Source organism: Ischnura elegans, chromosome 7 (genome assembly GCF_921293095.1).
Source record: "Ischnura elegans chromosome 7, ioIscEleg1.1, whole genome shotgun sequence".
In the NCBI taxonomy this organism is placed as follows: domain Eukaryota; kingdom Metazoa; phylum Arthropoda; class Insecta; order Odonata; family Coenagrionidae; genus Ischnura; species Ischnura elegans.
In genome coordinates this window covers 69,234,281-69,378,459 of record NC_060252.1, presented here as the reverse complement: position 1 = coordinate 69,378,459, position 144,179 = coordinate 69,234,281, and the positions used below count along the sequence as shown (strand labels likewise).

The 144,179-nt window shown below is 37.9% G+C and overlaps 7 protein-coding genes across 18 annotated transcripts; 3 read left to right on the top strand and 4 right to left on the bottom strand.

The window, feature by feature from the left end:
* Positions 1-5,478: 5,478 nt before the first annotated feature.
* On the bottom strand, positions 5,479-10,423 carry LOC124162298. Of its 2 annotated transcripts, XM_046538784.1 has the most exons (3): positions 8,162-10,423; positions 7,735-8,046; positions 5,479-7,663 (listed from the first exon to the last, which is right to left on the bottom strand). In XM_046538784.1, exons 2-3 carry the CDS (start codon positions 8,038-8,040, stop codon positions 5,525-5,527), a joined length of 2,445 nt encoding a protein of 814 aa, XP_046394740.1. In that variant the 5' UTR covers positions 8,041-8,046; positions 8,162-10,423; the 3' UTR covers positions 5,479-5,524. The 2 variants fall into 2 exon arrangements, with proteins under 2 accessions (XP_046394740.1, XP_046394739.1); XM_046538783.1 differs by having other exon boundaries at positions 7,735-10,423.
* An 8,908-nt stretch (positions 10,424-19,331) lies between these two features.
* LOC124162173 lies at positions 19,332-37,060 on the bottom strand. 3 transcript variants are annotated; one of them, XM_046538599.1, is made up of 7 exons: positions 36,858-37,045; positions 36,656-36,753; positions 32,033-32,171; positions 30,876-31,632; positions 26,862-27,041; positions 25,261-25,920; positions 19,332-23,966 (listed from the first exon to the last, which is right to left on the bottom strand). In XM_046538599.1, the coding sequence occupies exons 4-7, from the start codon at positions 31,443-31,445 to the stop codon at positions 23,325-23,327; spliced, it is 2,052 nt and encodes a 683-aa protein (XP_046394555.1). In that variant the 5' UTR covers positions 31,446-31,632; positions 32,033-32,171; positions 36,656-36,753; positions 36,858-37,045; the 3' UTR covers positions 19,332-23,324. The 3 variants fall into 3 exon arrangements, with proteins under 3 accessions (XP_046394555.1, XP_046394556.1, XP_046394557.1); XM_046538600.1 differs by having other exon boundaries at positions 36,854-37,042; XM_046538601.1 differs by lacking the exon at positions 36,656-36,753 and having other exon boundaries at positions 36,976-37,060.
* A 4,827-nt stretch (positions 37,061-41,887) lies between these two features.
* Positions 41,888-70,673, top strand: LOC124162117 (anoctamin-10). Of its 5 annotated transcripts, none has more exons than XM_046538522.1 (16): positions 41,888-42,493; positions 42,553-42,658; positions 43,464-43,723; positions 46,270-46,418; positions 47,283-47,425; positions 49,318-49,434; positions 49,668-49,858; positions 53,015-53,173; positions 57,851-58,115; positions 59,670-59,800; positions 61,338-61,415; positions 62,991-63,239; positions 63,398-63,589; positions 66,519-66,638; positions 68,369-68,593; positions 69,973-70,673. In XM_046538522.1, exons 3-16 carry the CDS (start codon positions 43,469-43,471, stop codon positions 70,078-70,080), a joined length of 2,382 nt encoding a protein of 793 aa, XP_046394478.1. In that variant the 5' UTR covers positions 41,888-42,493; positions 42,553-42,658; positions 43,464-43,468; the 3' UTR covers positions 70,081-70,673. The 5 variants fall into 5 exon arrangements, with proteins under 5 accessions (XP_046394478.1, XP_046394477.1, XP_046394476.1 ...); XM_046538521.1 differs by having other exon boundaries at positions 42,553-42,663; XM_046538520.1 differs by lacking the exon at positions 42,553-42,658 and having other exon boundaries at positions 41,889-42,493.
* Positions 70,674-72,213: 1,540 nt separating this feature from the next.
* Positions 72,214-80,834, bottom strand: LOC124162435 (dolichyl-phosphate beta-glucosyltransferase). 3 transcript variants are annotated; one of them, XM_046538973.1, is made up of 8 exons: positions 80,711-80,834; positions 80,432-80,624; positions 80,170-80,344; positions 79,891-80,078; positions 77,886-77,994; positions 75,899-76,142; positions 74,530-74,615; positions 72,214-72,826 (listed from the first exon to the last, which is right to left on the bottom strand). In XM_046538973.1, exons 2-8 carry the CDS (start codon positions 80,495-80,497, stop codon positions 72,717-72,719), a joined length of 978 nt encoding a protein of 325 aa, XP_046394929.1. In that variant the 5' UTR covers positions 80,498-80,624; positions 80,711-80,834; the 3' UTR covers positions 72,214-72,716. The 3 variants fall into 3 exon arrangements, with proteins under 3 accessions (XP_046394929.1, XP_046394928.1, XP_046394927.1); XM_046538972.1 differs by having other exon boundaries at positions 80,432-80,568; positions 80,649-80,833; XM_046538971.1 differs by having other exon boundaries at positions 80,432-80,568; positions 80,711-80,833.
* Positions 80,835-82,676: 1,842 nt separating this feature from the next.
* LOC124161964 (eukaryotic translation initiation factor 3 subunit M) lies at positions 82,677-93,403 on the bottom strand. Its single transcript, XM_046538245.1, has 7 exons — positions 93,231-93,403; positions 92,935-93,114; positions 92,760-92,854; positions 92,455-92,673; positions 90,875-91,140; positions 86,226-86,369; positions 82,677-82,951 (listed from the first exon to the last, which is right to left on the bottom strand). The coding sequence occupies exons 1-7, from the start codon at positions 93,291-93,293 to the stop codon at positions 82,743-82,745; spliced, it is 1,176 nt and encodes a 391-aa protein (XP_046394201.1). The 5' UTR covers positions 93,294-93,403; the 3' UTR covers positions 82,677-82,742.
* Positions 93,404-93,497: 94 nt separating this feature from the next.
* Positions 93,498-95,595, top strand: LOC124161963 (hydroxymethylglutaryl-CoA synthase 1-like). Of its 2 annotated transcripts, none has more exons than XM_046538243.1 (2): positions 93,498-93,624; positions 93,772-95,595. In XM_046538243.1, the coding sequence occupies exon 2, from the start codon at positions 93,925-93,927 to the stop codon at positions 95,320-95,322; it is 1,398 nt and encodes a 465-aa protein (XP_046394199.1). In that variant the 5' UTR covers positions 93,498-93,624; positions 93,772-93,924; the 3' UTR covers positions 95,323-95,595. The 2 variants fall into 2 exon arrangements, with proteins under 2 accessions (XP_046394199.1, XP_046394200.1); XM_046538244.1 differs by lacking the exon at positions 93,498-93,624 and adding an exon at positions 93,657-93,675.
* Positions 95,596-98,526: 2,931 nt separating this feature from the next.
* On the top strand, positions 98,527-118,871 carry LOC124161985 (cysteine--tRNA ligase, cytoplasmic). 2 transcript variants are annotated; one of them, XM_046538279.1, is made up of 13 exons: positions 98,527-98,643; positions 98,980-99,167; positions 99,677-99,872; positions 100,072-100,218; positions 100,346-100,486; positions 101,354-101,564; positions 106,235-106,476; positions 107,147-107,380; positions 110,453-110,594; positions 112,310-112,524; positions 113,610-113,772; positions 115,414-115,625; positions 118,473-118,871. In XM_046538279.1, the coding sequence occupies exons 2-13, from the start codon at positions 98,989-98,991 to the stop codon at positions 118,605-118,607; spliced, it is 2,217 nt and encodes a 738-aa protein (XP_046394235.1). In that variant the 5' UTR covers positions 98,527-98,643; positions 98,980-98,988; the 3' UTR covers positions 118,608-118,871. The 2 variants fall into 2 exon arrangements, with proteins under 2 accessions (XP_046394235.1, XP_046394236.1); XM_046538280.1 differs by having other exon boundaries at positions 98,532-98,638.
* The last annotated feature ends 25,308 nt before the right edge of the window (positions 118,872-144,179 follow it).

The following is a 144,179-nucleotide window of genomic DNA, read 5'->3' as shown; positions in this document are numbered from 1 at the left end:
AAATATTTATAGACTTGAAACAACTTGCCTTCAGATTATTGATGTGATCTCGCCAGTTGAGTCTTTGATCCAATGTTAGTCCCAGAAAACGGATTGACTCCACAAATGGGAGATTTCTTCCGCTAAGACGAAGTGTAGGAGGAAGGTGGACGCCTCTGACACGGTGGAAGTGAACGCATTTGGTTTTCTCAGTTGAAAATCGAAAACCGTTACTATGAGTCCATTGGTCTAATTTGTTCAGCGTGAGCTGGATCAATCTCGATATGTTAGCCACTCTAGATGACCTGCAGAAAATCGCCAGGTCATCTACGAACAGAGTGGCCATTATCGGCGTCTGGATGTACTCAGCTACGTCGTTGATCGCAATAGCGAAAAGCGTCACGCTCAAGACGAACCTCTGGGGGCCTCCGTTGTCAAGAGGGTAAGGACGCGTTAGGAACTTCCCCGTCCTTACTGTAAAAATACGGTTTGTTAAAAATGTTTGAATAAAAGTCGGTAGGTTGCCCCTAAATCCCCAATCATGCAGAGTGCGTAAGATTTTGTAATGGCCCGAAATTCGGAGACCATGAGGAATGAGTGTGAACAAAATGAGGGAAAAGGAAACCTACCTAAGAACTAAAAGGGCAACTACAGGCACATAAAAACGCGAGTAGCCTCCTCGGAGGCTGCTCGATTTCGCGAAAGGAGGGAGTATTGTAATGGCCCGAAATTCGGAGGCCATTTACAAAATATTTCGCGAAGGACAGGGCTGTTTGCGAGGCAGAGGATGATGCACAAACAGCCCTGTTTGTCATAAATGGGAGATCCGGGAGGATGGAGAAGGAAGGCGATGACCGAAAGACTGGCAAATAAGAATAAACACCATTAATAGAACGCTAACGGGTTCTAACTTTTCGAAGGGGGGGTTTAGTTTAAAAGATACGTTTCCGTGGAATACCCCCAACTGGGATTTTTGAACGTCTCTACGACATTCGAGAGGCACGATATAAAGATAAACTGGGATATACTTCGGGTCTTCTACTTCGAGGCTTCCACTACTTCGGGGCGAAGTTTTGATCGCGAAGGGCGTGATTAAGCACGTCTTGATTACCGTCAACTCTTGTCTCGCGCCTACTTGGCTCGTCAAATACCCGCTTCCCGGGCACTTCTGGCTTTTACTTTCACTCTTTGCGTTCCTTGCTTTTGGGCCCTCTCTTGTGGGTGACATTAGCCTTAACTTCCGCTAATTGCGAAATTCCAAATTCATATTCCCTTCCCTCTCTGGGAACTTGGGAAATTCCTCGCGCGCTATCCATTGCTAGGCCAGTATTTGCCAGTCCGTCGCTCGTCGCCGCCGTGTACGCCGCCGTGTACGCCTTCTCCTGCCTCCAGCCTCCACGAGTGTTAGTGCCAGCCTTAACCAAAGGTAGTTCCTTTTTCTTTTTATTAAAATACAATCCATGTGCTATCATTGATACCCGACGCCAAGGGCAAGAGCCCACGTTAAACTAGTTCGGATTCGAGTCCCGGCTTATCCGGGGCCGGGTCGCGACAATGTCATAATAAACGTATATCTGAGAGGGGTAGCCTATATCGAGGTCGGGTTTGCTCCTAGCTTTGTTCTGCTCCACAATGTCACCTCCAGGCTCGAACCCTAGTTGCAAAGCCAAAATTTCAGATATGGTAACAACTGTGTCTATCGCCTCAACTGTAATAACTCCCCGTTCGTTGTAGGAAAATTTCACATCGTTAGAGCTAGAAATCTTCTTTAGATCTTCGTTAAATGTGTCAATGAGATCTACGATAGATGAGTAGTGACTCGCCATTAGTTTTCTGTAGTAAGAGTCGTTGCCACTGGCATGGTAAACGGAATATTCGCGCTGTTTACCATAAACGTTGCAAATTGTCATGGGGAAGTGAATCTCAGCGAGAGAGACCTCCCACTGCCCGTCCAAAGAGATGTTTCTAGGCAGAAGACATGTAAATTTAGAGGGGTTGTGTTGCTCCCATGACTAGACTTAGAGCTGTTACTGGGGAGCGTGAGGTAGAACTCTTCAGACATAACTTCTTTATCGATGACGCAGGAATCCACGACTTGAATTTGGTGGGATATCCTCTCCACTTGACTAGCGACTCTTTTCTGATCCCTCTCCCCCTCGTTTGAAGTATTTTATCTATTTTGAATGTCCTCGATTTAGAGAGAGTAATTTTTTGTAATTCGGGTTCATAAAAAGTACCTTCGATTATTTCGTCTTTTAAATCTCTTAACTCGTAAACTGGCGGCCGCCTCTTAATAACTCTCTCAACTATAAATATTTCTTCACTCCAATTCGATTCGTATCCTTTCCGAAATGACACCTTCTCTCTACTTATTCTCCCTCAGTCTCCAACTTTCAGGCGTGCTCTTACGCTCTTCTTCACAGCGCCGTGGACATTATTCCACACTTGAAGAATATTATTCTCGGTAATGTCCGCTGGAGCCATCTTGATTGTAGAGTGTATGGATTTATTGTAGGCGTCTACGATCTTCTGGAGGACGTCAACGTATCTCTTGGTGTTGTACATCGTAAAATATCTCCACATCCGAGATTTAAGAGTTCTATTTAGGCGTTCAACTACCACTGATTTGGTGTCCGGATTATTAGAGTGGTAATAACCAATCGATTTCTTTTTTAATATTCCTGAAATGTTTTGTTTAAAAATTCGCTACCTTTATCGGTCATAAGTTTGAGCGGTTTCAGTCTCGTCGATTTTAGTATTCGAGAAAAACCCTCTGTCACAATTGCACCCGTCTTTGAGCGCAAGGGGACCGCCCATGAAAAACGAATAAATACATCGATCACAGTGAGAATATAATTGAATCCATCGTTCTGCTTTCTTATATGCTTCATATTATTTAAATCCGCCTGCCACAGATCGTCCATATTGTCGACAATATATCTATTTCTTTGAAACTTTCGTTTTAAGGGCTTATGAATCGTGTATGCATCTTGTTTCTGAAGCCATATTCTGACGTCTTTCCTCGACAAAGTAGGAGGTGCAGCTTTCCACAGCTTCTCTGCTCCGGAATATGACGCAGGTTGCGCAGGGTCGTAATAAACATTTCGAAGTATCGAGTCCAGTGACTTCATTTTTTAAAACGATATGGAGTCCAACGCTGAATCATCGTCTCCTTAGCGGAGGATGAACTCTTTGGTGAACTCTTGAGTCCTCCGACGCATAAATGGTAGCCTTTCCACGTTACGTTCTCTCACCTTCGGTGTGTGGCTCTGAATGATTTGAAGCCGCGGACGATTCCCTATATATTCCAGTGGCGTGTTTATTTCCGATAATAATGACGCGAAGGAAGCGATACCGATAGGGCTTGAATTTCTCCTCTCTCTCATTATATCTCCAACTAGATCTATGATATTGGACCCTGGAATAACGCCACCCTTAATGGTAACCGTTCCATCAGAGCTCCAGCTGATTTTATCTGACAACAATATTCTGTCCACCAGAAGCTCTGCCCTTTTCCTGTATTTCAGTGGTACTGAATTAATAATTTCAGACCGTAGGGGAATGCGTCTCTCCTCTCCTACAATGACAGAACTTTCATTATCCACGTCGCGTTCCTTTTCCATTATAGGTAGACCTAATGGTTTCCTTTCCTCTCCCGCGAAGTGCAGAAAACGATGGAGACATTGTTTATATAAATTCCATTTTTCACCGTCTGATTGCATGGATGCGCGTAAAATTCTCTCCATCTCGTCATCCAAGGCCGAGAGGACTTGGCCGCTATTGGTCATCGAAACGGTTGGGTTATTCATGCGATGCATAGTTTCATAAGGAACAAGCACTATTTTCTTAGCGTGATCCATTACTAATAATGCTGGAAATGACACCGCTTATAACTGGTAAGAGTAGTGGTAAAATGAAACCTCCCGATTGCACTATTAATTTCTTCTTTTTATACCAACAACCTTTTCCCGTTGCGAGTTTACGTAGTAAAACTTTGTGCCTCGCCAAACGCTTTTTCTGCGCAGTAGTTAAATCCACTCTTCCTTTCAACGTGTTATCAACGATTTCACAAATGGTTCTGGTGAGCGCTGGGTCCGCCGTTTTGAGAATTGCTGTGCGTATCGAAGGTTTGCAGCGTGCAATAAAGCTCAGAATATCGACGTGCTTAGCTATCCTCTGCTTCATGGTGACTAAAACATTGACCAAGAGTCTGTTTCTATTTATTACCACTCTAACGTCGAGTCATTTGTCTTCATTTCCTTGACTGGTAAAAATAATGATGCGCATCGTCCGGAAATATTTTGGCACGAAAGCGAAATGCATCGGAGTGGACTGTTTTAAATCGATGAATAAATATCCGTGAGCTTCTTGCGCCGCATCGTCATACGCGTCTTGCAAAAATCTAATATCTCTCGGAGAAATCTGCCGTGCGAGACTCAAAATCTGACTCCTACCCCTAGGATTTTTGAAGTATACAACGTAGTGGGTGTTGAGTGATATATCTCTAGCTCCCTTTCCTTGGTGAAACAGGGTCTGCGTTAGGTCTAGGTTGGGACAAGATCTCAATTTCCTCCCATCCTGACTTTTCCTGACTTTTTCCTGACCAAAATCTTGATATATCCTGACTTTTTCTAGCGTTCGCCATAAGTTTTAACGCATGAAGAAAGATGTCATAAGAGGTCATATACAAGGAAATAGCTCAAAATATGCAACACTTCAGTATTTTTTAATTGTAATATCAGAAAAACTTACAAGAAATGTTACTACTGTACAGTACTACACGTTAGGTACTTTGGTACTTTCCAAACAAAATATGGCCACTGTGGACTAGCAATCATTGTGACTTAATCATTAGTCAAAACAGTAAAAAAAACAAGGTGAACAAAACAATCACAATTTACTTATTTTAAGTACACTTCACACATAATAATAGTTCTTTCATAGTGACTTTCCAAACAAAAAATGGCCACTGTGGACTAGCAATCACTGTGACTTAATCATTAGTCAAAACAGTAAAAAAAAAACAAGGTGAACAAAAAAATCACTATTTCCTTATTTTAAGTACACTTCACAAATTATCATAGTTCTTTCATAGTGACTTTCCAAACAAAATATGGCCACCGTGGACTAGCAATCATTGTGACTTAATCATTAGTCAAAACCGTAAAAAACAAGGTGAACAAAACAATCACAATTTACTTATTTTAAGTACACTTCACACATAATAATAGTTCTTTCATAGTGACTTTCCAAACAAAAAATGGCCACTGTGGACTAGCAATCACTGTGACTTAATCATTAGTCAAAACAGTAAAAAAAACAAGGTGAACAAAAAAATCACTATTTCCTCATTTTAAGTACACTTCACAAATTATCATAGTTCTTTCATATTGACTTTCCAAACAAAATATGGCCACTTTGGACTAGCAATCACTGTGACTTAATCATTAGTCAAAACAGTAAAAAAAACTTGGTGAACAAAAAAATCACTATTAATTTAAAGTGCACTTCACAAATTGTCTAAGTTAGAAACTCCATTGTTAAGTTAGAAAGTACCAGTCAACTTTTTTATTTCTTCATCAATGGCATCAGCCTCCTTCTGGCTTGATGCTAACACTTTCATCTTTTTGGCTTGAAGCTCCTTAACTTCAGTTCCAATCATCTTCTCATGGGTCCTTTTTTTTTCGACCTCAGCGTCCTCAGATCGGCGCTGCTTCTTTGCTTCTTCATACTCGGAGCGCGCGTGCCGAAATCTGTTGATCATTTCAGCAGATATTTTTATGTTTTCTACGCCACCAGCAGCGTTGACTGAGTCGTACACTTGGCGCTGAGCCACCAAAGACATATCTAATTGGTTCTCTACTATTATCTCCTTATTGATGGAGAAGCCACGCTCGATGAAAGCTTGGCCATGGCTTATGATCAGAGCCATTTTAATCACTTTCACTAAACCATCTGAGCACTTATAACGATCCCAGATACCTCTCCAGAAATGATCTAGTCTCTGCCTCTGACGATCATATTCTTGACAGGCGTTAGCAAATACTTGTTTGTCACAGAGCACCTTAAAGTCAGACAAAATAGTGTCGCACTCACTTGCAGGAAGCCAATTGCGGCTGTGCAGTTGTTCCAAGAAGCCGTTCAGTCGAGTAGAAACGGCAGTTTTGGAATGTGAAATCAGTTCTGGGTCACAAAAAGTTATGGCTCTGCAGAGTTTGTAATTCAAGGGAGCCTTTTCAAGAATTTTACTAACCATAGCCTTCAGCAGGAGCACACACTCCTCCTTGAACTTCAGCATTTCTGGAGTAGATACTTGTACTTTTTTGAGAGCGTCCTTTACAGAAAAACTAAAATTGAAGTTCTTCACAGGAATCAGATTGTCTTCATTGGTAATGTCAACTTTACATACATCTGACTTTCGATTTACATAATCATTCTTGACAAAATGTCTAAGCAGGTTCGACACTAAGTTCGACAGGTCCGTGTGCAAGAACGGCGCCATTGGGTCATTGGTTTGATAAGTAGTCAAGAATGGCTCAACAAGTCTTGCAACATATGAGAAGAAGGCTAACTTAGGCCCCAACATCTTATCTTCAACAGCTTTTGCAACATACAAGAAGCCGGCAGATTTTATTTTATCCTCTTCAGGTCCAGTTCTCACTTTTTCAATAAAAGTTTTTACGTTTGGCAATATTTTGATGCAATTATCGGCACCAGGTGCATTATTCAACCACCTCACTGCACAATACTTATTTGGGAAAGTAGTAGAGCCTGTCCACTCTGTATACTTACTGCGACGGGCAGGCACATTCTTAAATATATTGTATAAGGCCCTGAGAAACATGACAATATTCCAGCCACACTTACTAACCCCCTCTTTGAAGGAATTATGAACTACGTGCAAACCACAGGACCCCATGAGCAGCAGCAGTGGCTCATCCTCACCAAACTCTGTTTTCATATAAATCTGGAGATCTTTCAGGAACTTGACATTAACATTCGGGCCATCCATGCCAACCATAAGCACATGAGACTGCACACTTCTAGGAATTGCTGTGCAGTATGCCGATATGAGATCAGTCGCCCTTGAGCGACCCAGGAACACTGAATCATAATATTTCGTCACCGTTTCATTTTGATCATCACACCAAAATTTAATGGCAAGATCCATTTGAGTCTTCTGGCTACACTTATTGAGACTCTCGTCAAATAAAACTACCACAAAATCCAGTTTGGTTAACTTAGATGTGATAACATCATGGAAATGTGGGGCTAAACCATGTACAAGTGAATAGGCGATTTTGTTCCGACCCAATTCCATTTTTGCAGCAATCATACTATCTGGGAACATTGTGGGAAATAACTGCACTGCCTTGCCCCCAGAAGACAAAGAAGTATGGCTCGTTACACAATAGATACACCACAAAATCTCAGCTTTGGTAGTATCTTGCTTCATTAACCAGGTGTTAAGACCTTGCAAACCAGCAGTCTTCGGGACGGCGATAACTTCGTTGGTACATCGCGCACATGGGCATGAACATGTGCAGGCAGGTGAAGCTGGTGTGGGGTCATCGGGATCGTCCCGAGGGTCTTCTGCAGTCCCACCCGATGCTGAGGAACCAGGTGCCGCCGCCGTGGGGTTCACCGACGCGGATGTAGAGGTAGAGGGAGTTGCTGTAGTCACCTACAAAAATCAGGCTGGGGTAGAGAACCAGAAAACCCCGAAGATTTTACAAATAACTCACCATCACTTACCTTCTTAGCGGAAGGCAAACAAAATATCTTGATCCCGTAACAGCTCTTCTTGTTCTCGACGGCAGTATTGTGGTGGGTTGATGACAGGTGTTTAGTCAGGGCACCGCGACCCATGTTGCCGAGTTGATTCGTCTTGCAGCACACCGAGCAGTAGAAAGATGTTGGTTTTCCTTCTGGCAATCCATGCTTTAATGCAGTCGAAGTCTTTGGTGAGAAGCAGCTGAAATGAAGCTCCTTTGACCAATCCTCGTTCCAATACGTCTGCTTTCCCCCGACCATGACTAGAGACGAAATGGGCCTCAGCATTCGGGTCTGAAAATAATACAATCTCATTTTGAACTACAGCACCATTAAGTTTCAATGAATAGTCGAATGGAGTGGATAAAATAACACGACAGTGAGTTTGCTAATATTCGTGACAGCCTACCTTCAATGAAGAAAACGCAACCTCCGCTGCTCTCCAGGCACACCGACTCGTCCGGACTCGTCACCGTCGCACTGTTATTGTTGACCCGCCGCGGGCGTAGACCCGGGGAGCGCGTGGGATGGCGGGGGGTGTGGGGGGAAAGGCGCGGAAAAGGAGCGACCGTGGAGCCAAGGTTTAGAGCCTAAGGTTGCCTCACTCGCTTCTGCGCATGAGCCTACCAAGCCGCTACTATGTCACAGACGACCCAATGCAACTTTGCTATTGCATTGTCGTATGGTAGTACAGAATTCATTTAAGGTTCCTGAGACGCTGCGTCGCCATGCGTTCAACACAATGTAGTCAATATTTCCTGCGCTTTCTCCGTTAATGGTCTCAGTAGTCCACAAATGATAAAATGACTTTTTGTGGAAGAAGAGCGCGTTACACTGCCGTGTATGCCGGCCTCCCGCTATACAGTGGCGACGTGCTCAAACTGTCAGAAACGAAGAAAGCTGGACGAAACGTCTCATACTACACGTGGGCACTTGAATTTAGGAATCCTTTTATTTCATGGATATACAAATCGGCACCAACAACCTCTTAATACCCCTCACACGTTAAAAAAATATCGCTGAAAGTGAATCGGTCAAAATTAATATGTATATATACCAAAGAAGTGATGTACAAGATTTGCGATGCTCCTATCACATGTGATAAGCTAGATTTTTTTCCACTTTTGAGATAAATTACCTAACATACTTATTCGTGCAAAGACAATTATGTTTTTACATCATCAACCCGAAAGGCATGACCTCCACTGTATCCCCATTGTAAGAAATCATTCAACCTCATTTCTAGACGTGAGACTAAAAACTAGTTGTAATTTTATTATTTTGTACGCCATTAAATAATACAGAGCAATTTTCCAGGCAATGGCTGAGCAGAATAACCCATAACATGTGATAATTGAAGTTCAAAAATATTTTAGCGCATTAAAAATATTTCTCAGGCATCACGGGAAAGATCGTAAATCGCATGATAGAAACCTATATTTTTTATGGTAATTATTCCTTCACTCGAACAAGCTATAAATTGGTAGTCTTGCTAAACTTCTAAGGTAAATTAGGATAAACCGTTTCAATTTTTTTTCTTTTCACGTCATATGTACTTGCAACTGTATTGAATCAGAACCTCTTCCAAGTGAAGGATTCTTTTTACTTTTGAGATTTTAGCCTGGTTATCCGATCAAAAGTCATTAATTCAGGTATTGATACTTTGCTCCAGATTTATTGGTAATCTTCATTGCGTTCAGACTTTATACTTTTCTCTATTCTCAATTATCAACTAATTTTTCCAGAGCATGATAATGAACGACAAGACGCATGGTGAGAAAATAGCGTTTTGCAATGACATGGTCATCCTTAGTGAAAAGCATATGCATATATGTGTTTTAGTTTTATTTAGCTGATAGCATACCTGACGGGTGATCGAGAGGAGCTTTAAAAGTAGGCATATGAATTCAATTATAGTGCATCTGAATTAGCAATCGGTAATTTCAAAATTTATTTTATAATCAATGATCGTTATTTTTAAGTGACTCACATTGCTGAATGTTTTCTAGAAATTTTCTAAAAATGCTTTGACTCTTCTGAATTCTCTCTGAGCTCAATATTGAAGTTGGTTCCTTTTCAATAGTCTAAATTATTTGCTAAACGTTTGCCTAATTGGAACCGCTGCAGCAAGCGATGTAAAATTTCAACCCTTTTCACTTTTTGCACTCGTCACATGTTTATTTTATTTTTTGATTACTCCAAAGGATTTCATGCATGCATGCATGCATGAGAGGGTTAAGAGTGTCTAAAGGCCGTTTTACACGGTACACGGAATTGCGCAGTCTGACGTACGTGCGAAGGCGCAATCAAAATTGCGTCGTGTAAAGCGGTGAATTGCTAGAACACATGCGAGAACCTTGCCATGCAGCGGCAGGCAGAGCGACGCCAGCACTCCTTGCTTCGGCGGTGAAGGCGGCAGCCCAGTTCGGCACGGGTTAGCACGAGGGGAAGGGAGGCGGTGAGACAGCGCGGCGCGGGCGTTCTCGGCTCATCTTGCGGCTGTCGCTTGCCGCCAGTGCGGCGTGCGGTGGCCGGCGGCACAGCAAAAGGCACACAATCCGATCCATCCTGACTCTTCGGGCGCTCATCCTGACGATTTCCTGATTTTCCTGACCAAAACTTTTTTTCCTGACTATTTCCTGACTTTCCTGACTTTCCTGACTTGTCCCAACCTAGTAGGTGGATAATACTTATATTTCTTTGATGGCTTCCCCTAGAGAATAGATCTACCACGACTCTATCGCTACTTTCCATCATTAGATCGTCTAAGATCATTAATTTAGCGCCGCTTGATGGCGGAATACTCTTCATGTCTGGCAGTCCTTCTTGGAAGGTGACACCCAAGAGTTTTAAAGGCTCGTAGGATGGCTGCCATTCCGCATAACACCAGATTATGTCGGAAAACGACACGTCGAGCATTTCCTTTTGAAATTTTATAAGTCTACTTGTGAAACACGTCTTTCCGCCGAGCTAGGTCCGGCAACTAACACGCAGAACGGATGCTTCAATCGCAGGTCCATCTTAACGATTAAACGGCCAACTGCTGCGTTTGCGCTTTTTATTGGTTATAAATACCACCACCTGATGTGCGTGCTCTTTAAATTCATGTAAAAAAAGTTGGACTACTCTTGGTTGAACTCCTTGTTGGTAAGTTCTTAAGCCCATCCACCACGGCAAGGTGGTAGCCCACGGAGGGAAAATTTTGTGGAAATAAAATTCATATTCAAATAAAGAAAGAAAGAAAGACTGGAAAATGTATAAGAATAACTTATTTTTTGAGATGAAATAGAAGTAATATTGAAAGAGGAAGTAAATAAATTGTAGAGAAATAAGTATTCATACAGAAATAAAAGCAAAGATTTATTAATTAAGTTAAACTTCAAATACAGCAAACATTGAAAAATAAACAAAGTATTGAGAGAGAAAAAATGAAGGGAGAGACGATATTGAGAGAAAAAAGTTGCGATTTTCAAGAATTAAGTTGGTCTTCTTACATGCTCTCTGTTCTTCGCTTTTTAAACCCATATGGTAGGATGTCGTAACCTTCTTCCCGCTTCCTCTTTGTATAGACAACTCTGAAGAGCTTCGTTGCAGCCCTTGTTGCAACATCGTGCTTAACAGTTCGATAAATTCTGTTTTTGTAGGATATATTCCGGCCTGGAGCACCTTCGAGGACCATTTCTTTTAAAGTATCAAAACAAACTACTCCATCGTTGGAAGAGTTTATGGTAATACCACGAACTTTGTAAACTCTCTTCTCGAAAGTGGGATCGCGTTTTGATTTCACTATGTACGCATAGTTCTTGGGTCCTCCGGAGACAAACTTTGAAATGTAGCACCCCTCTCCATGGGGAGAAATTTCGTCCGTCATGTCACCAAGGTAGTCCCCCACAGGCGGCGCCCATTCACCGGGACGCTGCGTGAAAACACAGGAATCAGTGTCGTGATAAAAACATGTCTATTTAGCTTCTCCAGGTACTTGTAGAGCTCCAGCCTTGCATGTGCCGTTGTTTGGCATGCTAAGACTATGCTGCTACAGGGGGAGGGAGTGACGGCTTCGTCGACCTTTTCCCAATGGGCGTAGAGTACCTCGTCATTTACTTCAATCAGTCTTAACACCTCAGTATTTGGGACTGGATAGAAGCGAGTATAGTTCGTCAACTTTTCTTACAACACTGGTACGAGTAAGATTATCCCGCTGCCCAAATTTGCCCCAAAAGGAATTTAAACAAAGCTTTGCTAGCGAGCGCTTTCCTGGATTGTGTTGTTTCGCTCCAGAGTAATGCCTTCTCTCTCCAAAAACAAACTCAAGTACTGTTCCTTCTTCTCGTCCGTCGTGCACCAACCTGGCCATCCGCTCGCTTCCTGTTTAATTTTGAGAAACGAGTCTATGTAGCCGGAGAAGAGCCCTCCTTTTCCCGTTTCCCTAGAATACGCAGTGATTGAGTAGCTCCATACCTCGCGTATTTTTATATCTCTATAGCCTAGGGCGACGGCTTTTTTCAGTTCATCAGACACCCAAGTACCCTTCAAGGCTCTGTCGGCTTCACAGTGCTCAAACGATCCTTGATCTTCAATCAATGCACACGAACGACAAAGGGAAAAAACAGCTTCCCGTTGGCTTTCATGGGAAGAACGGGTAGATATAAATCAGATGGGGGAAGCACATCACATTTCACTATCCCCTCAATGTCTGCTAAAGGAGGGCATTCATCACCTACATACACAGTTGGGTGACCAATAGGGTATGCCTTGTATTTGTTTACATACGGGTAGAGCGAACAGATATCAATGTATTTTATTTCCTCTCCCTCTGCCTCGCATGCCTTATGATACAACCTCACCGCGTTCGTTCTCCCTCCGAAGAACGCATCACGAGGGTTAAGAGGAGTGATTTTAAATAGTTGATTTTCTCTTACAAATGTATTTAGCTCAGAGTCGCGCTCCAGTTCTCGTTGAAATTCGCACTCCCATTTCTGAGTCACTTTATAACCCCGCTCCTCTAAAAATTTAATTTTTCTCTCGGTGCTTTCATATCTCGAATTCATGGTCTCTGTGGGTCTATTGTTCAAGGGTTCTTCTCTATTCTTGAAGCACTTGGGACATCCGTGGTAGAAACACCCATGGAATTCAAATATTTCCTCGCCGGTAGGTGTTTTCAGATGTCCGTCGACCTTTCTCCCCAGCACCTTTACCTCTCGTCCATTTGCCGCGTGACGTCCTCTCTTTCTCTCCTCAGTGAGAAGCCATTTGATAGCACTCAGACTGAATGTCGCCCCAGCGGTAGCCACCAGGGGGAATAATGGCGATCTCCTCACCCCTCAGATATTTCTTTCGAAAAACCCTCATACAAGCGCTGGCTATTGTAAGGGCCTCTCGGAAAGGATCCGTATCATTTAGGCATAGAAAGTCCCTTCGAAACTTGGCGCAAGACAGACGTAGAATATTCACATCCTGAATACAATAATTTTTACTTTCTTCCCTTATTTTAAAGACGTATTCCCCCGCAACCATCTCCTCGTACCACTTGTTAAATTTAGCGAGATCCTGCCGTGACATCCCTTCAACTCCGTAGTCCGCCGCCGGAGGCATTGGTCCTTCATAATCACTATTGTCTCTAGTGTTGAAGAAATGCGGGAAGTAGCCTTTCAAGAGGGAGTCGCCTAGCCCGAGGGCCGAGGGAATCTTAGACAGAGGCATGGGGAGGAAGTTTAAAGAGTCTATAAACTTTACCCCCTCATACTCGATGGACATCAGCTTGGCCCCATTACTTATTATTTTTGGCATCCAATTCATCTTCTCCACCAATGTCTTAGTGATGAAGTGACTGCCGTAGCCCTTTGCATAATGAGCTATGCAAATTATCTCCGTAAACCCCTTCTTACGCAGCACCGAAATACTTCTCATGAAGTCAAGAACAGGATCGGAGTTAAAGTGTCGCTCCCCGTAAATCAAATCTATGCGCTTACGAGCACTTACATCTGGGGCCGGCGTTGAGGGGCCTTCGAAGAGGACTTCTCGGCCTTTGCGATCACCGTAGACAGTGAATTTATATCCATCTAGACAGTCCTGGAAAGCATTGAGATGTTCGTGTCCTCCACCATTCTGCAGATCAATTCCATGTTCTTCACAAATAGCCTCAGCTCTTGTGGTTTGCAGTCCCCCTCCGCGCTTCAGTCTTAAAGATCAGAGCGGTGTCCTCATGACGCGAAATACCCACGCAGATAGCTCTTGCGAGACACAGGTTATCGCGATTAGCAATTACTACTATGGATTTCTTGGCGCTGCAGAACTCGTGGAACGTACATAGAAGGTTCTTATTTCGTCGACCCCCTATCGGCTGCTCTACGTATGTAAAGGTGACACGCAACACTCCATTTATTAAAAAATTCTCACTTGATTGAACAACTTTTTCAATCCTGTTGCAGATCACCTCCGCAGAAAATTGATCCACTCTCCGATAAGAGATGAAGATGGGATTTCCAGGGTTTTCAGAATTGCAAATGGATAATCCCGCCTTGCAATCCTCAGGGATTCCATTCCGCAGTTCCGAGATGAGGGCGTCCAAAGAGGACTGGAACCATGCTAAGGGATCCTCATTAGGCGGCGCTGGGCGTAGCACACAAGCAATTTCACGCCCTCTTAGAGGGCGTGAAATCCCTCCCTCCGCCCGAGAGTACGACAAAGTATTTACTTTCACGTCGCCCTCCCAATTGTCTATTCACAGGTAACTCTACTAGAGGATCCATTAATCCTCCATCCTCGACAGGATGATCCAATAGCCTCATGCAGCCTCCCGCGTTGTCTTCCAGAGATTCAGAAGTAAGGTCTTGTGCTCCCCGCTGAGGTTCAGCAGATGGTTCCGCCAGCCCGTTTTCTTCGGGAGAACAATCCGCGCTCAATTCATTCATCACGTTAGCTGTCAGAGCGTCTGATGAGCTGGGCTGTATACACGGTCTATTTAACTCATTTGAGAGTGATGGACTACTCCTCTGATATTCGCGGGGGGTATTATCAGAGCTGATGGCGCTACAGAACAATTCTCCAGTTAAAAAGGAGGCGTTTCATGGTGAAGGGGAAGGAATGAATTTTCTAAAGACTCTAGCGCTTGGGAGTCGATATTAAAAGGAGTTTCTTCGAATCCAGGTAGAACATGAGAGAAAACATCCAATCCGTGAAATTTATCCAAGTCGCTAGAGTGAGCAATATTTTCTAGTTGGTCAAAATTCACTCTTTCAAACTCTGACGGTGGACGAGTTGTGTTTGAAGAGCTTGATGAGCTAGAGGTGGAGTTGATGTTCTGCATTGACGATGTAGAGAATCCATCGTCCACAACCGGTAAGACAAAATCTAATGGCGGAGACACGGATTGTTTAATCTCTTCTGCTGCTTGCGATTTCATCAAAAAGTCCACAAATCCACGATCAAGCGTGGGAAAAGGAGAGGCATTGCCTGGTGAAGCAGGTAACACCTGATGAGTCTCATTTTCCGCATTTGAAAAATTAGGCGGGACGTTTAACGCCTTAGGGGCAATTGCAATCGAAGCGGTCTGAGCTTTCTTCACATCTTGAATTATATTAATCAGGTCGTCTGCTCCCACTTCCTCTCCAAGCACAACCCTACGGTGCACTAAACCGTTTAAGGCACTGTTCAGAAGAGTTAAGTCAGTAAACGCTCCCGAACGATGGGCGCGAATTATTTCTGCGGCCGGCACGAATTCAAAAATTTTATCCACGATAATGATTTATCAACTCACTTCTTTTCCTGGCGATTCTGATGCGTTCCCCTCTAAAGATACTGCTTTCAATTGACTGCAACGTGTAGTCCCCACGAAAAGGTTGACAGCGCGGCGACTTCTCGCTCTGGACCGACGTGTGATAAACTGGATAGCGAAATGTATAGACAGTCGACACACTGACTACACCGCGACTTCTCACTCAGGATCGACGTGTGATAAGCAGGATAGCAAAGTTTATAGACAACCGACACACGTAGCACACAGCAACTCTGGCCTCTAGACGTAACTACGAGACATACAAGCGATAGAGCTCTACTCTCAGCCCTTTTAAGGGTATGAACTGGCATACCCCCACTCAAAAAAGGGGGTGAGTTTCCTTCGAAACGCATGGGAAAATACATTCATTTTGGTCTTTTCAACATACATATTTCTCTTACTGACCATACCCTTCCAGGGGTGAAGAACCCTTTTTACAAATCGTAAGTAATTTTACGAACACCTTAAGACACTTAAGCACCTATCACCATCCTTCCCGCGATTTATAGTTTGTCACACGAAATCTTTTTTCAAAATCGTTCAAGCCGTCGTGGGAAAATTCTTTGGACCCTCGAAAAAGCGGCAATGCAATTGTGGAGGGTCATCGACATAAGGCGCTAAACACAGCAGACCCTTTTCTCAACTCCCCTTCACTCACATGACGTCGGCGCAGAACCTTACCGTTCCGTGCCTGAAAGGTCACTGCAGAGCTGTTAAGAGGTAGCCGTAAAAACCCCTCCCTTTCTTTCACTTACGTACCTTCCCCGTCTTTACTTCCCCACCACTGGTGAACGGGCTGTGAGTGGGTCTCAGTTGTCCCTCACCCGTCGGACGGAAAGCACCCATCCACGACCCACAACAGAGGCAACTATTGAAATGGACGACAAGTGTGAGAAATTCACTCTTGAGGAAATTGAACGAGAGGTAAGCACGTTGCCATTTTTTTTCTTACGGTCATTGTTACCAATCAATGTATTCGATTTTCAACTCCCCGAGTCCAGCACTGAAAATTTATAAATCCTTTATTTCAAATTCAAGCTGCCAACCTTTATAGCTGGGAAGATGACGATCACTCAGATTATGACGATCCACCATCTTCTATCAAGAACGGCTTTCTATGCTCTACACCCGTTACAGCAAACAGCGAGTTTCCGGATGGCTTCTGGTCGCCGAATCGCGAGGTTAAACAATTAAACAATTGGTTGATATCTGAGAAAAATATAAGTTTGGATGTTATTTCAAACAAATACATAAAAAGTTAAACATTTGTTATTTACTTTTTTTTTCTTTTTTTTAATACTGTTTGTCTGACACTATTGTTATTGTTATAATAAATTGTCGCCTTGATTTCTTGTGATGGTTGGTCAGTTACTCTGTTATAACGCAGCATGATGTTTCTCCTTTCGTTGGTATTGTTTTTGCCTAACTGTCTGTAAGTTGGCGGCTGTCCGCAACGAGTGAATCTTATGTGCTTATTTTCCTTGTTTTTTTTCTTTTCTTTTGGGAATGTAATGTCATTACTTATGGGAATGGTATGCTGAACTTGTGAAAGTTGTGCAATGGTTTTCTCATGGGCCACAGGCCCACGAAATAAACGCATTTATTATTATTATTTGCGGCTGAAGTGAATACAGAGGAGATCAGCAGCACGGCGGAAACCGTAATCATAGACGCTGCAACGTATGATGATGATGATACAGAGGCCGACATCCAAGTCAGTCTGATGCTCTCATTTGAATAATCAGAACCACTATCCAGTGATTACTGTACGTGTGTCATTTGTGATATCTGTGCCAAGAATATTGCGCGTGCTGTTGGTTCAAGTAGTCATACCAAAAGAAAAAACAATTTTTCAGATGCGAGCGAGTTCAATGCAGTCGAAATCTCAAATTGCCGCGAGTGTAAGTGTGTGACATGCAAAACATGCCTTAACCTGGCTTTTCACGAAGTAGTTTCAAACTACAGAGACATTTTACAGTGCAGAGAAGAAGTGACTCTAGAATCAGGATTTTATTTAAATATTTAAATGTAAAAAAAAAATTATAAAATGAAATCTCTACCTTTCCTTCAAATTACCTGGCTGGCGTTCACATTTCTTATCATCTGCGTGATTGCAATACCTGTATTGGTTGATATGGATCATATTAAGGTTTGTTTGGGGGTAGCAGGAGGAAGTGAGGTTAGTTAGTTAGTTGTTTTTAGGGTGCGTCGACATCTTAGGTCATTTTGCACCGCATCATTCCATTCGTAAAAATTCATTTTGGGAGGATCACGTCATAAACATGAACCTTAAGGAATCTGGATATTTATTTCCTCGGAATATAAAATAATAGGTGGGAAAATGTGTGCATAAATATAAATTGTGTAAAGAGGTTAGATATTATTCAGCAGACCAATAGTTTTCAGAAATTTTATTACCCGACTAAGGCGTTCAGGGTCGTCACGAAGCACGTCGTTTAGTCCTCCAACAAGGTTCATCCTATATCGCAATACCCGATATAGGTCTCATTCCGTCAGGATATGTCTCACACTGATTATAGAGTCACATTCCTTACAATGAGGCGGGATTTTCTCTTCTGTGAATAGATAGGAGTGAGTCATGGTGCAGTGCCCTATCCTCAGTCGTGTGATGACTACCTCCTCTCTCCGAGTATTCCTGACCACTCTGACACGTCAGGTTTCACGCTACAGAGTTTGTTCCCCGTTTGGGAACACCAGCGTTCTTTCCACTGATTTAAAACGATTCTCTTCCATGCTACCTGGAGATCACCTGCAGGCACTGGCAGTGTATTGCGTTCTATATCCGATAGAGCCTCTTTTGCCGCTCTGTCTGCCTTTTCGTTTCCGCGTATTCCCATATGCCCTGGTATCCACATGAAACTGATTTTCGCACCCCTCATTTGGAGGGAGTGGAGGGCAACATGAATTTCGTTTGCAATGGGATGCGACGGAGAGAAACGGAGTATGGTCTGCAGAGAAGGGGGTGGGGGTACCCCTCGATTGCAGACACACAAGGACTGGAGAGAAGTGTCATGGGGCATTATCTAGGTAGAGGAGGTAGTGTACTCACAGGTCATGCTCTGATGCTGAAATGAACTAGGTTTAATTCAGCAAAAATGGGCCACATTTTACCTGTTCAAATTTAAAATCATTTGCCTCATCTTCCAGTATCTCAGAATTAGCAAAATTTAAAAGGCAAGTTAATTCTTTTCTCCTTGAGGTTGCCTTACAGAGCATTGATGAATACCTTGCACAGTAAATATTACATATGTATGCATGTTGTGTGTTCTTATGTAATTTAATATTTATGTTTCCCTCTAATTTCTAATGAAATCGTTTTAATTGACGCTTTCTAATGTCTCTTGGCCATACAGAAATGAATACTACATTATCATTATTTAGTTAGAAGAAACTTGTATTTTATTCCGGACAATAAATACTTCAGAGGTAATTGTCATTTTCCCCAATTCCCTATCACAACCATGAGTTATGAGGCAGACACTCGACTCCTGCTCTAACTATAGTTTATACATCCCAGCACAGGCGTCAGAACAAACAGCAAAATACTGATGTTAAAGAAAGTGAAAAAAATTAATTTTTCCTTAGTTCTCTCGACCCTTTTAGTCGCCTCATACGACAAGCAGGGATACTGCGGGAGTATTCTCAAGCCCCCTTCCCGCAGGGGTTCAAAACAGATTAGATGGGCATTCAGAATTCAAATGGATTAATCAAATTCAAATGTGAGAATTCAAAATGCTCAAAAATATTTACAGAAAATTTGTTGAAATAATAATTCACTTCTAGGTTAAGTTTTTCAAACGTTGTATTTTTTCATAATAAATCAACATTTAACTCCTACTTTTTTTCAAGATTCACATCCACAAATTCAGAATCATCACTTCATTGTCACAGATGTTTCAAGGCAACATATCATTACAATCAATATCCACCTATACCTCTTCATAAATGATCAAGTTCACTTGAATAATCAACTGTGGAAAACATAAAAATACAAATGAAGTTCTCCCATTCATAGATAAAATGAAAAAAATAACAGTATGCATGTATTAAATGTCATATTAAATTCAAACTTTGGAAGCGAAAGGGCCTACAATATCCATTTATTAAGTGTCAGACAATTTATTCCAAAATATTGCATAAGCTGCTTCCAATTACAATTTACATATCAAAGAGTCCTGCACAGAATCACCACTCCATAACATAGCAGATTCAACATTCACAAAGAAAATTGAAACAGGCTTAACAAATCATTTGGAAGGAACAATTTGTATGCTATCCTCGCCTTCCAAAGGATACACAAAGAAAAACTGCCAAACCATAACATTAACAGAGTAACACTAGCAAAATATGATTTTAATGAGTATGTTGTTCTCTGACTAGACAGCAAAATTACCAAGGAACCCAAAAATGCAAACTATAAGCATACCAATTAAACAATTGGTTGATATCGGAGAAAAATATAAGTTTGGATGTAATTTCAAACAAATACATGAAAAGTGCAATTTGGAATGTACTATTTTTGGTCTCTCTTCTAAAAATACCATCAAGACAAAATATCTTTTGAATACAAATGCATCTTTTCTCTGGCCACCAGAGAAAAAAATAGCAGCCATTATCGCTATCAAAGAAAGACTTTTCAAAAGCTTGATCTGAATATAAGAATTAACAGCAATACAAAATGGCTACCATTGCTAATAACAGAACTGATAACATTATTACCTCCAAGTGGCAACGAGGACGGAGGGCTGGACAATTGACAATAGGATCTAGGGTCAAATCAAAGCTACATATGTGGACATCCTTTCACAAAAAATACCTCTGTTGCAAGGTGTCCCAAGGAAATGGCCCCCAACCTTGAATACACCAGCATTCAACTTAGTTTGTGGTGAGCTTTGGCATTCCCCTACAAAGCCCTCAGTCATTCGCCAACCAAATTTCAGGTTGCACCACTGGCTGAATGAGATACAAGTTCAATAAATAATAAATAAGCATACTGAGCATACAGACTGCTTAGTTCACAACAATTTAAATATATTTGAAAAATTCTAAAAACAAATAACTGGGTTTTTCCTTGAGCATTCCGTAGGAAGTTATTTAAAGGAGCTGCTAACAGATTAAAAAACATAATTCTAAATATTTTCTCCATAAACCACCATTTGCACTGGATTATCCAACTCATACTTTTCTGTACCATTACTACCTCTCCAGTGGAAGAGACATTGACACAACTAGTACATATTAGATGATTTCAACCACCTTACAAAGGGGGACCCAAAAATAACCAGTCACAATTTTTAAAATATTCAAAATTTAATTTTTTGTGCAACCAATGCTAGTCACCTTCGAAATGCTCTCCATGTAAACTGATAAATTGGTTAAAACATTTTCTCCACAGTGCGAAACACCTATGGTACTCGTCGTTTCTGATGCCTTTGAAGGACCACCTTTGATTCCATTTTCACCACCGTAATGTGATCAAAACATTTCCCTTTAATTACAATTTTCATCCGGGGGAACTAAAGGAAATCACAAGGCACAAAATCTGGTGAGTAGGGTGGGTGAGAAAGCAGTGTCGTGCAATTTTTTACCAAAAACTCAAGTCCGACTAACCTTTACCAAGCAGAGAACAAATTTTCAACACTGCACGCTGTACTTCAATATCAACGATTTCAACGAGATCAAAAATCACGAATGTTAACTGTCACAGGGGCTCACTACAACCGTCTAAAGCCACATCGTGTTGCATACTGACTCAGAAATAATGAAATAACCCCCATCTAGTGGGAGAAGCCCAAAATATAAGAGCGGCATGGGCAGCGATTTCCACCTGATTATTTTTGGGTCCCCCCTCATACATGAACTTTTCGGACTGAACAAGTGGGCAGCGTGATTTCATGAGACAGCAAAAAAGTGTCACTGCACTAACTGGTCACCATAATAAAGAAAACAGACAATGATCAACAGGGTGGAAAAAATTAGTGTCATGCACAGCACCATTGATTTGGTGCTTTAAGCTAGAATTATTACGACGATATAACCAACTGACCACTCAGAAAAATGCAGCTAAATGCAATCATTTAGAGCAAGCCCCCACATTTGAGCATTCTGTATTTATATTCTAAGTCTCACGTAAGATTGTACCCTTTCTCCTTTAACACTGCCACTAAATGACTGCATAAACATTCGATTAAAAATAACTAAAAAGCCTGCTTTAGTATATTCTGTCCTCCATTTAATGTAGGCAGATAAGCTTAATAAATGTGGAGTTATTTTCTAAGTTTTAATAAGCACAAAAAACAACTAGGCTTTCCTCAATAAAATAGTCTCTGGCACCCCTGGGAACATAATATAATCAGGTTCCAATGGTTTAATATAATTTATTTTCGTGTGTGACTAGTTCCATATTGCAAAGAAAGCAGAAAATTAAACACTGCTATAATAACGTGAACAGCATTATGCACTAAATAAGTCATGAAAATGTAAAATAATGGAATAACTGAGAGAACAGCTGCTCCAAGCCAATTTTACTATAGCCGACCAATGATGATTACCATCCAATGTACATGTAATTGTTGAATTATGCTGCCAGAAAAGAATATATTCTATGTATAAAGAATATATAAGTTCATATTTCAAAGGTAAATCAGGAAAGTCCCTGCACTACAAGAGTAATTTGAAATGATCTCCATCCTCACCTATCCCCACAGCAGCAAGCAAAGATGGTGCATATGCAACTTTTGCCCTTTGGAATCATAAAAAAACCTCGGGAAACCTACAAATTGTATGGCAGCAACAGAGACTCATGTAGTATGTATTAGAAATGTATACAAATAAATACCGCCGCCGAGCAACTATGAGTTCATCACCAGCTGCCCAAATAGCTTAAATTATGAATGCTTCATGCTCAAACCTAAGGTCTGCCACAAAAAGAAAACCATGCTCTGAGGGCTGGCACCTAAACCATATATTTCATCTTTATATCGACAGCCATCAGTCACCATCTTTCTGTAGTGCAATCCAGCTTTTAGCCCAAACATGCATTGATAATTATGATATAAAAATACTCTTCCAGGCAACACCATTAGGTATTAACAAAACACTTAACATTAAGTCATAGCACCTTAAGAACCATCAAAAACTTCAAACAGAATTGTAAGAAAGAGGTTTGCCCTATACCTGTCCAACTTGACTGCCACAGGACAAGTTCACTAAGACTGGGGATCATACCAATGACTCTTCTTTTACTTTGAACACCTCCCTCAACACTATAAATAATTATTTAGTATTCTGACAGGGTAATTAGTCTTACAGGTTACCAGATAGAGGTGAAACAATGGCTTTTGACTGAATGACCTTGAAACTATTGTCTTCAGTACTTTGGCACAGCATTAAATGTACTATGCCACCCTAAACAAGTTGATTAGGAAGTTATTACACCTTATGCAAGTATAATTACATAATTTTGGACAACAAATCGGATATTCTAAGCCTCTTTCACCCTGCATAGTACTTTACTTACTCCAACCAAAAAGAGCAAGGTCATCAAGTAAGAGAAGCAACCACATTCCAATGACAACTTTGAAAAGATGTCAGTCATATGATACATATGGGTTCATTCCCAAATTTAAGTTATCATTAACTGATTTTCATTTCTGCTATTTGATCAACAAATAGGGGTGTTATCCCTAATAAATCAATTTCTTTTCTATAAGACGAAAAAAATTAACCAACCAACAATATTACTTCAGGCCGAAACCAGAGGCAACGATATCCTAGATCAACTAGTTCCTTCGTGTATAGTATGATTCTTCATATGATCCTTGAGATATTCCTTCCTAGTATAAGTTCGACCACAAACGCCACAAACAAAAGGACGCTCTCCAGTGTGAACCCTCTCGTGACGCTTCAAGGTACATCTCATTGCATACGCCTGTCCACACACCACGCACTGGTAACGCCGAGGATTCTTCCCTTGAGCATTCAGGCAATTTTGTTGCTTGGCCTTATTCTCACACATTAGGCACACACGAGCTCCACCTTTACTGGTCACCTCATGCATGACACTCTCCGAAACCTCATAAAGTTTATTGCACACATCACATTTTAAAACCAATCCATGATCTGCTTCAGCCTCCCCATCTAAATTCCTTGGAAACATGGATGGATGAAAGGGAAGGCTTGATTGACCAGGATTATTACCTCTTTCACCAGGGACACTGTTGATACAGTCAGTTGTGGCAATCCGTAGGCCATCTTTATTTACTTGCGATGTCACCTCCACGCTGGGATGCCACACACTGGCCAAGGAACTGCATTTTTCAAATAAGTCACGAGCAAGAGATATCTTTCCTTGAAACCCAGCCTCAACAGGCACTTTTCCAGGAGCTCTAGATGCCAGCTCAATACTTAATCCACCACCCTACAAACAAAATATCAATGTAAAATATTAATTAACCCTAGCAGAAAGATTATGGTGATCCTATGTGGAATGCTCATACATGATTTTTTTAAATTGCATGATTCCACAAGATTTAATTTATACTCAATTGGCTCCTACCCTAACGACATCACTTTCATGATCTTAAGAAAAGGCAGTAAACAGTTTTTTTTTAACGAAGGAGGCAAAAAACAAACAGAAATAACAGCAAATAATTGAATGTGTGTATATGGTCATGGCAATCTTGTTCAATTAAGCATCATTTTAATTTATGCAGCACATTGTAAGCATGTATCTCAACCATAAGTGAGGGACTTAATGTATCCCATTGTGCTTATTGCCAAGTCTCTCATGTAGTGCAATATCAGCAATTTCCCTCAAGGTCATAAAAAGTAAATAAAGCATTTTTGGTTTATATTCAAACTGTAAACTCCACTGGGTGAAACCTACTTATTGATGTAAATCAGAGTCTTAATGGAAAATTGATCATTGAAACAAAGGCCTAACCACAAGATACACCTGTGGAAAATTCAGCAAAAATCTTAGTATTCAATGAACCACGAATGATTGTTATCAAAAAGCCCACATTTCACACACATTCCTTCACCGAAGAAGATGATGGAAAAAAGGAATGAGTAGAACATAATATTGAAAATGCTTTATGTATGGTGTATAAGTTAAATTAACTAAAAGGTTTTAACCTTCATGATAAGATATTAAGGACCTGAAAAAAGAGATAGAAAAGGATAGTTATGTACCACTATGGATGGATTGGATATGAGAAGATAGGAGTGGGAGAGAGAGAAGAAAATTATGCTCCACAGTCAGAATGTATCTCAGGTTAGGATGAATGGACAAGAGAAAATGGTGCATAGAGGGAAGAGACAAATTCTAGTGTGGGGAAACAATGGAACAGATGAGAGTGGGATTTCATGTCGCAAGATATTGCATATTTTGAAGATATGCAAATGAAACTGTCCAGTAATAACAGGATAGGGCAATGGAATGCAGCCACATCCATTCATATTTTATTTTATAAACTCCTCATCTTGGGACTTCAATCTTCATACTAATCAACTTGATTGCATACATCTTTTAAATAAATATTGAAATATGTCTCTAGGTTTAATAAAAAATGTTAAAATTAAGACTGTTCAGACTCCAAATATATACTAGCAATAGGGACAAACTTCAGGAGTTTTGGGTGAAAAATAAAGACAAGAGTTAATATTCAGGTTTAGTAATAATTAGTATATAAGAACAAATGATCCCTTACCACCATATGTGCCTCAGAAACATGCTTTTTCAATGATGCATCATCATTGAAAGTCACAGGGCAATGCTTGCACAAAACCTTGCTTTCCACACAAATGATATCTTCATCCTCATCAGCACATTCCTCTTTCACACCAAACCTGGATACCGCATGACCACCAGACACACTGCTAGAGAGAACGACTGCCTTACTATCCAAGGAATGATTGCTGCCCTCATCTACCTTGACTGTAATTTTTTCATCTGACAGGGTTGCAGTTCCCTGATCACCCATAGTTCCAACCTCACTCGCCTCCCCCTTGCTTGACTTAGGCAGGACATCAAACCCCACACTCCCACTTCGCACTACTCCAATACCACTCACATTTGGCAAAACCATTTCAGATTCTTTTTCTTCAAACCCTTCTTCTCCTTTGTGCCATGCCCCAACAGATTCAGGCTGATGACTTCTTATTAAAGAATGGTGCAAACTTTGATGCTGGTTTAAATCACCCAAGCTATCAAATATGCCATGGCAATTGTCCACACTACAGCAGAAAACTTTTGAACCAAGAGCGGGCTTCTCATCCCCTCCTTCATTAGAAATGACAATATCACTTTGCAAGGAGAATGCCACAACTTCACCTAGCTGGTTATTACATCCTTCAAGGCTTAAACCATCCTAAAAAATAAGGAAAAAAGGATTTGTTACACTCTTTGAACTGGCAAAGACTTTTATTGCACAAAACAACTAGAACTCACAGGTGGCTAAACACTGAATTAGTAAGATACAAATCCAAAATTATTTTCATGTAATCTGAATTCTGAATCTGTAATTCCAATCCTTAAGTATCTTAAACCAAGCCCAATACTAGGTTCTAATGACTCATTAATTACATTGACATTTACATTGCCATACTACTTCATATTTTAAAAGCATCATCTCAAACAATGGAAATAAAGTTCACAGCAACCTTAAAAGCTTCTGATACTCATGCTTTCCACTATTGAATGAATATAAAAAAATTAGGATTACCCACGCACAGCTGAATCTGAGAAGAAATTTATTCTCAGGGAGACAACTTGAGAACTAAACATGCTAACTGTTTCTCTGCACTATTTAAAATTGTTTTAGACTTTAAATTACACAAAGCAGAAGAAATTATAATTATTATGTACCACTTTTGAAGATTTCAAAAATGATTATGAGCAACATGTCCCAGCCTTTCACTATAACGTCAATGGAGATGTCTCCGAACTCAATGAGTGAGTTTATACCATCCACTTTCACAACCATATACAGATAGAGGGAAAATGGTTTGCAGTCATTTTCTTTTTCAATGTTTCCCAGAATGCATCATACCTTAGAATAAGGTAAGGATTAATTAAATATCCCTCAGAAAGCCGTAAAAATCACGATTTTGAACCATTTATATGAAAAATTTTCTGTGGGAGGGCCCCCGCACCTCCTGCTTACCCTGGCATGGATACTCCATGCACGCAAACACCCAGTATTAGTTGCACCCCATAGCCTTAATTCGCTGCACCCCCGGAGCTGATATAAAACATGGTATTCTCACAGCAAAGCATTCCAGATTGAACAGAACTAATCAATGTACCAACCTGTCCTTCTTGGTCCATTTCTCTAGCATGTACTCTCTTCTCCCAAGGGGGATCCAATGGCTTCTCCACATCCATAAATGGATCTACTTCCTCATGGGCAGAGTCCGGTGAAACAATAGGAGCTGTGGGCACATCTACAAAAACTTGAACGGGCTCTGCCACTGCGGGAACATTCGAGTCCTAGTGATGAACAAAGGAAATGGTTAACGATAATAATCACAGATGATGATGATGGCTATCATAAAATGATCAGTTCAAGGTAGTACTAATTACCTTAATTCCACTTAAAACATTAACACCACAAAGAATGACAACACTCAAATGAAGATTTTCATTTTCACTTAACATTATTCTTTTTTGCCTACGAGGCTAGAGTTCTTACATAAAAATTGTCATGATATGTGTGATGCCAGGTAACTTTGACTGCCACAGCAACAGTGAGAAATTGCTTGCTTCATTTTCTTTTACAATGGCTAATAGGGTACAATTCATTACATAATTTAGGCATTTTACAATTGTCAGGATAATTAAACCACTATGTTTCATCCCAAAATACATCAGCAGTTAAATGAAACATATTTTTAGCATGCATTATCAATGCCTTCATTAAAATTAGAAACTTGATACAGTACACTCCTGATTATCCGGGCTAATGATGGGGAGAGACGGCACGAATAATCAGAAAACACGAACAACCCAAACTTTCACTGGAATATCTTGAATGTTCATGATTTAGCTAAAACATACAATATCTTGTTATTTATGCAATTATTCTGTTATAAGAGTTCTTTCCGGACTTGATGAGAGCTTTCTTCGCCACTTTGTTATCTTTTTAGCGGCGATAACACGGTTGACTATGTAAGTCCCCATGTCAGCATTCATGCCTCGTCACCTCCCTCCCTTCTTGCCCCATCTACCTTTTTCCTTTCCTCACACTAGAGGAATGTGCAACGAAGTCCGATTGCCGAATTGCAGCAACGGCTCCCCCTCCCTCGCACAGATGCCCCCTCCCCACCCTTTGTGCCATCCACCTTTCCCGGAGGAATGCGAATGCAACGCCGTTTGCCGAATTACGACAAACGGCTGACTGGGGATAAAAGTAAGGTGAAGGAGGAGCGGAGGGGAACTCGGGTGGGCGGTCACGATGGAAGTGCAATGTAACGAGGAATAAACGGTACTTTACCAACATCTCTGGACTTTCCTTTCCCAAATCCCTGCCAAATTTGCCCGATCGAGCCCGAGAGGACTAACAACTAGTATTATTAATGCTCCATGTAAGGCCTAGTTTCGAAAACCACACATCCCTGGCTGTGCGATCATGGATACAGAAAAGTGGTTTACACGAATGCTTCAAAACCACTGCTCGACGTCGGTAACTACACTGTCAGGCACCATGCCACGTAGTCGCGTCTCGCACAAGTTGCCGGGTTGCAACTGCTGTGCGACGTGTATCCGTGATCAAGGACCGCGGTCACGCACTACAAGGCTTGGAAAACGGGAATGTGGTCCTCCCGTGAATGCAACTAATGCGTGATCGCTTCCGTTTTACGAAGGGGATTCTAACGCAAATAATAAGCCCAGTGTATCCTAGAATTAATGCCGTAATTCCGATGATTTTTCATCAGATTTTTTTTAAAAAGATAGCGGAAAAAAAATTGAGCGAAAGTGAAAATCATGCACGGATAATCCGCAACCCAGATAAACCGCAGCTGGATAACTGGGAGTCTGCTGTACTTTATCTATCTCTAATGCTTGAGAATTTTATAAAAAGTAATCCACTGCAAATCTAAATTCTCTCCCCAATACCAAACAAAGGATTTCGGGGTTTCAATCAGAAAACACTTCCAGATCTTTACGAATATGAACTCTTAATGAACGGAGTACAGCAAAAAAATGACAATGAATAAAATACATGGTCAGCCAAGCAACTGAACAGCACAAAACCATAGAGGCAATAGGGTGGTTTCCTATTATTTTTTTAATGCCTAAATCGAAAGATTATTACTCCTGGAGTACGTATTTCACGCTTATAGATTTTTAAATGACGATATCTATTTTTCGCGATTAAATGAAAAGTGAAAATTTTCAAGCGCGTGAAAACGCGACGCGTAAGTAGGAATGATGGGAAAAAGTCCGTGCGATGCATTTCTGGTTCCCCCTCCCGCCTTGTGAGGTGACCTTGATCGAGGCTCTGAGCGCTGATAGGACACAGGATGCTAGCGGGTAGCTGAGTACCTTGCTGGCTGGTAGCGCTTGGCTTAAAAAAGGTTTATTAATACCTTATTAAACGAAGAAAACTTTCCGACCTTAGCCAGTTTTAATAGGTGATTATTAAGACATGTTTCCCTGAGCTCTGTGCCTCATGCATGCATTGGTAACCTCAGACGATGTATAACTCCTATCCTCTCGTGTAGAAACTAGGTCCCTGTGACGTCACCTGGAGTGGAATCGCATGGGCGCCAATCTGGCCTTTTTCAAATGAGGATAAAATTTGACCCTTGCCATTCGTCTAAACCGGTATTTCAAAAACCAAATAATTTGTGTATTATGAATACACTAATGGTGGGTAACGAATCACAATCAATGCCTTTCGTTTTCTTTGATGAAGGAAACTACCCTATTATTTTTTGCATGATAAAAAAATCATTTCAAATCAATCAATATTCATCCTTTTTTGGCCTTCAAAAGAAAAGTTCTAGTTTCTATGGGTACCCATAAAAACAACAGGCAAAACTACATGTGTACCAAAAATATGCTTCATACTATGGCAATGCAAGTAATATGTGTGAGGCAAATCCACAATAATTTTCATAAGAAAAACTAAACTGAGATTCAAACAACAGACCTTAAACTTAAAGGCAAATAGTCCAGTTATTGAAGCTTTTCACACGTTAAGTCCTTGAATGTAAACCTTTAAAAATACACCTTGATAATTGACCTTTATCATTGCTCACTTAAAAAGCATTATGTACAGTCATTAATCCCACAAAAAATCTTTTTTCATTAGTTGACACTGAATACATCAAATCAAGTATTCATAAAAAAAGTTTCCTTCAGTCAACCATCTCTCAGTCAAAATTGATTGTTTGAGGCGTAACTTGGTGAAAGCGATTCATAATTAAATTATAAAAGAAGAACTTTGTGCTTTCACATTAATATTTATTCACGGCCACACCTGATGATGACGTCTAACGTTGAAACCATGGTCGTGAATAAATATTAATGTGAAAGCACAAAGTTCTTCTTTTTTAATTTAATCATCTCTCAGTCCTCCTTTTTTTATACACTAACCTCTTGTGCATTACTTTTTTTAATGACACAATTTTTTTAGGTTTTTGGGAAAAACCATTTGCTAACATGATTTATTTCAGGTTTTCCCGGCGTCAATGATTTATTTCATCAAAATTCTAGTTATCAATTGTGAATAATTAAAAAAATATGGATTTATCAACAAAAACTTCCTGCTACAAATTTTTCTTCACCCTCAGACACTCAAGATTCTCACTCTTAGACACTCAAGTTCTACACCAGCTTTCGGTCTTCTCCTTAAAACTCTCAAGGTGATGATTTATCAGCTCTGTGTTTAATCCCATGTAAAAATGCAAATTTTGAGTTTGTTTCACTTTCATACTGGAGACTATAAAAACGCGAAGTCAAATACTCATTACCTACATCATTTGTCTTTTGTTTGAGATGTCACATCTCATCTAATACATATGAAAGTTCATTTCCATTAAAGGAGTCCACAGAAATGGTGTGATTATTTCACAGCCGTTAACCACAAAAAAGAGTGAGACTTTAGATTGGTCCATTCCTATACCAACCTAATGGTTGAATGACCAAATAAGAGTTGTAAAAATGGCTACCAACTAAGCATTGTGTGTCAACAGATGTCACAGCCATATGTTAGGACAACATGGAGAAACAAGAGAGAAGCGTACATTTAATAGTTAACACTAATGCCAATTATTTCAGTAAATGAGGCGAATCAATAAAAAATAATGTAACACTTACCGGAATCATTGATTCATTTCTGAGATGAAATCTGCTACTCCTCTCAATCACAGGTGGTATTTGCCCTTTACTGGCTGAGTGCACTGCAGAACCTTGCCCTAACTGCCTCCCATTCAAAGATGCACTTTCCTTGGTTAAAATATTTGATCCAGATGACGCATCAACAAGGCGGCTCTTTCGCTTACTAAATAATTGGCCTGTCATGCATTGCATTTTTAAATTTTCGCATAACACCTCTAATTCGGTATGACCTGCGCCAATGGCAATAATGCCTGCTACTGCGTCCGAGTTAATATCTTTACACTCTCTTGCAAGGGCTGGGTCATCAGTCCACACCACCGATTGACAATTGCACTTTTTGCACTTAACAGCAAATCCAGATCTAAGCCCTTCAAATCTCTCGGAGATAACCTCAAAGTCAGAAAATTTGCAGCCCAAAACACTGTGCTTTTCCAACATCACTATTTGTTTGAACCACATGGCAACATCTATAATTCGCCTTCCTTTAAGCATATCCTTTTCCTTGTCTTTCCTGGCACTCCGAGCTCCAGATGATTCACAGGATAACATTTTGAGTTTACACTATGGACAAAACTTGAATGGATAGAAGAATTTGCGAAGTTTTTGGGATACGAATCTTTATTGGATAGTATACTGGCACTTATTTGATTCCCACAGGCCACTTATTTTGCATAATTTCCCAACCTCTTCATCATCTTGCGAGACATATGCAAGGCTGGAATTTCTCGTCTTCCCACTGGCAATAACAAAAGGACACTTTTATTAAAACCATGGCCCCAATCTCCTTCCAATTGTCCACATCAAATACCCACAGCATAGCAGGACCTGAGAGCTACCAAAGGTACTGCCACACAAAAAAATCCATTCCTAAGGCCTGTTTACACAATACATTAACACATATGAGTTAATGTCTGTTTGCATGAATGATTTTTGTGGACCGGAATGGAACATGTACAAATGCATGAACCAAATTAGAACAGGTTCTATTTACTGTGCATGCATTCGCACAAGTTTGGTGGTTACACGGTACATTTTGGCATTTATTCTTGCGTTCATACATTTAGACATCAACTGGTACGTGTTAATGCACCGTGTAAACAGGCCTTTAGATACAAAAATTCTAAAACAGCACTCACCCCGCTGAACCTTGTCCTCAGAGCATCAAGGGCAGCTTTTCCATTTTTCTTTTCTCATGACCTTGAATGTGAGGATTTCCAGCAACTTTCCATGGCACTCACGGCAAATGTAATCCGGTAGCCTATCACCGACAAATATCTATGGGAAAATAGAAAAAGAATAGGTTCACCGAAAAGGTAAAAAATCTATGCTAGACATACCGTCAGAATATTTATTTCTTAAAAAAGTTGTCATGAAATTATTGATGGCCCTGTTGTTTGGTCGACTCCTAAGAATTGTCCAATCACAAAAAGAGTATTTTCGTTCTTTTTATGTTTTGTTCCATGTGAGTTTTTGGGTTGAGACTGGTACTCATGTATATGCTATGCCTTGTATAACTGAGGCTAACTAAATATGGCATCATGTATGTGTTGTGTATTATCAAAGCTACCTAACAATTGTAACTGTTGACAGGTTGTGGCCATAGAGCACAGTCATACGTCCAACACATGTGCGGCATACCCCCTAAAATCCAAACTCATTATAAGCGTACTGGTTAAAATACCTTTGCAGCCGGAAATATAATACATCTTCAGCTGTTGGAATTTTTGGTGAGTACCACCTAAATTTTTTTTCCAACTACAGCACTGGATGTTATTAAAGGAAACAATATGGGAAAGAGAAAAAGATGAATGTGAGAAGAGAAACCAAGAATTGAAGAGCTAAATGAACAAAAACAAATGAAATTTGATAAAATCCCAGGAAGAAAGCATAACTAAAAGGTTGAAAACACTAAACATAGAGACAAACTATTTTTGATGGGAGCAAGTTTGTCATTTTGTTAAGGAGTGTCCCCAGTCAACTGCGGCCAAATCCAGAGATAATGCCATATGAGTGGAAAGGAAGGGAATCCATCGACTAAAAACAGATAACCCATTAAGAACTTTGGAGCCTTTGGTGAGTCAAAAAGGGACTTCAAGCGCAAAAAAATTCATGTATTACATGCAATAAAATCAAGAGAGATAGGGTAAGGGTAAGATGAAAGGAAATTATTAGAACATATCACAATTGGGTCAGTGAAACATTTACTAAGTTGCAAGAAGCTGGTTCTGATAAAACAGAGGAAAAAAAAGTGCACTATATCATACTTCGCACTATACATACCCTTACTGTATTTCTCTCCTTTTTCGCTTTGCTTCTTGACTCTTGATTTTATTGCATGTAATACATGAATGTTTTTGTGCTTGAAGTCCATTTTTGACTCACCAAAGTTCTTAATGGGTTGTCTGTTTTTAGTTGATGGATGCCCTTCCTTTCTATTCAAAAAATATTTTACCACCACAACAGCTTTAATGACATGTAGCACACTAACTGCTAGTTTTGTAAAGGATAAACTATTGGTAGACGAAAAAAAGTTAATTGAAACAAGAAAATCTAGGACAAGAAGAATCAGTATTCAGAGAAGCATTTACATACATACTTGTTTCTTTAGTGGAAAACCTCGATAAAAGAAATATCAGCAAAAAAATCGAGGAAGAAATCATAATTACAATGCTACACCAGGACGAGGCCAAGAATTTAGACAAGAACACAGATTTGATGATAGACAAGACCAAGGATATGACCAAAGAGGATGTGGATATGAAATTGAACCGACCCGTGGATATTGACAAAACCTAGGATGCGGTCAAGGAGAATTTGGATATTATGAAATTGATGGAATTGGAGTGCCCTGTGGATATGGTTAAAACCAAGAATCAATCAAGAAAGAGGATGCGAATAATAAATGGAAGCAGAAGAGGTAGACATTCCAGTAGAGGCCAAAGTCATGGAGAAGAAGTAGGTCCATCCCATGATTATGTAGTTTTTTAATGCCATTTGATCAGAGACAGAGTAGGAAATAGTGAAGAAAGGCAATACAAAAAAAAAGATTGGTGCATAGATTCAGGATGCTCTAATCATTACGTAAATTCTAAAGAACATTTTAAGGATTGTATTGAACTGTAAAATTCAAGAGAGATTGCAGCAGCAAAAATGCAATGTGCATGGAAGCAATAGGGTGGTTTCCTATTATTTTTTTACTGCCTAAATCGAGAGATTATTACTCCTGGAGTACGTATTTCATGCTTTTAGATTTTTAAATGATGATATCTATTTTCCACAATTAAATGAAAAGTGAAAGTTTTCAAGTGCACGAAAATGCGATGGCTAAGTATGAATGTTGGGAAAAGCCTGTGTGACGCCTGGCTGCTGCTGTGTAAGACCACCTGGGTGCGAGGCTATGAACGGCGCAACGATGCAGGCTGCTTGCTGTCAAGCATGGTGGTAGCGAAGAGTACCCTGCTAGCAGGTAGCACTGGGCTTAAATAAGGATTATTAATACCCTATCAAGCGAAGGAAACTTTCTGACCTTAGGCAATTATAATAGGTGATTATTAAGATGTTTCCCTGAGCTCTGTGCATCATGCATGCATCGGTAATCTCAGATGATGTAAAACTCCTATCTACTCTTATAGAAACTAGGTCCCTGTGACGTCACGTGGATTGGCATCGTATGGGTGCCAATCTGGCCTTTTTCAAACATGGTTAAAATTGACCATTAAAATTCATCTAAACTAGGGTTTCTAAAACCAAATAATTAGTATATTATTCTTACAATAATGGTGAGTAACGAATCGCAATCAATGCCTTTCGTTTTGTTTGATGAAGTAAAGTCCCCTATTGGTATTGGAAACATGAAAGTGGGATGCTACAATGGGAAGGTGACCTACTTATCTTACTATTAAAAATGTTAGGTTTTCCAATATCAACACCCTCCCTTGATACTAACATTTGACAAACCCAAACTATTAACATATACCGTTATTGATTTCTTAAGGCCTGTTTACACAGTACATTAGCTAATACAAATTCATATCAAGATGTATGGATGCAAGAAGGAACACCCAAATGCACTGTGTAATCATCCAACCTATGCAAATAGATGAACAGTAAGTCAGGTCTAAGTACTTCCTACTGTTGCATACATCAATGAACCAATTACTGACAAGCCAACACTTTTCATTATCTTCAAGTTTCAAATTTGCATGTTCATAAATGTATCACAGGCTTTATTACTGTCCATCATAATTTTTTTCATGGCACTCTTCTGGTATTTCGACTGATTCTCAGAAATAAAGTCTGAATGTTTTAAGGCCTGTTTACACGATACATTAACACGTAAGAGTTTATGTCTATTGGCGTGAATGATTTTTGTGGACCGGAACGGAACATGTACGAATGCATGAACCAAATTAGAACAGGTTCTATTTTCTGTGCATGCATTCGCAAAAGTTGGGTGGTTACACGGTGCATTTTGGCATTCATTCTGCCATTCAAACATTAACCCATACGTGTTAATGTACCGTGTAAACAGGCCATTACAAGTGAAATTCCTAGGTAAACAATATTATTACCTAAATCTATGATTTCAAAAGAAGTTGAATAATTTAGGACACAAGAATGATGCTTAGGAATTTCAATTAAAAAACATCCACATTGGGATACTTGTTTAAAATCTATAATAGTACTATGATTTGTAAATCTAAGAAGTGGTAAGAGTCGTTTATATTAAACTTATGCTGGTTTTGTGCCTGTGAGTGGTGCAACAGCTGAGACTGGCTGCTTAGTTGAATTATTAAATGATTAAGATATCTTTCGAAGTGTAACGATATTTTAATATAATGATATTTCCACAAAACATGTACAGAATCCAAATTATAAACGATTAAAACATAGGGAGGTGGAAAGCAACTTTTTTAAACAGAAAATGGAGGAAGGATTAATACATTTGGGATATGTTTCAACGACTAACCCATTCGCTTAATAACTGTGAAAACCATTGGGTGAGTCATAATTTTATGAAATGCTTTACAGTTTGGATTTAATCAAATGTTAATCTTGAGGCAGTGCGTGGTCATGGGCAAACCATTTTAAATATTGACTACATATACGGTTGCTATTGATGAGTTGTGTAGTTGATGAAGTTAATTAATTGTTTTCTTATCTTGACCTTGTTTAATTAATGGTAAAATAGTTCTTGGGACTCCAAGAACTATTTTACCGTTGACGAAGTTGTTAAAATCGAATTACGTTGGTTATTGGAATAATGAGTTTATCCGATGAAAGGAGAATAATGTTTAAATACAGGAGGAAAATTTTCCCACAATTTTTTGTTCTCATCCGTGATAGCATGATATAAGGCATGGTGCTTAACGGGATAGAACTACGGATTCTGAGGAAGATGCTAAAGGTAACTAACATGATGCATGAAGTACTCCTCTGAGGACAATAATGCAACATACATTTCAAATAAATACGGTCCCTCACACTTCGAAACAAGCATAAAAACTATGGTCACCGTGAGCGAGAAGTACCATGGATAAGACCTTTCATCACACTTCCAGAGTAAGATTTTAAAGCACCATACAGCACTGCCGAGAGCAAATTGTTCAAACGAGTACTACCTTCGCAAAAAAAGTATATGACCGATTCTTCCGTCAAACAGGAATATCTTAAACTGTTTCAAAAACACAAGCGCCCAAATCCCCAAGACAAAATGCATGTAATTAACTGTTTATGTTTACAGTGATTTTTTCACTCACATTTAATTCCTGAACTGTGTTGATTAAGGTGTATCCGGTGTTTGTCAAGGCGTCCGCCAACTATATTCGTAAAACAAAGCTGCTGCCTTTGGTAAAAACTGGAAATGTACGTCAGAATTTATTCATTTTCATCTCAACGCCAAATTCACTCCAAATTAAACAAAACAGAACCTTCATCATGTTCATTTGTTTCGATACCTACAAGATATCCTGTTTTCTCTTCCAAACGAAAGTCAAAAGGCTTCAGAATCAACTACTGGGCCTTCCCTCGATCGAAAAATAATAATAAGCACAACATACAATTCAAGACGCAAACCCACCAAAACGTCCGTCAGAAACATCCCACGTGCCATTACCATTCCACCATTCCCTTTCCGCAGTAACGCAACTAACGCGCTAAAGGGATCCGCTCCTAGGCGAGTCCCACCAATCCAGGGTCGAGCAACAGCGTACGCGTTGGCAGGAGCCCAATCAGGCCAATGAGCTGCGTTTTCACGACGAAGTTTATTTCTTTCAATACACTATTGGCTGGTCCAACTTCCAGAGTTCCCTTTTCTACAGACTTTTTTTTAACCAAACGGCGCCACCTTTCAAATGGTGACCATAGGTGCTATACAATAGGGGATACGGCATAAATCATGATTGAATTATACATGATGGTTGTAATTGCTCTGATAAACTACCAATCATCAGCTAGCGTTAGCAATTTATTGCGCGTTCCTGGCAAAGTTATGACAAGGAAACATCTTGCTCCTCGTTAAATTACGAATATTTTATCAACATTAAAATGTTAAACCGGTTTATGGACTCTCTTCTCTTTCGCCAAAAAGAAATATTTTGTCACTATTTTATACCCTAATCTTTCATACTTATTTACATTGCCTGCTATATTCGTCGTTACCTTCTGTAATAGATAATATTACTACATATATTTCATGAATCATTAATTGTCCGCATTTATCATAAAAAACGCTCACAAAACATACATCATCAGGATAATCTACATTACTCAGGTTAGAATTCTCAATACGATTTTTAGAAAAATGCAGTTTAAACAGATATGTGCAGCATTAAATCAAATCACATATGTGTAAGTATATGTACTTAAACAGCACCCAGTCCTCATGAGATGGGATGAACGTCGAACTACACAGGCTCTATTGGAGCACCAGTGCACCAATTTTGGCTCTTAAGTATGGTGGTTCATGCATCAAATTTTTTTAAGTTCATTGAATTCACTAAGACAATCATAGTACAATTTGAAAGGAACATCCTTCTGCGACCTTACATTAGAAATTATCTTGGGTTGTCCACCAGGTATGGGCATTCATTTGGGCTGATGTTTCAACTCATGCTTCCAGGATCATTTATGAGGCAAGATTAATGCCATACCTGCAATTCATCTATCTTATGTAGGTGCCCTTATGGGCCAGGGGAGTTGTGATCGATCAGTGGAGGAAAGTACATCAATGGAGCCCCTCCTATTCCGCCTGTTTTCTGTCCTCATCTCCTAAATTTTTCTCATACATATCTCTGTTTAAAAAAAATGACTTGCACCTCTTGGCTTCTCATCCCCTCAATTGTGCTCCATTATGTGGGTCTCGATGGTATGACTGTCCCGCAAATTCTCACCTTTCACCTAGACCTGCTCCTATTACTGTCCGTTTTCTACGATCCAGCACTGCTTCTGCATTTTTAAATGGTAGATGCACAAAAAGGAACCTGAAACTCAATGACAATGTTGCCAACCAGAACCCCACCAACCCACCTGTCTACATCGACGAATCCTTGACATTCTTAAATGAAAAACTTTATGCAATGGCCAGAGGACTTAAAAAAGAAGGCAAAATCAAATGTGTGGATTCGCAATGGCCGTGTGTATGCTCGTGTCCGTGATGGTGTTGAACGCATCTCTATCCTTAGTGACCTTGACACTTAAAAATAAGATCAGGGGGCCTGTTCACCACCCGCACGTCTACCAATTGCCAGTGAAAGCAGACATATTTTGTTTGACCGAAACGTAGTTACAACCAAATATTCCTGATAGCATGGTTGATCTTATTGAATGCCACTTGCACAGACAGGATTGGATTGGGAAAGGTGCTGGCGGGGTTGGTGTCTTTATTCATCATGGACCGAGTTAGTCGGTGCTGGCGACCTCTTCTGTGACCCATGAATGCTGTCCTGAGTTCATGGTAATTGAAGTTCATGGTACAAACCTTTCTAAACTTCTTCTATTTGTTTTTTATAGACTTCCAAATGTTGGGTCCATGACTGATACTGAACAAGCATATACAACTTTCAGTCCAAACTATAAAAAAATATCCTGAAACTTGAAACGTTGGAAGGAGATATGGAGGATCTAACCCAGTGCAAAACCCGAGAAAACTTTACTGCAATTGTTCACCAGGAAAAAAACAAAAATTATATCAAACAGTTTTGCATAATCAGGTGAAGCACCTTGTCATAGAGGCTAAGAAAAAATATTATGTAACCACCTTCTCCAATTTGATAGAACCAAACCAGGTCTGGAGGAAACTTTGAAGTCTTGGACTCGTGCAGCGGCGAAACAAGCAGCACTTGCATAATCTAAACAAGCATTTCACTCCTACCTTTGCCTCTGAGGGAAATAGCATAGCAGATGTATTCGGTCTCTCTAACCTTGATTCACTTGTACTCAACAACGAGAGTTCTTCTTCCAACAGACAACCCCACATAAAACATTCTATCTCTCTAAATCCAACTCAACTGGGGTCGATAGAATCTCAGTTAAATTTATTAAGGCCTTGTCAATTGTTCTTCTACCTGCAATACTTAATATCTTTAATTTTTCCTTAATGTCATCAGAATTTCCAATTATATGAAAATCATCACTTATTAAACCAATTCAAAAAGTTAAAAAACCAACTTCTCCCAGTGATTATCGGCCAATCTCTATTTTGTGCTCACTTTCTAAATGCTTAGAAAGAATTGTTTTTCAGCAGGTTACAAATTATCTGAACCAAAAGCACTTGCACGATATGGATTTTTGAAAAACTTCTCTACTCAAATTAACGGATGATGTCCGTCAAGGAATTGATGAACGGATGGTTACGATTCTGGTCCTATTTGATTTCACCAATGCTTATGGTCTTGTTAATCACGCCAAAATTTGCCACAAGTTTAAAAACCCTAACTTTTCCCGTTCCTCACTTAACTGGTTTTACTCCTATCTATAAGATCACCATCAGGCAGTCAAGTATGCGAATGGGGAATATATACATCGTTATGGACCACTGTCCATTGCAGTGTGCCCAAGTGTAATATAAACTGTAAATACCTTTCATATGCTGACAACCAACAGATTTATCTTCACTGCCATTTGCACGAGTTGAATGAAGCAATTCCCAAAGTCAATCAGGACGTTCAAACCATCAATTCATAGGCTGTAAACAATAACTTTGTGCTTAACCCCAGAAAAACAAAGTCTATGTTATTCGGTACCTCAAAACCACTCAAACATGTTGACTTTGATGTTTTGCCAAAGGTTATTGTTTGTGATGCTGAAATATATGCGAACTCCATTAAACATCTTGGGGTCATATTGATGCCTAATTTGTCTTAGAAAAACCATGTTCAAGCCATCAGTATTAAGATAAAAACGATCCTGTTTCAGATTAAAACTCGTAAAAACCTTTTGCCCTCTCATAACCGCAGGCAACTTGTATCCTCGTTAACATTCCCCCATATTGACTACTGCTGTCTTACGTATCATGACCTACCTGAAAAGATAAACACCATGATTCAACAGCAATTAAATATATGTGTCAGGCTCATTTATGATCTTAAAAAAGATGAACATATATCCCCTTATTTCTCTAAGTTAGAATGGCTTAAAGCTAATACAAGGAGAGATAAATACTTGCCTACTCCTTTAATCAACTTTTCAACAGTAAAAAGCCTGAATATATCATGCAATTTTTTTGTCTAAAGAGAAAACAAAATGTTGCAACTCAAATGCCACCAGATTTTTTGATTGTCCCACAACATCGAACCACTACATTTAATAAATCCTTTTCTGATGTTGGGACAAGGATTTGGAATACTTAGTACTCCTGAACTAATGAAAAACTCCCAATTATTGATGCCTTTCAAGAATATACTGTTCAATAAAATTTTATTACAAGAGAAACATTAATTTTACCAAATTGCTTGTATTTTATGTTAACATTACTGTATCATTCATTGCATGTATCCCATTTTCCTGGTATTCAAGCTCTGATACTTATGTATACCTTTTTTTACTTTCTGTTTTATTATATGCCAAGTCAAACTTTAAGGACTTTGCGCTAAACTCGGATATTCATAACCAGGGTACTAGGCAGCAGGGAGACTTGCATATCCCATTTGTACGTACTAAGAAAGCTATCTGTGGCTTTAAAACAATGACTCTAAGGCTTTATAACAAGCTTCCGAAGAACCTAAAAGCTCCCATGAGTTTGTCGACCTTCAAAACGAAGTGTAAAAACTTTTTATTATCCAATTGTTTCTACTCAGTTGATGAATATTTATCTTTGTAACTGCCTTTGTATTTAAACTGCCATTTTGTATATAACTTGATTTTGTATTCATGACGTGCCATATACAATGTATGTACAATACTTGTCGTCTGGCAAATTAATAAATTATTATTATTATTATGTTCTTAGTAGACCAAGGGTCCAAGAACAACAAACATTTCTTTATGACCTGTTACCACCACATAGACTGCTCCGCATTCACATGATGCATTCATTGTAAATGCTGGGAATCTTTAACTTACGGGGGTCCTTGGCTCTGAAAATGTCTTTCAGCTTTCCAGTAGGTTTGTGAATGGTTTTGACACTATGCCTTGACAGAATCCAAGTGGTTCAGCCTGATACAGTGGTTGTACATGGAAGGCAAATTTTAGCAGTTCGTTTCCCCTTATCCTCCTATGTTTCCCACCCGATGACCTTTTCACAGGATCTCCGTGGATTAGTTTGGTTAAAACACTCCATGGTGCTAGGAGGGGTTGTGGTGGCTCCTACCGTACAAGTACACCTTTTTCTTATAACTAACTGTACTGCTAACAAACAATAAAAGACACTCTCTACCATACATACATATATAACTACCATATATTTCTCAGGCGACTATCTTAAATTTCCCAAACAAATGTACCATATATGATGAATTATCCTAACTATTGTAGAATGTAATGGTTCAAAAGTTTGGAAAACCTTTAGAGTCAGAATTAAGGTACTTGAGCACCTCAGCCACTAATAGTGACAAATCTCGTGAAATCTGTACCATAAACATCCTGTCTTTCAAACAGTAGTTGCGTGATCTGAAATAAATTTGATCTTTCCTGTCATATTCAACCGATTAATTAAGCAATTATTGATGCCCGAAGAAGCTCATTTGGGCTCGTTGCTTTTCCGCGTAACTTCGTTTTAAGAACTAAGGAAGTGCACATTTATTAATCCGGCCGAGAGTAGACATCTGAGCAAGCAAGGCACCTATGTAAACAAATAACGTGGATTGTTCATGAATTAATAAAAATTACGAGGTCCAATTAGACAGAAACGGAATTTCGAAAACGTATTGCGAGACTACGTAATCACGGTCACTTAAAAAGGTTATTTACGAAGCCGCGGAAGTGCATTACCGCAAAAACGTCAGGCTTCTATCCAGGATATGGCTCCCTACTTACCCCTACCCCAAAATCGGCTGCTTGCCAGAAATCTCACCCATTTTAGAAACGAGTATTTTTACAGATTCTCATAGCGAAGCGCTGGCCCGAGGAATCAATCTTACCATTGACATCACCGAATACAGGTAATGTGGCATAGGGAATAATATTATGAATATCACACTAAAATATTACATCATTTCAGGAGCAGTCGAACGATTGTTACCACCATTCAATTACTGGGTCCACCATCTACATAAGAGAGCATTCAGCATTAAAACCGATCAACGTAAAAGATTTTAACTGCACGGGTAAAGTAAGCTACCTTCCGCTTCCCACAAAAAATGACCTTTCATACATGTGCCTCCTCGTGCTCTTTGCTTTTCAGCGTTCGAAGGAAATGAACACGTAAACGATAAGCGAAATCTGAGCACATGATACCGCGATCGTGGAACAAAAGAAATTGCATACATATCTGACATGCCTTGGAATAATCAGAATAATTTAATCTTGAGGTAATTCTATGCAGTAGCAACAGGAAAAGACGTTCCATCCACCACCCGCCCCTCCTTTCCTTTGAACACCCCACAACAATTGCGAATTTCAACATTCATTTTTTTTTGTGCAGATGAATTTGCAGAACTTGCATCTTTGGACCTCTCAAGAAAGTTGATTATTCTGAATTATCCATGTGTGTGCGCTAATATGTTCTCTACCCCACCGCATCGATCATAAAATGAGTTGGATTAATAAAATTTCTCAGTAATGTGTGCCATCATAATGCTGCACACTTGAAAAAACGGCATATTGAGGGAACGCATCAGTCAACTTCGCATATTAGCAAGTCTTCCTTCAAAGAAAACTCTCGTAGGTTGGTAGAAAATATACCTGTTATTAACTGTATGTCAAGTGAGACTTGTATTGTGACATCGTAGTAATGTAATCAAATCTCAGTTAGATAACGTTTACATTGGGCAAAGTTCATAAGCTGTTATAACATAAACACTCATAAGGGTTGTAGGGAAATATAATTATGGATTACTGTTTCTGACACCGATCACGGATTTGATCGACTGAAAATTTCAGTAGGATACATGCGTTTTACGTGCTTTACAGACACAATGAGCTCAGAATTGGAGGAACAAAGAAAGCTTTTGGAGGATGATGAACTAGACGAAGGACTATGGTTTGACGAGTCTGGAAAGGATGGATACGCAGATGGAAACCATACCTTTCCCCAAACTTACTTGGTTCTCAAGTTTTCAAGAAAAGCTTCATCCCAATGTATTGAATGGCTAGCAAAAAAAATTCAAGGACCTAGGGATGAGGGTGGTGCAGAACTCTTGGTACGACGACAGCCTTCAAGCTGTGATTTGGTAAGTGCTTTGAGTGATGTCATTTGTTTTTCCTAATTTTATTCCTCTAGTTATTATTGATTTTTTAAAACTTAATCACTCAACTCAATTCTGTAATGTGTAGGTCATTTAATTGAAATAAAATGAATTAGCTGCAACTTAGGTGCTTAAATCATTGCTTAAATTGAATATTTTTAGTCTATTGTTAGGAAGCTTGACCTCCACGACAGCTCTCTTGGTTATTGGTTTCTTCTTAAGTTAAATTAATATTTATAATTCATTAATTCAAAAGTCATCGCTGCATTGCTTTGAATTTACATGGACCCCTCAGCCTGGGCAAGTCAAATCATGATCCCTTGAGCTTCCAATGTGTGCGTTCCCAGTGGGCATTTTTTGCTATGTCCTGGGTAGCTCCTTGGGATTTACCATGCTTGTTTCCGCAGGTTTTATGGGCTTGGGAACTCCAGGGTATTCTGCAGAGGCATGAGACATTATTTTCACCCCAGGTAATCTTCACCAATCCCTAAGGTTTATGCCCAATATTGGGTATATACTATGCATCATACTATTAGTATATACTATGCATCATGCAAAAAAATTATTAACAAAATATGGGAAAGAAGTACCGTATTTCTCCGAATATAGTCCCCCCCCCCCTAATTTTGAGGCTTCAGTTTCGGGAAAAGTTAAAAATATGCATTTGAATATAGTCCCCCCCTTTACTTTTACCACAGGCATTTTTGGAAAAAAGGGGGACTATATTAAGATATATACGGTATGTTGTCTTGGAGCTGGAGGGTAAAATGTCTCTGTAAGCTTCTGAAGAATTTAGGGAGGGTTGGGAGGAGAAAGGGTTTTGAACTCATCTGTTGGATGTTTGAACTCAACTCTAAAGGCCGGGTTACACGATACATAAGCATGTTCGGGTTAATGTCTAAATGCTTAAACATGAGAATGAACGCCAAAATGTACCATGTAACCACCCAACTTGTGCGAATGCATGCACAGAAAATGGAACCCGTTCTAATTTGGTTCATGCATTCGTACATGTTCCGTTTTGGTCCACCAAAATCATTCACGCAAATGTACATTAACTTGTGCGTGTTAATGTACAGTGCAGCCAGGCCTTCTGAGAAAGTGACTTTGCCACAAGATTATTGAAATATGATGAGAAGCAGAAATCTGTGGAATGTGGGCACTTTGGGACTGTTTTTATGCATAAATGATGTATAACATAAAATTGAAGTTATTAAATTATGAAAATTGCGTGCTGAACTCCTGCATGAAGCAGTTTCTTTATATTAAATCCTCTAGGTGAAGAAGTCAATAATGCATCCTATTGTCTACTAGGTTACCTTGTTTCTTCCACTTTTTGTCTCTGGGTGAATCTTAATGCCCAAAAAACGTGCCCACCCTTGTCAATTAATTATAAAATTATTAATATCTCCTGATACAAATATTAGCTCAGAGTTTTGAAAATTCAGCAAAAATCAACAAATTAGTCCTCTTTTTCTGACATAAGTACCATATTTTTAGGGAAAGAGATGTCAGTTATGATAAATATTGGAATTAAAATCTAAATATGCCTGTTATTTTATTATTTTTATCGATTAAATAACAAAATACCGTGTAAAGTATCCTACTTAGTCCTTACAGGTTATCCTCTACACACTATCCTTTTCCCCAAATGTTAAAGGGCTGTGACTGGCTTTATGTGCAAAAAATCCTCAGGGAAAAAAAATCATACGCCATGACCGGGATTCAAACCGGGATCCCCCGATTTCTGGTCGAGTGCATTAGCCAGTTAAGCTACCGAGGCATCATTCTCCCCTGTGGAAATTTGAGGACTATGTGGGTGACACCCATAAAATTTATCACCTTTGGCTAGTCCCGGTATACTTAAATCAATAAAACTGGCTTTATGATTAGTTGCCAATTTTCACTTAAGGTAAGCTGAAATCTGAGGAAGCAAGGAGATAATTATCTGCTTGCTTCCTTAGATTTCAGCTCTACTGTGAGATAATGGAGTGATTTATCTTTAAAATAGCAATTTTGAAGTTTTATTACCATTATTCATTGTAATAATGTCCTTTTTCTTAAAAATAAGGTCACTCTAACCATAAAAAAATAAAAAATTATAACATGTGCATGTTCAATGTGGATAGGCAAGTTTTTTCAATTACATATTACGATTCACTCCGATGCAGAAGTTGAAAAACAAGGTACCCATTTATCGGTACTGCAGAATATCCTTTCTTACCATTTTCTTACCATTAACACCCATTTCTCAATTATTATTCTTAGTTCGTTTCAAGGAAATTCTAATTCTAATGGAATAAATATAATTCCATGCCTAAAAATGCACAAGGAATTATGCCATGTGGAGTAATTTGTTCCTATGGTACTTTTTAATAATTTGAAAATACTGTTCAAGTGCCTGGAGCCCAAATTATGTGTTGATTAGTCATGTCAAATATGTCATTAGCATCATGTCAAATCCATATATTTTTAATATAAGTTGGTATACTTTGAAGGCAATTACCTCATTTATTTTTGGTTAATTATAGGGTGGTCCTGTTATACTCCATATTTCTGTGTCGCGGCTTAAATTATTGGAAGTTGCAGAGGAGATGGAAGTCCGCGTTAAAGACCTTACTGGAAGGGATAGAGAGTTCATGATTGCTGATATTGAAGATTACATTCCTTCAGAACATAGGTCTGTATGAAGTGAAATTCCTGAATCTATTGTTCCAGTGTTAGTTGATTGATATATATCTGCTAATCATCATGGTTGGCCTGAGGATAATTTATTTATATCATCTGTTTTACTGGTTGTTAATTGAAGGTGGGGACATTGACTAATTTCACCTAGTCATGGAGTTCTTGTAATTCCTTTCATATTTTTAACTCATAAAAGCCTTTCAGCTCGGCATTTGTCATGCCCCTTCTTACCCTGTTTGTGAAGAAGTAAAAATAATTTTTGGACCATTTATAATTCACTAATGTCTTAGTTTTAAATGATAGTCGAGTCATTACTATGCTCTTTTCCTGGGGCAGGACTAGGCTCAATAACCACTCAAGGATGAAATTTTATTTTAATATTATTCACATATTTTTTGTGGTATCCTTCAAACTGCTCCTGCTTTCATGCCTATAGCTCAAAACAATAGCTTCATGCACGGAAAATTGATGCAATTTTTTATTGCTAATATTTCAGAAACAATCATGGTATCCTACTGCTTTTATATCTTGTATGATGTTAGGCGGGATGTGGTGGAAGTTCTTAATATTAGTAACATTGGACATTGCAATATTTCCACAGAGTTCTATTTTGACACCATGAGTTTTGTTGTTACAAACTGATAATGTTGTTTGTAAAAACAAAATGTGTAGTGTCAAAATAAAACTCAGTGGAAATATTGCAATGTCCAATTTGACTAATTCTGCTTTTATGGTGCCATAGGATATATGTACATATTAGAATATTTTTATTGAAACTTAGAAAATAATTATTTTTTTATTTGAAAGATATTCTTTATCAAAATATCCTAAGAAAAGATTTAAAAATCTTCCTTTTCAGTGGTGCTATTGAAGAAATATTTCCTTTGTCTGAGAGGCAGCGAATTGTTCATCGACAGCTTCATATTACAATGCGAGCTATGCCTTTTGAGCATATTGTACCAGGTTATCCAAGCATGAAGTTATTAGCTGGAGAATCCATTGGTAATTATTATTTTATGCCATTTATGGTAATAGTGTACATTAGGCCGGCCCTTATTTTTCAGAATTGAGAAAAGTTATGTTTTCCTAGTCTCAAAATGGTCCAAATGAGGTTCATATTCACGTGTTAAAATTTGGTTACCTTAAATTAACGGCAACCCGTGCCCCAAGGGCCCTAAGTACTGAGGACCCTCAATTGAGTTTTTTGGAGCAGAAAAAGTGCTATTTCTATGTAAAACGTAAAAGTAAAGCCCTTTAAGACTGATTTTCTGTTTGTTTTCACCTGTCTCTAAGCGTTTATGAGATATCGTCCGTCGTAATGCAATCCACTCCCCAGGGCGCTACCCCGCACCGCGGCGCCGCTGAGGCACGGCCCGCACCACTTACTAGAGACTTCACCTCCAGCCCCTCCCCTTCCTCGGCAAAGACTTTGCTCCTGCTGGCAAGATTTACATGCTAGTGGTATTGAAGAATTGAAAAGGTTGTTCCTCTTAAATGAATGGAATAAATGGTTGTTCCTCTTGAATATAATTACTCTATGGTTCTATTAAAGAAAAGTCCTATCCTCTTGCGGATAGTATAACAACAAGAGCTTTCAAAATATGGCAAGAATAGGAAAATTTGTGAAAAATAATAATAAATCAAAGGAGGAAAATATAAAAAAATAGTATTCTGAAAACAAAAAATTTTAATTTTGTCGTGAGTGTATAGTCTATGTCGCTGACTCATGGCCCCAATAAAGCGGCTTGCTGTCCCAATTAAGCGGAGAATACTCTGGGATATTCCTCTATTGGGTTCTGTTCTTCAAGATCTGCCCCAACTAAGTGGCTGCCCCTAGTAACTGCTGGACCCATTAAACGGAATCTACTGTAGATTGTTTTTTTTTTCAACGATTCCTAAAAGAAATGTTCATGCGAACTTCTTTCTTACGAACCTCCGGTTTTTTTGGTCCTGTGAACTTGGTAATAGCAAGAGTCTAGCGTATTATTTATCTTCTCAATATGTGTTATTCCATGATTTATAGTTTAAATTAAGTATGGATGAAAAGCACATAAAACACTTAAACCAATTACTGCAATACAGCCTGTTTAAAAGATATCAAGCAACTCAAAGCTAAGCCACTCTTTACCCACAGAAATGGCTACATAAATAGAAATTATATCAAGGATTTTTTTTCTAATTCAGTTATGATATTGAGTATAACGAATGAGGGCATGCAAAACTTAATGCAAAAGTTTTGATTGTATGATAAAAAGCCTTAGAGCATGCAGTAAGTTTGATCAAAATATTGTATGATATACATATCATTTGAGGAATCTTATACATGCATGGCCTGGTATTCAGTGGTGCACAATTATGTTTCTAATTTAAATACATATATGGGTAAGGATTATTTTAAATGGGATTGCATGGTATATAAAATGCATATTTGACATTCGAAATTGCCACACAAAAACACAGTGCTAATGAAATTTTTAGGGTTCAAATCATAAATTAAGTCTGTGGTTTAGTGAACTTCATGTAAATTAGGGGTCTACTCTTGCTGTATTTTGAGTCATATTTATCAATTTTTAGTGGGAAAAAAATAACATGCTGGTAGCATTGATAAATGCTGTGTGTTTGCTCATTCGCAATTCATTCTCTGAACATATCAGGTATTTTGCTGGTGAAATTTATTTGGATATTGATTCGCACCCATATGAATTGTCATTTCAAGTATGTAGTAAAATCTTACGTCCTAATTTTGAGTGTTCCAAATTCCTAATTTTCTGTCTATACATTTCTTTTGTTATGATGTAATGGGTCTTGTGTTAGCATTTATTGCTGTGTAGAGGGAACTATTTTCTGAAATATTGAATAAAAGTTTTCACTGATACTCAATCAATTTTTCTTAGTTCAAGCCTTGCTGAGGGAGGGGATTTTGGTGAGCCAGTATATATTACACGATGAAGAAGTGTTGAAGAAACTGGGACCAAAGTGGTATGGTAGTTTCTTTGGAAATCAACCCCTTGGTGAGTAATATTAAACAAATATATCTACATAATTTCTTTCTGTTGATTGGCTTTTTTACTCAGTGGTCTGAGCATAATTTATGAAAAAATGCCTGTCATTGAATTTTGTGTTCATTTTGATATACCTAACGTATTCATCAACTTCATTCATGAACTTATTCCACGATATTGTTGGCTTGATGGTCAATTTTATTTTTAACTTATGTAACTTAATTCCATTTCTATCTCGATAGATGAAATACACAGATACTTTGGGGAGGCTGTTACGATGTACTTCACGTTCCTGGGCTTTTACACTAAAGCACTGCTTATACCGATGGTCCTGGGTCTCCTGCAAATCCTGTTTGCCACCACCGTCAGCCCTGTGGTTTTCTTGCCATTCTTCTGCCTCTTCAATGTTGTCTGGGTCACCTTATTCCTGGAGGCAGGTCAACAGAAAATCAGATGTAACATAAGATTATTCTTATTGATGTTTATGAAATAGCATGCCTCAGCGTAAATGTGTTTGTCCTAACCTTCGCACCTCCAATGCATGGGTAATGTGATGCAATGGTTATCATCACTTTCAATTTATCTTTATTTCCATCGCTAGTCATTTTATTACCTCATGAAATTAGAAATACAGTGCAACCTCGATATAACGACACCCCACGGTGCACTAATAAACACTCGCTATAGCGAATTGTCGCCTTACCGGAGGTGGAGCAAATAATAGCCAATATACCTGTTGCGAACAGATATACAGGAACAGGAGTGGTGCGGCGACAGATAAACATCTATCCGATAAACGTAAGCATAAATCCAGACGAAAGGCGATGTTTTTTTGCATCACTAAATTTCCTTACTCAAATAACGACTAACGATTCAAACAATTTATAAGCGCCGCACTGAATAAAAATCATGCAAAGCATTGTTTCGTCAATCATTATATTTATCGAACTACAGTTTACCACATAAATTTGAGACTGACCACTCCATTAACTTCATTTCTAACAGATCGCTAGCAGTTACAGAGGTTAAGGAGTCTTGATGAAAGTCTTCCGGCGGTGAAACCCTCGCTAGGGCGAGAGCCAACACCAAAACGGTCTCGTAAAAACGAATTTTTTAACACTCTTATTATAGGGTCAATTGACGGTGCATCGGCTATCTCTCGTTATAGCGGGGGTGTCGCTATAGCCCGTACTCGCTTTAACGAGGTTCCACTGTACATAGTTATATTATACTGAATTAGTGTAATATTTTCATATCTTTTAATAATTTGTCTGTGTCACCGTCCTCTTTATTTGTCCTGTGTTTTTTTTTTTGTTTTAGCATAAAAGTACAGTGAGTCCTCGTTTAACGTTGTTGATTCGTTCCTGAAAAACTCGACGTTAAGCGAAACAACGTTAAACGATGCAGTGTTTCCCATAAGAAACAATGTAAAAAATTTAAATTGGTTCTTAACAATCCATTTCTTCGTAAAGAATCCAGAATTTCCCGGGCGAGAATCCAAGGAGGCCAATTATCGGAGCCGTAACTTTAAGCAGACTTCGTGACCAATCGGGAGACACCTGAATCAGGCCAAAATGAAAAAAAATCTGAATCTGACACTCGGAAGCACGAGGATGAAGGGCGAGTCAATTTTCGTGATGATATGAACTCTTTAACACGGCGGAAATCGCGAGAAATATTCATTAAAGATTATTCACTTCAGCATGATAACGATTCATTCGAAAAGAAACGAATTTCCATAACGAAAAGGTTGGGACGTAGGCATTATTAAATGAAATATAAAAACTAAAAAGAAAGTATTTTAATGGCGAAACATCGATATTTTCAGTAACAGAAGAAATTTTAATTGTAAAAACTCGACCTGCAAACCTAAAACTCGACCGATCTCTCCAGCAGTTGCACCTTCTTCAATTCTTTTAATAATACCAAGTTTTTGTTCTAATATCGCCGTTTTTTCATCACGTCAGAAGAACCACCAGGATAGCCACTCTTCTTCGTGGACATTTTTTTCGGTTGGCATCAGAAAAATATACGGATAATGGGTAAATGAAGCGAGAATTATTCGCTTGGATGCATATTTAACATACGCTACCCACGCCAACCTTTTCTGTCGAACGAAAATTACCAATCGCATTAATATAGTAATATTTACTATACATCAGATGCGCTTGCGTCCTATTCGCCATTCATTTTTTTTTCATCGCGCATAATTTGAACAACGTTATCGCGAAGCAATAACGACGTTAAATGATCAAGGGTTTCAATTTTTGGACAACGTTATCGTGAAACAACGTTAAACGGGACGACGTTAAACGAGGACACACAATAGGTGATTGTCTAGAATTTTGCAGAAAATATTCCTTACACATGCCTTATTTATGATACATATGTGTATCATAAAATCAGAATAGTATAAAATCTGAACGGCTTCCACCATATCATACTTTATGATTCATTTTTACTTTTATTTTAGTTTGATGAAAATTTTGTTTGTGATTATGTATTGGAAATTCTAGGTACTGTGAAAAAAATCCCACGTATTTTTGGGACTAGAATGGGGAACATTTTTTGTGTAAATTTTCCATAGACGGGCATTTCTCTGGTGCTTGTATATCATTGGTCTAGATATTACTTTAAGGTTTTCTTATGTCCCCTCCTTTCTGGTGAAATGTTAGAGATTAATAGTAAAAGCATTTCAAATTGGAGCTCTGTGAAACTTGCACTTGTATAATGAAGATCCCAATGTCAGATGAATTGCTCATTTACAGAGTTATGCTCAGGAAACAAACCAGTGGTATTTCATGATCCAAGCTTTAAAATATCTGTAATCAACTTAAATCTGAATGAATTTTTCTAGGGTTTCCGTGCAGGTAAGAAAATCTAAGCTTTCAAATTTTTAATCAGTAGCCTCGAGAATGGAAACCCGAAAAATTGATGCTGATAGATTTTCTTAGCCGTGGTGAAAGCCGAGAAAAGTTTATTCATTCTATATATGGCAAAAGTGTTAAATTATACGCTTAAATCTCTTGAAATTTTGTGCTTTTTTCAATTTTTATAAGCTCTCATTTGGCCAAAGCTGTGCTTGACTTTTTCTAAAAATGCAGTCATAAGTCTAAACATATATATTTTACTTTCTGCAATCTTATTAACACCAAAGATTGAATTCGCCATGGTAAAATCATTTGTCTTTGGCGGGATGAAACCCAGCATTAGCTAACCCAAATGATTTTTTCATGGCTAATTTCATCCTTGTTTTATTTGAATTTGCACCTGTACGAGTGCTGCATTCAAAGTTACTTGCTTCATGCAGTGCTTGGGAAAACATCCGTACTTGGGAATTTTGGTTGCTCATAGCTGGAAAATTAGAGTTTCTTCTTGCCTTTTATCTTTTATATTTACACAGTATTTTTTTCAGGAAACAATCTGCAAAATTTGATGTGGTGAAAAATGATATTAAACATTCTTAAATACTGTTATGAATTTTTAGAGCCATGCAAATGTTCTTCTGACTGAATGCTATTATTTTATGGTTACTGTGTGTTTTAATTAAAATGGCTGTTTTTCTGAACTTAGATTTTGTTTTTCACAGATATGGAGACAAAAATGTAGTGAATTGGCTTTTGCTTGGGGTACAATTGGAATGACGAGTCTCGACGAGCCTCGCCCTGGTTTCCGAGGAGAAATGAAAGAAGACCCTATCAGTAAGCATTTACTACCTCAGTATCCTCGATGGAAGACAAATGTTAAGGTAATATATGTGATAGGCTTGTCCCTCTTGTCTCATTTATAAATATAACTGCATGTCTTTGTGGAATATTATAGTAGGTTAGTTTCCTTCGTCAAAGAAAAGGCATTGATTGGGATTCGTTACCCACCATTAGTGTATTCATTATATACAAATTATTTGGTTTTAGAAATCCCAGTTTAGACGAATGTTAATGGTCATTTCTAACCACATTTGGAAAAGGCCAGATTGGCGCCCATGCGATACCACTCCACGTGACGTCACAGGGATCTAGTTTCTATACTAGTAGAAAGGAGTTTTACATTGTCTGAGATTACCAATGCATGCATGAGGCAGAGAGCTCAGGGAAACATCTCTTAATAATCACCTATTAAAATTGCCTAAGATCGGAAAGTTTCCTTTGCTTGATAGGGTATTAATAATCCTTATTTAAGCCCACTGCTACCTGCGAGCAGGGTACTCTACGCTACCGCCATGCGCGGCAGCAAGCAGCCTGCATCGTTGCGACGTTCATAGCCTTGCACCCAGGTGGCCTCACATAGCAGCTGCCAGACGTCACACGGGCTTTTCCCAGCATTCATACTTAGCCATTGCATTTTTGCTTGCTTGAAAGTTTTCACTTTTCATTTAATTGCGAAAAATAGATATCGTCATTTAAAAATCTAAAAGCGTGAAATGTGCACTCCAGGAATAATAATCTGTAGATTTAGGCAATAAAAAAAATAGGAAACCACCCTATTATGGAAGGAGAAAAATTAATTAGTTAGTCACTTGAATAGTCTGTTTTCCTGTTTATTTCTGCAGTTAAATTATCAAGAGTATTTTTAAAATATGATAGATGCTTGGTCACACAAGGATGACCAATAGCCAGAATAGCAGTAGTGCAAGGAATTATTTTTATTTTGATGGTTCTCTTAGAGGTCACTATGTCCTCTATAGCAATAGGTCACAGAAGTATTTGCAATAATAATGATAATAATATTTATTTACGCATAGTTGTCTTTTTTGAAATACATAATCATCTTGTTTATTCAGAAATTTGAACTGAAAAAGAAGCATTTGAATTTATAATTACACATTGCTCTAATTTGGGCCAAGCGTGCTAAATAATACTCGTAGAAATTAAGTCACCACATTTATTGGTTAAGGAGGGAACCACTGCCTTCAGTAGATGGGAAAAAGCTTCGTACTGGGGAGTAAAGAAAACTTTCAAGAGACTCGTATTGAGGAAGAATTTCCCTCAACGAAGGTCCGGCGCGAAAGGGTTAAAAGAGTAATTCAAAGCTAAAAAATACAAAATCAGTTGCATCCGGTAGAGGAGTGATGTGTCTTCAGATCATATCTCTAAGTATTTATTGGGAATTTGAACCTGCTTACCCCTCCTGTTCACTACTCTAAGAGCTCACATTCTCAGCCGTAACTATGTACATATTTTCATAGACTCTGGAGAATGTTGTGCATGTCTGTATACAGGGTTCCCACTCAACCGTGAAAACCTTAAAACCGTGAATTAGCCGTGAATTTCGTCTACCGTGAAAAAACCTGGAAAAAGCCGTGAATTTCACCATGAAACCTTAGAAATATCTCAATATTGATAATAATACTACGATTGCCTGATCAAATTCGATATGTTAATCATGTTTCATGGTCAGGCATGCGTAGACTCGTAGTCTACGCATTTATCTACACACGAATACTCGAAGTGTAGTAATTGGTCCGTACTATATGACGACACATTGACCGATATTTTCCATTTTAATGGCGGAAGTCTGTTATTTTGTTTAAGCTTTTCAATTTCAGTGATAGCTTGGGATGGGACTTGTATTCGAAGAAGGACGAATGAAATAACTTGCTTTTCTAATGGACCCAGAATGAACCATTTACGAAAATTATCTGATTTGTAACTCGAAGTTCGGTTCCCACACAAAATTAGGGCACATGCCATATGCCTCGAAATATGAGTTTGCCATTGGAATTTTACTTTAGGAAACATTTCTACGGCAAATAGGCTTTCAATTTATGGCAATAGCTCTCAATAGACTACGCTCACCTCGTTTGAATTTATGATAATAATGAAGTAAAAGTGAAAATAACATGTTTCAGCAGGTATTTATTTTGTCTTTATATATTTAAAACCAAGTGCATTATACAGTGGAACCCCGATCTATTGTACCCGCATTGATCGTTTTCCCGCATTCATCGTTCGCCGTTCCTGGTCCCAAATAAAGTTCCTCGCGGTCCCGTCGTATAATTTCCCTGCATCCATCGTTTGTCAAAAATGAGACGAAGTGTGTACGTTGTGTTGTTTGTGGCTAATAGAGACAGACACCCCCAAGAGATTGAATTACTATAGGGAGAAGCTGAGTGCCGTGGGATAATAGTTGGAAATATACAATGATGATTTCTGGCAAAACTCGATATCCTCGTAGCTGAGCTTCTCGGCAGTTAATGTGGCATTTTTCCGAAAACAGGATATCATGTTATTATCAGTTATCAATTTACGTGTTATACTATAAGTCTCACTAGTAAGAGTTACTGTGGAATCTTCTCAGGATATTTTGTTTCTCCCTACTAACAATCAGAAATCATCTACTCATCTGGCGCTACGATAATTAGAAAAGAATGGGTAAGTTGCATTCTCTTTAGAACAAAAAATTTCATGGCGCAGTCATATGTTTATGCTTCACCTTCTACAGTATGTTTGCGTAAGACGTACGCGATAGCATCAGTTCCGAACTTCACCTCGCACGAGTGGTTCCGTACTTTCCAGGGTGGGTTGACTTCAAACTAGCGAGTGTTTTTCGTGTGGGTTTAATAAAGTAAGGTTTCATGTTTTTAGTTTTATCCGTCTTCGGACCATCGCCCTTCCGAAAAAACAAGTGAGTACTTTAAAAGATGGACTTAAAATAATTGAATATGAAGAAAAGCATCCGGGATAGAAGCGCGTGAATATTGGAGAACACCTCGGGCTGTCCACTAGCACATGACGGTAGGGGTGGGGGTAGAGCGGGCTACCAGGTGAAAACAAGAAGTGGGATGAAGCCGAAGGTCAGGCGGGCGTGCTGCTGACGATTAACGCAACAATGTTCACGCTTTACACATAGCCTAAATTACATGAAAAATATATTTATATGACAGGAACATTACAAATAATTGACTATTTTTGGCCTATATGATCCGTCTCACAACCAATCACTTCGCCGGTGAAAGCGGTTGTTCTAGGCACAAAATTCACATTGCACTCGTGAATACGAGTACTGGAAATGGCGTTTGATGGATTTTTACATCAGAGAGAAATCCATAATAGCAGGGTAAATGCCGAGTGGAGAGCAAACATTTTTAGTGAGGTGGCATGTTCCTTTAGGATATTTGAAAGAGATATTCTTCGAATCAACTACATGACTTAAGTGTCTCGATAAGGTACTAGTATTCCTGTAATTCCCTAAAATCTTCTTTGAATCCTTTGACAAATATCATAATTACGCGCCAAAATCCTGCGTTTCCTGGGACATAGGCAACCTATCCAAACATTCCCGCAGCGATCGTTTTCCCTCATTCATCGTTTTTTTCGCCCATAACCCCGAAAAACGATAGATCGAGGTTCCACTGTAATTATATGAAATTGATTTTTTGATTTATTACATTCTATAAACAATTTTAATAAATATTTTCCGCGATCTCAGAAAGATTGGGTAAGGGAAATTTGGTTACTGTGCGGTAATAACAACGTGCGCAAGAAACAATCTCTCGGCGAGGAATTAAAAAAGGACTTCCGGTGTTCAGACGGAGGAAGGTCCTAAGGGCATTCGCATATTTAAAGGAGGCCATGGTATTTGGCGTCCGGGCAAGAGTGCGGTTGGGTTGGGCCTTTAGTTGGCCCTGAATTTTCCAAACGTTGACGTCATAAAAGATTTCACTTTTCATTGCTGCGTTTACATTCACGGCGTATGTCGTGTACGTTAATTTTTAGGTAATTTAGGCCGGTGATTGTCCTATTGTTGACTTATAAATGGACCATGAATTTGACGACATTGAGACCGTGAAAACCTGAAAAAAACCGTGAAAACTTGGAAGAAAAACCGTGAAAACTTGGAAGAAAAACCGTGAAAACCTGGAAAAAACCGTGAATTTCATTATTTAGGTAGAGTGGGAACCCTGGTATAATTAGATGTTTGAACACAATCACCTTTGAACAGCATTGTGTATACATCTCAACCAATGCTGAAATGCTCAACAATAATCTCTGTTTCAACTCCTAGCATTTATTCATTTAGATAGCTGTGTAGGTAATTTAACTTGTCTTAACATTTTTCTGTTGTCAAGGTCCATAATGCAACCAAGGATTGAGTAGCTTAGAGTTACCTCAGTATATTTATGAATTTATGATGGGCCGGCAGTAGTACTAGGGGACAGGGCTTCTTAATCCAAAGTGATTGAATCGCTTTCCTTTTATATTTTTTCTCCCAATATAAATACTACAGTTCCACTACCTCACGTTTCAAATTATTTATGTACTCTTCAAAATGTGTTCTCATAATCTAAGATGTATTTCTTTTGCCATTATTAGCTAACCAAGAAAAATTAATTAAAAAATATGTTTGTCGCAAAGTGGCAATCATACGAGTTTTCTTCTTGTTTCAAATAATTTGTAATTATTTCTGAATTCAATTTTCTTTGCAGATGTATTGTGGGTCAATACCTATTGTTTTGATGTGCCTTGTTGTCGCCTTCTACATCATGTTGTTGTCATTTTGGATTGATGATTACCTTCGTCAAACTCATTGGATGGGTCTTCTGCCACCTCCAGAAGAAGGGGAAGAGCAGTCTCTTATTACCTGGGCTATTTATACTGGTTTCTCTGTTTTACCTAGTGTTGTTTATGCTGTCATCATTTACATAATGAATTATGGTTACCGTCGATTTGCCACTACTCTGACTGAATGGGGTAAGTTATATTGATAGGTCTATCAAAGAGTAGTAAAATGGTATCAATTAGTAGTAGATGTATATCATGGAAACCAACCTTAACCTGTCGTATACATAAAAAAAACTCGTGAATAGAATAACTCACTCCTAAGGCAATTAAACGTGGAAAATTTTCTAATTCATTGCCAAGTATGAATCTCAGCGCTAATAGAATTTCAGTTTAATAAATTATGGAATGGGTGACTATGAAAATATTCCGGTCTGAATAGATTTAAAAATCCAAATAATGTTTTCCAGTAATTTTCGTTAAGACTTTCCTTGAGTATAGGGATGTTTTTGACCCAGTCTCCCGTAAATTTCCTTTGCTATGCACACTGGTTTCTCTGTTTAATAGCTGACTTTGAATAGATTTAAAAAAATCAAAGAATGTGTAGTACAAATTTTCATTTTGATTTTCACTTATGAACAGGGATCGATCTGTCTTTGATCCGAAAGAGTATGTGATTGGAGTTGGTGCACCCAAATTGGCCTGTGATGCCTCCACAACTACAACATTTTTATTGGTGATTGGCACTTGTAATACATAAATCAAAGTTTAAATGCTTTATTTCTTCAATTATAGTGCTCCTCCACTTCCTGAGTAGATGCCTAACACTTTTCTGATCAAGTTTCTAAAAAAATATGTATCCATCATTGTAAGAAATATGTAGTATATTTCTGAAATTCATTTGTCTTGAATGACTGAATTTTCAAATAATTCTAAATAAATAAACTTAAATATTCTCTGTACAGTGATATTTATAAAAGTGAATATGGTTAGTGAGGCATAAGATAGGAACTTCTGAGACTGTATATCTTGATAATGCAACATGTATTTATTTAGCAAATGCATTGCAACAAAAATTATTTGATCGTGGATACTAAATTATTTGTTTACTAATTGATAATATATTTTTGTTGGGAAGCATAATATTGATGTTATAATTTCATTTACAAGCTGTAAATGGTTTGTCGAACAAAAATTATTAAATAACTCATTTCTGATGACAAAAAATTCTTTCTTAAGCAAGAATTTTTTAGCATAACCATTCCTTAAAAAATATTTTACAACAATTACATGCCTTAATGGTCAACGTAAATTAAAAGAGACATCTCTGACTCTTGCCCAAGAAAATATCAGGCCATAAAAGGGCTTATGACCTAGCTAAGAAAACTATTGCTGAAAAAATTCTAGCCTACTGAAATTATGCCATTTTCTGACTTGACCCTATTGCCAAATGGTTAAAAGTTGAGTGTCAACTAATTCTTTTCATTCAATTGGAGAGTAAATTCCGAAGAATTTAGCATCGTTCTGTGACCGACTTATTAGGATGACAATATGAAACTTTATTTGTTGGGTACAATGGGTAGAATTTCACTTTTGAGGTGGTTTTTTTCTTTCGCTTTGAATTTGGCGACATTAATGATGGATTCATTCCATTATTTTTGTATGGTTTGTGAGTGTCTCAGTTGATACAGATCTCTCAGTTGAAGATGTTTGATTAGTAATTTCAAAATTTTCTTTCCTTCACAGAAAACCACCGGACCCAATCACAGTTTGACCGACACAGGGTATTGAAGTTGATCCTTTTTGAATTCGTCAACAATTTTATGGCCCTATTTTATATTGCGTTTTATCTGCATGACATGGCCATGCTCAAATTTGTGAGTATTATATTATTTTCAATTGTTACTCGTGTGATTGGTGTATTTGTAATTTTTTTAAATATCCCCTTGAGTGCTCACTCTACATTGCGCTCATCAAAACCATTGAACTCTCCTAGTGAAAAACATTGCCAAAGCTTTTGTGTTCTCTTGCTGTACCTCTTTTAACTATGTCCTCATTATGCCCAAGGCATGATCAGGATGGCCAATTTCCTCGTGCCCATGATGCTAAAAAAGTTCTCACCATACATGCCCTACAAAAATGTTTATGTACCTTGTATTCCCAATTCGTGTGTCTCTTCTACCTTTGTTTTATTGTTTTACTTATTTTTATTGTTATCTAAACTCTATTTACCTTGCTGATTGGGGTCATCAAGCTTAATTATTTTATTTGCACATTTATTAATTCTTTATAATTAATTGTTATATTACTCTTGGGAACAGTCATTTTGTTGTCTAAAGGCCTTGATACTTATTGTGGTGGACCGGAACGGAATATGTACGAATGCATGAACCAAAATAGAACAGTGCGATGGTGGTTGGCGTAACATGGTGAAACTCCTTCATGATGCACAAAGGTTAAGAAAACACTTAGCTGTTTCACAAAATAAAATATATTGCAACCGGTTTCGATACAGCGTATCATCATCTGGCTGTATCGAAACCGGTCGCAATATATTTTATTTTTTGAAACAGCTAAGTGTTATCTTAACCTTTGTGCATCAAAATAGAACAGGTTCTATTTTCTGTGGATGCAATCGCACAAATTGGGTGGTTACACAGTGCATTTTGGCGTTCATTCTCGTGTTCATACATTTAGACATTAACCTGTATGTGTTTATATATGTCATGTAACCAGGCTTATTAGGATTTAGCATGCCTATTTTAGCTTTTAGATCTGTGAATTGTTTTGGAGTAACTGTGGGCCCCTGAATGAGAAAATTACTTCAGTTTTTGTCTATCACGTCAACTTATTAAGCAACAGGGTACTTTCTGTTTTTGTCTCATACATCATAAAAAATATGAAGGAATGTAAAGGGAAATCTTTTCTTATATACTGTCCATACAGGAAATTTGTAGGTAATCTATGAAAAGTTATGGTTTAGCAATGCACATGAATTGACAAATAAAAAAATCTGTGTATACAACCCTCACAAGACCAAAGCTTCTCCTAAGAAGCAAGATTCACTATAGTATCTCCTTCATAACTAGACTGCTATGCATATGTAGCTGGTGTCCTACGGCGTCTGACACCCGGTACCAGTCTGATAAAGCTTATGTCAGACAATTGGAGAGCAGTGATGCCTCCTGTGATCAATGCTCAATCTAACAGAGAGTGGTCACAATCACACTAGGTGTTGTGAAAAAACTTGACGTGGTAGAAGAAAACTAACTACAGTTATGAAATTAGCATGCCTATTTTAGCACAGAGCAGTTCAAAAATTGAAGTCAACAGAAAATGTGTTAAAAATTGTTCCCCTGTGTTATTTATTGTCTTGTCATAATATCAATTAATATGTGTAATTTTCTTTTCCAGCAATTGGCCTTAATGTTGATTTTCCTGCAAATACTCAACAATATTCAGGAAGCTGTGTTACCCATTTGTTTGTTAAAAGTGAGTATTTTGCATTCGTTAATGCCTGCCTTCTACTTTTTTCCTTTTAAGCTATTATTTGGATAAGTATTAATTAGATCATTTTTTCAGAGCTATTTTAGACTGAACAATCAAATGTATTAATTAATATTTTTATTGATCATAGATACATACTTGTGAAGCATTACTTTGCATTCGAGGGGGGACCCAAAAGTAAAGGGAATAGCATGGTGGGGGGGGGTGAGGGGGGCGGCTGAGTGAGGGATCAGTTTTCCCCGTAAAGGGTTCTAAGCAATGAAATTTCCTGAGTCAGTGTCCGAATCCTGGTTGCTCTGAGTGCATCCGATTGTCTATGGGATTTTTTTTTGGTTTACCAACTTTTCCTGATTTAGCGAAAACGTGTAATGGCTGACTGCCGGGAGTAATGCGCGTCTGTGAAGTTTGGTTTTTTGTTGGGGAAAACTCCTGCAGAAACTTTAGTGTTGCTTAAAAATGCTTATGGGGATAGTGCTCTGAGTAATAAACGTATCTATGACTGGTTTTCATCCTCATTCAGGGCACCCATCAACATCAAGAATGGATGACTATGTTGCAAAAATCCACTCTCTTGTTCAAGAAGATCATTGCCGGACCATTGACAAAATTTGTAGATAGGTATTTTTCAGAGGTTAAGGGAAAATATCTGGAAGAAAAGGGCGGATCTTTGGCGCACAGGTGATTGGTTCTTCCTCCACGACAATGTACCTGCCTACACCGCACTGTCCATGAAGCGGTTTTTGACAAAAAAATGGCATGATTCCAATTGTTCACCCCCCCTATTCACCAGAAATTGCCACCTGTGACTCTTTTTAATCCCTAGACTGAAAAGAGATATGAAAGGAAAACGTTTTGGGACTGTAGATGAGGTTAAACAAAAATCGCTAAAAGGCCTAAATAGCATTGACTTATGTGAATTAAAAAATTGTTTTGAACTGTTGAAGAAACGATTAGATAAATGTGTTGCTGTCATTGAAGATTACTTTGAAGGTGATAAAAATTTGGTGGGAAAATATTGATTAGTAATAATGTTATTGCGAAATCCCATTATTCTTAGATCCCCTCTCAATCTGTCACAGAGAGTGCGATAGCAGGAAAAACAGGACAGTGTGAGATAAGTGTAGGGGAATTGGTGGAGGGACTAATTGTTGATAATATGATTGTCAGTTACTCTAACGTCTGGTAGTGTATGCTGTGCTGTATTTGATCAACATCACTGTCAATGAACATATCAATAGATCAAAATTCCACCATATACACTGACTACCTTCCTTTACGAAAAGTTGACCCTTTAATGAAGTGTATGTGTATCACCCATATCTAAATCTGTGTTTATGCAAATATTGACCTTAAAATTTTGTGGTGGATGTTTTAGAGAATCGGATACCTGCTGATGGACTGTATTGAACCCACAGCTTACAAACATCACCTACTGGTAACAAACTCCAATTTACAAAGATATGGTTTGTAGGTTGATTCAACTTCTACTAATTAGAGGTTCTACAGTATAGACAGAATGAGGTCTCATTTAATGGAGCAGTCACATTTTCTATTTTCTAGGTAAGATCCTCTTGGGGAAACAACTCCAAAAAGGATTTTGAAATTCTAAAGGCTTCCAGAAATTCTCAAAGTTTAGTGCATGGTGAATCTGCTTTTGGTGAAGGCATAAGACAGAGGAAGACACCGAACTCTGGGAAAGACAAAACTTTTGATGGCGATGATGCATGCCTTAGTAGTATTCCATGTTTAGATCCTGATGACCCACGGATTGAGCAAGCCATTGCAGAAGGAAAGAAAGCCCCATATGAGGTGAAACAAAATTTAATGAAATGTGGATGCTCATTGTATTTGTCCTAAATTTTAATCTAATCTGAAACAATTAAAGCTTCAGTAATTGTGGCTATGTTACTACATAATGTTCAGTTATCTATTGCGAGTTTAATATGCTTTCTCTCTCTTCTCCTCAGGGCACTTATGATGACTACCTAGAGCTCTTCATGCAATTCGGTTATGTCTTCCTTTTTGCCTCTGCTTACCCTGCTGCTGCTTTCTGGGCGGTTCTCAATAATTTTCTAGAAATACGCACTGATGCCTTTAAACTTTGCCGAGTGATGCAGAGGCCTTTGGCCAAGCGTGTGAAAGACACCGGTGCTTGGCAGGTATTTTCTTTTCTTATTTTTGGGTCTTCTACCTCACTTATCTACTAAGGCTGCATTTCATGGAAAAGGGCTAACTTTTAGAGATGATAATTTGTTTTGCCTACCATCATGGTATAGCGGTGGAAGTTATTTAGTGTTTGGGTGACTAAGTTGAAGGGTTCCTGTATTTTTGCGAATCAAAATGTTTGTGGTTTCATATCTTTTGCATTTTTACAAAATTTTAGACTTCTTGTCATTATTTACAATTTTTCCATAGCTTTGGATGGTGTCAATATCAATTTATTTATCAATACATTCAGAACCTGCAAGCAATAATATGATCCTGAAAATTAAAATTTTCAAAAATCAAGAAGCCCTAATTTCTAAGTATGTAGAATGATATGCTATGATTAGTTACAGAATGTCCAATGACAAATAGAACAAATTTTTTCTCGTGAGTAAATGCAGAATATTTCTCTCCTATCATGTCTGTGGACATATATCATGTTCGTAGACAAATGAATCATGTCCGTAGGCAACTCATAAGAAAAAATATAAAAAAAAGTGTAAATACCAACGATCTCTGCCAATTATGTCATTATATTGTAGGAATGACAAACTGTAATTACACAGTTTTGGTTCTTATATAAACAAAAATTAAATTTTGCCATTAGAAAATGTACGTTTTTGGGAGTATGACCTAACTATTTTAAACGGAGTTGACCTCCATTTATGGCCCTTATCTTTATAAAAATACATATTGTTCATTTGTCCGGCAGAAACGTCATGGTTCATATCGTAGTATCATTTGTTATAATGCGACATGCTGTGGGAAAATAATATTTATTGATGACAACATGGGGAGGATCTATAGTGGGTTCCATATTAAGTTGACAGTACGGGGATATGGGAGAACTGCGTAACCAAACCTCCACCTCATCACTCGGCATCTTCATGGTTTAGGCCACCATGCAAAAACATCGATTTCAAAATAAATTGCAGCAAGCCCCTGGTTCAAGTCATTATGATACCTGTCTGATTTGATCTAATGTTGTAAATGGCATTCATTGTATACAAAAATTCAACACTTTTGATAGTGAATTATTACAATTTTAATATTTTCACAGTGAAAGCCTACATTAATCATTTCATTGAAGGCAATTTATATAAATTTGTTATTAAAAAATGGAATAAAAACGAAATTTGGATCTACCATTCATTATAAAAATTTTCAACTTTTTGTCCCAAAGTAGTTACGTTACACAAAGCAGCATTATGACTCAATAAATGTACTTTGTCATGAAGAATATGGTTCAAAAGGCCTTCTGTGAAAGCTTGAAACCATTGCAGGGAACCAGTTACTTAAAGTCAAGTGAAGAAGATAAAGTCTAAAAGGCAGCATCAGTAGTGGAAATTTATGAAATTATTTTTTATATCTTTTATTATTAACTTTATGGAATAGATATTTCCTCCAGTCACTCGGCATACGTGTATGCAATGATAGAGATAATTATACATTGGATAGTGCTGTTTTGGTGATTTGACAAAAATACATCAGGTGGCTATATGAGAAACAAATCGTAAGAAGTGCCCATACTGTTCACTATATGTGGAATGATCTATAGTTTTTCATGAAAAACCATAATGGTGTTAAAAAATAGAAAGTCTGATAGAGTAGTTCTTTGGGGTGGAATTAGGCAATTGTGGAGTATTTTTTTGTGCCATTACTTTTATCTCAGATAATGTCATATGTAACTCAGAATAGTTTTAAATATTATTTTTGCAATGAATTCAGGATATGCAACAGCTTTTATGATAGTTAAGGCTATAGATGGTTTTTCTGTTTTCCTTTTATGGCTGAATTTTTGAAGAAAATTTGTGCACAAATTTCTTGCTGCTCAAACATTTATCACTTGATTAATGTAAATCAGGCTCTTAATGAATCCGTGAAATGTAGGAATCATTTAAATATTTGTAACAATAATGCTCTTTTTAACATTATATACAGAAGACAAATAGAAACTTAACACTTTCAGGGTTCCCACTCTGACTACAGTATAAAATTCACGGTTTTTTCCAGGTTTTCACGGTCTAAATGTCATCAAATTCACGGTTTGTAGATAAGGTATTTTAAGCAGAAATATTGATCACGTAATAATCATCGGCCGCACGTTAACTAAAAATGTAACAAACGCGACAGATGCCTTGAATGCAAACGCAGCAATGACAGTTCTATCTCTCATGACGTCATCTATCGTTAGCAAAATTCATGTCCGGCTAAAAGGGTGTGAGTGGGAAAATGGAGAGAGCAGGGTGGTAGGAAAGTGAAGAAGTGCCTGATTTTTTGCCAGGGTTAACGTCTTCCAATCGCAGGCTTAAGGTCAATGTGCAGTCATGGCACACTGATCAATTAATAATTGTGCTTCGAATACACGTGTGAGTGGACAGTATTTGCACGTGACTCGGCCTTGAAGCATGATCGAAACATCGATTTTTCTTTTAATCTGTCTATCGTAAATCTAAATTCAAGTTTGAGAGATTTCTAAGGTTTTGTGACGAAATTCACGGCTATCTCCAGGTTTTTTCACGGTAGACTAAATTCACGGCTTATCCACGGTTTTAAGGTTTTCACGGTTGAGTGGGAACCCTGTCTTTCATCACTAAAAGGTTTATGTTGTTGATTTGAATATTTGGAAGCCATTGAGTGTGCAGCGTAGTGGCAGTGATATTGACATATTTTATGTTAATAATCAATCAAATAGTGAATGATCTGTTGACCACTGTAAACATTGGCTGGTAAAATCTACCATAATTTTTTTCCCTTTGATTCTTGGGATAATGTTTCTATTGTATCATGAAGGGTTGTTTGAACTTGTCACGAAAACATCCATTGCATCAAGATTGTTGCCCATGATAAATTGAAATTATTTTTTATTTTTATTCTTTCCAGCGTGCCTTTGAAGCAATGGGTTCTTTATCTGTGATGACCAATTGTGCAATACTTGGCATCTCCATGTGGAAAAATTATTATTCATTTGATGCGCTGTCACATTTGGTGGGATTTGGAATGGTAAGTGCAAAAAATCATTCGTCAATCATGTGTTATTAAATTTCCTGCTTTGAAAAAGTCTTTGTATTCCAAATATTTCTGTTTTTAGCAATGATGTTGCAAAATATAACCTTAGAGTTGACAGCAGCAACTTGGATTCATTATTTGCTTTATACATTGGTCCATGACAGTAGGCCCACTGCTGAAATGCACTTATGGGTGACTATTTTGAATAAATCAAACTGCAGTCCATACTGTTAATGAAATGTGTGTGCCAACTTTGAGTGCATCAAAATGTAAGATAGCTGTCTTAAATGGTGGTGGTTTGGTATATGAATGAATTATCATCTTTATTCTGATCTGAATCTGTGTTGGTTGCTTTTAGCATGTTTTCATGCTTCAAATGTGTTAAATATTAAAGCCAAATGACTTAAAATTGCTGGGAGTGGCTTTTCTTTGGCATATTTATCTTTTAATATGATATGTGTACTTTCATTTGGATCGAAGTTGTAAGGGAGCGTAGTAACTGAGTAGAGCATTTGCCCTCTGAGTGAAATGCCCTTTGTTCAGTCCTTTAGCCTTTGGACATCCCCAACAAAATGCCCCTCCATGAAAGGTGGTTTAGGGAAATTGCATAACTGATCTCTGAAGTAAATGTGAATTTCACACATCTCTGGCATATTTTGGAATGAACTCTTCTCTCACCTAATCAAACCAACCTTATTGATTAGGCCGGAAATTGCTTTCTTGGTTTATGTTCCTATGTACTGGTTGTTATTACTAAATATTTCAGTCTTATTTGGGGTGATTGTGTAGCTGTGAATGGATGTTAGGGAAACATTATTCACATACACTATGAAATCAGTATGCATAAGGCCAAGTTATGTTCAACCACTCCTAGCTTTAATGGAGATTTTCACTGATCGATTTGTTATCTTTCAGAAATAGGCTGTTAGTATGCCTATCTTTGTCAAATCAAAAGAATTGGATGGATGGAGTTCCTTCTGTTCATATTGAGTAAATAATATATTAAGTGATGTGGTTGTGATCAGGTAAGCAATAGGATTCTGGTGGTAGCAATGGAGACAGGACTCGCCAAGCTTGTGGTTCGAGTGTACATGCCCTCTAGAAATCATAGGGAGGAAGAAGTGGCTGAGATGTAGGAACAACTCAAGGAAATCCTGGTTAAGGCAAATCTAGTTGTGGTGGGGGAATTGGACACCTCAGTAGGAGAAGGGAAGCATGGTAATGAAATAGGAGGATTTGGAATGTGGAACAGCAGGGGAGAGAAAGCAGTAGAATTTTTCAGAAGAATCAAGGTATTCATCACAAACATACGGTTCAATCACCGTAAAGGGTGGAGGTATATATGGAAGAGCCCAGGTGTTACAGGAGATACCAGATGAACTATATCATGGTGAAACATAGGTTTAGGAAGAGCATGAAAAACTCGCACATCTTCCCTGCAGTTGATACATGAAGCTCTGAAGGAAACTATGAGGAGAGAATTCAAGGAACTATATTTATGTTTAAAGGGTGAAACGTACAGGTTATTTAAAATGCCTTTTTAGCATTTTAAATATTTTAAACCTGTTTTATTTTCATTATAAATTAATAATGAACTTTAGGAAAATTTTAGATTTGTTACCTAATGGAAAGGTTTCCTTGAGTAAATCCTGAAGTTATTAGTAATATGTTGAATACTATTTTTATTGAAAGCTTTTTTAAATCATGTTTTTATGAATCCATAGGCTGGAGGAGGTGAAGAATACGAAACACTGGTTAGTGACTCTGAAGAACCCCATGGTCCCATGGGAATGAATATGTTGCAGTGGGCTCTGTTAGTTGTGGCCATGGAACATGTGCTGCTGTTGATTCAGTGTCTCCTACACTATGGTATTCCAGATCGCCCTCAGCACGTGAGAATAGCCCTAGCTAGGGAGGCATACTGCTCTAAGCAGGCTCTAAAGCTGCAGGTAAGAAGTTAAAATTGCTAAAATATTTTTTTTATTTTTCAGTGAAAATTTGCATTTTTGTGGCTTATACCAGCTAATTGATTTTAATGAGCTCGGTCATTGTTTATTTATTATTGTCAATTTTTATGATTTGCATTTGGCCATGTCTTTCCCAAATTCAGTGCTATCAATGTCGGCCATGCAAGAGCTCACTCATTGCAATCACCCCCATGAAAGTGTTACAGAGGTAACATACCGAACATAGTGGAGAATTACAACTCAGCTCTGGGAACATGGCAGGAGTCTGTTTCAGTGCAATGTTAATTTTGCAAAAGTTGTTAATTAATGACTCAGTAGAAAATTATCTCACCACTCTGAGACTAGTGGAACCATATCTTTGGGAAGCCATTAGATTTACTGTGGAACCTATGTTCACAGACACCTCCGACTTAAGGACAGCATTTAATTCCCTGGCTGAAGGGTATGCATTTGTATAAGGATAGAACCTGTGGTATACGGACACTCCCACTAATGGACACTGACTCTTTTTAGGCACAATTTTACTCTTTTACGGACACCATTGCCATGGGTTTTCTGACCGATCTCCCAAAATTCGGAAGTTTTTTCCTCTAAAAATAGCAATTATGAACTGTGGGCTCAGGTGTCATCACTTTCACTGTTGACTATGAGATTGACGTGGAAAAAATTATTCAAAGGACTCTTGATGAAGGAGATGATGGAATCATTGAAAGTGATGACAGTAAACTTGAGTGTGAAGTGGAAGAGATGCACGTTGTATTGTATGCCGGTTAGTTGCATCAAATTGAATGCTTTTCATTACAAAAGGCAACAGCAAGGTATTAAGTAGCCTTATTAATGTACAAGTAAATTTTGAAAAAGACCATGTAACTAAAAGAAATAAGCAAACCGAAATCAGTGATTTTTTTACACCTAATCAAGCTATGCATTAGTATTTGTTCATACTAAAATGTGTATGTACTTCACGAATGCTGAATATGTATAGGTACATTTTAGGAGTAAATGCATTACCTTATTTTATTATTTCCAAATTATTATTAACTATTCGGACTTGATATTCGAAATGAAAGGATTTAATTCGGTTGCCTTTATTTGCTACCCCATAATATTTGCGGAGGATATTAAAGGGCAAAAATAAAGAAGGTAAAATAACGGGTAAAAATGAAGTTTTCTTTGGGTTACCTCTGACCTACGGCCACCTTTTTGAGGACCATGAGTGTCTATAAGGGGGAGGTTTCACTGTTTTCTCTAGTGTGAGATGTATTTTTAATTATTAAATCTAGTTAACAAATCTTTCCTTATACACACAACAAAAAATTTTTTAGAAAGTCTTGGCTTATTTTATTTTTTCTTTGGTACAGAAATCCATCCAATCAAGGAAGCAGCTTCGCAGACATAAGACCATCACGGTGCCAGACCGTCATGGTACATCTCCTAAGTCAACATCAGAAAGTAAAGCAGCCAGTTGAGAAATTAGGTGTTAGAATCAAGTTGAAAATAATTGGTGCAGGTGTTTTTCGTGAAAATTATTTTTGATTTTATTTCTGGATTTTGATGTATGACTTTTTATTTAGCAGTAATTCATTTATTACACTGCTTTGTCGCATTTCATTGTGACGCAGTATCCTAAGAGGTTTGTTTTTGAGCATATCATTTTTTGTTGAGTTGTTACTTTTAACAACATCCGTGTACTTAATTACCTCATTATAATATTTGAAGTTTTTATTCTTGTAATTTTTTGAGAATCTTGTTATGTATAAGTATCATGTACCTGCTATTGTATTTAAGAAAGCAGTTGGAACTAAACTTATTGCTGTGATTCAATGATATTCAAAGACTGTGAATTTATTGTTATCAAAACATGAGAAATTATTTTACAAATTTCTGGGTTGAAACTGTTATAAAGTATCAGAATGATAGAACCTATCATTTTGATAGGTGACTACTGATCGCAAGGTGTCAAATCCTACATTTCCTTTTGTACTATCCCAATTTTTTGTGGCTTTTGATGATGTATGTGTGTAACATGCATAAAAAATAAATTCATTATTGCCATTAGAAATGCAACTCTTTTTACATAGAAGGACCACAACTTAGAACAACTATCAACCTTATGTTAATGTAATCAACCGCCTAATGTTTTAATCAACCAATATATCTCATTACAACCTTTCATAAGTGCAAGGGAATGAACCAGTCTTCTAATGTCACTAAATCAAACTGAATTTTAACATGCAGTGGCATTATTGGCAGCGATATTGCGGGGGATATTATTTACATCTTATGTTCGTTATTTCTCATCGAAAAACTTAAGTGTTAATTGTACGAAAATACACTTTCATGGATCGGCCAATTTACGAGAGAAAAAAATTGAAGTTCTGGGCTGGACTTTTTATCTAGCGTGAGCTGCACCATTTATGTGGCATTAAACATTGCACATATCCCGTGTACATTTCCCTTTAATGATGTTGTAATAAAAATATTGCAGGAGGTAGGAATGTTGTTCAAATTTCCATCCTACTGGTACATAGAAAATACCAAAACTCAATTTCCAAACTGCGGCAAAAGTGGGGCCGCTTCATTCATTGCAATACTTTTGAGTCTGACTGTACTTTAATAATACCCCACAACAAATCTAAAATATGTTCCTACAAGTGCACAGCGGTCCCACTAGATAATTTATACTCTTGAAATATGTACATTAATTTGAACATCGTAAGTAAAAGACTACCTTGAGACATATACAGCAGACTCCTGACTATCTGGCTGTGGTTTATCCGGGTTGCGGATTATCTGTGCATGATTTTCATTCTCGCTCAATTTTTTCTGCGATCTTTACAAAAAAATGAAATCGGACGCTAAATTATTGGAATTACTGCATTAATGCTAGGATACACCGGGCTTATTATTTCTGTTAGAATTCCCTTCATAAAACAGAAGCGATCACTTGCTAGCTGCATTCACGGGAGCACTGTGTTCCTGTTTTACAAGTTTCCGCAAAAATTATAATGTGTTTAGTATGCTATTAATGATGAATCCTAAACAGAAGCACACAAAGGAAAGCGTTTTTAGCATCAAGTTCAAATAAATGCCGCTAAATGGCACTGGATGCATTGACGGACCCATGAATACTCTGCACTAATATCTATGGACAGACCTCTGTGATGGACTAGGATCCTGGGTGCAGGTAGTGTAGGTGGCAGATACACCACTACCTGGGAGTTACTCACCACACGTGCACGTGTGCACTTCCATCATTTTGAGTATGCTTACAACACCCATATGAACAGTGCATGCCCCCCACTTACCTCATCCTGCCCGAGCACCCTCAAGCAATCGCATAGACCAAATTTGCGGCCGCCGCAATGCCACTGGATCGCACACATGTAGAGCAGTGAATTCGCCAAGATAATAGCTGTATTGTTCGGACCTTCATATCACATCCATAATTAGACAGGATTTTTATCCTTCTCGTTGTAAAGAAATAGTTATCTTTTATAATTCAGTCATCTTTGGGTGTGCACTTGCTAACATGCATATATATGCACGCACCGCCACTGCTCTCATTTAGGATATAAATCATGAAATCAGTTCCACACACAAAAATTCCAATATGTGATTTAATCAGTTCTGATGTTGCATGAAATTTAGATAAAAATTCAACATATTCATCTTCAAGCCAAGAAAGGAATACAGCCAAAACAGAGTTTTAAGTATTTCTTGCATTCAAAATTACTAAAAAATATGGAGTTGGTACAAATAATGATCTAATTCATTCATGATGACACTGAATTGTTTGCATCATTAATTTAATAGTGGCAAAAAGCTGCACTTTTTAAAGTCTAATTTGTGACAACGTACTAAAAAAATCATTAAAAAAGTTTTCCAGGAATGTGTGTTCAAGAAGACTCGATAGTTTTTAACTTATGCTGCATGAAATTATTAAGAAATAAATACTTTCAATAACATTTCCTCGATCATTGAAGAGGAATATTAAATATTCCTTAAAGGAAGAATAAAAAAGTTTTAACAAGTCACAATAGCACAATTCACGTATTGTGTAAAGTTAAATGCATCAAAAAAGTCCACAAAAACCTCTCAACAATTAGTCCACTTTGGTCCTCAATTTCCAAGCACCAAGTCTGTATCGCAGCCATATCAAGAACAAGTCTTTCCCCATCTGTAACCAGCTGAGCACTGGAACAATTTTTGATCCTGAAAACAGATATACTAAATATAAACCAAAATTTAATTTTGTGGCTAAAGCAAATTTTAAAAAAACTCAGGACTTGGTATTACTTTCACTTTGAATAGAGGGCAAACTCTCATGAGAATGAAGGATTTTTCCCCCTGTACAGTGCAGTTAGATCCCTCAGGTCAGGAAAGAAAGTTGAATATTTTCATTGCATATAAACACCATTTTCCAATATTAAAGAGCACATATCATTTCACTTGATTCCAAAAGTTCACTGGATCAGGGCAACTAATTCTAACTTAAATAACATATTCTATCCCGTAGTGCCTGTTTTATAACATCTAGTAAAAATTTTAGTGATATGAAAACTGTACCCAATTAGTCCTTCCATTTAATAGATCTTGCGTATTTAAAAGCCAATCTAAACTACTTTGCTTTACAGTAACTTAAAATATTAGGTTAAGCTCAGTCATGCTGCTATCAACGCTAACTAAGCATTATTAAACCTTCTCTATGTCCTCCTTCAAAAAGTATCCCATACTCATCTGCCCCTTACACCTATATTAAGGTGCTAAACAAATAATTTCATATATATGTACTTGTAAATTTAATAAATATAAGGGCAGATAGAAAATTTACAATAATACACTACACCTATGACGCGATTTGCATAGCGTCGACCCCTAGAAAGGACACAGCAATAGTGAAAACAGGTGCATCATTTGCACTCCAAGTCCGGCGGTCTGGCCAGGTTGGCGATGGAGTTTCAAGGAAAAAATTCACTAAATAGATAGTAGAACCATAGCACATATTTAAATTTTATAAGCTGTGAAATTCTCATATTTCATAGTAAATATATTTATTATGAATTTGATACTTTTTACTAACTTTTATCTAGTTTTTAAGAGGAAGAATAGCATCAATGAATACTTCCGGGAATGAAATTTCCTAAAATATTCCCCATCATGAGGGAAGGGGGGTCCTTTCATGACCCCCAGTCGAGGACCCCCAATCACCCCAAACCACCCCTGGACATATACCATAAAAGTTCATTCCAAGTTGTCAAGGGTTACCACGAAAGGAGATATGAAGGTGATCAAATGTTAAGAATTATTATACGGTTGGGTCATTGCAGGAGGACTGATCATCCATGGACTGGTTTGAGGTAAGTCATCATGGCACAAAGATGACCTGGACATACCATTCCAGAGACTGACTAAGACAAAAAATAATTTTATAAACATGGCTATTAGGGCATATAATGTACTGCCAACGGCAATGAAATTAAAAGAAAAAAATAAGTTAAAAAAAATGGCTCAGAAATGGTTGTGCAGGAATCCCCTGTACTCAATTGATGAACACATGTCAGGGGATCTAGAAGGTCTAGTGTGATGAAGAGGGCTTGGATTAAAGGGACTAAAGGGTCAATTATTATTTTTATTGCAATATATTTGTAATACCTGACATATACACAGTTTTTTGTATCAAGGCTGTTTCTTATTGTCTTTTTATGCTTGCATGTATCTTTTGACGATGTCTATTGTGATATTACATTATTTAATGACAAATAAACTGATTGATTGATTGATACACACATGAGAACTCACAGTCAACATTTACTGCTCTCGTGACTTTGCTGAAACTCATAAGAGGTTTTTGACCAACACTAACACTCTCACAGTCTATGGTAATAAGTAACAACTATGAGAAAACTTTCACATACCTTCAATTTCCGTCCAGTTCACAGCAATTTCAGCGATAGGGATTTTGAGACATTTAGCTATATACAGCAACTCCACATCAAATGCCCTGAGAAAAGGAAAAAAAATTAATTTATGATTGTGGAGAGAGCAGCTTAAACCCTTTTCCCAACTTAAGACTAAAATATACCTGTGGACGTTTCTTAACCCGGGAGACAAAAGCCGCATATTTTTGTTGGAGGTTTTCTTATGCAAATGAACGAATGCCGAATATATATGTCTCTTAGCTCTCCCCCTTTTATGATGGTCGGGAGTATAAGATGTCTTTGTTTCGGGACCCAACACTGCAGGGCTTAGGCCTTACGCTCAAAATCTGGGAGCAGGTCCCGGACCCCTCGTCTTATATTACCCCTCTTAGCCGTATGGGACCGCGGTCATACAATGCGGTTTAACCAGTCAGGTTTCAAAATAAATATTAGGTTAAAACAAACATAAATTCGGCCCTATAGGGCTTTACTTTCATGTTTTACATTAAAAGAGTGCCTTTTCAGCCCAAAAAAATCCAAATGAAGGTCCTCAGTGCTTAGAGCCCTTGGGGCACGGGTTCCCATTATTTTAAAGGAATCAAATTTTAACACATGAATATAAATTTCTCCATGTTTCCAGTGCAACCGCGCGGCTTTGTTGGTGATGACAACAGTTTCGTTGGCACTGCTGCCAGCGTCTTCAGGTCGAAGATGATGCCGGTCCACGATTTTTGTCCTTTTTATATAGGGGGTCAGTCCCGCCAGTTGTGGCTGCCACTCTCTTATTGGTCCGCCTAATGAGCCTCCTCCAATGGGCATCCAGATGGTAGCCGTCGTCTCTGGTAAAATTGTCCGTCCGGGCTATCTCAATGGATTCGCGAATGAGTCTGGGAAAATATCTGCCTTCTTTCACTATTATCTTGGCGTCGTCAAACTTAATGTCATGTCCCAGGGTCCAGGCGTGCTCCGATATGGCAGACAGCTTTTGTCATCACCAACAAACCCACGCGGTTGCACCGGAAACATGGAGAAATTGGAACCTGAACACCGCGGAAACCTACGTAGTCACATGAATATAAACCTCATTTGGATCAATTTGACACTAGGAAAACATAACTTTTCTCAATTCTGAAAGTATCAAGTGATTCAGGTGCAATACACATGATAAGTGAGTACATACACGCACATCTACATGCAATTACAAACTTAAGCAGTGGGGATTTGATTAATGATTCCAGAACTAGATCTAAATCCAATGCAATAAAGTATTTAAGACTGATCAACAATGAGGAATGAGAAAAAACGGGGAAATTTGCAGTATGGCTATAAATGATTAGGAAAAACACACACAAAAATATATACAAACCATCTTTCGACATGAAGTGATCGAAAAGCTAGTTGGGCACTTCTTCTGGTGAAAAGCTTGAACCCACACTGAGTGTCTTTAATGTCACGAACACCAAATGTCTTCACCAGCAAATGGAAACCCCACATCAAGAAAGTACGAAATATTGATCGCTTGGCAACAGATTCTGCTTCTAAATGTGCTCTCGACCCACACACAACCGCTAAGGCCTCTGATACCTTCGAAGGATCCTTTCTGTAGTCACCTAACAAAATAGATAAGAAGCCAAACTGAAAATAGTGAAGTAACAAATGATCACGCAATTACTCTTTACTCTTACAGTCTTAATTACAGAACAGTAATTACAGTATGATACATCAACAAATTGTCAATATATAGGAATACAGAGCCAATTTGTAATCATTCTTATAGACCTGTAGATGTACTCAGAAAAACTGTGTGAATCACGATACTCTTGAGTGGGAATCATAATTATAAAGGAAAATATATCAATAACCAATATGACAGCAGTACAGTGGCGTAACTGAGGGGGAGGCGAGGGGGATAGATCCCCCCCCCAAAAGCCTCAGAGAAATAAAAAAATAGTATACTAATGTTTTCCCTGTTGTGATTATTTCCAGAGGAATTATGAGTGAAACCCAAATTTTAAGGGCCAAAATGATGTGAAATGTATTTCTAGGGATTCCATTGTTTTTCAAAAATTTTCCCCCATTGCCTGGGGGGGGGGGGGTCGTCTCAGACCCTCTCATCACACCCCCAAAGCATGTTCCACGTTACGCCACTGCAACAGTAAATTTATTTGAGTACAAGCTTCATGAATAAGTCCAATTTTTCCTCACACATTTCAATTGTCAAGGCCTATTTTGCAACATTTAATTGGAAATATTGCCTAATAAGCAGTGAAAAACAGAATTTACCAACATACATGATTTTGTTAACCTCTTTATTAAGTCAAAAATTATTTAATCTTTAAGTGATCACAGATATACTAGGAAGTTTATGATCTGCTTGAGACACCAATTAATAGATGTTCCTTAGAATATAACTACATATATTATTTACAATAACTATCATTAATATATTTATATTCTATAGAATTAATGGTTGAAGTTACCATCAATAAAACATAAGACACACAAAAAGAAAAATCACACGGGAAAAAATAAAACTAAGGAGCTTTCGAAGTTGTAAATTCTTTTTCAGCCTTGAGAGTGAATGACTCCTCCTTTCTTGACTTTCACTCATAACGCTGAGAAAGAAGTTACAACTTCGAAAGCTCCTGAGTTTTTTTTTCCTGGGTGTTCTTCTTTTTATGAGTCTATGTTTCAGTGACAGTGACTTGAACCATTAATATTATGTGCTACATGCATCATTTTTCCACATCATTGTACACATATTCTTTACAATACTAGCTGAACCAGCGAACATTATTTTGACTTATAAATTATTTCTTGTAAATATTTTGGTGGTCAAATAAAAAATAACTAACTTATTGTAAGTGTGTGGGGATGTGGTACATATAGGACTGAAGAGGAAAATGCTGTGAACGATGTTGACCAGTACAAAACAGTAAAAAAATTTTAAAAATTAATGTACATTTTTCATTCATTCATTTATCACGTGGAAAACGAAATTCGATTGCAAGAATAAGAATGTGAATTTCTTTTTTTTCCAATGTCTCAACTTCATGTGATCATTATCACTAATTTCAACATAAAAAAGAATAAAGGTCTTCAGTCATTATAAACGAACTTTACATGTATTTCTTACTGAAATGACTCAGGGCCAATTCCAGGGCCTCATAGGCCCTGGAGAAGAATGAAAAATAGTTAACAACATTTTCTCAGTCCTACTGAACATACACACCAAATTTTATAGGAATCAGTCCAGCCGTTTTGGAGGAGTTTGGGAAGAAAAAACCGTGACACAAGAATTTTATATATTAGATATTTAATAAATATAGTTCTATTAAATAACTTGAAATCACCTTCAACCAGATCCCGCAAACTGTCCTCTAATTTTGACAAATCTGAAAATTTGGTGGCACCATCAGCATCAGCAAATAGTATTAGAGCACCTCTGCAGCTCTCTACTCCCTGAGAAAAAAAGAGAACATAAAAATTTAATTAAATCAAAACAAATAAATGTGTGCATGTTAAGGGTAATAGATGTTTCATGAACATGGGATCATAATCGAACAATGAGTGAATAGACTGCCAACATCAACAGTTGAAATAATAAGAATTTATTTGACTCTAAAATATAGCACACACATAAGAATAATACCAACAAAAAGCACTTTAATTCATTTCAAATTTCCAAAAAATATATTACTGATCATCAGGTATGCTCCACTTCAGTGACAAAGCATAACATTCAAGCATACAGTCCAGCCGCCGAGAGTTGTCCGATGACATTTCGATGGGTCTAGTTCAGGGTAGGGGGCAAGGTTGCCAGGTAAGAAAAGGAAACGCCCACATCACTAGTAAACAAAAGGGTTCCGTGAAGAAAGGAGCCAGAAGGGACAAGGAGCGTAAAGGACCCAAAGGAAGAATCCCTTGTTTTGGCGATTCTAAGAAAGGGATTGTTTTGGTGGCTCAGGCTTGTTACAGTGCTTCATATGCATGTGACAACGTTGTATGACTAGGCAAGGGTGTGAGGTGCGTTTGGGGGACAGCTATTGGCTGCAAACCGTGCTGGCACAGGGTTCTCCACCCCTCCTTTTGAAAAGTCATTGGACCAGTGGTGCAGCGAGGGTGGGTTTTGGGGGATAACCCCCCCAGAGCTCAGAGAAATTTTTCAGTTTAATCCATTTCACTTCATCGGATTCATATTAATAATATAATAGTGTAAGGATTAATAAAATATTCCTCGTAAGCCGTAAAACGCCACTCACCATTTTCAACCATTAATCTTAAAATTCCGCAATTTATTAATCTCGCACTTACCGCTTATCCTGGAGGGTATTCCATACCCCCACACACCCCGGTATTAGTTGCACCTGTACCCCCCAGCCTTAATTCCTAGCTGCGCCTCTGCATCGGACAACTCTCACCGGCTTTACTCTAGTTATCATGTGTATGGCAGGTGGCCCGTTTCCGAGGTCACCTTATTTCATAAAATTTAAATAGTGTTGATAAAACAACTCTTAAAAATATGCAGTGAGGCTTCACACTATGTTTCTTTTTTACAAGCAAAATAAAGATATAGAATGTAAACAAAAATGTTAGGTCGAAAAAGAGCGACCCTTCCTATTTCTCAGTTGTCTTTTCACGTCAAATAAATTATAACAAGGAATGAATACAAAACACCCTCCCGAAGTACAGAGAATCTATCATTTTCATGCATATTGATCGATGCACGGAAAGTTGAATTCTGCTTGGTTGATCCCATACATTGGAACTACTTCATTCATTCACACAACACCTTGATCGCAAACATATAAATAAATTCATAGAGTAGGAAAGAAAGAGATAGGAACATTTAATGGAAAAAAATTTACATTACACGTTCCTATCCCTTTCGTATGTTCCAATCCCTTTCCTTCCTACTCTATGAATTTACTTATATGCTTGTACTTGATGCATCGTGTGAATGAATGAAGTAGTGTATCAGCCATAATGGCTTATTTTACTTGGGCTCAGCGTGCCCCAAAAACTCATTAAACTGTCTCTCTGTTCTTTACACAGGCATGGAGGGTGACAAAAGAAAACTCGTAGAGGAGATTAAGGAGGAAAAGCTGGGTGTGGCTGGGGCACATGAAATTGAGAAAGAATTCATATAACCACCAACGGTGGGAGGCTGTGAATCAGTAATAATTGATAATACCGATAAATAAGGTAAATAAACTGAGGGATGGTCATCATCAACAGGTCTACAGCCCTTGCCAGGTGCTGTTGTCCTGTACCAGCGTCGTATGACGTTCTTAGGGTCATTGCTATATTTTAAACCCATAACAAGAGTAATTATGCAATGACAAGATATTTACTCACTAATCTCACGGCTCCACCTTTCCCACGATTCAGCTTCAGATCTAACACTCTGATGTTTGAATTTCTTGATTTACTGGCAACCTGAACAGTTTTATCACGACTCCCATCGCTGACTACAATTAATTCATACAGGAAGTTTGGTTCACGTGAAGACAAGTATTCCAAGCATTCTTCCAGCATCGGAGGAACTGAAAGTATGCATTCACGCATGTAAGATACTTTAGAGAAAATCAGATGGGTTGTCAAATGTACACGGTTATTAAATGGTTATTCACTTACGACGGCTTTCTTCATTATATGCTGGAATAATAACTGATAAATGAACACTCCATTTATCATCTAATGAAGGAAACTTTACTCGATTACCATTGACTGGATCAACAAAATATTTTTCTTCGTCCAACCTCAACACGTTGGGATAAGGAGATGAAACTTTGCAAAGAACCAAGCAGAACTACAAGTGGAAAAAGAGGGTGCAAGTAATAGTCAGGCATAATCACAAAAATTCACATTATATATCAAAAATAACAATCACACTTACTAGAGAAAACAGCAATAACAACGATATAGCGGCATACAAAGCCAAGGAATATAAATCGTACATCATTCTTGAAAATGAAAACACAATCTTCTCCGGCCTAGGACTGGGTACATACCAACAACAGTCATTTAAGATTACTGCGAAAGAAAATCATTCGCTTCGTCAACATCATGTACGCCGGAATACAAGTTGCCTTAAAACAAATAGAAATCATTACCGCAACGAAATAAGATAGCACTTGCTCTAAATGAAATTCTCCTTCAGAGCTTTACAACTCACACTTGCTAACATAAAGCCATATGCATCATCGGGTACCACGACTCCCTGCCCAGCAAATTTATCAGCTAAATTCAAATACAAATGTGTACAACTGGCAACCTGACACTGTTGGCAGCAGTGGATAGTGGTGTTGGCAGCAAACTATCGATTGCTATCGAATGTAATCACGTGGCGATTGGCGCCAACTCAACTGCAGTGGCTTATCCGCTTCTTGTGAGGAGAAGTATAAAGTCACATCCACGACGTCGAGGGGACTGAATGTCGCAATAGCTTCATCAGCAATAATTATTCTGTATCAAACTGGTTCATCTTGTCGTTGTAAAGGGGCATGGAAGGAGACGTACGTATCATCCTTGTGGTGGGTAATGTTATTTTCTACTCATTGAACACCATTATTTCCTTAGCCGCATTCAGATAAAATTGCGTTAACAGTCGAGTTTTACCGAAAGGATTGTCGGATTTTCACCAAATTTAGGAATTTACTGACTTAACTTTCTAAATAATGCCAGATATGGACTAAAGTGATGGGACAATGAAATTAATGGTACTTATCTCAATGAGAAAATGGACATCTGCGTCCATAACAGACGATCGAACCAACATGCGGATGAGTGATATGGCATTATTTTATTAAATAATTCATCCCTCTAAATTATATAAAATCAGAGAAAATGGATACTTAAATCTTGATGTGGGCAGCTTGGATTATGCTGGGGTGGGGTTAGGGCATGGTGTATCTATAAAGAACATTATTTCCAAATTGTATACTCCAATAATCATTTCTCAGCTCGAGATAATTTATTTTCCTCTGACGGTACCTAAAAGTGCATATATTTACTCTTATTTTCTTTTATGTTGCTGAGCCACTCGTTGATTCGGTCGTCTGATATGGAAGCCCACGTTCCATTCCCTTATTAAGATAAGTACATATCTACCATTAATTTAATTATGGTTGCAGCAATTTTGCTCACATCTAATGCTGTGTGAAAATCCTAAATTAAGGACAATTGGCCATTTGGTGAAACTTAAAGCTTTGGTGATAGTTCATTGACTGGCACCGAAGCCGCAAGAATAACCATCACTCCTCCGCAGTTAAAACTAAGCGTAGTCATTTTTGTTGGCCCATTTCATCAAGAGATATGGGCAGGTAATTTAAACGGGCAAAAATGGAATTGTAGGAGAATACTTGCACATGCATCTTTAAATTAGCGATTCTATCAGACCTAAATTGAAAACAAATTTAACCACTACCAATTTAGATCCACCTTTGATGGGTTTTTGCACAAATGAATAATTCCTCAACTATATAAATATCTACATAGTTAGAACTGAGCTTATTTTCCAATTAGTCATCTGCAAAATCATTCTCCTGATCAGCACATTACCCTCAGGCAAACATTGCAACAGCTTTAAGGAAATGTACTCCATACATTTTTTGAGCAAAAAACATTAATTATTCTGATGCAGTTATATCTTGAATTAAATGAAGGGACTGAACGAATAACCATGGTTTTTAATTGCAACAAGAACATTGTAGGACCATTATCAGGTAATAACTAGGTGAGCAGGTTTCATCAGGACACGAAGCAACTCTAAAAGGATTCCAGTGTAAATATCACCTGGAAATGTATACATTAAACTTAACGATGGGACATCAGTATTCATCAGCCAAATTTCCATCACTTTAGCATTATCATGATAAAATATTTTTTTACGTTAAGATTCTTTACTAAGGTTCTATGTTAAACTTTATATGCATTATGAAATGGTTTGAGCAATCATGTCATACATCAATCATGCCATCATTACATACAAACCTTGTCCACCACGGACAATTAATTTAAGATACTTTTCCATCTTTGCAAATAATAACACTAAATTTACTTCACCAACAAGATTTAAAAATTTTTGTAGAAAATATAATTTAAAATGATACAAGACTAATAATAGAATAAAACTCACCGGCTGAACATAGAAATTTAATTTCACATACACAAAGATAGTTACAAATCAAATAGATAATACAAAATGCTCATTGACCAGACTGCATAAGCTCCAGTTGGGCTGCAGTTACTGTCTTCAAGCTGTCGTGAACATTATTCAAATTGGTTTTCCATGCAAGCAACAGCTCATGGAGTTGAAGCCACTGCTGGCGACCAAATGTACGGTGCATGGTGCTGGATACAAAGACCTTCTTGGCTGCTTGATCCATCCTTGCCCTAACAAGTTTTGTCTTCAGCACTACAATGACAAAAGAAGCAAATGACAAAGAGATGAAAAACATCACTGCCACTACACTACCCCTTAGCAGACCTGAAAGTTTCTTAGTGGCTTGTTCTTGGGTTCTTATGACCCTTTTTTATCCGGAGGAGAGCATTATTACAACCTTTTATTGTAGTATAAGCTTTACTAACACCAAAACCCATGGTCAGCTGCTTGTTGATGCAGAGAAATAAATTGAATTTTGGGTTAATTTCCATTGAGGTTATAAGTTCCTCATGTTTTACTTCTGTAAAACTAGAAATTTAAACGCTCTTTTGTCATTTTTAAATTTTTTTTATTTTTTAACAATTACTGTGACAAGATTTCCAGGAGAGCTTAGAGGTAAAGTAAAAGGAATTTCATTTAAAAGTCTCAAGGAATAACACTCCTCAGTTGGCATCAAAAGTGAGTTTTATAATCTCCTATTTAGTCCTATACACCCATGTCTCGTATAGCGCAAGGGATGCGTTCCTTGGGGTCTTTGCGCTATACGAATTTGCGTTATACGAGAGCGTTTTAACATAGGGAAGATAGGGATGCGTTCCTGGTAGCATAGGTCTTGGGTATTGAATTTCCTCTAAAACATCTATATTCCCATAAAAAGCCTTAGAAAACATTATTTCTATAAATATTTATAGTTTAAAACATCTTTAAAGATAGTATTCACGCATTCAAAGACTTTTATTCACGTTAAAAAAAATTCTTACGTGCTTTCGAAATTCCATCCTGTCGTGCGGGTGGGCTAACATCTGCTATCTCAGGGGATCGTAATGCGTTGCCGGCAGTTGATGATTTTTCAAACTAGTCTAAAAACAACTATGTGTCACCCAGGCCCTTTTGTCGCTCATCGAAATGACAGGAAAATACTCCTTTAAATGCCATTTCATAGCTAGCGGAGTTTATGAATGATAAATCATTTTAATTTGAAGTCCTCCGAGTCATTAGCAGCTATGTGAAACAGTCTTTAAATGCCTTGAAACCTGACCCAGGTTTTCCTTCCCTGAAAATGAATGAACGAGAATGCATTCTTTTCCAAAAGAATATCGTCTCATCAACACTAAAAACTAGTTGAGGGGGAAAGGAGCCACTTTCAATAACAGCTTGGAGTTCATCAGAAAATGTTGTGGTGGCTGCGCTATCAACACTTGCAGATTCACCTGATATCGCCGCACTGAAAATACCTGCTTGCCGTTTAAATTCTGGAACCAACCGGAGCTTTCACTTAATGTCTCGGAGCGATTACCACTCTCGTCTTTTTGTACTGATTCACCATGAACTTTCCGTATGCGTAGACCGCTTGGTTGAAGTTGGTGCGGCTGAGGTCATTGATATTTTAGCTTCGTCTTTATTCAGAATAAGGCATCGTGAGTTTAAACTTCCGCGTAATATCGCTTTGACGCTCTCCATTTTCAAAGCAATTAACCTCTCTCAAGTCCTCTTCTAGGTTAATGGCTTTTCTTGATAAATTCTTGACTTTTCTACACGCATCCCTATTTTTTGCCATATTCTCTTGGTTTTTACTCTGTATGGCTCTATCTAAATCACCTTCTTCTGCTGAACTGTATTCCTGAGACGCAGAAGGGCTATGACTGCGGGGAGGGAACGAAGCCATTGTGTTTAAGACTCTATAGCGGACCCTTTTATGTGTTGATGCTATTCATGCGCAACTCGGTCACCGCTTCATTTCTCCCCCGTGAATACCGATGACCTTGAAGGCTTCAGCGTAGACACTCTACCTGGAAGTCAATCGCCCGGTAACCTACGACGGCAAAAATACGTCACAAACCGTATTGCTGAAAAAAAACTCATTTCCACTAGCCCCACGCTTAATTAACGATCTAAATTATTTATTATCATTCTGTTAAGGAGACGAGATAAATCTTCGGTAGGCCGGCTATCTAGACCCAATGACGAGTAATACTTTTGGCAATTGCGCAGCAATGAATTTCGATTAATATATAAACAAAAAAGAAGATTTGAGGCAAGAAATAATATTAATATGCGTATATTGATAGAAATTTCGTGTGTACTTAGCGCAAGTTCACGTTTTATCACGAGAGCGTTTAAGATTTTTGATTAGGCTACACTGCGTTGCAATGTTTCCCCGAGGAACGAATTTGCGCTATATCGAAATTGCGCTATATCGAAATTGCGCTAATCGAAATTGCGCTATACGAGACATGGGTGTACGCTCCGGGAGCAATTTTCACATTGCTGAAAATGCATTTCAACTTACGCCAATGATTATAGAGACTGATGGTACTTGCATTAAAAATTATCCATAATAGTAGGCACAATGACCTCTCACCATAAGATGCATAAAGGCAATTTTACACAGTGAATTTTCATTAGAATGATCATTCGAATAAAATTTCAAGCATGCTCTACTTTGCTTGAATGATTTCCGTGAATGATATGAGCACACAGAGTCCATCTTGGCACAGGCACCACCTTGGAATTTTAAGACCATACATAGAAACTTTGGAAGCATAGTAACCCATGCGATAGCTCAAATAATTAATTACATCTTACGTTCAATGGTATTGCTACCGGAGCATTCTACCTCATCAGACATCACCTATGGTGTGAATGCCTTTAGGAGGGGTCATGCAATCCAAATTTCACGGGATTCCCCTACACAATAACAAGGTGCACCTCATCTGTCCTGCCCAATAAGTAGATCTGGAGACTCCTTCAGTTTCTTAGTGTCTCAACTCCAAACGTCTTCCAAGATTAGGTCTTTGAAATGGAATTTTGAGTCCTAATTAACTTTAAATAACAAAGTACAGACTTATATGGCCAGTAGCACACACTTGAAAAAATATGAGCATATTTTGAAGCTCTAGTGACAATCTAATTTTTGAGGTGGCCTCATCAGGTCAAACTTCAAGAAAAAAATATTGATTGGATCACAGTCACCTTTCTGCCATCACGATATCATGACATAAGTACCAATGATGTCTTCAAAACTCATTATTTATTCCAAATGCTCAGGAGCCACAATATTTCTTCTTATACCAAAGAAAAGTCTTCTTCAAAACATATGTGTTAATTTGAGTATGCTTTTGAGCGTTTGTGAGTGAGTAAGGTTCCACCTTAACCCTTTTTTTGCAGAAAAAATCTGAATTTTCTTAGATTAAAAAAATTACGATATCTACAACAACATAATCTACCCATAATCTAAAGAGGTAGATTCCTTTTTTGTGTAAATTAATTAATTACATACTAACAAATATATATACATCTTCCATACCATCAATGATGAAAGGCTCCACTTCTTCAGGTGTCAGCTGAAGTTCACGCTGGATAGTTTCAAAAGTCATTTCTGAATTACTCTCCGCAAGCTGCATGAAGGTCAAGAGCCTCATTTTTTTCATGTTTTGCTCATGGTTCAATCCTGCAAGTTGAATAAAGAGATCGATATTTTGTGCATCAAAATGTAATATTTCCTCCAAATGGAACATTGTCTTAAAAATTGTCCCAAAACATTACCATTTTAATATCAAAAAATATAATGTCTTAGCAAGGAAAACATTTCTCATTATCTTTGCTTTAATCTTGGAAATGACAAAGAGGATAACTGCTGGTATGGCTTCTCTCTTTTCTTAAAAAAAAACTCCTTCAACATTGAAAATTGAGCTACTTGTGAGCTAATTTAAGACCAGGAACTTGGATCCGAAGTCAAGAACCAAATCAGAAAAAGTGGAACCAACCAATTGCTTGCAGAAGCATCATAATTTTTGTCGATTTTTTCACCTAAGTACATAAGTCACTGGTCTCTTACAAATTTTAAAATTATTTATTTATTCCTGTACCTCCAAAAACAGCTAACATAGGCCTTTAGATCGGGGTTTTTCAACAAGTTAACAATTACACGGGGATGAACAACCATGCACAGGATAGGGTGAACATACCCAGACGGGACTTGAAGCTGCGACCTCTTGTTTAGCAGTGAATAAAAATGGACTGAATAAAATTAGTAATTAAAGTAAAACATCGACACACAAGTGCCGTTACGTCTACATTTGTTCAAAGCATATTTTTTTATTATTTCGACTATTTTTTTAAAGCAACCATAAAAGTCCTTGGGTGTGTATTTGCTAAAGCAGTGAAAAAATCTGTCAACTATACCATTTTTCTGAACTGACGGCTGCTGACCTTGAGCGTGCTCGAAACCCACCCACTCTTCTAGCCAATCACAGAAGAGCGACAGGAGAAAGTGTGGAAGAGCCCGCAGTCTCTCTCCGAACTCTGTGCAGTGCACATCGCTCTCCAGCTAGCAGTGTTGCCAAGCCGAATCTTTGGAGATTGCACAGTGCTCGTTCTGCCGCCCCCGAAAGTACCGTTATTCCCAAGGCTGGCAACGCCGATCGGCCGGATGGAGGGAGCGGAGGGGAAAAGGGAAGGGGATGGAGGGGAACGGAGAGGTGGAAGGGGCAGTGCTTCTCATTGGCTAGTTTCTATTTTCCACCCAGCCACCGTCAGTTCGGAAAAATGGTATAATGCCAACAATTACAACTGATATTAAAAGAGGGAGCATAGATTCTGACAGAAATGATGTAGTAAAAATTGTCCTCAGGCAAGGAAAATTTTTTTACAGGAGACATCGCTCGCAGTTGTCATCAAATGAGCAAAAGAGGAAAATTCGTACACCCTTCCATAACATTTTTACTTAGAAACCTTGTTTGAAGGATTGAATTATATCACTAGGTAAGGATATTGATTGTCTTGATTATTGGTCTCAGATTTTTAATGAGCGAATGTTGCAATAGATTTTGCACTGGACAAATACAAAGCTTCAAGCTATGCATAAGAAAAGCATAAAAAGGATAGCTGGCTGGAGATACAAAACGTTGATTTTATGGAATTAAAAGCTTTCTTGGTCTTTTGGCTAATTCTATGATTTTCAAACCTAATGATAAAGACATTTGCAGAATATTGTCACAGATGGCACACAGTCACTGAAATTTTCCGATCAGTAATGTCAGGACAACGGTTTACTATACCTCTTACGAGTCTTTACTTTGATAGCCCAGCAGATTGAATGACCCAATACAAAACTGACACAGTAGCTCCAATTATTGAGTTATTTTTCTCCCTAGTAAAAAACTCATAATGCTGCTATTTGTTGGGATTGGTAACTTCCATTGATAAAATATTAATTGCCATCAGATGCCGATGCCGTTTCAAAATATATGTATATTCCTAGCAATGATAATGTGTGCAATGATGCATTTGACTAATGCAGAAAATTTTTATCTGTTTAACGCATATTTGAATGCAGGAAAAGACACAAATGGGATAGGTTTCCCAGACAAACACAAAAAGCTATCAAAACCATCCCAGTCAGTTCTTCGCCTCTCGGACACAATCATGGGGTCCCACAGAAATATCGCATAATTGTGTTTGTCTGGCAAACATATCCCATTTGTGTATTTTCCTGCGTAAAGATATGCATTAAACAGATAAAAATTTTTGGCATTAGTCAAACGCATCATTGCACACATCATCATTGCTAGCAGTTAAAGAAACATTAAACTAAGCAATAAAAATGACATTGCAACATTTTATGATTTTTGGATTTCTTGTGGTCTCTCAGACCACATGTCACTGGTAGTGTAACAAGAATTGCACGTCACTGGTTAAGGGTTAAAGTGCACATCCCAGGCATGAAATAAAATTTAGGCAGACAATAGAATGCACAATGATTAAATTCATATAATAGTATTAATAGTAAGGGCATTCTAACATGAATTCCACAATACACAAATTTATGCTCACAGGCAGAAGTCGACCTCATGAGATGCTTTTTATGTTCCACAACACACATCATCAATTGCCTATAAAGACAATTTATCAGTGGCAGTGGGTTTGATTTCCCCAAGAAGTACATCCCTTCAAAGATAAATATACTATTGAAGGGTTGTCAAATTCTGGGGATTTAAATAATAAACCAATCTTGCGAAGTAATATGAACACTGAAATGTTCAGTTAAGTATGTTTGACTCCAAACAATCGTAATCTTATCATCAAAACCTATTTTAAAAATAATATCAAATATGTACCTAAAAAAATGAAACAAATGTTTCCCTCAACACTTATTTCTTACAAGAAGGAACATGCGTGATATATGGGGATTGGAACTGTACCATCATATACCAAAACTAGCCTCTGGGCTCAAGCACTGACGATAAGTGATCGAATCTTTTAAGGTTTTCTCAGAGGCCACTTTCATTTTTTTTCCTTCCCAAGTCCTTACCTTTGCCCCACAGGATTGAATGGTATATGTTAGAGTGATGGACGGAGGGGAGGAAAGAGTGCGGTGGGGCACCACATCATAAAAATTGCTGGTCAAAACATCTTCCTTGATGGGCTTCAAAAAATCTTTTCAGGCAGCAGGGAAAGAGGCCATTGCTCAGTACTCAAAAGAGTGTTTGTTGTTATTTTCAGTAGGGGTGTGGTTCAGTGACATTGCCAACTCTAAGTCAAGTCAAGACTAAGAAAATTTTTGGCTACTGGGGGTAAGATTTTTATGTCCAGGACTACTAGTTCCATTTCCAATACACCCAAAGACTTAAACCATCACTATGCTGATAAATTTGCAGCTTTCTACTCATTGTTAAATAGCTTGAAATATAATCCACTGACAGTTCCAGGTTTTGGCAAGTACTTGACCCCATTATAACTTAATGGCTATTGCTTAAAGAGGGATCTAATAAGGCTAACTATCTCACTATCCACAGGACTGTACAAAAATTTTTCAGCCAATTAGAAAGGGATTCATAGTGAACTATAGAGAAATCATCCCCCTATTATTAGGGCTAGGGCTTGCACTAGCTCTAAATGAAGTCCAATTTGCTGTGGATGTTGTCCAGGATTTATAACACTCAGGATAACTCCATGTTAAACTTCGATGATTCTAATCATCCCCTATGTCTTACTTCCTTGCTGGGGGACCACCGCAAAGCTGGATGCAGATGAAAGTGAAATCAGACCTGAATGTCCAGCACATAGTAGTGCTGTTGCTCACAGAATCCCATAGGTTTATGCGACAATTATGTTTCACGAGACTTTCGAGAATTCTCCCATGAACATTTGCAAATAAGGTGTGCCAAACAAATGCCATCGCCTAGACACACAGCTTGTCTGATGTTGCTCACCCTCCGCCATCTCAATACTGCCCAGATAGTGATGGATTACCTCATCGCAAGGTCAGGCGGTCTAGTATGCGACTTTGTTTATTCTTCCTGCATAGAATAATGTGGCATAAGTCACTGATGGCCAAAAAGATACTTAGGAGTGGGAAGTCATTCCATAATACCTCAAAACTTAAACAGCGAGGTTGTATCTTAACTAGAGAGGGGTCGGTTCTGCTACCCAGTTCTCGGCCTGTGGAACTGGTATCGAGAATCAATCGTATAAAGTCGGTGCTTTGGAACCAGTTCTCGATACTGGTTCCACAGGCCAAGAATCAGCAGAACCAGGTACCAGAACCAACCCATCCCTAGTTTTAACCAAGTAGTGAGGCTATTTTCGCAAGACATCTGCTAATTTTGTACTAAAACGTGATTATTTTCATAAAATAATAAATATTTAACATAAGTTAATTACTTATATATAGTTACAACTGTATTAAAAATAAAATACTCTACTTCCCATGCCATATAACCTGAAAAAGATGCAATTTTCAATAAACATCAGCTATAATGAGTTAGCATTGTAACTAGTGATTTTCTGGGTACCTTTAGCACTCATTGTAATGAACTACAGTGTTATCATGTTTCTAAGGTATGCATTTGCTTGTTTTACCCCATAATGACCATTGGAAATACCAGCTATTATCTAAACCAATGGTATTCCAAGTATAGAATATTTATCTGAAAAGTTATAACTGAAACTTACCAAGGGAATGTACAAATTCCTTATGATGCTGATAAAAGTGAATATATGCTGGCAGTTTCTCAGCCACAAATACAGAAAGGAGGTCATGAATTAGTTCCCCCTCCAAGAATCGGACAGGCTTCAAAGCCAACAATGGATCCAACAGGAAGGTGTTTGGATCAGCAAGTGCAGCAAGGATACATCGCTGAGCATCTTCTCTGGCTTGAGAAGCATTTTCAGCCGTGTATGTCCCAAGCAATTCAACCATTACCTTAGCAGCTTGCTCACTGAAAAATGAGTTAAAATTAGAATATTTATTACTAGAGTACAAGAATTTCTTAGCAGAGAAATAATCTGATTGAGTGAAAAAAGATTCAGCAAAGACAATTTAGAGAACTTTAGAAGAAGTTGAGGGTCAAAAATTCCTTATTAAGAACAACAGAGCTCAAGAGTATTTGAACAAGAGAGCATAAGAATTGAGCATTGTCCTCATTCAAACAAGGGCACCGTGGTAAGAACATTAAAAACCATTATTCATACCTTCCATAGTCTTATGGTTGTCAAAACCTACAATCACTCACTATTGTATCTTCATCCTAAATGGTTCATTGGTAAAATTAAGAAAAAGTGAAATGCAGATGCTGTGATAAGACCAATTAGGAGACAATACCAAAAAATAGTAGGTAGAAGTATATGTGAAAGGTACACAGAGACTGTAGAAGTGAGAGATAGGGTTCAAGCAGATTTTTAGAAGTATCAGGGAGGTAAATAGGACATGAGAAGAAATGAAAGATTATTCAACTGTGAATATAAGGAGGAAATTATTATGGAAATGGAGGAGAGAGGGGGGAGAAAGAACCCTAGCACAGAGAAATTACTACACTATGAGCATGACAAGAAATAAAGAAGGATAGACAAGTCTGCAGTAAGAAGCAATGAGACAAAATGGAATAGTTGCAGTATAAAGAAGAGGTAGAGGTGGTGTACTCCAAGGATAAGGTGTCATCTATTGCTAAGAGGGAACAAGCTAAGCCAAAACTAAAGGGCAAGACTCACAGGATGTTGACAGAACAGATAGGCTTAGAATAGATGGAGTGAAAGTGTAGAGAATGTGTTTGACAGCAAAAAATATACCAGAAAGTTGAGCATACAGGAAGTAAGGTCAGTTTGAAATGATGATCTTGGACCTGGGATTTATAGCCCTGCAAGGGGGTGAGGCTCGGCTAGGTTGCAAAATTGACAACCCTAGATTCTGAAAATTTCTGGTCGTGAGTATTAATATTTCTTTAAAGAGAAGAGAGCGTGCAAAATGACTGGTGAAAGAGCAATAAGCCGCCTTCAAGAGATGTACTAAATAAGGCCTTCCTCTCACTTAGGCAATAAAGCTAAATTTACCATAATGGTGATCGGACTCTGTGAATTTCAATTCAATGCTTAAAAAATTACCCCAGAATTGAAAGAAAATGGTCATGCAACATGGGTTAAGTGGAGTTTTTTCTAAGAAACAGCAAAATCCTAATGCAAAGTAAACAAATGAGCTGGGAACTGATATACAATAGAGGTATCATAGAACGCTTTAAATAATTTATCTTTAAACCAACCTCTGATGGGAACTGAGGAGGACTTCATGAAGAAGGCGAAGGAGTTTCTGCATCTGCTCATTTGAAGGAGGGCATGCAGCGAACTGCTGTTTGAGAAGGTCAACATCTCTAAACACCGCTCGAACGTGGTCCACTTGACGAGCCACTTGAACCAAATGATAGTAAACATGATAACGAATTGGTGACCTCTCTTCAACTGACTGGAAAAGCAGCCACAACCTGTAAGGAGAAAAGCAGATTCACAATAGATGAACTTCATTTCGTATTATCAGCGCAATGTTTTCGCAAAATTTCGATCAACTTACACTCGCAAGGTAACTATCCCGAGTTTGTAGCCGGGTGCTTTTATGAGCTTCTCACAAAATGCCAGTATTAAGTTTTCTGACCGCTCAACCGGTATCTGCGTAAGAGAAAAATTGTGAATGCCAGGGGCTAAAAGAAGGGAATATAAATGTTCATAATGCACTAACAGTTTCTTACCAAAACAAGCATCGAAACGATTCCATTAAGAACCGTCTCGATTTCCATTTCACTACCCTCCTTAAAACAAGCATCACAAACACCAATTATCTTATGCAGATCATCCTCGATACCCTTCGGTGACTTTTCTTCCGATATTTCAGCGCCAAGACTTTTCAAGTAGCCCCTGAATTCGATCGCCTGCAAAAAGTTCGGCAATTACAACACACAATATTGAACCATCATCAAGACGGTTGTTGCCATGCATGTAACTACCCAGATATCTACTTCTACCTTTGTACTATAGTCATATTTACCTGCTCTTCGATGTTAAGATCACTGTAAACAGGTGCAGTGGGCTGAGATATTGGAACATTCATTTTGAAATGCTAAAATTCTTGCCGGAAAGCACTTACGACATGGCCTGAAAACGGAGGACAACGAGCATGGGCACAAATGGACACGAAGCCGACCAGAATGGCTTAAAATACCCTGATTAAATTGTAAAAAGGTAATAGGTATTGATAAATTAATTATTGGTTCAAAATTAAACGTAAATGAGCCCTTACAACCATCTATAAAAATATAAATACATTTAATAGCATAGTACTGGGGTTGAGGCTATAGTAAAACAACAACGATAATTCGGAAGGAAGAGAATGGAACAACGAAATGCAATTTCATCTGCAACGTGAGGAATTTTTAAACTAGGTAATAATTCTTGGGATTTCGATTTTTATCTCCAATTGCACCTGATTGAGAGTAATATACTCTTTGGGGGTGTACATAGTTTTTTTTGCATGTTTTCGCAAAGTTTTGTTGAGGTAAGTTATCTCAGCCATTTATTGCCTTTTTCAGATGCTGCCATGGAAAATGGATCCGGAATGCCTATACCGGGGCTAAAGTTGTTTAAAAAGGTCTTGCTGTGAGACAAATTTTTTGAGCCCCCGGAATATTTTAATTTACTGCACGGCCCTCAGCTGTTTTTATTCATCAAAATCTGGGGGAAACATGGCTAGAAGTACGGAATGGCCTCATGATGTTGGCATCCTTGCGGTGGAACTCATCTTTCCTCACTTGTACGTGGATCAAAGTGATTTAGAAGTTTATGATGGCGTCTCCCAAGGAAAGTACACGGTGGGCCTCGGGCAGTCGAAAATGGGGTTTTGTACTGACCGTGACGATATTAACTCCCTGTGTCTCACTGTCGTAACTCGCCTTATGGAGCGTAATAGTATTGCCCATGCATCAGTTGGGCGACTGGAAGTAGGTACCGAAACAATCGTCGACAAATCTAAGAGCGTGAAATCAGTTCTGATGCAAATCTTTGAGGAACATGGTAACTTTAGCATAGAGGGGATTGACACAACAAACGCTTGTTATGGCGGTACTGCTGCTTTATTCAACGCCGTCTCATGGATAGAATCTAGTGCTTGGGATGGCCGGTTAGCCATTGTAGTAGCAGCTGACATAGCCTTATACGCCAAAGGAAATGCTCGTCCAACTGGAGGTGCTGGGGCTGTGGCCATGTTAGTTGGTCCTGATGCTCCCTTGGTTATCGAACGTGGACTCCGCTCTACTTATATGCGTCATGTGTACGATTTCTATAAGCCCAACTTGGAATCTGAGTATCCTGTTGTAGACGGGAAGTTGTCAATTCAGTGCTATTTAAGTGCCCTCGATAATTGCTATCAGATGTACTGTGATAAGGCTGGTAAGGTTATGCAGGAGAAAAATCAATTTCAATGGGATGTAAACTGCTTTGACTCAATTTTGTTTCACTCGCCTTACTGTAAACTCGTCCAAAAGAGCCTTGCTCGGCTGGTGCTAATTGATTTTGTTAGAGCTCAGAGATTTGGACACAATGAATCTTTTATTGGATTGGAAAAGTTTGCTAATGTTAAGCTGGAAGACACCTACTTTGACAAAGATATCGAAAAGGAATTTTTGGTATTTAGTAAAGAATGCTTTAAAAATAAGACGGAGCCTAGTCTGTTTCTGGCTAATCAAATTGGGAACATGTACACACCTTCTCTCTATGGCGGATTAGTCTCTCTCTTGTTGAAAAAACCTGGAAATTTATTAGCTGGTACAAGAATAGGCCTATTTTCTTATGGCTCTGGTCTTGCATCATCATTCTTTTCAATTAAGGTGTCAGATGATTCATCAGTTGGTTCCAAGTTGGATGTATTGGTGAGAAGTGTTTTGAATGTACAGGAGCAGCTAGATTTAAGATTGAAAGTGTCTCCTGAAGATTTCTCCAAGATACTAGAGGACCGTGAGAAGAATCATCATGTGGCCCCTTACACCCCATCTGCTCAAGTAGATAACTTCTTCCCTGGCTCATGGTATCTAAAATATGTGGATGATAAGTATCGCAGATATTATGATCGGGTGCCTTTATCATAGCAGCTTTGATTTTTTAAACTCAATTATTTTAGGAATCATTTCATTTTCAGTATTGAAATGAAATTGAATTTCATGAAATGTGTTGCTGTTGTTTATTTTGTATGTGTTGTTTTCAGTTAACAACCTTAGCTTGTGATAAGATTTAGAGATTCATTTGTTACTCATTTGTATGTTGAGTGCCTACATGTTAACTCAGCTTCTAATGCATTGTAAGTTGCATATAATATTATATTCTTTCGACAAAAATTTTATTAAACAGTAAATTTTCATAAATTTGGTGTGACTTCATTTTGGTTCTTATTTATCAACAGTTAAAAATGAAGATTTTCCATCTATTTTTATATCTACTTACCTGAATGAGTTTTGTTATCCTCTCATTAAGGTCAAAGCTGTGGTTTTCAGATTCATTGCAAATTGATCCTGCCTACTTCTGCTACCCGAATCTAAGGGTTAGCGACCCTGTTTTAACATTCTGAATTTTGGCCTCCCCTGCCAAGTTTTATGGGATCCTGAAAAATGATTATTTTACTATGAAAATACATGCCTCTAATTTTTTTTATTTTATTAGTGGGACTGGCTGTCACCATTAGAAAAAACATTGATATCTGACGCAAGTTTACTTTTGCTGCCCTTTACATGGTTCCCGATCATGTCTTTCAATAATAAATTTGTAAATTTGAACTTTTCTGAATTGGTCTGACATTTACATTTGTATCTTTATGATTGATTACAAAATATTCTGTAATCAGTGTTTGGAGTTACAATGCCCATAGCATTTCTTCTCTGGTTTCTCCATGCTCTATTCTCAGGTTATTCTTCCATCTTGACCTCTATGAACTTCATCTGTCTAACCTTGAAGTAATAGGATTTTCATTGCCTCCTCACAGTTTCTTCAACCTACCTTCATATCCCTGAGGGCTCTTTATTTATGGTTTTAAAATCCCCTGTTAGAGATTATCCTCACCCATTACACTTTCTTCTTCAAGATTCTATCTTTCTGGCCTGTTTCCGCAATCATACAAATCTTCCTATTTATATCATACATATTCCTTTCCTGACTTGTCATCTTATCTATGCCACCGGATAATGACTTTACTTCAACTTAAAGTATGCCTATCTTTCTCTCCTTCATAAACTTACTAGGGTACCATATATTCTCCACCCTTTCCTAGTATTCTCTCCTCCAATCCCTTTCAGAGCTACTTCTACATTCCACTTCTTCACGCCTCAAATTTTTCTGAGTCTTTTGAACCTTACTACATCTTGTTTGCACTGCTTATGTTGACATATCAGGTTTAATTGATGGTAATTTGTGAAATCCATATCAGAAGTAAATCACTGTTAACTTTTCTCACAAAATATTTGATAAGTTAAACTAACTGTGGTTTCAGTACTAAGTGCAATTATTAAGATGACATATTTTCGAACGCAATTCCACAATATATTGTGTCAAGGGGTGAAGATCGTGCCTTAGAGAATGAGAATGGGGGCCCAAGCAAGGTAAAAGCTGTAGGTGATGAACGCAAGGCTGTATGGATGGGGGATTAACAGGGTGAACAATATTTCAAAGAGCTGACCTATAATGAAAAAACAATATCATTGCATGTCTTAATGATGTCGAATTGGAAAAATGACAACCCTTAGACTGCAGGAATGTTTTTATATATTATGCTCGCTGACTGCGGGGAAACGTTTGACCATTGCTCAACTACCAGCAGCAGTTTCCCTAAATTTGTATTGATACCCAAATATCTTGCACTTGAGCACTTTCCCTCACTGTAAGGATTGCTAATGAGCTTAAATCTCCCGGGCCAGCCCTCATGTCATATGGTGGCAGGGAATGTGTTAAAACAGCCGTGTCAAAAATGGTTGTAATCAAATAAGTGCATCGCAAAACAGGATATTTGTATTGCCAGAATGAATAAAATTCCCTTTCAGCATGGCTTACAGAGATAGGTGGATTTTGAATCACATGTATTTAAAATTATTAGTTAGTTATAATCAATAAACTTCAGGACTACTCAAAGAGATAGAGATTCACTGTTTTGATTGGCTGCTTTCAGGTTCTCTCCCACATCTGTTCATCTCAGGTGACGCCATGTTTCGCAAACGTTGCAGTTTGTCTGCCTGAGATGAACAGATGCGGGAGAGCAGTGGCACAGGGAGGGGGGGGTTTTGAGAGTTAAAACCCCCCCAGAGCTCAGATAAATTTTTAAGTTTAATCCATTTTACTTAATTGGATTGATATTACTAATAGAGTAGTGTAAGAATTATTAAAATATCCCTCAGAAAGCCGTAAAACTCACCATTTTGAACCGTGTATCTTAAATTTCCGAATTTATTAATCTCTCACCTACCACTTATCCTGGTGGGTATACCATACCCCCACACACCCCGGTAATAGTTGCACATAGACCCCCCCCAGCCTTAATTCCTAGCTGCGCCCCTGCAGGAGAGAACCTGAAAGCAGCCAATCATCGACACCACTCCGCAGAAGCCTTCTTTCCAACATTCACTGTGTTCTTTACATGATAACAAAGATCTTGTTCTTTGTTTTGCATGTGAAATACTTTATCTTCTCATTTTAACCCTAAATTCTAGAGAAGTATGTATTACTGAGCATTGGCTTATGCACTTAATGAGAAATTAGAAAATAAGCATATCCAAAGAATTGGTTGTGCTATTTCTTCTAAATCTATGTAAAACTGAACCTTTGCTCCCATAGTTTGTCAGCATTTTGTTTGCTTGATTCGTTTAACAAGTGCCACACCTATTAAGCTTTATGAACACCACTCTTATGTATGGCATAGGATTATACTGGCTCTCAGGTATAGGAGTTATAGCTTATGCATACGTGATTTATACTTGTGTTATGGATTGGATAGAATTTTTCCTAATTCAATTGGATTATTCAAAGACTTAAAACAATCAATTTTCTTCATTTTTTTAATATCTAAGGCATGGCCCTTATTAAGGTATGGATTGGTATAACCAGATTGTGGTCAGAGGCTGCATCCACTTAAGGGAAGCTACATATGTTTTTTTTACAGTGATCTGATATGTTTGATAATATCTCCTGGCATGTATCTCATGTGTCTCGTATTTTCGCCAAACTAGACTGAACACTGAAGAGAAACCAAATGCTGTCCTTGAAAATGATCGAAACTCTTCGGCGCTTTATTTGATTTTGCGCGCCATCTTTCAATTATTAGCGCCTGCGTGGTAGGTGATAAGAGGCCTATCCACACGTGTATACACGGAATACACGTCCAAGTTTTTGAATTCATATTTATTGCATGGGAAAGTGTGTTTAAGGGTAAGGTAAGGTTGTTAACTAATTTATTGGTATTGTAATGAGTTTTTTTGTGCGTTCATGTTTAATAAAGTGTTCTGAATCAACCGATGAGTAGTTCCAGTTGTTATGGAATTGCATCATAACTTGGTAAGCCGGGTTTGAAATAGGAATTATTTGTTTTAATCGCACTGTGGAAAGATGACAGAAATGTATGCTTTTCCTCTGTTTGTGCTATAATTCCTTGAGAATGTAGCCTATCATCTCCACTGATGAAGAGTTCGTATAGAACACCCAAACAAGTTGGATTGTTTACATTTGGCGATCAAAGGATCCTTTGACTCATCTGTGACAATCTTTTAAAGGGAAGCATCATGGCCAAACGAGTGCAGCCGAAGTGGATACCTCCCAGCGATTCTTCTAAAACAACTTTGAAATTGTTCAATAGTCTGACGAGACAAAAAGAAGAGTTCAAGCCAAAAGATGGAAACCTAGTGAAGTGGTACAGTTGTGGGCCGACAGTTTATGACGCCTCTCATATGGGCCATGCAAGGTATTTTCTCTTGTTATTAATTCGTCAAATTATCGTTTTAGTAAAGATAAAGTGCCTTTTCTAATATTGTTATTAATTGTTTATATTATTTGGTTAATCATTCTCTTAGAAATATCGAAGACAAAGTTATTTTTATTGTTATCTTTATGACCAAACCACTGAAATTAACGTCTTTGGGCCAAAGAGTGCACCCATGAAATGAATGGTTTATATCTCCCCTTACCCTAGACAATTCGAGGACATTTCGAGGTGTTAATTGTACTTCAAGCTAGAAATAGTTATCCTATGGATTGATTGATAAATGTTATGATTTTTTCATTCTAAATGTTCTCAAAAAGATGTCAGAAGGTGACAAGAAAGTGGCATTATTGCATGTAGGAAATTGATGAGTTAAGCATTAGCCATCCATAGGTGCTAAGAAAACATTTAAATGGCAAACAATATTTTTATTAAGTCTTTCACTTCAGTCACTTTTTTCTCGTACCCTATAATTCTGTTCTTTTTCATAGGTCTTACATTTCATTCGATATACTCAGGAGAGTACTGTCAGATTACTTCGGTTATGATGTGATGTATGTAATGAATGTGACTGATATTGATGATAAAATCATTAAAAGGGCCAGGCAAAACCATTTATATTCTGAATATTTGCGTAAGGATCATAGCTTGAACAGGATAATTGAAGATGCAAACAAAGTTATGGAAGTAAGTCCTGAATTTTTTTATATTTGTGAGAGATTAATTACTTTTAAAAATGTAGCGCAGTTACCATGAAAATATTGGTGTGCTCCGGGCATTTTTTTAAATTTACTGATACGTGGAGTGTGATAATTATTGATTCGGAAAGTTTTTGAAGTAGTTTAGAATTAAGTGATCACATATTCTTTCATAACTCTTTTGACAGTTGTTTAGAGAAAAGCTTGGTAACACCACTGATCCAGACAAGAAAACTATGTTGTCCAATATGCTATCCAAAGTGTCTGAAGCAATTACAAAATTGATGGATGCAGTAACAGAGAATGATCGAGCCAAAGTTAGAGATGCCAAAAAGGTATCAACGGTACATGTGAAAAGATTTTAAGATATCTTGATGTCATAGTTTAAGTGGGCAATTTATTGTGTTTTCATCGTTGCAACGAAATATTATTTTACAATTTTTGGATTTCATTCGACTCTAGGGATTCATGGAGCAGGCCAAAGACTTATTCTCTGAATGGCTTGATCATATGTATGGATCTACTGTTGAAGATAACTCCATATTCGCCAAGCTCCCACGCTATTGGGAATCAGAATATTTTAAAGACATGGAGGCTTTAAATGTAAGTTTGATGAACATTCTTATGAAAAGTAACTATGCTTGATTTTAAGGCCATATTACTGGTTAGATTAGTGGTGAAAGCTTTTCATGAATGCATATGTATGAAAACTTCATTTTGAAAAAGGAATTTTTGAATTTTATGATCAATGTTAACTAGAATGTGTGAGGTTGGTTCAACGTTTTTTTAACATAAGGAATTAGAATCTCTCAATCTGACTATTTAGCATCATGTTTGTGGATATTTATTTTTAACAACAACTAGAACAATAAATGACTCACAAGTACATTGTAGCTTGTGAAACAAATGAACGGAAAAATGTCTTTGAAGAGTTCTTGGGATTGCCACTGTGTCAGGAACTGCATTACTGCCGATGTTTCGATGCCTGACTCGGCCATAGTCCTTAGGGCTATGAGTGTCGAGTGAGAATTTTTCGCATGCTTATACAGTTTTGGGCACATTTGAATTCCATTTTTCTTTTTACACTGACCTCAATCTAATACTCAGGTTGCAAAACCCAAGAAATTAGTGGCCTGTCCCACATTCTTGAGACACTGTTCCCAGGAGGCCTCAAAATAAAGGGCTAATTCTAACTCCTTGGCCACAGTTGGTGCGAACAGCGGGTGTGATGTGTTCTTCATCTTCCTGTCTGAAACTTCCTTTATTTCTATGGCCTTTGCTCAATGCTGACTGATTTTTGAAAATCAACTAATTAAAGTATCATCAGTCACTTGCCTGGCACAAGATACATGGGAACAATTCTTACATGTTCCTTTTTTTAAGTGTTTCTTTTTAATAAATCCTATATTTTTCACTTTACTAGATGAGAATGCATGGTGACTATATCTTTCAAATTTTCTCTCATTGCAGGTTCTTCCTCCCTGTGTGCTCACTAGAGTGAGTGAGTATGTGCCTGAGATAGTGAAGTACACAGAAAAAATTATTGAAAATGGTCTGGCTTATGTTTCTAATGGTTCAGTTTATTTTGATGTTCTTAAGTTTGATCAGAAAAGTAACCACTTCTATGCCAAACTGGTCCCTGAAGCATATGGGGATTCCAAATCATTAGAAGAAGGGGAAGGTAAGTTTTTTTGGCGTGTGATCAATTTTTTAGATTTATACCCCTCTCTTATTTCCAGTTGACAAGGTTATGTTCAGTGGTGGAAAAAATAAATGCAAAGCTTGGTGTATGGATGCGATCGACTCAGGAACTCTTTGAATATGATGTCTTCCAAAATTTTGTCCTCCTAATGTTCTCATGCAACTAAAAAAGTTTTCAAACTTTTTTCCTCATATTGGGAAATTTCAATCATGTGTTGCAATGTGGCAGTGAGTAAAATTTTTCCAAACTACGCTTTCACCCACGTCTGACCTAGAATGGAGTTTAATCTTGTTGGAATATCTGTGAACACAAATGACACATCGGCTATCAAAACTGCTTGAGAGTACAATTGCTCTGGTGGTGTAGTGGGTAAAGTACCTTGCTATCTGATATAAGGAATACAGTAAAACCTCTATGTAGTGAACCTCTTTACATCATAAACCTCCATACATCATACCATCCCTACAGTCCCGTCAGATTTACATGTTAATTTATAGGCAAACCTCTTTGTAGTGAACCTCTTTATATCGTAAAACCTCCACTTATCATACCAAGGAGATACCCCCGAGACGGCCTAACTACCTCTTCAAATCAAACCGAGACAACTAGACACCATTAATGCAGCCGCGATTATGTACATGGAATGGCATTTTCAGTGATAAATGTTTCACCCTTATCATTTTTTTCTTATATACCTTTAATATGCTGTAATTTTCACGTTAATCATTAGTTGTGGCAATTTTATTCCATATGAGAACATACCTAACAGTAAATAAGAACAAAGGTATATAACTATCCTAATCATTTTAAATGACTGTTGAATTAAGAGAGATCTCATAATTTTCTCTCAAATCGTAGTAAAAATCATGTGATAGCGCTCGCTTTCTGTAATTATTATGTATATAGGTAATAAATACCCCTATGAAAAAATTGTATAAAACTGTTTCAAATTTTTATACATTGTCATGGCAATGTATAAGAATGTTTAAAAATTTGAAAGTTTTATACAATTTTTTCATAGGGGTATATGTTCACTAATCCATGCATGTTTGTTTAAACACATACATATAATAGTTTTATAGACAGTAGTGCCTTTCATTTCTGAATGATATGAAAAAATGGTGCCTATCACTAAAACCTCTCTATAGTGAACTTCCATACATCAAAATGCCCAAATTTTGGTCCCCACCGTTACGATATAAAGAGGTTTTACTGTATTTATCTAGTCTTGCTAAGGCTAGTAAGGAATACATATGTATTTAAAGACTGGGCATTGACATTGTTATGGGGTTGGACGTTGCGGAAAAGGTGGTCAAATATCACTACTGTCATCAGCCCAAATGGTTGTGCAAGGTGGGAGTTAAGCCGATGTCTCACGTTCAAATTTGCATAAAAATATTTGCATCAAAATTTGATGCAACTGACGCGCACCCTGTCCCACGGTCAAAATTTCATCCAACTGGCTTTTGGTCCTATCGTTTGTACAAATCACCGTTTTGTGCAAATGGATAGGACAGGTTCTAAATTTTCATCCAATTGGATGAAACCAACCAATCACAGGGCCTTTGACAAAAAAGCATTGCCAAGCGGTGTCACACAGGCGAAATAGGTTAAACTTATTTATCGTCTGCATGAGTATTTTAATTAATAATTATGTGTATTATGGACACAAAAATAAACTTTGTTGTATTCCACACAGTATGCATTAAAAACCCAACCGGTTTCCACCTTTTCAGGTCGTTATCTTAATCGTAAACCTCTAGATAAGGACCTGAAAAGATCGAAACAGGTTGAGTTTTTTCATTAGTACTGCATGGAATACTAAAAGGTTTAGTTTTAAATTTATAATATCACCATACCACGAAGTGAATTCACAAAACATTATTTCAAATATATATATATATACGTTTGTGATCGTCTTTTTCATCGCCTGGTGTGGTCCCAAAAGTAAATATGAGCAAAAATTGGTCTTGATAGACGATGGAAACTCTCAACTAGGAAATCCGTAATAATTAGTTGATAAGAAGCTTTTGATTAGTTGATAATAACTTTAATAAGAAGGAAGCGATCTTTAGAATCGCAATACAAGGAGGGATGTTTTGGAAAGAATAAAAGATTTACTTAAGGTATCGAGGCTGAATTCTACAGGTTAGCTTTGTGGAGGGCATTCAATGCGAGCGAGCAGCTGGAGAAATGACTAATATGAACTGACGATTATACCTGTGAAACACTACAGCTGCCCGTTTCTATTACTATGATTATAGGATAAGGACCTTATTTTAGCAACTGCTAGATTAGGAGAGAAAAATGTGATTTAAATGCACGCTTACGGCACTATTCATAACATCTCCTCAACCACAATGTCCATTTTTTAATAACATTTTCCTCGCGGGAATAAACTGCCTTACGTTTGTATCCTGGCATTTTATTCTGCCCTCAACCTTGCTGATATGGGACATGAAAATATCCTCACTTATCGTCAATTATTATCGATAATATACGGGAACATTGGCGACCGACTCCTTCTCCAACATGTTTAGCATGCTTATTCCAACGCTTTCATACCCCCTTTCCAGCCAAGGCCAAGTTCAGCATTCCTTCTGTTTTCTTTTTTATGCCTCTTTAATGTTCAAGAGGCCTGTTCAAACAATTTCGCCTGTTAAAAAAGACAGAATCCTTCACCTCCACAAGTTTCCAAATTTGTTTACATAAATATCGTCTTTCGTTTGTTTTTGATCAAAATGAGATGCATCGTGGGACACCCCCGTCCAGTTGCATCAAAATATTTGCATCAAAATTTTTGGACAAAAATTTTGATGCAAATACTTTGATGTAAATTTAACCGTGGGACACCAGCTTTAGATTTCAACAAGCATATAAGCCCTTAAGGATTCAATTGCTATTCGACATCCTCTGGACCTCATACTAAGTTCTGCTAAATTTTTAAAAGTGAATAAAAATGTCAGCATGGTGTGCGAAGAACCCGATCATCCATCATCAAGATTTGATCCATAGAACCTTAAGTCCGTATCATGATACGTCACCCACTACACCACAGGAGAGATTGTGTTCTCTAGCAGTTGCGATTCCCAATGTGTTGGTCATGTTGACAGACATCCCTACGAGATTAAACTCTAAAGCATAATTTGGAAATGTGGTGGAAAAATTCATAGTTGGATCCTTTATATATATTGTCATAACTGTGTCACATGTGATTGAATTTCTCCAGTACAAGGGGAATTTAGTTTGAAAATTCCTGGTTGTTTGAAAAAAGGGCAAAATTTTGGATGATGGACTTCTTCAAATAGTCCCTGAGCAGGCCGCATTCAAACACCAATGAACTTTGCTTTAATTTTTTTGCCACTGAATGCACATTTTAACAATCAACAATGTAAATAGTTGAAACCAAAATTTCGTTGTGGATTAAAATATTCGAATTATTTTCCCTGTGAGATGAGGATTATTTGTTTCAATTATTTCTGTGTCTTATAATTACCACTTCTCTGGCCTTTATCTTCTGGTTGTCAGTGCTTTTATTTCTTTTTGAAGTGTTTACCTTTATTTTGTTTATAAACTATCCTCATGAAGAAGAGCTCATAAAGTTTTCCAGAAATTACTGCTTTTCTTTTCCCTGGTTCAGACGTAGTATCACTCATCTTTTCTGTACATACCCTACACCTTGATTTATAACTGTTTTTCTCAGCTAGCAATGGGAATCTCACCTGTGAAATAATGCTATGTACTATAACGTAAAGTTCTTATTTTCAGTGTATGCTATTGAGAAAAGTACATTTAGTCTTGGAAGTCATACTGAAAGTTTAAAAAATGGATTACAGGGTGTGCCCAGAAGAAATTGGAATTGGTTAATGATTCCAAGTACATATATATTATAATAGCTAGGAAGGCCTCCATTTCATAATTAATTCAGGTTTCATAACCAGTAAAGTTGGGGCGTAGAAATTTTTCTCATATGCAAATGATCATTTCTAGAGCAAATTACAATCCAATGTGAAGGCAACTCTTCAGTTTACATCAACAGGAAGACCATGTTACCTTAGCTCTTTGCGATGAAAGTTCCAGCCGAATGAACGTGTACCAGCTAATTTCATTTTAATTGTTGGATTAAACAAAGAGTTTTGCCAATGTGATATCTGATATCAATACACCCATTCCTCATCCCTCTTACTGTATTCCTCCTAATATTTTTCTAATTAAATTTTTGTAGTACTTGCGATCAAAATACTTTTTATTATATTACCATCACTTTTCTCCTTGATATTTTGGGCTATGATAGGGGGACCATATTCAGAGAAATATAATTAATGAGGATATAACAGTGTCTGCTCAAGACATGAGTGTTTTTCTCCTCCTATTTTACTTCTCTTTTCTCCTTAACCTCTTCTACTTTCTAGGGCTGGGGGGAGGGCATTGTAATTTTACACTCTGAAGTAAGATCTTTGTATCCTTTCCTTGTAGCTCCTTTAGTCCAGCAAAATCCCTAATCTGCCATCCTTTGGGTCCTGATGGTGCTGGATTAAAGTTGTTTGACTGAAGATAATTTATTTTTAAATTTTGTAATGTGAATGGTAATTACCTTGATTAGTTCTGTACTCTTTTGACTGGATCTGTTGATCTCTCCACCTTAAAAGGTGATCTCTCCATCTCCGTTGATCAGTTGAAAGAGAAACGTTCCCCCAATGACTTCGCTCTCTGGAAGGCCTCTAAAGCAGGAGAACCCTCGTGGGAGTCACCCTGGGGAATGGGCAGACCTGGCTGGCACATAGAATGCTCCGTCATGGCTTCAGCCATCTGTGGGGATACATTGGATATCCATACAGGTGGCGTCGACCTCAAATTCCCCCATCACGACAATGAGCTGGCTCAAGCTGAGGTACGTGCTTGATATTCAAGCTCTGTAAGAGCTATCCACTATGTTATCAATGAAATACAGTGGATTCCGTGTAATGGGTCCACCGGTTACTTGGGGGCAGCCGCTTAATTGGGGCAGATCTTAAAGCACAGAACCCAATAGAGACAATCAGACAAGATTTTTAACATGGTTATCATTATGTTTGTTTTATTTAGTGTACTGCAGTCTCAATCATTTAATTTAATATTAATAACTTTCATATCAAATTAAAGAGGATATTTTCTACAGCACAAAATAATTAATTGTCAGAACAATACAACGTAAATTTTTATGCCAGCAAAAGTCTGATTTGCCTTATTTTTCTGGTTGTAAAAGTATCCTGCAGTATGCATTCCAGAATTATTGCTGCATAAGTATGGTGAAAACATTAATTTTGTAGGGCTGATCTTAAACTGGTGAGAACTATCTTATCATTAATTGGAATTGGCTTGTGCAGAATCAAATGTCATGAATTGTGGGCAATACAAAATCAAAAAGTTTTTCCTTATTATATTCACCATTTAATGACAGTGAACTGTTTTGTGGCTCACTGAGTACTTCCTGTTTGAAGAAGTATATAACACTTCACAGTTAAAATTCTTATCTGCTCTGTAATCCAGCTCATTCAAAGCATTTTTCCTCTCTGTTTCAGGCATACTTTGACTGTGAGCAGTGGGTTCAGTACTTCCTACATTCAGGCCACTTGACAATTGCTGGCTGCAAAATGTCCAAGTCCCTCAAGAACTTTGTTACCATCAAGGAAGCACTGAAAAAGAATTCTGCCAGGCAGTTGAGACTTGCCTTCCTTCTTCATTCTTGGAAAGATACTTTAGACTACAGCCCAAATACCATGGATATGGCCGTCCAGTATGAAAAAACGTTGAATGTAAGAATTTTTTACGAAATGTTATGTTTAATTGCTGAAGTGGTATTTCACCAGAGGAAGGCTTCAGAGGCAAATTTTGTCTTCTTTTAATTTTGGAGTTAACCATTGAGCTTGGCAAAACATGAGCAGTAATGCTAGTGCATTGAATGTGCCCGTTTATAGTTATTTTAATTCACAATTTCTTCAAATCATGTAATATTTGTAATTTATGACGTAAGGTAGTGATAAGTGATTTTAAGTCTGAGAATAGCATATATGTATATGATTTATATTAGTCTTTTACCTAACTCCGAGGAAGGTGGTAATGCCACCGAAAATTCAGTTCTTAATGTGAGTTTTTATCTTTATTTTGTGTCTTCTGGAATTCTGCCCAACCTAGGGTTTTTTTTACGTTATTTACCTCGTCGAGGAACATTTCAAAGTGTTTATATTTATTTATGCTCTTGGCATACCCTTGGAGCAAACGACATAATTTACAATAATTGGCTCATCAAAGAGCTCAAAGTACTTGCAAAAATCAAGTAATAACAATAAAGCAGTATGATACACAATTAATAATGAAATAACAAGTAAACATGGATTTATATATAACAACACACATAATATGTTGGCTGTATTTTTTGTAGGAGTTTATTTTTGCTCTCCATTGAGTAGAGCCATGTATAATTTATATTTAAATGCATGGTTGGAGCCCTTCTGTTTTAGATCCTCAGGGAGAGAATTCCAAAATTTTGATGCTATAACTAGAAATGATTTCTGGTAGACAGTTGTACATGGATAGTCTTGGAAATTATGGTTTGAAGTTAATCACTTGATATTGTTCTGATGATAAATGAGAGAAATGGTGTATAGTTAATTCTATGAAAATGTGCTGAAGCTATCTTGATATTCTATGCATATACACCATATCACTTCTTTCTTTGCTGATTTTGTAAAATTTAAAATTCAGTAAAATGGCATTATTGTCAATATTTGTGGGTTAAGGATTTTTAGCTGCACTCATAAAGACTAACTGACTGGCAGACTTTTCAACTATCTCACTAATTGTTTAGGATATACAGGTTTGAGATTAAAAAATGTCTCATGGAATACCTATAAATCCATTTATAACCTTAGTTTATTTTAAATTAATTTTTAAATGCAAATTAAAAAATACCCTGTGTTATGAAGAGAATAGTACACCTCTCACTGCATTCTCAGCTTTTAGTTCTCAGCTGTAATCTGCACAACTCTTGCAATTTCACTATTTTTATACCTTGGTAAGAATATATATGTCAGACAAGGCAGAAAAGAAGTTAATACTTTGTTTTAACTTTGTTTTATATTTGTGAGGATAGCATTTGCGGTAAATGAGCCCTAAGTAGGTAAGAGAAACAATTTGGAATTTTGATTGTGACCGAGGTTTCAAAAATTCTTTTTGTCCCTAAAATTTGGATTTAGGTATGTGAAACTCAATGCAAACTTAAAACATTATCAGAATATTTGAATGGCATGAAAATCCAGTTGATAAAGATTCATATTTCCTCAAATAATTATCCATGACGGGGCACACTATACATACACCATTACAACTGAGGTTTCCAAAAGTCTTCTTTGTCATTGGACTGTAATCATTATGTGGAGAATAAAATGTGGGAGCAAATTCAAATTTCCTCTTATGAGCGGTGTGGGCAAAGTCTGTATATCATCACTTCTGAGGTTTTGTAAAGTTATCTTTGTTACCATAATTTGAATCCCATGTTTGTGAAACTCCATTCATACATAGAAAACATAAGTGCAATAAGACTTGAGGAGCACTTGTTGCTTTCAAGCATGGATAAAATATCACTTAGGAAAATATATCCATTGGTGCACTTGAGGGTGCATACAATTCAATTATTATCTGCAATTTAGTTGTATGTATTTGTTTATTGTGATAGTTCTGTCATTTTGCGTTGATGATGCACGCTTTGTTTATTAGTATTTATGTCTTTGCAAGTTTCAAGCTGCTAGGTTAGTTTCGTTATCGCTGTCGTGCTGTTAATCATGGCTGCTCCACTTTCTATTTGTACTAAAGAAGAGAAACCTTCAGTGATACTTTTTTGTGGTCGGAAGGCGTATCAGGGGCCGTAATTCATCAGACTTTTGGTACAGTGCAGGAACAGCACTTTGCCACATTGGAGTGTCTACGTATTGATTGAAAAATTCCAAAATGGTTGCACAAGTGTTAACCACGATGAAGGAGCAAGATGATCATTTACCGCCACAAATGAAGAAATCATTGAGCATTCACATGAAATGATCCTCTTAGATAGATGGGTGACTATTGACGAAGTGGCACATCGTCTGCAAATAAGTCACGGTTCTGCCTATGAATATTTTATAAAATTTTTGTAGTATTATACATGTAAAATTTCACATTTACATTGTGGATAATAATTGACTTACCCAAGTTTAGGTTTATATTGCTTTGACTTGGGACATTTCTTCTTGAAAAATGATTGTAATGTGTACCATATTTGGAATGTTATTATTTTTTATTTTTCTCTTTGGAGGAAACCATGTTCTCGGCAGGGTGGGCATTAAATATGATAATGATGATATAAAGAATTGATTAAGCAGTAAAATTGTGGATTTTTTGGATTAAAATTTAGGAATTGTTTCGTGCATTTATTGTAGTTTGGGTTTTGGATATTGCTGGAATGCTGACCGGTGATGGTGTTCTGATGCCTTGCTTTGCAATCATTATTCCTTGATTTGCTTTAGCTTGATTAAGTACAGTTTTGGGAGAACCCAGAAGCATTAGTTTGCATTTTTTGATTATGTTTCAGAATCGTCCAATATTATTCTGCAAATAACTTTTTCGTAGTGTTTGTCTTTGGATGCATTATTAGTGGCTATAATAGGTCTATATTTTTGTGTTCTCTTCTGAGTTAAATATCTGGGATTGGAAAATATCTTATGTTATGGCTGATGAATGAGACTGGACATGAAAACCATTCTATCATATTAGGGGAAAATTTGGTGGATATTCAGATTTTGTTCGATAATGCTTTGCATTAATCATGTCATCTCTTTCTTTTTATTCCTCAGGAATTTTTTCTCACTGTCAAGGACCTTACTAGAAACGTGAATACTTCTCAGCCAGAATCAATGCAAAAATGGGATGACCAAGAAATTATTTTGAACTCAAAATTTCATGAAACTAAATCATCAGTTCACGTTGCCCTCTGTGGTGAGTTCTATCTAACTACAAGGTTAAGGAATTTTCAGAAAGATAGCTGGGATTGGCACAGTGTGGTGACATCTCATCTTGAGGGCTTCAATTGCTCAAATCCCAGTTGCGAGAGAAATGTTTCATTTGTTGCATGCATCGTGTGCTGTATGTATTTACGCTTGCACTACAAAATATCCTATAGAATATCCTTTTGTTTGTGGAACGGTAAAGTCTCTTTCATTGTAGTGGCCAAGACATTCACCTCCCACCCTCCGGTTCGTATTCCATTTGTGGAGAGTTCAACATGTTAATCTCGGTCGGATCCCCTAGTTTCGTTATTGCATCTTACTTGTTGTCCTTGGCAGTCTCAGTGAGTAGATAGGATAATACTAGGCAACATCCCTTTCGTTGTCTGAGATGTGTGACTTGTTTTTGACCAATTTTTTGCTTCTGAATTAGAAAATAGCCTCGGTTTTTATCTATGATAACTTATTAAGAAACAGGATACTCTCTTTTTGTCGGTAAGTGTTGTACAAAATTTGCATAAAAAGGAATTGAAAAGGAAATCTCACCTTTCATGCTATCCATATGACTGTTTTAATCTATACAAAGGTTGTATACAAAGTACATGGCTGCTTTCATAAAAGTTGCAGTCTGTCAATGTGTGCAAATTGACAACAGAATATGGTGTATGGAACCCACATATCACTTGAGCTCTCACTATAGTATTTCCTGCGTAACTATACCATGATTATGTCACTGGTCTCCTATGCCATCAGTCAGAGAATTTTAATGCCAGCCAATTGAAGAGCAATGATGTCTCCTGTGAACACACTCTAAATCTAGTAGTGTGTGGTCACTTACAGTTATAACACAGTTATAACACTTGATGTAGTAAAAGAAAAGTAACTAAAATGTTGAAATCAGCACGCATATTTTACCCTGAATCAGCTTGAAAAGCGAAATCAACAGAAAGTATGTAAAAAACTGTTCCCCAATGTAATAATTTGTGCTCAAGACCAGCAAACAAAAAATCAAAAGTCAAGCAGACAAAAAAATTCCATTCTTTCTCCGTGGACATGTTGCTTGCTATTGATAGATTATTTTTGGCTGTTTTGATAAATTTCAAAGCTGCTTTTCTGGCGCATAATATTTTCTTTATGCAAAACTGGCTATTTTTCATCCATTTAAGAAATATTTCATAGAAATGCCTTAAAAAGTGAAAAATTGGATCTATCATAAGACTTTTTATATACCTTCATATTTCCTCTTTTATATTTCGGTATCTTCAAGTATTATTGCTCTTTGCTGTTGTCCTATTACAGTTATTATGTTGCATGTTTATAGTACCATTTAGTGCAAATATGTACTATGAAATTGCTCCGAGACAATTGGACAAAAAATATTCAATATTCCAGTCTCATTACAGTCAAAATGGAGGTGTTTGAAAATGGAATATTTTCCATTTGCTTGCCAGAATGGCCAGTGAAGCTTTTCATTTTCATTGCTCTGTTCTTTCAAAGTTTCTTCTCTGAGACCGCAGTACTTAAATTCATCTCATCAATAATTGAAGGCATTAAAATACTGCTAGAGCATGGATTTCTAGGATTTTATGAAAGTGTTCTTTTTGTGATTTCGTGCAAAATTTGTGCAAGATGGAGTTTTGTATTTTTCTGTTGCAGGATAAGGTGTACCCTTAAACCTGGAAGTTCATTTTGTGTGTTCTTTTACAGACAATGTTGATACTCGTACTACACTGGATGCTGTGAGAGACCTTATATCAGCCTGCAATATATACTTGCGGGAGAAACAGAAACAATCAAGGGAACCAAATTTGCTGTTGCTCATGGACATAGCAAAATATGTGACCAGCCTCTTTAAAATGTATGGAGTGAACCCCACAGACAATAGTATTGGATTCCCGATATCTTCTGAGAAAGCTGAAAATGTGAGTAATGAGATGAAACAAAGATTCATGGTGAATAAAATCTGCAGATTTCATCAAATAAATCTGTCAATTTGATTGATAATAAAACAAATATTCTTGTAATGTTAAAGTGTCTTTAAAAATATTTGGTGTTGCATTTCATGGGATGAAAGATTAATTAACAAGTTTAAAAATTAGTGTGCGCAAGGAAAATGTAAATTTTTATTAGAAATGCATCGAAAAAACAATGGTGCCACAACACTAATGATTCCCTGCTTTGAGTTTAAAACCTACAATACTATTTATTTAACATCAAATAATATTCATTAACAAAATACATTAAAGTTGAACCAGCTAAGGGATAGTTGTTAAGTAAATCTAGGCATCAAATGTTTTGGAATGTCTCCTGAAAGACTAAAGAGTTTTTCCCTATCCTCTCCGTCAACTTGCATATTATGCTTGGACCTAGAAATTAGACTATCTGAGCATTTCAACCCGCGACCAATAGGAAGTGCTGGTTCATGCACCTTTTTGGTTGAAGCAGTGTGGGATGGGTTGCACCTAAGTGATTTTCACCTTTAAAGGCCTGTTTACACGATACATTAACACGTACGAGTTAATGTACGTTTGCGTGAATGATTTTTGTGGACTGGAACGGAACATGTACGAATGCATGAACCAAATTAGAACAGGTTCTATTTTCTGTGCATGCATTCGCACAAGTTGGGTGGTTACACGGTGCATTTTGGCGTTCATTCTCGCGTTCATACATATAGACATTAACCCGTACGTGTTAATGTACCGTGTAAACTGGCCTTAAGTTAATCTATTCTTTTTCATATTTTTCATGAATGTCTTTTTTCAAATGAAACAATCACATATTTTAGCATATAGCCACCTGATTTAAATTCCTGATGGATCCCTCAACTGCTGGATTTGATTTGAATGCTTTTAAATTACAATGTCGTATGGTTATGCTTGGCTCCGAGAAGTCTTTTATGCTGATATTTCAATTTCATTTTTCTAACAGTCCAGTTTGGACAAACTCATTTTTATTTGAAGAATACACACTTAGTGATCATACAATATATCTATCTTTTTTGCAGGTTGAGGAATTAGTCTTGCCATACTTGACCATATTGGCTGATTTTCGTCAAAACATTCGCCAACATGCTCGAAATGTGAAGGCTACTGCCATCTTAGAAGAATGTGACAAACTGCGTGATGAGACACTCCCAAATTTTGGAGTTCGGCTGGAAGATCATGAGGGTGAGAATCCACCAATTGTGGGCGATACAGCCAGATAAAAGTGCTCCCAAAATATATCTTTAAAAATATTTTACTGCATCTTCTTCCCGATGGGCTCACTGAATTAATTCCACTTTAAGCGAGCTGTAATCAAAAAATTTGTTTTAAGTCAATAATTACCATGAAGACCAATGCTATGGAGTTTAATCTGCCACTAAATTATGGCTTTAATTCTAGAAATTTAATCAAATATATTTTGAAAGTTATAAAGTGCCGTTAAAATTGCTGTAAACTATTTAAAATCTTTTTATATTTTTCATTGCTGAAATTTTTAGAGATAAATAAGTATAAAGAATATTTAATTACTATTGAGCTATCGCGAGCCAGTTTGAAAATTAATAAATTATGCATTTACTCATAATATGGACAAGTATTACCATAAATATGGATGTCATGTTGTGGTACCACAGGGGACTAGTGTCTTTATGTTTGAAAATACAGCAAAATGGAGTAAATTTTTTAAACCACTGGTAAAACTATACATCAATGACTATTCTTATCAATCCCACTAGCACTACAATATACTTTCTCATAAAAAACTTGATTTGATATGTACAGATGAATGCTTCTTTTAGGATTCTATGCTTGCAAGCAAATTTTTAAAGAACAAATAAAATGTAATTGAAAGAAAGAAAATCCTTAACCATTGTTTAAAAAAAGAACCATGATAGTACTTTGTCATCAAGTCAATTTGTTCCATGATCAGACTTTCCAAGACTTGTAACTTAACTTTTGTAACTTGTAACTTGTAAGTGGTAATAATTTCCTTTGCAGGTTGCCTTGGCTGCTATAGTTTTTCCATCTGTTTATAATGGTTTTCATAGGTTTTCTCTTCTCTCTTTGAGGACACTCACATTGCTCACTCAGTCAATGCATTTGGTTTTCATCATTCTACAGTAACACCACATTCAAATGCATCTACTGTTAGCTGCATGCCATATTTAATAGCAATATTTAATTTGTTATTCATTGTGTATACTTAAATTAAAGTAGCACTGAATAAGGGTAGAGTAAACTGAGAGTTGGGGGTATTGTTTTTTGGTGGGTAGAGTGCTTAAGCTGTTGGTTGAAGGGTCCCTGATTCAAATCCCAGGTGAAACCTTTAGACACCCCCAAAAAAATTCTCGGAAGTGCAAAGTGGCCTAGGAAAAGGAACTGGCCCCTCTATTATAAATGTGTGGTGTTCACATATGCGTGGCCAGGTCTGGGGTGAGCTCTACCCTCACCTATCCAAACCCAACTTTGGGATGAATGTCTGAGCGAGTGAGAAAATGAGAATAATCATTGATAATAATGTTGAGATTAATAAATTATGCCTTTACTCTAATGTGCAAATATTAAAATATGTTTTTTAAAGAAATCGTTTGAATCTAGCAACATTCTTACTGGTTGGCTTACACTGGGAAGATTAAGGAAAAGCATGCTGACCTGAAAATATGTGCAACACTTATGCCGATTCATTGCAAAATGATATCTTGGTACTCTTTTTGTATTAATTTTGATTAAAAGATCACAGTCTCCCCTTTTTTTCATTAAGTATAGTGCAAAGTTTGTATGTTATAGCTTGGACTGATTGAGCTGTTTTTTTTCTTCTTGATGAAGGTCGTGGTGCAGTTGTGAAATTGGTGGATAAGGAGACGTTGATGCGGGAGCGAGAAGCTAAGAAAGCTGCCGAGGATGAGAAACTGGCTGAGAAGGAGAGGAAGAAGGCAGAGCAGGCCTTGCTGCAGGCGCAGAAGGATGCGCAGAGGAAAATCCCTCCCTCGGAAATGTTCCTCTCTCAAAAAGAATCCTACTCCAAATTTGATGATAAGGTTAGCAGTAATTACCACTTTCCAACTTTCAGAACACACATGTACTTAGCATTACGGTGGTAGTTATGAAAAAATAAAATAGTGGTAAGAATTGCTTGTATTTTTCAGATTTATTTAAATTATTTCATTATTTATTCATAAATGTATGTTTTTCTGAATTACATTACAATGCAAAAGTTTTTATGGAATTTTGATTATAGAGTAGTCTTAAGCAAAAAATGTAATTTAAAAAAAATGAAGAAATCAATTTTTAAATGCAAAAACCATATCAAGGAATAATGAAAGAATAATTAGCATGAGTTATCACTTTTTATGCTGATTAATTTATATTCCTTTGTAATATACATAAAAATTTTATGTATCTTGATGATTTACTGTATAAGCGCGTGTAAGAGGCGCACCTTTTTTCCCAGATATTGCAGCCGAAAATAGGGGTGCGCCTCTTACACAAACTTCTTATCTTCCCCCCCTCCCCTTCACCGGTTGCAAGTTCAAGGGGAACTGAGTGGCCTTGGTTTTCAGCGTGAGTCAGTCATCTGAAACCCGGGGTAAAAATCAAGCAATCAAGCGGCAGGCAGGGGAGTTTCTCCCTTAGTGACGTATTTTTAAAATGCTCCGGTTTGAATTTCTTGCAAGAGGTGAACATTGAAAAGATCGCGCGGGGTGATTCGCTCCGGAGCGCGCGCTAAATTTATTGCCACGAGTGGGCATCCCGCGGCATTTATACTGCATATAGTAATATTGGTGTCACAACCTGCGGTTGAAAAAATTCGAACGAGTGTGCTCATTGTTGGACTTAATGGTGGATAGAAGAAATCGGAAATGCTTATAAGTGAAGAGCGCTGAAGGAGAGGTCGAGGGGAAGAGGGCTCCCTCCCCTCCGTATTTAAAGCTACGAGTGAAGGAGCAAGGGAAGAACACGTCCGATCTTGCATGTGACGTCGTTGCCTTTAAAGCGAAGGGGCGAAGGCGCAGCAATGTGATATACGCAGTTTGCGTTGCCTGAGTTTCCAGTCCGTCTCGTCTTGTTTGAATGCGCTTATGCTACGCTTGTTTCTTCCGAAATTGTGCTGTTTGGACTATGTTGAATATTAGTAGCCTTATTTTAGCTATAAATCTTTGTGTCAATCAATTAGAGCTCAAAAAACTTAAATGCCGTAAGATATACGTCGCGTTAGGTCTAATTCTTTTTAGAACCTCGTGCGTGTCATACAATTTCTGAAAGATATCGAGGTATCTTTGAGCTCAGAAGGTGACTCACGTAGCATTTGACCTCCAGAAAATCGGGGAATTGAACCTGGTAGACCGAAAAAGGTCAGTTGGTGGAATGGGGTAGGGATGAAACACGTTTCCATTGTTCCCCTGTAACTTGATATTTTCCTGTGGAGTCTCGGAAAGGAAAAAAACGGCAGAGGCATTAGCTGATGGAGAACCGGGTGTAGTTCCGTTAGGCCCCTTGCACACACACCGATTTTGGACGGCTGGTAAAATATTGGCCGATATTTTACCGGCGAAGCGATGCTTGCACACACGCCGGATTTTTACCGGTCAAACGATACGTTGCTAAGTTTTTAAGCCGGCGTCGGCGATCCACAGTGACAATAGCCGGCAGCTAACCGGCATTTTGCCGGTGCCGGCGTGTGGTCGGTACGTGTGCAAGCTCCAATGCTCTCCCATTGTTCACTATTGGAATGTGGACGGCCGATATTTTACCGGCCGTCCAAAATCGGTGCGTGTGCAAGGGGCCTTAAATCTACGACGTGGTTATTATCCTACGGCGCTGAGATTGCCCCGATTGTTGTTCAATCTCTTGGGAAAGCTCATGCCATTTGCCTGTCGTGTTTTGCCTTAAAATTTTCCACGGCTGCAATTCTATTGCAATACTCCTGCGAGAGCTTTTAAAAAAAATTGTTCGTGAGTAGGACAAGCAACGTAGAGCGATGGCGTATGCAAAGAGAGGATCGGAACTCTTTCTACTCCCTCTTATGCCGCCGCAGTTATCAAAATTTCCTCTTTCAAATAGTACTGAAAGAGGACATTTCGATAACTGTCGAAATTCCAGGCATACGTCTGCAACACCGCACGATAGGATTAAAAAAATGTCGCAAAAATTTTTTTCTTTATAGCTTCGATCCTCAAAATAGGGGTGCACCTCTTACACGTGTGCGCCTCTTACACAAGCTTATACGGTATATGACTTGTATTGGCTGAGGCTCAATATTACTGCCATATCCTTTCAATACGGCTAGGAATATTACATGCTTGTTTTGTTGGATATATTTCAAGAGAAGGGATGGAGGACACCTCTACCAAGTCATTTTTAACCGCTGCTATTAAATTAATGTAGAGGTTTAACCACATATAGCTAAATAGGGTGAAGTTCATGCATTTAATAGTTTATTTCACGCAGGTTAAGATGGTCAGTTTCTCACTTTTGAACGTGTCATATGGAAAAAAGTTTTGGTCGAGGGTATCCATAAATGGTACACCATTCAAATCCAGTGTGGAAGCATACAGGCTTCCATACTGGATTTTAATGGTGTACCATAAACTTTGTTGCCAAATGACCTACCCAATGAGTCACAATGTTTACCATTCATATTTCTAATAATGCACAAACGTGAGCTTGGTAATCAAGATGGATTTCCTTTTGTTTTATTGACCCATTCTCTATTCATATTCATTTTGTCTCACAATTTTTTTAATCATTTGACCCATTCCTCAGGAACTTTACAATAAAAATGTCATTCATACTTGGTTAAGCTTTAATTTGTATGATATGTTCTCAGGTTGGTGAAATTTTACTGGTCATGGCCATAATTTCCATGTGTATGATTCTTTTTTCAGGGAATTCCAACACACGATGCTCAGGGTAATGAGTTGAGCAAAGGCCAGATGAAGAAATTGCAGAAATTGCAACAAGCCCAAGAGAAGAAATATGCTGAATACTTAGCCTCATTGAAAGAAAATATATCACAATAAAATGACCAGTGATGCAAATATGAACCTAAACATGAGATGCAGTGAGACTCTTTCTCCTACTGTGTTATTTAAGTGAAGACTTGAAGGCTTTCATCAGAGTCAATTAATTCATACACCATGCCACATTTTTTATGGAATGCCATTTTTTACCTTCTGGGGCTGGTCCTCTGAAAACTGTGGTGGCAAAAATATATTTGGCTGGAAAAAGTTGGATTTCAAGCTTTTATGTTTGAAGAAAGAATATCCTGGAAATTTGGAACTGTGCAGGTGGTTTTACTTTTCAAATTACCTTTTTTACCCGGTTGGAATTTTGATTAGATTTTTTAACCACTACAATTTTCTCTCAATCAACCTTCTTTCTTTCTCAGAATCATGTTCATTTTTATTGGAAAATGGCAACTGAAGAAAGGCTGAAGTGTTTTGAATATGATTTAATGTATGGTTGTGTTGGAAGGACTTTTGTCCAAGCGTTTACTTAATATGGGTCCAGAAACAAAAGTGTTCTTCATTCTACCAGAATTGATCCCGAGTGGACTGATTGCAGTATAATGAGCAAATGGTTCCTGCATGAGCTACATTCAGAGGCACCATCTTCTTAAAGCTTGTTAAGGGAGCCAAGGCAGCAAGCACAGCAGCCTTAATCCCAGAAAACACTGAGAATATGTGTGGGTGAAATCACTCCAACTTAAGAGCCACTTGGACTTTAGCCTTTGAGGAAAAGCATGCAGCTCAAGTCATAGTTGAGCATGGGCTTCAAAGTGTTAGCCCTTTCTGTACAAGTGGAATGTAGGCACAGAGTATTTATTTTATGAAGAGACTTAGGTGGAGGTGGGGATATTCAAGGGAAGAAAATACCCAGTTGGGTGAGGATTGGAATGTTAGTCGATGGAAAGTTGAGGATAGTGGTTGTATAAGGGAGAAGAAAAGCTGGGTTGGGTATGGTATGTGGAGGAGGCGACAGAGGGAAAGCTGGCACTGACATTAGGGTGCTCTTAACGGAAGGTATGGAGGGGACTACAGTTTAATAACCCATCCCATGGACAGAGTTCTATACTTGAATTGCCCTCCAAAAAAAGCATCCAATTCATCTAATTTGGACAGAAATCCTGTGCGACTGTCAGGATTTTACCTGAACCGATCAGGTGGGAAGCCAGAACTATAGCTACCACACCAACCCAATCTCCTCCCCTCTGTGAGTTGGGGTAATGGTTTTGTTTGGAATATGCGGAGAGTGCCATGGGGTAATCTAACGCTGATAATATTTATGTTTGCACATTTCATGATTTTTCTTTTAAGTTTTATAGAAAAGGAAACAGCATAAGTGAATTTTTACATCAATCTTGTACATCGTAAGGGTATAAAAAATTTAAATCTAATTTAATAAGATGTTAACAGTGGGTGTTAAATAAATTTTGGTACGTAAGTATACTAATTTGTCAAAAAGCTATGGGATTTTTCATGTACAGCATGCAAAAAGGCTGCCACTATTAGGGATAATCATTTATTAATTCAAGGTAAAATGCATATAAAGGCCGTTTTACATGGGGCACGTTCTTGCACAATCTGACGGGTGTACGAAGGGGCAGTCAAAATTGCGTCGTGTAAAGCGGTGAATTGCTAGAACACATGCGTGAATGCGTGGACGTGAGATGACAAAATAGCCCCTGTTCTAATTTCGTTTATGCATTCGTGCAATTCCACGCCATTTTAGAAATAAATGCAGCTCTAACCTGTGCAATTCTGTGCCCCGTGTAAAACGGCCTTAAGAATGAACCTATGGTGAATTTATTCTCTTGATAGTATCCTCATGTGTGTACTAAAATTGGTGACTACTAATGCCCCTTGCCAGAGTGAAGGAGAATTTTGTATTACATACTGTGAAAGCCAATGATTACTCTGGACATGAAGGATGTTACAGTTTGGCATTACCAACTAGTCATGGACTTCATATGCTGTTTTCGTTTGGCTATTAAGCTTTCATATTTTATTATTTTGTCTTGAATTTCTAACCCTTAGCTATGTAATTTCTTTCGAATTAAATATTTTTCTTTAATTTTTGTGATCACATTCAATATTTACACAATGGCTATGAAGTTTAATTTATATAGGTGTACATAGTTATATTGAGCCATTCTTTTATTTCCAATACGATTCTTTTTCACACGTTTGTGAGGAAATACTTATGGTCCAGAAATTTGTTTCTTTATAATGAAACTACCTTTATTAGTTTCTATTTAACTGGCGATATTTTCCTGTGTACCAGGTTTACATTTACCCCTTTTTTAACATCTAAAAAGTGAAGTCATTGTACGTGCTGTGCAGTTGGAGTTGCTTTTATATCATTCTTCCCTCTACAATGGTTTTAAGTAATTAGTACTCGCTTCATTCAGACAATCTGTCTCCTCCGGATCTCATCTAGAAATTTACTCTGCTCACCCATCATGTGTATTACCTTTGTTACAATCATTCCCTTTACTCTTCAACCACTTCACCTTCTCAATTCTTCTCTGCACCTGCTTCTCAAATGCCTGCAGACTATTCAATTCTCATCCTTTTTCCTCAGCATTTATGTTTCCACCCGATCCATCGCTACACTCCTTCTTCTCTGGCCTTTTCTTTGTCCTCGTACATAACGATTATCATTTCTGTTCATAAATGCTTATGCGCTTAAGTAATAATCTTCCGGATATCCTTAATGCTATTTTGTTTACCTCTGATATGCTGCCTAAATAGTTGATATGCTCGACCTGATTCAATTAATGTCCTTCTACTTTTACAATCAACCCCACATTTCTTCTTTTGAGGCTTTGCAAAACCATATGACTTTGAACTGTTTATAAATTTTGTAACTTCGTAAATGTGACCTCACTGCCTGGAGTGATACCTGCCCTTCAGAGACTGGTCTCGTTCTATGAGTTTTCCGAGGCTCATTTGATCCCACTATGCTTTTTCAGGTAAGAGATAGTTGGTAGGGTTTCCCACATCCATTCCAACAGAGATTTTTATTAGATACTATCACTTAGACAGCCTTTTTTCTTGCTAAAACTCTTTGACCTGTGTGGCATAGGTGTCCCTACCCTAACTAATTGGAAATGAAACCAGCTGTGCAGCTTTAGGGGTCCCTGGAACGTGCAAGCCTTTTCAATACACCAAGGTTGTCGCCCAAGGTAAAGGAATTCATATTTATTATTATGATAATTTGTCGACTGGCCAAGGCAGTTTACATGAAAGACCACTCACCTACTAACTTTACCCCTACCTATCCTTTTTCTCCAGAGTGTGCATATCTTTCTTTGCAGTTTATTTTTTGGACTATTATTCTTCATTCACCCCATTAACTTTGTTCTCTTCCTTACTATTTCCTGTTTACTTCCCTCTATCACAATTTTCTTAATCGTCTCCTCCCTCAGTGCACACTCCATCGTAAAACTTCATCTATATGAAAGATAATTTCTCTAGTTCTTTCTTCTCTTTTCCCTCCATGGGTGCAACTTAGTCATTCCTTTTTACTCCATTATATCTCCCTTACCATTCCCCTCCATTCACCTCTTTGAGTACCTACATGATGGATGATATGGTGTTGTTGCTATCAATTTCTTGAGCAGCTTTTTCAGTGTGGTTCAGGTTGGGAATGGAATTTTTGTGATCGAGTATAACACAAGTCTATCTTTGCCCGTAATTGTTGAGAGAGATATGTAATTCTTCAAAATATTTTCTTGTTTACCTTTTAGTGTTTTATTCATTGACTCGATGCTTTACATTTCATAATAACTGGCCGACATGTTCAAGACTATGGTTGTGCTTAAGTTAATGTTTACGCTTTGCATCTAATGTAAAAATAAAAGGAAGGAAGCAATCACTGTCAAAGTGTATTTTAAGGACATCTGACTCACATGACAATAAATACTTCTATTTGTAGTCTTGAATATTTCTTAAGGCTGGGGCTGACACCCAAAAATCCATTCATACGCTCATAAATTTTGTTCATGGACACATGCATCATTTAAATGGGCTGTGGAAGAGTTTCCATAGATTGAAATGATTTTATAGAAGCTTGAAGAATATTTTTTCCATTAATAAATTGAGGATTCCTAATGTACTAGCTGTATGCATTATTCTGGTAGACCTGCTGCACCATTGATGCCCAGCGAAAGATATGAGAGGCATCTTAGGTTTAGACAAACTGAGTAGTCAGAGCGCACTAATAAAAGGATTGATTTGATTTGTCTCATCAACGGGAATGAAAATTTATACATATAATATTGTGGGGATCTTCAGGATGAGTCTCCTACGTACTGTTACCTTTTGCTCTTTCTGTGTTACCCACCTTAAAAGCGGTCATTCCTAGTCCGGCTGGGCAGCAGCAGGACCCCTTTCGAGAATATCCATAAATTCATCAGGTTTCATAAGCAGTGATGCCTGATATCTTGTTCATGTCAATTTTATATCTATATTTATCCTACAACTTTATGAATGCCGATAAGCCAATCAAACCTATGAGCAAACTGCTAATCTATTTGCAATGCTAAATTGAGCCTCAGCAGGTTTTATTCTTTCATACCTTAGCATTTCTCTCTGGAAAAATGAGTGTCTTATTATTCTTGAACAAATTTACCCTTTAATGGTACATATTTTTACTTGGTACATTTCGCTTATCTTCCTGGCCTGTCCCTATTGCCGGATTGAATATCCTCCTTATGCTCCCTAAGATCATTATTCTTCATTCAATCCATCAACCATGTTTTCCATTTTCCCATTCCATAGAGAAAATCTTGTAATTAAGCCAGGATATTTTTAGTGCAAAAGGGAGGTTTTTCCATCCTCTTCGCATCACCGACTCCACCTGGCTTATTCATTAGTTGTAAGGGGATTATGGTGCCTCATCAATTGTAGTTGTTTTGAGTCCCAGGGTCATTGCATGTTCACTTCTGTTTAGTTGGGAAGTTCTTTATGTGTCTTGGTCATGGTTTCCCCTCAAGAAATTTGTGCTGCATATCAATCAAGATAAAACTGATATGCTTTGGGATGGTTGGTGACACAGACTACAGGAGCACACTCTGAGATTTGGTTCAAAAACAATATTCCACATGCATGTGGGTTGTTGGCTCATTAATATTCCCAGTTGTATTATTCATACCGCGAGGAGAAATGATTATCAGGAGAACTACCGTATGAGTGCGTGTAAAAGCCGCACACGTGCAAGAGATGCCTACTGAGCTCAAAGGTATCTCAATAGTTTTCAGCAATTGTATGATTGTATGATATGCACGAGGTTCAGAAAAGAATGAGACATAATGCGACACATATCTGACAGCTTTTAAGTTTTTTAAGCTCTTATTTATTGACCCAAAGATTTATAGTCACAACAAGGCTACTTATATTCAAGATAGTCCAAACAGGACCATTTTGGAAGAAACAAGCATAGCATGAGTGCATTCAAACAAGACAAGACAGACTGGTACCTTCAGGCAATGCAAACTGCGTATATCATTGCTGTGCCTTCACCCCTTGGCTTTGAAGGCAACCATGTCACATGTAAGATCGGACGCGTTGCTCCTTTGCTCGTAGCCTCGTTGCATGAAAGACCGAGCGTGCTCCTTCCCCTCGACCTCTCCTTCAGCGGTCTTCACTTATAAGCATTTCCGATTTCTTCTATCCACCATATGGTCCAACAATGTACACACTCGCTCGAATTTTTTAAACTGTAGGTTTTGACTCCAATATTATTTTCAGTTGTAATTATCCTCATAATAGCACCTGAAGATGATTTTTGAAAAATCAGGTCCTTAGCGTAATGGAAATTACTCGGCAAGACAGATGTTGACTATTAACTATGTATTGTCCTTCCAAACTGCGTTTCCCTATGTTTCTCTATGTGTTTGATATGCGATTACTATTAGCAGTATAAATGCTGCAGGATGCCCACTTGTGGCAGTAAATTTAGCGTGCCCTCCAGAGCAAAAAACCCAGCGTGATCTTTTCCATGTTTTCCTCTGAGGTACCGACGTGATGGTGCGATGCTAAGGAGTAAGAAGAGCAAACAGGAGCATTTTAAAAATACGTCACTAAGGGAGAAACTCTCCTGCCTGCCGCTTGTTTTTGACCTAGGGTTTCAGATGACTGACTCACGTTTAAAACCAAGGCCACTCAGTTTCCCATGGACTTGTGACCAGTGAAGGGGAGGGGGGAAGATAAGAAGTTTGTGTAAGAGATGCACCCCCATTTTCGGCTGAAATTTCTGGGAAAAAAAGTGCACCTCTTATACGTGCTTATACGGTATCTCTTTCCACCTAAATTCCTGAAAGGTATTTTGTATATCTTGATTTTTGGAACAATGTTCCAGGTCTGGGAAAAAAATTGGTTGGGAGAATACTAGAATGGTGGGTATCAAGTACCCATAAAAACTATTGGGAACCAGTAGGGTAGGGTATTGACCTCATGGAAATTATATGGAACATGCAACATTTGAATGAACGTGTGAATCTCTACAACATTTTGTATTTGTTTTTTAATTAAAAGACATACATAGAATGTTTATATGTATTGAAATGGAATTACAGCTTCACAACATAATTCCTTGGTCACACATTTTTCAATGCCGACATTGGCAATTTACATATTTAGAGCACGATCAAACATGGAAATACATAGTTTAAGAATAATGTACAAAAGCCATTATTACAGTCATCAGTACTCATTACTCATTTGCACTAAAAATTTTGCCAGAGTATTTTATAATTTTTTTCAAGTACCTGACAGAATTCATTGTACATATTAGTTTCGTCAGATGAGTACCACAACAATCCTATACGAAAACCATGGAAATGATCTTTTAAGGAAGTCTTGCATAATATTTTTTGATCTCTTTATTTACAATAAAAGTACTGATGTACTTGTAACCAATTTTCATTTTCACAGTTAAATCTCTGTACAGGAATACAGTCCGAAGCACAAGAATTCACTCCTCTTGAAGTTGAAAGTCACACCGCAGAACACAATTAAGTGTTTCAGCCAGGCTGCTAAACAAGGAATTATTTTTATTGACCCTTTTATTAAATTTGGTCTTGAACCAATTGCTTCACCCAAACTAGATGAAGCTATTGCCCATTTCAATTCGATCATTTTTGGCCAATTTTTGACCTTACTTACCTGTGTTGAAACATTCTACTTCCAAAGTTTCCTTTAAATAATTACTTCAACGGTACCCTGTTGTAACATTTACTCGCAATTATTAATCACTGCTTAGTAAAGAATGAATCTCGAGTTATTTTGGAAGAACTGGAGGGAATTTGTTTGAACCTTCTGGTTTGAATGTAAAATAGTTCCTAATGTTATACCTTTGCAGATGTGCATCTATGGTTAAATGATTTGATTATTCATGAGGTATTTCACTAATAATTAATTGATGTATGTGTATGGAAAATAATTATCATCTAAGGCACAAAGGTTAAATAGATCTGTGATGATCCTTAACCGTCTGACTTGAGCATTTTCAATTTAGTCAATTTTTCAATTAGGTGTTATGACGGGAATGAATTCAGTTGAAAATCCTTCATTGAGCACATTTTTTAAATTCACATTTATGGCTTCTTATTCGAAATGCTGGGGATTTAATGGTGCATGGTATCCCACAAAAAAATCTCATCACTAAATCAACTCATTCTATGTGGAGCTAGTTAAATGAAATTATATAGGATAAATTCTTGCTTAATCAAAAAGCAAATTTGAGTTCTCATTTGGTATTCCAGGATAGTCAGATTAGAGAAAGTATTGAAAAATAATTTTCATTATGCAATATTTTGAATTTGTTTTTTACCCTATTTGGTTCTTTTTAAGTATCCTTTACCATCCTGGAACTTAGTCAGCCTGGGTGGCATTTTATAATAGCTGAAAGGGTTGAATCTTGAGGTGTCTGGATTCTGAATGCAGCCCTGGCGTTTAGCAGGAATTGCTTCATAATTTAGGTTCCATGTTTCCAGATAAGTCATGTGTACTGCAGACATTAGTTATCCAATTAAATTAATTATATTTAAATCACCTGTCTCCTGTTATTTATGCTAAAGGAAACTTTGTTTCCCTTGCTTTTATGCTGGTGGGTAAAGTCAGACATACAGGTGATTATCAGGAGAAATATGAGGATGATATGTATGTATTTTATGAGAATAATTTTGAAAAAAGTCTAAATGCCAATGAAATACATATGTAAGTTATCATACATAAGGGGGTTCAAAGTGAAGGTTAGTTTTGGTATGTGAAGGAAGAGGACAGAGGATATTTTCGGGGGTATGAATTTGACAAAAATATATACTAGGCTAATAAGATATATTGCTGCTCAATGCTCTACCCTAATGGGTAGCTGACAGAATTTTCTCAGGTTCAAATCCTGAGTGAAGCCTTTGTATGCCCTTGACAAAATCCCTAAAGGATTCATAGAAGGAAAAAACATCCACTTATCCTCAAGGTGTGAAATTGCGTGCAGCTAATGCTGAGTTAAATTCCACCCTCACGTAACCAAACCAACCTTCACATTGCAGCACTGTAGTATGAGTTGCTTTCATTATGCTCTGGTTAATTTAAATAAAAGCTGGTAGCACTTATCCAAAATATTTTTAATGGGTACGATGTCTTTTGGCTCACAGAGCCATCTTCTGGTACAAGACAGTGTATGGTGGGGGAGACAGGCGTACAGAGCGGAGACTGGTGGGGGAGACAGGCGTACAGAGCAAAGACTGTGAGAAAAGATTCAATTTAAGAGATATGGGAAATCCAAGGTGGAAGGAGACTCTAGTCATAAACCTAGAATAAACTAACTAAAAGAATAAACCCTTCTTCAAACATATCAAATCCTCCCTCATCCCTCTCTTAAAGCTATAAAGGTGATGTTCACATGTAATTTATTGTCTTTTGCCAGAGGATGGCTCTGTGAGCAGAAATGCATCGTACGCATTAAAGATATTGTGGATAAGTGCTACCAGCTTTTATTTAAATTTATCAAACTTCCACCATATGTGTGTATATATAATGCCTAAATCCATTGAACTTGCTCAGATTAATTTTTGGAGTATGAAATTTGAATGAATGAATTGAATTTGACTAGTGATGTAGCAAGGGATATGCCTTGGGAGGGGGATGGGATGCCCTTGGGTGGTGACCCTTCTCCCCCAGGCAAAATCTGGTAAAATTTTTGAAAAATGACATGCCAGGAAATACATTTACACTATTTTGGCTCTAAAAATTGAACTATAAGTTGATGCAGTTATTATATGTCAAAACTAGTCATTAATTTTAAATATTTTTTTATTTCTCTGAGGCTTTGGAGGGGCGGATCTATCCTCTCATCCACCCCCCCCAGTGTTACACTGAATTTGACTATGGATAGTGGCGGATCCAGAGAGGGGCTAGGTTTTTCAATTCATGCTAGATGAGATGAAAATTTTGTTTGGACCCCCCCCCCCCCCCACTACTACTGGGAGGTTACCCTTGAGGCTCCCCTACTTACTCCCACCCTTGTCCCTATCCTGGATCCGCCACTGACTTTGGAGGAAAAGAGTGTAATATTTGGCGGTGTGCTATAATTGTTGAGGCGTGGGGATCTTGCTGCAGTTTGTTCATCAAGTGTTTTGAATTCTCTCTTGTGATACATCATTTTTGGTTAAGAACAGCATTATGTATGTTTTCTGACAAAAACCAACTCATCCAACTGGGTGATAAATGGACCCATACATATTCATAAATTCAATAATGATAGATGTATCTGTAGTTATAGAGCTGTTGCATTTAGATTTCACTGTCAGAATCTTACTAGAAGGAATTTTGTTTCCACCTTACGACACCAACATCCAAATTACTATTTGGCTATTGCTGCGGATACTTTGGGAACTAAAATCTCCAGATGGCAAAACATATATTTATGCAGAATGGGACTAAGTAAAAGGGATACTCCATTTCTTGAGGCGATAACTTGGGGAAAAATAACATTTGATGAATACATTATTCTGTAGAGTGACCTTATAACAATAATTTGACAATCTTTCTTGATATGTGCTCAACCCTGACAAGACAACTCTCTGGCATCTTGATTCATTTCTTGCACTCGTAAGTGTCTACATCCTCAAAGTTTTTTTTGGAACATATTGGTCTTTACAATACAATCAATCCCCTCAATTAACCTCATATATACTATTAAAACCTTTTGTACTGAAGATCTAATGAATCTCTTCTGTTACAGTTTCTTTTAGAGGTAGGTACCAGTCCATGCTCTCACACAATTTGAATTTGAGTGTTTTGGAACCTTTAATTAACTGGACTCATTGTATTGGCTTTTTTTTGTTGAGGCCCGGCTGTTTTAACACCATACAAAATCACATACATATACACAAAAACTTTGGTTTCCAAAGACCTTGGCAACTGGAAATTTTCAGCTAGGAGACCAATTGATTAAGACATTCATAAGGAAGTAACACCAATAATTCTCAGCATCATGAAGTCTAAGAAAAGGACACAAATCATGGTTAAAATCATATGAAAAACATTTTCAATGTACTATGTTTTGCGTACGCAAAATAGAAGTAACTCTGGAAATTACATGGATATTTTTACTTAACAAACCAAGAGGAAAATCACCAATTCAAAGAAAAAATGTTTAAAAAATATAATTCTTCCACAATATAATGTTTTCTTCTTCGGTATTATTGAATATTTTCACTTATGGACATATTTCCGCATTTATGGATAGAAACTGATAAATGCCATAATACATTTATCTAAGAATTATTGATAGATAAAAATAGTAAGTTAATCTGTTGGACAGAGCTGTTTTGAAAAGTTGTGACTTTATTCTCCACTCATATCTTTGTAAATTCTGAAAAAATAATTTTGATTTTTATCCGAGATCTATGGTTTGAGTGTAGTAAGTTTAACCAATCGCTGCTGACTTCTTATAAGAATATATTATAATATAGGTAACATGTGAGCATATACTCTCTCAAAACATGCGATACGACCTAGATTTTGGTTCATTTTTCTTAATGGAGAAATCGGATGTCAAATATGCTAGCAAAATAGATTTTTAGGCTTACTTTTCCAATTTGACTCTTTAATAAGTATCTGTGGAGCATTTGAACTATCTGGGCAGTACTTTTGAGGAAAACAGTTACAGAAGTAAAAAAAATGGAAAGAAAATTAATTGCTTTCGCAAAGGAGTTATTCATGATTGGGAAAGAGCTGATGAGACGATTGTTGTGTAAAAGCATGAAGAAAAGGATAGTTAAGAGTCTAAGGATGAGAAAAAGCTGGTGGCATTTGAGATGTGGGTTAGGAGAATGTAGAAGTGAAATAGACAGAGACGAAGAAGATTGACGAAGTGCTAGACATGGTGGCAGTAGCATAGCCAGGATTTTGTTGGCTAGGCTGTTATCAAAAATTTTTTTGGGGTTTCATTGGACAGGGATTGCATTTTGGGGTTATCAAATAGAGGGGTTTAAACCCCTAGCCCTCAACTTCTGCTCACCATAGTTTTGTCCTATTTGTAAAATTTTAATGTGTTTTTCTCTAGGCTACTGTTTGAAGTGAGTGCCATACTGCCATTCTTTGGCTATTCTTACTGATAGTTAAAATATATTATTTTATTTATCAGTAAGAATTGCCAAAGAATGGAACTCACTAAAACAATAGCCAGAGAAATATGCATATATATTAGTAATAGTTTTTAGCCTCACAAATTAAGTCAATTTTCAGTGTTACACTGCACACCATCAACTCATGTAAGGGCACCCCTTCTTAACTGAGTGTTATTAAGTGCCCCAGTTACTCAAATTGTACCTATTCACAATTGCTACTGGTGGCAGAACATCCTGATTTATTAGATTCTTGTTGTACCATAAGGTACCAGGTAATTCTGTGGATATTGTTTGAGTGGTACCTCTAAATAAAATTTCAGTATGACTTAAAAATATTATCGGGACAATTCCGGCTGTCTCCAAGTTTCGGCAATGATTTATTTTGCAAACTTAATAAGTTTTCTTTAAGAATGCAAATGTGTCTTAAAATTTTGCCTTCTTCATGTAATATCACTGAATTAATGCAACACGATGAGGTATGTCTGTGACACTTAGTGAAATGTCTTTAACAGTCTGTTTTTTTCTTCCCTTCAGGGGTTGAGCAGCAGCATTTTTAGTGGCTGTAAAATTCTATCTCTATTGTCCTGCTCTCTGTGGAACCATTTTAGTTTGAAATTGAAGGAGTCATCATATTGATATTGGTGAGTTCACATAATATGTGTTCTGAATCAACTGTAGGAAGTACACATTGAACTACCATGATATGATTTAACCAAGCAATCAAATGCTAAAACTTGTCATTCCTGCAGTTTATTTATGTCCTCTTATTACCCCTTAGAGACCCTGGCCTTGAGTTCAGTGAGAGGCATTGCACACTACCAAGGCACCGAGGAAAGTAATGACCTGCTTGCTCTAAAAAATAATGGCATCAATATGCCCTTGCTGGTAATACTCCACTTACAATGCTGATACTCCACACTTATGTAATACAAAAACCAATCTGGGTTCCTCTACTCACAATCAGTGCCACTTTTTAGTTCGTAAATGACACTGTGCGTCCCAAACCATGGTCAGTTTATGTCAGTGGCCGATGCAGGAAAAAATAAAGGGGGGCAAAAGATATCTTGAGCTACCCAGTGGCGTAACTAAGAATTTGATTTGGGGGGATGGAGGGGTAAGGGAGGGGGACCCCCCCTCTCTTGGCAACGGGGGTTTCGGGAAAAGTTTTTGAAAAATGACATGCCTGGAAATACAGTTTACTACATTTCGGCACTTAAAATTTAACTTGAAGCAGTCGTTTTTGACAATCGTTTTAAATAATTTTTTTATTTGTCTGAGGCTTTGGGGGGCATCTATCCCCACATCCCCACCCCATAGTTTCACCACTGGAGCCACCTTTACTTTTATCATAATAAAAAATAATCAAGTTACATGAAAAGTTTTGGAAAGTTTTGTTTACACTGGTTGTACGCATATACAAGACGATGGCGTTCTATGATACAAAAAAGTTACAAATGTGGTTCTGCAATTTTCTATGGCCCTGCAAGGGCGGGGGGGGGGGGGCGCTCCCATGTATGTATATCCGCCACTGGTTTATATATTAAATAGGCGTGGAGTGTTACCTGAGAGTATTTTTTCTTTAATGTGTAATCCTTCCACAAAGAGATGCCAGAAACCATTTGTAATATTAGAATGCATATTTAAAGAGACTCTTTCCCGGTGTATGTGAGTACTGAATTTTTCTCGGGCTTCCGCTCCAGTTCAAATCTCCATTGTAGCCAACGTTTCGAAGAGGACTTTACTCATCAGCAATCTGACTTGAAGAGGATGAACACAACACCTTTTGAAACGTTGATGACGATGGGGTTTTTAACCAGAGCATAAGCATGAGAAAAATTCATTACTTGGTATATATAAAATAATGAATGCTCTGCAGCCATATAACAGTTGAAATAATCAAATTTCCCCTGCCCGTACTCTTGCTGGGCAAAAGAGGGAAGGTTTGGAGGTTTGGGAAATTAGAGAAGATGTCAGTGGGGAGAAATACAACAATTTAAAATGAAATAACTCTAAAACAAACAAGCACGCAAGCCCATTCACTCGCCTAGCAGATTTTCCAAGGGATTCTTTATCCTTGTATCTTTGTTTGTTGTTGTAAAAAAAAACTTTATCCCTTTGAAAATCTGCTAGGTGAGTGGGCTTTCATACTGGTTTGTTTTAATGTTATTTCAGTTTAAATTGTTGTATTTCTCCTCACTGACATCTTCTCTAATTTCCCAAACCTTCCCTGTTTTGTCCAGCAAGAGTACGACTTTGGGGAATTTCATTCTTTCATTAGTAGGAATACATAGTTTGTCTTTACGAGAATGGCAAGATAAAATGGCAATGACAAAAGGGTATAAGTTTCCTTCATCAAAGAAAATGGAAGGCATTGATTGCGATTCGTTACCCACTATTAGTGTATTCATAATATACAAATTATTTAGTTTTATAAATCCCAGTTTAGACGAATATTAATGGTCAATTTTAACCTCATTTGAAAAAGGCCAGATTGGCGCCCATACGATGCCACTCCATGTTACGTCACAGTAGTCAGTAGTTTTACATCGTCTGAGGTTACCAATGCATGCATGAGGCACAGAGCTCAGGGAAACATTTCTTAATAATCACCTATTAAAATTGCCAATGGTCGGAAAGTTTCCTTCGTTTGATAGGGTATTAATAATCCTTATTTAAGCCAGGCGCTACCTGCTATCTGGGTACTCTGCTACCTGCTAACAGCCTGCATCGTATCGGCGATCATATAGCTTCGCACTAAGGTGGCCTCACACGGCGACAGCTGGAACCAGAATGACGTCACACGGGCTTTTCCCAGCATTCATACTTGGCCGTCGCGTTTTCGCGCGCTTCAAAATTTTCACTTTTCATTTAATAGCGAAAGATATCTATCGTCATTTAAAAATCTAAAAGCGTGAAATACGTATTCCAGGAGTGTTAATCTTTCTATTAAGGCAATTTAAAAAATCGGAAACCACCCTATTTTTAACGGTTGTTTCCATCGACGTATGAAATGGTAAGACGAGAGCGAGACGAGTATGGTAGAAATAGGCGCATCACCGATTTTTTTTCGAAAAACTCCCCTTTCGCTCGATGAGGAGAAGTGACGGGTGGAATACGTGACGAGCGGGAAAGGGAAACGCGAGTTCTTTTTTATTCTTTTGGAAAAAAAAGGATGCATTGAGGGGCGCGTTCATGTGGATGGGTGTTTTCCACTCGCGCTGCCTTGACGCGTGCATGAATGGCCAAATAGACGGGTTTCGGTCGAAAGGGGCGAGTTGAGGGTAGTTTACTGGGCCCACCTGGCCCACTCGCACCCCCTAGTTTACGACCTCAGGATGAATCAAGTGAACAGTTCCACTATTGAAATGACAAAATTTGCAAATTCATATGAATTTTTTTTGTCGTGGTTAGGGTTTCAGCAACTCATGCCTTCTTCAGGAGATATCATTGTGATAGGAAACCCATTCGATTTTTCTGATTATAATTTAATTATAAATTTTGTTTATTTCATGGTATTGTAACTTTCAATAGACCGAACATGGGCGTACCCAGCGAGGGGCATGGGGGGGCAGCTGTCCCCCTCTTGAAGCAAAAATCGCAAAAGTCTTTAAGCAAAAACAGTACTGAATTGAAACGAAAGTATTCAGAAAAATTTCTTTTAACCCACGAAAAATGATATGTATCAGTATAAGATATGTAACTAAAATAAAACTATCTTTTTAAAGGAAATAAACTCATAAACTAATAAAGCGCTGTTATAATTTTCTTAAAATGTTGGTTTCATTCACCTTTTCCATGCTTAAATGTCAAAACTTGGCTTGCCCTCCCCTAGATCATGGCTTGCCCCCCTGCCCCTAGACCATGGTTTGCCTCCCCTAGATCCTGGGTACGCCCTTGAGACCGAATTTGATTTCTTTAGCTTCAAAAAGGCCAATATTTTGTTTCTTTCCTATGGTACGAGTAACTGGTAGTACTGAAAACCCACTCACACCCCCTAGTTTACGAACTCAGGATTAATAATATGAAAATTTTCATTATTTTGTCATTGGTGTATTCTGATGAATTATTTATCGTGGCCTGAGTTTCAAAAATTCATGCCTTCTTCAGGGGACATCCTTTAGATAGGACTCTCATTAGATTTTTCTAATTAATTAATTAATTAAAGTATTCCAACGATTTATGTAGGTTTCCATGGGGTACTTGCGAAGTATTCTGGCAGTCTCCTCTCCCTTCATGGACTGCCATCTTAAATTCACTATAAGGCCTACTCTACTTCACCTTATCTAAAAATTCTATAGTCTTCCTTCCTTTCTTTCGTTCAACACTTTGTCTGATTATAATTAAATTTACATTTTGATTAAGCCATGGCTTTATAACTTTCAATAGACCTCATTTTATTTCTTAAGTCCCAAAAAGATCAATACTTTGTTCCTTTCTTATTTTATGACAAACTCGAGTTTGACGTTTTTTTTATCGATTCTTACTCTTTTAATTTTGTCTCGATCGTATTTAATATCATTCCCCTGTCGCAAATAAAATACTCCTCCGACTCATACGAAGCTTCTAGGGGCAGGAGAATTTTAGGGAAAAGAATTTACTGAAAGGTTTTACTTTTGAAGAACTCATTTGAAATTTCTGATTTTTCCGTCGTATTTTTCGATGCTTATGACAAGTATCTTAACTTCAAATGTTGACGTCAATCATCGGTCGATATCAACGGCACGGTCATTAAACGTCATTCGATTGCCGATGGTCGGTCGAATTCCCATCTCATAAAACTCTTCCGAATACGAGTAGGTAAGTAATCTGCGATGAAAGCCTGAGCCGTTGGCATGCCAATATTATCGACAAGTGCCCAAGTATAATCGATAATAATGAATATATATCAATATTTGAATAACCGTGGGAATTCGATCGACCATCGGCAATCGAATGAAATTTAATGGTGTACAGTTGATCATCGACCGTAGATTGACGTCGATATTTGAAGTAAAGAGATCGATGCCTGCTATCAGCTTAGAAAGTAAACGACGCAAATCGAGTTGGTACAATCGAATAAAAAATGCTTTTAATGACAACTTTCTTGATTTATTCTTTCTAATTTCCAGGGGAGGGTCCCCGGACTCTCCTTCCACTTCCATACCCCCTATACCTCCTGGAAGCCCGTCCCCCACAAATTTTTACGGCAATTTCGCCGATGTAAGTTAATATAAGTAGTGAGATATCGTTTCGGAGCTAAGGCTATAGCAGTCAACTTCGACATGTAAAACATGCTTAATCCACGTTGGAGGCCATCGAGAGTTGACCGTCGACGAAGGTTTCGATTGATCGAACATCAGCATCCTGCAAGCGATGTTCGAGCATCGCCAACCGTCCGCACCTGGCGGGACCTCCTTAATGGGGGTTGAAGTTGGGAGTGAGGCCAGAGAGGGTGGTTTTTCCAGGGGTAGGGGGTGCGAACAATCGGGTGAAAGGCTCCCCTTTCCATCAAACCTCGCATTTCTCTTTCCGCACCTTTCTCCCTCAATCTGTTCCCGCCACCCCCCATCGCCAACCCATGGCTTCCAATTTTTTTGTCCGAGCCCGATGGATGCATCCTCATTTCGCGAACCAAATGTTTGCCGCGAAGTGGGATGGATCTGCTGTGGAGAAAGGCCCCCGTGACACAGAGCACGAGATAATTGGACCAGATGCGAGATTTATTGCTCCAATTCGTGTTATGTGAGTGAGGTTTAACCTTGTGGATTGTCTAAAACTGAATTGGAAGCCTATTCAATGAAAGTTCACATAGGATTTCAATGGTTGTCCGTAAGAAGTGCGTATTGGTGTGAAGGTTTCCGTGGTGCGATGATAATGAAGGCCATTCGACTTTTTATGAAGTCAACGTATAAATATGCTTGAAAATATGAGTGGGTTTTCATTTCGCGTGACTCATGATGGAGACGAGAAACGGGCAATGTTTATGCCTGGAAATACCTTTCGCTCGAGGAATCAAAATTTTCTCCGCTTGACGCTTCGTCTTTCGTCGTTTTAATCGGAGTTTGAATATTTCCGAAGACTAAAACGAGGCACCCATTTTGTGATGAACCAGTAGCGTTTATTGATCCTGATTTTTTTGGGGAGGTCCCTTTTACTGAATGACGCTCTCTAGCCAAAACATTAGTTTGGCCACAATGCAGAGAATAACCTCGGTGGCGAGAGGCGATCGCGCCTGTCAGGACTCTTCAGAAATATTCTTTGAATTCAGTTAGTCGATTTCGACCCTTAGGGCTTACCTCTTTCTTTCACTCGTTTCCTCCTCAGCAATGACTGAAGACGATGGATCGATGATAGTGGGGGCGGGAAAATATCAATGGAAGGCTAACTCATTTTTAACCCGTCAACGCCCACTGGCACCCAGTGCAGTGCTGAGCCAATACTCCTGCAATACATTTAATATGTGAATTTTAGTGTATATTTTGGCACACATACTTAATAGAAGGTTTCCTCTATTATTCAGTCAGTTTGAATTGTGTTCATTGTGTTGAGCTCATGTGTATCATATTTTTTAAAAGTGAAATATGTGTGAATTAAAAAAAAAACTTGGGCGCTGACGGGTAAGGACTCCTATAATAATTTATATTGAAATATTCGGTGGCGGCGGGGTAAACTCCTTGCTTGCTAAACTGAAGGTCATGGGTTCGTGTCCCGCTTAGTTAGGTTGTTCCTATCCAGGGCATGGTTGTTTGTGATCGACCTACGTTGCTAATCGTTAAATTCCCCCGCTGTAAAAGCTTGTATATACAGTTGATTAACCCGTAAAAGTTAATGTCTGAATGTATGAACGCGTGAATGAACACGGAAATGAATCGGGTAACTACCGTACTTGTGCGAATGCAGGTACGGAAAATAGAACCTGTTCTAATTTCTTTCACGCATTCGTACACGTTCTGTTCCGGTCCACAAAAATCGTTCGTTCAAACTGACATTAACTCGTATGTGTTAATGGATCGTGTAAAGAGACATTTAAGGCCTTGAATGTGATATTTTTGGGGTGATGAAGATAAATAAATTATATAAATTGCGACTTATCACTCCATACCACCGCTATGCTATTGCGCATTCATCATCAAGCTTATTCCGTCTACGGTACTGAAGTACCTTTCATTCATTGTGCCCATTAAAATGAACATGACTTTTAGGAGATTTTAACCTCTCAATTTGCATACTTATCCATAATTATGAGCATAGACCATAAAATTTAATTTGCAAAAAATAGCCAATCTTCTTGGCAAATTGTTCTTGAAACCGTAATTAAGTTGAAATTGCAAAAATAAAAATTTTCTTCAACGCATAGAAAAAATAATCTTACTGAAAAGATAAATTTTAAAATTTTATTTTCTCATTTGGGTGAAGGGGCGGGCTCTCCCTTATGGACGCCATTGTTAGGAAGGGGGCGCCAGGCGGGTCCACTTTTGAAAACGCAGGCAAGTGTGCCGATAGCTATTTTGTGCAGAAGGTGAAAAATACGGGGCAAATTTTAAAGCAGATGGTGAAGATAAATATGGATCCCTCTCTCTTCGAAATTTACCTGAGCAGACGAGTGATGTGGACAAGTCTCGCTAATATTTTATCTTCCTCCAACTGGGTACCACATTTGCCTCCTTCTTAAGTTGTATTCAGAGCATCTTGCAACGTTCTCATGAGTCCAAGAGAGGAAGTCATTTCTCGCCACTCACGAATTATCTGACGGATTGTCGATAACTTCTCTACCTTCCACTCCATATTAGTTCCGGCTTCCCGCATGGTAAAAACAACCCCACTTGGCGCACCATATGGGTTTTGCTACCATTGCCCACTATCGACTTGCTGCGAAAGATCCCATTTTCTCAAGCAGTGTATCAGAGCGAAGAAGATGCTCGCATTCTGTGGTCACTCGTACGAACACACAAAATGGATTTCTCTCTCAGACCTCAGAAAATAGCGGAAGAATATTGCACATGAACGACCATTGAATAGTTAAGATTTTGGCCATAACGCCTCTAAGGGTCACTGCTTGGGCCACTGTTAGAAATGTGTCACTGTGAAACGTAGTGTTCGATGTCGTATTCGGTGTTATTTTCGCTAAAATATCAGAATTTACCTGCTCTCATTACTGTGGTCCACCGACTGTCTAAATATTTAGGCACTTCGCGCTATCACTCATTCCGTGTTTCATTCCGAAGGTTGGTTTGGATTGGTGACTGTAGAGCTCACCGCATACTAAGTAACAGGCTTTTGGATTTCGAACTTTTTGGTCCCACTTAGTTTCCGTGTCCCAAGTACTGTATTGTTGGAAATGCTATTGAAAAATCCGTAAATTTCCGTTGGTTCCTTGTGGCAATTTTTGGCTATTCGTGGGAGAATTGTAAATTAGAGCTTGAATATTGAACAAAACAAGCTTCTTGAACAAAAAAGATACGAGTTTCGCCATGCTTAATAAAATAGGCACTTTATCTGTCTTTTAAATGGCGGAGTTATAAATTATTACGTGTTTCGTGATGATCACGTATTCATTAGGATGGCTCTAAAACCCATGTCCACATATTTTTTTTTAGTTCAAATGCTCTTAGCTCTTATCGACATTTGTGATAATTTTGTTGTTGTTGGTTTCTTCCTAATGGATTCGCCGGGATCTGAAAAAATTCTCAAACATTTTCTGCCCGATTAGTGCGATTGATCGGATTTTCCTTTCGGTGCTACTCAAGCGTACTTGCTGGTAACTGTACGCCGTGGAAAGTGCTTCAACAGCGGTATTCTCCTTGCGATAACATTCAAATATTACTTTCCTTGCGAAATTTATCTTTGGACACTGCTGCGATAATTTAATTGCGAATGAACACAGTTGTACTATAGCTTCCCAAATTAACTACTGACATCGTAGATACCAGCATCGCCAATGTTTTTTGTTATGAACAGCAAATTGGGTAATTACTGCCTCCGGGGCAATCAGGAAAGAGTACCCAGGAAGCTAAACGCAGTTGGGCTACTATGTCACTCAGGTTTGAGTACTAATATTCCGCAGATAGTTTTACAGATAGCTAATGTTAACAGATATCAATGTCGCCTATTTTCGACCACTGGCCGTTTAAAAATTAGGCAAATCGTGTTTGAAACCTGTATCTCATTGAACAAATAATTACTCGAAGACAAAACATGCACCAACCAGAAATGGAGCTCTATTTTCACATTTTTTTTACAGTACCATGGAAATATAAGGGAAAAGTTGCAGAGAATAATCAAATGAAATACCTAGCGATTAGTGTTTGCTTTCAAAAAAGATTTTTATAAGAAATAACCAAAACAAATTATTTTTTACCACAACATATGTAGCGGAATGGAAGACGGACCACTTTGGTATTTTACCACCGGAATGCATGATTAGAGTTTAACTTTGACGGAGGATACGGGTTTTAAGGAAAATGAAGTGACTACCATTTAGGGAAATTGTTGAAGTTAACGCATATCCTTGCATATATCTTCTATCTATCTTGAGAGTTCAAAGCTGATGCGCCGGCAGATTGGGAGGAAAATAAAACAACGCCCTCTTCACAGCGGCGAGTTTCTTCGTTTCCGGTGCCCCGTAGGAATGATCGTTTCCAAGTGACGCTGTAATACGACCCCAATAAAAACTCTCCACTTTTACTGGCCCTCGACTTTTTAAGTGCTCCCACTGCTCTCGCGGCTGTAAGGGGGATAGATACGACTGCTCCCGGTTGTCGAGGTATATTGTTTAAGCCGGAAATGAGAATTGGATTAAGTCAACAGGGATGAACGCATAGCGACATTCGTACTCTCATTAAAAAAGTTTAATCACCCACTCACAGAGGGTTGCGAAGGGTCCGACTGATTAACCCATTGAGAGCAGCAACGTACGAATGATCAGGAATGGAACTCGACTCCCAATTCTCCTTTCAATAGGGTAGTTTCCTTCATCAAAGAAAACGAAAGGCATTGATTGCGATTCGTTACCCACCATTAGTGTATTCATAATATACAAATTATTTTGTTTTAGAAATACCGGGTTAGACGAATGGCAATGGTCCATTTTTATCCTCATTTGAAAAGGGCCAGATTGGCGCCCATGCGATGCCACTCCACGTGACGTCACAGGGACCTAGTTTCTATACGAGAAGATAGGAGTTATGCGTCGTCTGAGGTTACCATTGCATGCATGAGGCGCAGAACTCAGGGAAACATGTCTTAACAATCACTTATTAAAACTGGCTAAGGTCGGAAAGTTTTCCTCGTTTGATAAGTTATTAATAATCCTTATTTAATCCAAGCGCTACCAGCCAGCAGGGTACTAGGCTAGCCGCTAGCAGCCTGCGTCGTATCAGCGCTAAGCCTCGCCTCAAGGTCACCTCGCAGGGCGGGAGGGGGAACCAGAAATACGTCACGCGGAGAGACTTCCCGACATTCATACTTAAGCGTCGCGTTTTCGCGCGCTTGAAAATTTTCACTTTTCATTTAATCGCGAAAAATAGATACCGTCATTTAAAAATCTAAAAGCGTGAAATACATACTCCAGGAGTAATAATCTTTCGATTTAGGCAATAAAAAATAATAGGAAACCACCCTATTCTGCTCATTTTTGAGCGCTAGCAAGGCGGTAGCGTGAAAAAAATGTTCGTGTTCCACTGGAGAGAAATTAAATTTTGGGGGGTGGCGCAGAAGGGGCTTATTAGAAGAGTATCTTGTCTTAAGACTTGGGATGAATTTTAATTTAAGCATATTGGTACTAGCCACGGTGATAACTTTACGGAGTCACCCGCAATGCACAAATTGTGCAAAAATTCACATAGAAAAAAGTCATTCTCCTTGACATGGATTGTAACCCGTATCTCCCGATTCAAGCTACCATAGATGAGAATGACGCCTCGGTAGCTTAACTAGCCGAATCACTCAACTGGAAATCGTGAGATCAGGGTTCCCATCCCGGTCATGGCGAATGATGTTTTTCTGTGGATTTTTCGCTCAACTAGGGATGACTTATTTTCCGATTCCAATTCCGACTCTTTCAAATCGATTCCCGATTTCCATTCCATCGATTCTTATTCATACTAGCAGGTGGGGCATTGATTCGTCAGTGGCACTGCTGTCATTAAAAGTTAAGAATTGAATGGAATAAAATAACAAATACAATCGAGTAGCTCAGACAGTATATTTATTAAAACATCGAATTGGAATTATAGTTATTTATAATAAATAATAAACTTTTTAACTGGCTCATTCGTAAATTGTTAACTCAATAATGTACAGTGCTCAATGACTCATGTGTGTGGCGCCCTTTATGCCCCGAGCTAATAGCCTATTGTCAAATATTTATCGTCCTGGAATCGATGAAATCGGAATCGACATTTAGAATAGACTATTCATGGTTGCACAATATTACTAGAAAACAACTTTGATACAGCTAACCCAAACCATGGAGACAACTGCAATCTAGCACTGCGAAAGTTTTGGAACATTTTGACCCCGAACAGTATGGACAGTTTTGAGGGCTGGTCGATGTCCAATATTTTGGATCGTATGCACGAGGGTAGGTTTTTAACTACCAAGTGGATGGAGATTCGTAGAGTAAAACCTGTCTTACGCAGCCACCAAGCACCAGCGACCGTACAATGGAAGCTTAAGGTGGTCAATTGAGGCGTAATTATATTAATGGGCGAAGCTGTTCATTATGCTACGAGAAATTGGAAGAATATTTTAGTATATTTCTATCTAAAAAAATGAATCGATCAGTTAAATTTTATTAGTATCTTCTCTTCGGTGAAAAATTTTCTAGTGGATATGACTTTCCGATGTGTCGAAGGTCCAAAGATTCTTCTGCAAAGATTTTTCATTAAGTATTTATGAATTATTAATTTGTGGAGTCAAGGGCGTTCCCAGGATCAAAACTAGGGGCCATGGTTGTTGAAGTTATAGGTAAGATTTAAGCATGGAAAAGGTGAATGAAATCAACTCTAAGGAAACTGTAACAGCTCTTTATTAGTGCTGCCCCCTCCTGCCCCTCGCTGGGTACGCCCGTGTGCGGAGTTACGTGATGCTCACATTTATTTGAAGATTTTACACACTACCTTCTCGAAATGAGGTTAATTAAGTAAAAAATGAGGGCTCAAACGGAATCTATTCACTGAAATGTCATGTTTTTACAAAATATCTTAATTCAATTTTTCCACTTCAGGAGCACAAAACATTTATAAGCGAAGCAAATATATGCAAAGCGTGGTTGAACGTTGCTACGATCAAGCGATTGGGCAGTATGAGGTAGCGCTGATTTAGTGCTACTTGAATTTATTTCTACTGCTCAACTTTATGTCAAAGTAAACTTCCTGCATTTTTCCATTGAATCACTTAATACCACTACTTTGGTATTGATATAGAGTTAGGACTTGAAATTGAAATGCAAGTTCTGCTCAATGCAAGATGGTAAATATGAAAAAAAACGGAAGAACCAGCCAAATAGATGCATAGTCCAAGTACGCCAAGTACAATATTACTACCGTCGACAGCTCTACATTCTTTTGCTCATAATATTTTGAATTATATATGGCATGTCCTAGTTCATTAAAATGTCAACAAAATATGACCTAATCTTCAGTACTTCAATCGATTCACGTTGGGGAAGCCTCCTTCAGTCCTTCATTTACGCTACGTAATAATTTAGGCCTTAGTGCGTATTACCTTACTAAGTATTTACCTTAATTAGTGTCATCAATAAAGATTGCAAAAAGCCCTGAAGATGGTTTATAAATAAAATATGTCAGCAGAACTTGAATTTTAATTTTAATACCTACACTCCGAGATTCAAATTTACCCTTATATCCCCTATATACCCTTACCTAAATATACCCTATAAACAGAGGTCAGGAAAAGGAAAAAAAAACTCAAAATTCGCACTGGAAATCAGAGAATAGTCAGGGATAATGAAAATTGAAAGTTGATATGAACCCTGAATGTCCAGGGAAAGACAAGGAAAAAAGTGGAGGTAGAATATGGTGTGTGGCTGGAGGAAAACGTTAACTTTTGATCTATGGAGACTCCCCTAACACTCACTCTCTTTCCTTCTTTCCCACCCCACTTTGCTCTTCTCTCCTCCACCTTTCCATTTTGACTGACTGGTCGTGGCGGCAGTGCGCTCTACCTGGCGATGCCTCTGCTTCGTGGCCCGGATCGCCCCCACGACTCTGTGACGGACGTCCGGGTAGGGAAATTCGGGCGAGGAGGGGAGATGGGGTAATTTCGGAGGAGAGGGGGATATAGTTTGTATGGACGGGCGGTTATGATGTGGAAGGGAGGATGAGTGCCGCCGATGATTCCCTCGTGGGAATCTTTAAGGAAGATTGAGCGGTTTCCCATCGGTTCTTCTGGGAGTCCCGATGGAGCTGAGGGAATTTCACGTCAGGCCGGTGTGGCGGGTTCGTTCTTATCGAAGTAAATAAGATTACGATTTGGAGAAATGAGTTTTAGAAGAGGAAAAAGCTATTTGACGTATGCAGGGTGGAGAAAAATCATGCCACGGAATCCTAACTCTGGATAGCTGATGCTAGTGGGGACCATAATTACTGATGATGTTTTTTTTCGAAAACGGACCATTTTTAAACTACAGAAACTTTTAGCCAAGCGCTCCGATTGACTGCGAGTTTGCCCTGTTGCCGGATGCTCTGGACAACGTATGACCTCTTACTGTACGACTAAATCGCAAGTGAAGTGTGACTGCTCTGAAGCGAAGCCTACGAGTAAATTCCACTGACGTGAGGTGGTGACGAACTGCAAGACCTTTTCCTATTGGCATCTGCTATCCAGTGTTAAAGTTTCGTGACGCAATTTTTCTGCACCCTGCATAAGAAATTTTATCGGGCTTGTCATCGAGTAAGAAATTAGAAATCAGCTACTTGAGTTCAGGCAGAGATCAAATTTCGTACATGGTGGC

Bases quoted from the DNA above. Each gene is read 5' to 3' on its own strand.
- LOC124162173 (XM_046538601.1), bottom strand. From the start codon at position 31,445: ATGTTATCCTGTGAATCATCTGGAGCTCGGAGTGCCAGGAAAGACAAG. The intron at 27,042-30,875 runs GTAAGTGTTACA...GTTCATCACTAG, and splicing joins GAAATGAATCAATGATTCCG to GACTCGAATGTTCCCGCAGT. The intron at 23,967-25,260 runs GTAAGGGATCAT...TTTTGTTTGTAG, and splicing joins TTTCTGAGGCACATATGGTG to GGTGGTGGATTAAGTATTGA.
- LOC124161985 (XM_046538279.1), top strand. From the start codon at position 98,989: ATGGCCAAACGAGTGCAGCCGAAGTGGATACCTCCCAGCGATTCTTCT. The intron at 112,525-113,609 runs GTGAGTAATGAG...TCTTTTTTGCAG, and splicing joins CTTCTGAGAAAGCTGAAAAT to GTTGAGGAATTAGTCTTGCC. The intron at 115,626-118,472 runs GTTAGCAGTAAT...TTCTTTTTTCAG, and splicing joins ACTCCAAATTTGATGATAAG to GGAATTCCAACACACGATGC.
- LOC124161963 (XM_046538243.1), top strand. From the start codon at position 93,925: ATGGCTAGAAGTACGGAATGGCCTCATGATGTTGGCATCCTTGCGGTG.
- LOC124162117 (XM_046538522.1), top strand. From the start codon at position 43,469: ATGAGCTCAGAATTGGAGGAACAAAGAAAGCTTTTGGAGGATGATGAA. The intron at 49,435-49,667 runs GTGAGTAATATT...CTATCTCGATAG, and splicing joins CTTTGGAAATCAACCCCTTG to ATGAAATACACAGATACTTT. The intron at 53,174-57,850 runs GTAATATATGTG...TTTTCTTTGCAG, and splicing joins GATGGAAGACAAATGTTAAG to ATGTATTGTGGGTCAATACC.
- LOC124162435 (XM_046538973.1), bottom strand. From the start codon at position 80,497: ATGATGTACGATTTATATTCCTTGGCTTTGTATGCCGCTATATCGTTG. The intron at 77,995-79,890 runs GTGAGTAAATAT...TTTTTTTCTCAG, and splicing joins AAGGTGGAGCCGTGAGATTA to GGAGTAGAGAGCTGCAGAGG. The intron at 76,143-77,885 runs GTGATTTCAAGT...CTATTTTGTTAG, and splicing joins TTTGCGGGATCTGGTTGAAG to GTGACTACAGAAAGGATCCT.
- LOC124162298 (XM_046538783.1), bottom strand. From the start codon at position 8,067: ATGAGATTGTATTATTTTCAGACCCGAATGCTGAGGCCCATTTCGTCT. The intron at 7,664-7,734 runs GTAAGTGATGGT...TGATTTTTGTAG, and splicing joins GTTTGCCTTCCGCTAAGAAG to GTGACTACAGCAACTCCCTC.
- LOC124161964 (XM_046538245.1), bottom strand. From the start codon at position 93,293: ATGAATGTTCCAATATCTCAGCCCACTGCACCTGTTTACAGTGATCTT. The intron at 92,674-92,759 runs GTAAGTTGATCG...TTCTCCTTACAG, and splicing joins GGGATAGTTACCTTGCGAGT to GTTGTGGCTGCTTTTCCAGT. The intron at 86,370-90,874 runs GTAAGTTTCAGT...TTCAACTTGCAG, and splicing joins GGAATTTGTACATTCCCTTG to GATTGAACCATGAGCAAAAC.